General features: G+C 35.2%; 2 pseudogenes; both read right to left on the bottom strand.

Annotated features, from left to right (window-relative positions):
• Nucleotides 1-30,668: 30,668 nt before the first annotated feature.
• On the bottom strand, nucleotides 30,669-123,030 carry LOC101010183 (annotated as a pseudogene).
• Nucleotides 123,031-126,665: 3,635 nt separating this feature from the next.
• LOC101009826 lies at nucleotides 126,666-127,901 on the bottom strand (annotated as a pseudogene).
• Between the last annotated feature and the right edge of the window lie 16,278 nt (nucleotides 127,902-144,179).

The raw sequence follows: 144,179 nt of genomic DNA, 5'->3' as shown, positions 1-144,179 counted from the left end.
CTTTGACACATGGGGACTACAATTTGAGATGAGATTTGGGTGGGGACACAAAGGCAAACAATATCAGGAACAAATGTTCCATGCTATAATGGTTAATTTTATGTACCAATTTGAAGAAACAGGTGCTCAGTTATTTGGTTAAACATTATTCTAGCTGTGTGTAGGAGGATGATTCTAGATGAGATTAACATTTGAATTACCAGGCTGAGTCAAGCAGATTGCTGTCCCTGATATGGGTGGGCTTCATCCAATCCATTGGGAGCTTGAGTAAAACAAAACAGGAGATAAATGAGAATGTGCTCTCTTTGCTGATTGTTTTCAAGCTGGAATTTCATCTTGTCCTGCACTGGAACTGATACTTACACCACAGAATTCTCTGATTCTCAGACCTTTAGACATAAGCTGGAATTTATACCATTGGTTTTCCTGATTCTCAGGTCTTTGCAGTCAGTCTGAAACTAAACCACTGGCTCTCGTGGGTCTTCAACTTGCAGATCACAGATCACGGGACTTCTCAAGCTTCATAGTCACAAGATCCAAGTCTCTCTATATATCTATATCTATAGATAGATATCCATATATCAATCTCTATATATCTGTAAAAATATAGAGATATATCTATGTGTGTATGGGTATATATATGTATACACACACACATAGGCACATATCTATATCCGTTTCTGTTCCTATTAGTCTACAGAATCGTGACTAATACACCAATCACTTACAGACTCAATGCTATTCCTATTAAACTGTGAATGACATTCTTCACAGAATTAGAAAAAAAAAATGATTTTAAAATTTATGTGGAACCGAAAAAGAGCCTGAATAGTCAAGGCAATCCTAAGCAAAAGAGATAAGTTGGAGGCATCACATTACCTGACTTCAAACTATATTTTAGTATTCAAAAACGCTGCAATAACAAAAACAGCATTGTATCAGTACAGCATGGTACAAAAACAGACATATAGAGCATTGGAATAAAATAAAGAGCCCAGAAATAAAGCCACACCCAGAACCATATGACCTTCGACAAAGTTGAGAAAAAACAAACAGAGGAAAGGACTCGCTATTCAGTAACTGACGTTGGGATTACTGGTTAGCTACATATGGAAGATTGAAACTGGACCCTTTCTTTATGCGACATACAAAAATTAATTCAAAATGGATTAAGAATTAAATCTAAAACTGAAAACAATAAAAACCCTGGAAGGTAAAGTAGGAAATGTTATTCTGGACATAGGACCTGGCAAAGAATTTCATGATGAAGACATGAAACGCAATTGCATCAAAACGAAAATTGACAAATGGGACATAATTAAACTAAAAGCTTCCACACAGCAAAAGAAACTATCAACCGAGTAAACAGACGGCCTACAAAATGGGAGAAAATGTTTCCCAAGTATTCATCCGACAAAGGTCTCATATCCATCAACAAGGGATTTAAACAGATTTACAAGCAAAAATCAAACAACCCCATAAAAAAGTAGGCAAAGGACATGAACAGACAAGTGTCAAAAGAATACATATACATGGCCAACAAGCACATAAAAAATGCTCAAGATCACTAATCATTAGAGAAATGCCAATTCAAACCACAATGAGATACTAACTCACACCAATCAGAATAGCAGTTATTAAATAGTCACAAAATAACAGACACTGGAAAGGTTGTAGAGAAAAGGGAATGCTTATACACCACTGATGGGAATGTAAATTAGTTCAGCCATTGTGGAAAGCAGTTTGATGATTTTCCAAAGGACTTAGAATTATCACGTGACTCAGCAATCTCATTATTGGGTATTTACATAAAGCAACGCAAATCGTTCTACCAAAAAGACACACACACATGTTCATTGCAGTGCTATTCACAAAAGCAAAGACATAGAATCAACCTGGGTGCCCATCAATGATAGACTAGATAAAAGAAAATGTAATACATATACACTATGGAATACTATGCAACCATAAAAATTAATTATTTCATGTCCTTTGCAGCAATATGGATGGAGCTGAGGGCCATTATCCTAAGCAAACTAACACAGGAACAGAAAACCAAATACCACATGTTCTCACTTATAAGTGGACGCTAAATGTTGATTGCATATGGTCACAAAGAAGGATCGACAGACACTGGGGCCTACTTGAGGATTAAGGGTTGGGGAAGGGCAAGTATTGAAGACTATAGAGAGGATACTATGCCTATTACTTGGGTGATTAATCTGTATGCAAAATCACCTCAACACACAATTTACCTATTTAACAAACCTGCACATGTACCCTTGAACCTAAAATAAAAGTTAAAAAACATTAATTAAAAAATTTATTCTAAAGAAATGATGGTGTGGAGTATACGGGAATTCTCTGTCTCCTATTCTTGCACTTTTTTGGTAAGTCTAAAACTATCTAAAGTAAAAAGTTGAATTTTCAAAAATTAAATTCATTAACATTGGTTTAATTCTTCATAGTATTGTAATGTAGATTAATGAGGCTAACCTATGTAAAGTTTTTAGGACAATGCCAAGCACAAACTAAATGTCAACAAATACTACCTATTATTATTAATGTATCGTGCATGTTTATTTTATCAATTTCTTACAAGACCACAATTTTCTTGTCTCTGCCTGAGACTTATTATTTATTTTTGTAATCTCTGGGGATTAATTTTATTATTTCTGCATATGGCAGACTGTGGAAATTGAAAAAGAAAACCTGAAATGAATTATTCAATAAGTAAGTATGGAGAATATATTTTGTGTTTTGTACTAGTCTGTTTATTACAGAAGTAAACAAACAAACATACAAACAAAACAGAAAATGTTTTAAAGAAACCTAAATCTTATCTGGTGGGACTTACTTTTTATTTATTTATTTATTTTTTGTTATTTTCTATTTTTGAACTTTTTCACTCCATCTTACTCTGAATACAGTTAATATAAATATATGAGTTAACTAGATAATAAATAAAAAGACATAGAAATAATAATGTGGTGTCCAATATATAAATAACTCTCCTAATTACACATACAAACTCTTTCTGGGAAGAAATGTTTAAGGATTGAGTGACCTGAAGTCACACCCTGCAAGCTGTGTGCTTTTAGCAAGTTTCTTAGCCTCTAAGTTTCAGTTTATCCCATTTATAGATAAAGGAGTGATTATTGTGAGAAATAGGCTACATAGATGAAGGAGCTAAAATAAATAATGTGTGCTCAATAAATTGCCACTAATTTATGTAGTTATTCCAGCAATAAAAATTCATTATTTATCATTTTTGAACCTTGGGTGTTGAAGAAAAAGTGTATCACTGAATAGGTAGGATGTTAAATACATTCTATATTATCTGATACTGACATTATGATAAGTGAGTAGCACCAAATTGCTTCCCAATTAAGGAATTTTCAGAGGTCTTTTTCCTCCATCTCTCTATTACAAATAGAATCACAGCTTAATATTGTGCCTAAAAATTATGTCCCTTATAATATGCTTTTTTGTTGTATTTGATGTCTGAGATTAAAAATAAAAAAATTCTAGAAATACCAGCACATTTATTATAGATTGTTTTTCACCTTCAAACTCATTTCATGTCTCATTGATGCATTACTCCTCTGTCATTAATTTTCCTCATCCCATCTTTGGTATCTCATTTTTCTTGTCACTCTTATTTCTCTTCAATCTGTCTATGACTGTGTATATGTAAAGATTGCCATATTTTATTGCCAATTTTGGTTATGAAGTATATTTTCCATCTATTCAGGTTTTCCCTCTCAAATTACTCCTGTTTTATTTTTGTTTTCATACACCATATATTCACAGGTCTAATGACATTCTTAGGCACACAAATGATTTCCTGTCTCTGCTGTCCTCATTCTTGAGAGCATGTGACTTTCAGATGAATCTATTTTTACTGAATCTCTTGCTCATCATTTTGTTTCTCTCTTATTCTAATCATGGATTTCTTTAAAGTGACTCTTAAAATCTTAGTTTCTATGCTTCTCAAAGAAGCAACTCTGCTTTATTGCCTGAATCAGTGTCAAGAAACCTCCCAGTAGCCTTGTTCCTCAGTTTGAAAATGATTGTCTACAAGATGTGACATGTATAAGGAATTGAAGTTTGCCAAGCCTTTAGGTTCCTTGGATGAAATTGAAATATGACTTGAAATCTTGCTTGCATTGATGCAGGGGATGATGATTTCAGAGTTAAGTTTGTTTCACCATACACCACGAAGCAGCAGTTTTTGGCAGAGTCTTTGCTGGGGATTTCTCCAGCAGCTCAGGTAAAACTGCAAAACTCAACAAAAAATTCCTCGAGTTTACTTCTAAGTGGAAGAGAGAGTAGATGCTCTTTCACAGGCTGGAAAGGCACTTATCATGGTGAAAGGATCAGTTTAGCACTGAAGATTGCTAATGGGGTCTGCAAGATGAGTCACAATTTATAAGCATTTCTGGCAGAGGGTTGAAGGTTTTATAACTTAGTGAACTGAGGGCCAAAGGACTGTGCCTTAATTTATGGGGAAATAGAAAAGATTTAACATCATTCTTCTCTTGTCAAAAAGTAAAGTTTTACTTTTTCCCCATGGAGTGTTGTGTGTATGTGTGTCTAGCTCAATGTGGTTACATTAAAAATACCAGAGGCCTCATGAATGTCCCTGAGACAAGTGGCTGCCTTGAGGGGGCCTGCACTGGACTGATGCGTCTCAGAGTTGAACTGCCCTGATGTGGTGTTTTTGAGGTCAGTCCACCCACTGCTCTCATCTGGCTACTCAGATTCCTGGGGAAATACACCTAGTCTTCAGTGAAAAACTTTGAGTAAAGGTTTGGGATTCTAAAATGAGGTCTTTTCTTCTGTTCTCTTCCTTTTATTTATAAATTGAAAGAAAGGATTAGCATAAGCCATTATGGCATTACATAAACAAAAAAAAAGCAACTACTGATTGAGTGCCTTCTGTGAGTTAAGTACTTTTTTTGAGCTTTACATAAATTATTTCATTGAGTCCAACAAGAGATGTTATGTTCATTTTAGGATTGGTGTAAAGCAAGCCTTTCTGAGGTCAAGCAATGTGCTTGAAATCACTCAGCTAGAAACAGGGGAGGCTGAATTCAAACCCAGATTTCTGACTCTAAAGTTTGTATCTTCAACCAACTTTTCACTTTATTAACACACTCTTTGCCACTCTCTTTCCATGCCAAAATATGCCCTAGTATGACAGAAAGGAGATAACTTTTCCCCTACAACCTAAGCAATCAATATGCTTATTACCTTACAAAGAGTTGTTCAGAGAAATAATAACATCAGGCACATGTATCGCAATGATGCTTCAGAAATTGTATCAGTGCCCCATCAAATAAGCTACTCTGGGGACTCTGGGGCTCCATGAGTAATACTTGAGATGTATAATTTCATCTTTGGCTTTTTTCTTGGCTCTGGTAACATTTTGCCTCCTCTGTGAGGTAAACTCTGAAGACTAGTACAAACAGAATGTAATAGTTATTTTAACAAAACCAAATCTGGCTTAAGCTTTATAAGACAGATCTGCTTAAGACCCAGTGGAATATCCTCAAAATTGTCCCATAAAAGTCCAAACCACACATCTTTATTAGATCCTGCTTCAACCTTTGAATCTTATTTTCATCTCTACCTTTACCAATTCAGTTCCCTTTTGACTGAAATACTATTATTCCCTCCTTTACTCTTCCTGCCTCTCTGAAAAAAATCCTAATCAGCCTCCTTCTTAGCAATTACTTTTTTCACTAACAGAAACTGAAGATTCTCTTGAGCAGTGGAAGGAGGCTTGAATAGTTGAAGCAAATAGAAAATTTTAGAGAGGAGGCAAGCTCATTGTTGATTGTAGAGAGGAGGCAAGCTCATTGTTGAATGTTCACTATCTGCTCAAGAATTTTAAAAAGGGTGAAATTTTGTGGAGAAGCTACACATCAAGAAGTAGAGATAAAGACAGGGAGTATAGAGAAGAGCCAATGAGGGTTAAAAGAGTGTTACAGCACAGTCAATGAGAGGCATGGATTTGAAGTCAGGTAGGCTTGGCTCAAAGCCAATTTTAAACTCTCTAACTTTGTGATTGTGGATATGTTATTCTACTTCCATAAACCTGAATTTTCTCTTTGAGAAAACTGGGATGATATCTATAACAATAGGTTGTTGTGAGCATTAAATGAGTTAATCATCATAAAATAATTAACTCAGTGTGAACTGTTAAATTAGTAGTAGCTATAAGGATTAAATGAAGAAGCCTTGTGAGAGAAGATAAGTTACATCTTACTTATCTTTGTGCCTGGCGTGTGGTAGACATTTAGTAAATGTTGGCTTAATGAATGATTCATGTATTTGGCAGAATGGATTAGAGAAATGGATTATAAAATAAAATAGAAGTGTTATGAACTGAATATTTATGTCCCCCAAAATTCATATGTTGAAGCCCTATCCTAATATGTAGGTGTTTGGAGATGGGGCTTTTGATAGGTAACTAGGTTTCCATGAGATCATGAAGGTAGAGACACCGTGATGGAATTAGCATACTTGTAAGAAGAGGAAGCGGAAGAGGAAACTGAGCTTTCTTTCCCATCACCATGTGACAATGTAGTGAGAAGGCTGTCTGCAAGGTAGCAAGAGGGCCTCTTATCAGCACTGAATATGCTGGTACCTTGAACTTGGACTTCCCACCCCCCAGAAATGTGAAAAATAAATGCCTGATGTTGAAGTCACTCAGTCTATGGTATCTTCTTATTGCAGCCCAAGCTGATTAATATAAGAAGAACAAGTTAAAAATCACCCATACAAAGAACAAGTTTAAACCAAAATCTATTTCTTTGAATATTTTTATCAAGAGACAAATGTCATCATCTCTATTCATTAATTGTTAGTAGTCAATATTGCTGTCCCACACTATCAATACCTTCTTGGGGATCCTTCTCTCAATTCCTAGAAATGTTTTGTCAGGGCATATCTTATGTCAGGCTTAAGGGGTTTCAGTGGAAACAACCAGGATGTCTCTAATTCATGAGACCATTTATAATACTTGATAAATGAGTTCATCCTATGAAAATGGATATTTCAAAACTGGCTAACTTTAAAGCTGTCTCATTGAGCGCTTAAGATATTTTCAGAAGGAAATATTATATTTTGCAGAGTGAAGGGAACAGGCCAATTTCCACAGTTAGCTCCACTGCTGATATCTAGGAGGTAAAATTCTTTGCTTTAAAAAATGTTCTTTAGCACAGAGCATTTCTCATAGTTCTGCCTTTAAGGGAAGATAAGGTGTTTTAGTCCCTTGTCTTACAGAAATAGTGAACATTAGGTTACATTTAAAACATTACATTGATCCAACTAATAACTCTAGGATTTTACTGTAGGGTATTCACATATAATTTCAGGTATGAATTACTGTTCTCTAATTATGACTCTAATTATCTTTTTATACTCTGGTCAGTTCATTAAAACTGTACTGCTCAGTGACTACTCTTTTATCTTCTTCAGTACATCCATTGTTGCAACCTGTTGGCCAAATGCTCGTCTTCACATACTAAACTGAGGTTTGCCTGCAGTCTGCAACTGACTTTTTTATACATTTAGACATGTATTTTGTCTAAGAGCATTGGCTATACTTTGAGACATCTTTAAAGATTTAAAGAAAATAATTGAAGCTATTAGTAGCAATGCTAAAGTGCATTTCAACAAGGTGGGAGAATGTAAATCTTTATTTCAAGGCTTAAAAGCCTTCACTTTTTTCCTAACATGAAAACTACATGGCTTAGGATATTCATGTATCCTAGAGTAATTTTGAAGGTAAGAAATATAGTGAGACCATTTGTTTGGTCTTGATATATGCATAAAAGCAGGTACGAGGAGAAGGAGAAGAGGCAAAATAATAAAGTAATTTTGAAAGAATAATTCATAATTTTATTATGACTGGTTTTACTGTGAGTTTAATCATGGCCCTCAAATTGTTATGTCCATATCCTGACCACTAGAACCTGAAAATGTTACCTTATTAGACAAAAGGGTCTTTGCAGACATAATTAAGAATCTTGAGATGAGATTGTTTTGGATTAGCCTGGTGTGCCCTAAATCCAATGACAAGTATCCTTTTAATACAAAAGAGAACACACAGACATATAGAAGAAAAAAAGTGTGTTAGAAAGACAGAGATTAGAGTGATAGAGCTGAGGAGGCCAAGGAATCTCTATAGCCACCAGGAACTGGAAGAAGCGGGATCTCCTCTAGAGCCTTCAGAGGAATCACAACCTTGCTGACACCCTGATTTTAAATTTCTGACAGCCAGAACTTTGAAAAAAAAATATTTCTCTTGTTTTAAACCACGAAGTTTATGATTATTTGTTATAGCAGCAGCAAGAAACTGATACATTGGTTAAACAGGAACTATTCGAGGCATTCTTATTGGCCATATTTCTCTCTTGACATTTTTATCCTATGTAAACATATTGAAAATACTGTTTTCAGTATTTGAAAGTAAACAGTATTTGGAAAATCTTTGAAAAATGTTATTCATTTTAATCTGCATTTTATCATCCTCATTGATGGTCTACTTTTGGTTTAATGAAGAAACAATAAATTACTTCAGAAGATTATATTAATAGTTATTTAGGAATACACTACTATCACTCCAATTGTACAACACTTTGTATCTACAAAAGAATGTTTGTTTTATCTGGAAAGAAGGCTAAGGCAGAAATCGTCTGTTTTATTGATGATAAATTTGAGATTTCTCATTCATTTGTTGATTAAATAAACATTTATTGAACACCTAAGTACCATTGTTTCATAGAAATTCAACAGGAAATACCTAAGCAAACATCCTTTCTTATGAATCTTACATTCTATTACAGTTAGAGGAGAGATTTTCAAAAAAGATAATAAATAATAAAGTATATATTATTAAAACAGGTTAAGGAGCAAAGAGAGCTGTGTTAGAGGGTTGCAAATGATATAGTCGAATATCTGAGAAATTCTTCAGGAAGGTGAGGAAGTGAGTTGTGAGGATACATGGGGAAATGATTTCCAAACATAATGCATAGTCAGTGTGAATATCTGTGCCCTGTCACTCAAGGAACTGTAAACAGGACAGAGAAAGCACACAGGAGGGTAATAGTAAATGAAGTCAAAGAGATAATAATTTTATTTAAATTTAAATTTCAAACATGTTTTGTGCTACTTGAGGATTTTGACTTTTTTTTCTGAATGAAATGCAAAATATCAGAAGGTTCAAATAAAGGGGATAAGGTCTAATTTGTGATTTAAAAGGCATATTCTCTCTGCTGTGTATAGATGCTAGGTGTGAGAAGGTAGAATAAAGAAAATCAGGAGACTGTTGGAAGCCTGGTCCAAACAACTGTGACCAGAGTGTTTGTATCAAGCAATGTAGATAGCGAGAAATGTAAAATTAAATATGGCTTACTACCAGATTGGATTTAGTGTGTATATTATACATTTTTAAAATTCATATATTACAGGTGCCTCAACATCCCTGTATTAGTCTGTTCTGACACTGCTAATAAAGACATACCTGAGACTGGGTAATTTATAAAGGTAAGAGGTTTAATTGACTCACAGTTCCACATGGCTGCGGAGGCTTCACAATCATGGTGGAAGGTGAATGAGGAGCAAAGTCACTTCTTACATGGTGGCAAGCAAGAGAGTGAGAGCCAGTAGGGGAAATGCCAGACACTTACAAAACCTTTAGATCTTGTGAGCACTCACTCTCTATCAAGAGAACAGTATGGGGGAAAACCACTCCCATGATTCCACTATCTCCACCTGGTCCCACCCTTGACACATCGGGGTTATTACAATTCAAGGTGAGATGTGGGTGGGGACACAGAGTTACACCATATCAATCTCCACAAACAAGCTGTGAGCACCCCACCCAGGTGACCTGATGCACCAGTGTAATAAGGCAGGTTCCTGCCACAAGTTCCCCTTCTTGCCCTTCCCTGACTGTAATCTAGTGACATTTCAATGTACCTGTAAAATTTTCTCATGCCTTTTGCTTGTGTACTTTACTCTGACCCCCCAATAAAAGCATTTGCCCATGGATCATCATTCTCTCTTGGCTCCCCATCTGCTTGGTTGAACCTGCTCCTTAGGAACTCCTCCTATATGACCCTACTGCATGATTTGCCATGCCTCCTGTCTTTAGAACCTGTGCATATAATAAATTCTTTACTTTTATATGCTTTGCTGAGTGTAATATCTGTGGCCATGTTGGAATAATCCTTAAAGACCCCACAAGAGGGCCATACTCTCCTGTTTGCTACACAGGATGGGAGAAAAAGAGGAATCAAAGCTTATCCCAAGATGTTTAACCTGTTTTACTGGAAAGATTAAGCTGTCATTAACTGGAAGAAAGAAGACAATAGATAGATTATATGTGGAGACATAAGATCATGGATATGATAGCTTTCAGATATTTATTTAATCTACAAAATGTTGAGTAGGTAGTCAGAGATATACTGAACTGAAGTTCAAGGAAGAGGTCCAGGATAGGGATGTTTATTTAGAAATCATTAGGATATAGATGTTATTTAAAAGGCTGCAACTGAATAAAATCAAGTTACATAAATAGAAAAAAGAAGAGGTCCAAGGACTGATTCCTGGGGCACTTCAAAGTTTGACCTCAATGACATAAAAGGAAGAAAACAAAAAGTTTGTGATTCCAGAAGCCATTAGAAAAAAGCAACACCAAAAAAGGTTCTTAAGGCGGAAGCTAGATCAACTTGACAGCTGGCAAGTCACTATTATGATAGCTATTAGTTGACTATTGGATTTGGCAATGTGCAAGTCATTGCTAACTTGAGAAGAAGTTTGGTGTAGTGGTAGGGACAATTTCAAGATTAGAGTGGATTTAAAAGATAGTAAGAAGAGAGGAAATGGAGAGAAAAAATATTGACAACTCTTTCAAGGGATTTAACTATAAAGAGCGAGAAACGAAACCGTGATTATGTAGAATGAAGAGGAGCTGTGTCAAAATGACTCTTTAAAACAGGCAAACTAGCAGGAACAATCCAACACAGAGAAAAGGCTTGACAATACAATAATAAAATGAGGAAGTTCTAAAGATATTCTAGAGTAGGTGGGGGAGGAGTAAACTTTAGAATATAAGTCAAATATTTGCTATTAAGTAGGACCATAATCACTTCAACTCTACTAACAGAAGAGAGGAGACTTTGGGTCCAGATACCAGCGGGTACCAAGATGTAGTGTTGAGAGAATGTCCTTCAGATTGCTTTCATTTTCCTAGTGAATTAGAAAAAAAAATATCATCAACTGAGAAAAAGATGGGGTAGGGGATATTAGCAGATTAAAAAGAGAATGAGGTGTAATATTCAACAAGGAGTGTGACAGAGTGAGTGAAGAAATGTTTGTTCCATGTTAGATTAAGGTTGTGTAACTTTGCCAAGAATACCACAGAAGAAAATGTTTTGCTTTTTTAGGTTCATCATATCAGGGGTACATGATATGAACAGGGCTTATTACTGGTGATGTTGACTTTGATCTCTTGTTTTCATGTGGTCTCTGCCAGGTTTCTCCACTATAAGGTTGTAATTTCCATCTTGTAACTAGTAAATACCATGCATGGGAAAACTATACCATGACCCCATTTTCATCACAATTTTTCTCACTAATTTAGTACCATTTAATGACTCTTGTCTGTAATAATTATTACTGTGTTATTGGTACAATGAAGATTTGCTATTTCCATCATTCCTTCCATGTTTATTAATTAGAATCCTGCTTCTCAGGAAGTGCTGCCCCTTTTTCCACATTTATTTATTTAATTAGTTAATTATTTCTATTAGAATGAAATTCTTTATATTATTCTAGAGAATACAATCAAATATCATACTTATTCATATTCTTGCTCAAATTGTTCCATCTCTGACCATTGTGTCATTCCAACATGCCTCTATCTTTTCTGAGTGACCCTGTGTCATTCCAACATGCCTCTATCTTTTCTGAGCACTTCCTTACTTTCTGGAACCGCAAGATATTATTATAGTTTCATCTTGTATTTTCTCCACTTCAACCCTAGAATCAGCTATTTCTTCAAGAATCCCTAGTTTCTTTCATTGGTAAATGGTGTTTAGAATTCAAAAATCTTCGTGCTGGGTGTGCTTTTTGCTTGTAGGTCCTCTCAGTGGATAGAACTAAGGAATATATTTATGTATAAAGACACTTCTACATGTGTCTACACGTGTCTATTTCTCTGTCTCTCTCTATATATAGAGAGAATATATATATACTCATATATATATATACACTCAAGGAAATAAGAGACGACACAAACAAATGGAAAATCATTCCATGCTCACGAATAGGAAGAATCAAGGTCGTGAAAATGACCATAGCGTCCAAAGTAATTTCTAGTGGATACATATGCATATATAGATCTATATATATAGATCTATATATATATCCACTAGTTCATGCTGTGTATGTGTGAGTGTGTGTGTGTGTGTGTATATATATATATATATGCACTAGTTCATGTTGATATATTGGATTCTGATTTAGTGCTACGTGGTTTATTGTAGCCTTTTCCCTTTGAATATTTGTAACTCCTTTTCCCCACTGAGAAATTTACCTCTTGTTACCCAAAATGTATTCATTTGCTTGATCCTATTACACACATAGTTTCTGAATTGTTAATCCATATCCCTATGGAGGAAAACTACTCACTAGAACAGTATTTGTGTGCACTTCCTTTGAATGTAATCTTACAGCATAAAGTTGAAATGTTGTGTTCCAATGTTGTTAGGTTAGGTTAGTATTTATTCCCACTTATTTAATTTTTCTTGTTATTTATTTATAGTACAGTTAAATCTGTATATTGGTGTTTGTATTCCATTTTAAGTTCCCCTCATGTCCTATTTGATTTAAATTATTTATTTATGTTTGGAGTATGTGAAACATTTCCACAGTTCTAAAAGTCAGAGTGATACAAAAAGATACTCACAGAAGCATCACCTTCTCCCTGTCCCTACTATCCCATTCCCATTTTCTCAATACTCTCCAACCTACCCCCCTTAAATCTTTAGGTAACAAATTCCATTAGTGTCTGGTTTAAACTTCCTATATTTATTTTTCAGAAACAAGGAGATGCATTAACATTTTCTTACATTCATCTTTTTTAATACATAAAGGATCTCATACTATAGGTATACTGTTGTACTTTGCTTTCTTGGCTTTTTAACATATATCTGAAATGACATCATATGAGTTCAGAGACATATTCCTCATTCTTTTTATAGATTCATAATCTTGTGGAGTTATCATAGCTTATTCAAACATCTTATTCAGACGGGTCCCCATGAGGCCTTTTCTGTATGAGCATCAAAGAGTATTTTATTTAAACTAGCATTATCAACTTCCTAGGTAAGAAAGTTTGTATGACTCACTCTACTATTGCAGGTTATGTATTCTATGGCAGATTATATATTTCTCCTTTTTCCAGTAGAAGGATTATACTTCACTGTCCCTTTAATGTAAAGAGTGGTTTTGTGGTTTGTTTTGGCCAATAATATGTATACAGAAACAAAATGTGTACTTTTCAATTATAAGTTTTAAGAACTAGCTCATTGTTCCCCAGGGCTTTTTGTCCTTCTGCCACAAGATGGGCAATGTCTTTGTTAGGGTTTTCTCTGGCAGCCTGGATTCTGGAATGAAGGCAGTGTAGAGCAGAGTTGCAGCCACAGCACAGTGGTTGTGAAAGGTGATGAAAAAAATAAACCATCATAGTTATAGGCCACTAAGACTTGGAATTTTATGTTAATACAATAAAATTTAGACTAACCTTCGTGAAATTACTAAGTGGCATATCACATATGAGTTAACGTAATAAATAGAATTCATATCATCTGTGTCAGTTTCCTTGGCTGTTATAACAAGACACCACAGAGTGGGGTTCTTAAATAAGAATCTATTATTATTCTTAAATCTTATTCTTAAATAAGATTTACTTCTTGCAGTTCTAAAGGCTAGTAGTCCAAGACCAAAGTGCTGGCAGAATTGGTTTCTTTAAGATCTCTCTTTGTAGCCTGTAGATGTCTGATTTCTCATTTTGTCCCCATATGGCCTTTACTCTGTACATGTTCAGTGAGCTGAAGGGATCTCTGATGTTTCTTTCTCTTCTTATGAGGATATTAGTACTATCACATTAGGGTCTCTATCTTTATTATCTCCCTCAACTTTATTTCCGTAAAGGCTCTACCTCCAAATACACTCACATTCGGGGTTCAGGTTTTAACGTGTAAATTTTGGGTTGCATAATTTGGTCTATAACATGTTCCTACCAGGAATTAAGTTATTGGAGAATTTTGAAAAAGTACCTTTAAAGTACCCTAAGCATAATTATTGTTGACTCTGAAATATGAAGTTATTTATATCATCTAATATATAACACTATTTTAAAATTTTGTCTAGTTGGTTAGAAATTACATTATTGATATTATGCATTAATGTTTCTCAGAAAATTTTCCTTCGTTTATGTTCTTTATGTTAAAAAATTGCCCTAGGTGCAAGTGTTTTGGTAATTCAGAAATGTACATTCTTAAGGTGGTAATTGATGATTGCTTATATGTAATCTTACTATACTTACAAATTTTGTCTATTCTTAAGATGTAAGAGTTGGTCTTGTGTTTACATTTTTTGAAAGAAAATATGGAATAATATAACAATTCATGTAGCTATTTAGCTATATAATCTTGATCAGTATCATTAGCTGTAAAATGGCAATAGTATTATGTACCTCACAAGCCTGTTCTCAGGATACAATGAGCTGATTACATACATAAAGTCTACAGCCCTATGTGAGTGCTTTATAAAGTGATCTACAGGATAAAAATAAAAGTTACCTTGATTATATGACCATAAAACCCATCATTTAATTTAATCATACAAATTAATTTAAAGACATATGACAGCTAATAGGAATAACAATTTTTCTTTGAGTATTAAAAAAACTATAAGACTTCTTAGGTTTTATGATGCTTAATCTATTATATTCTCTATTTCAGGGAGAAAAATATGACTGCAAGGCAAGATTATGAATATTATGGTTTTGCTTTTCCAGAGATGATTATTTAGTATTCTAGACTAAGATATTGGGAAATTGGTGGCATAAGAAAATATCCTTATAATTATGAGTAAACTTCCCATTACTCATTTTTTGTAAAAATAAATAAAGCTAGAAATATTTTCTGCTAAAATCGTATGAAACTTCTCTACGTGGCTCTTTGGTAGGAGTATCCCTTTAACCTAAAATATAAGAAGATACTTTTTCTTTTCCTCTTTGTTTATAGCTATCATTTAACTTAATGATGGCCTCTTCTAGGCACTCCCCATCTTTTATCCACTCCTTTTCCTTCTATTGTATGTAGATAGATAATAAGAGTATTAATTATATCACTTTTATTGGATTACATCTGGATATCCCTCAGAAGTTTTATTCCATTTATTACAATAAAAGTAAATTGTTTATTTTACTCTTAAATGATGGTAATGATTCATGACTGGACTTAAGAGAAAAGCTTTAGAAATGTAAAAAAGTAAATTTCAAAATTATAAAAATATTAAATTCTATAAAAATTAATATTGTTATTAATGATATTTTTGAAAATAGGGTGCTCCCCTCCAATTATTTCAGGATTATTTTTTATGAGTATCTCCATCAAAGGAATGCACGTACACATCATTTATACCATAACATTCATGACAAAGTCAACATCCTAGAAGCTGGCTAGTTCCTATGAGCTCACATTCCGATTCTCTTATCTTTTCTTTACTCATTAACTTTCTAAAAGTTATTTGTGTTATATGTTTCTTCCATAATTTAATTTTTGAAGAAAAGCCCAAATCTTCTGCGTTTGACTTTCTCTTTAATCCCCATTAGATTACTTTTTCCATAATTTATTTCTAAGAATCATTTTATAGTATAATTTAAAATATATAGTATTTGTAGAAGGAGAAACTGAGCAAGGTGAGTACCTCTATGTGGGGATGGGACCGAGTCCAATCCTGGGTGTAAGAACCCAAGTTAAGTGTGGATGGAGAAGATGGGAGGAGCAGCACGGGATGGGGTACTTGTAGGTTGTGTGGCCCAGCACGTGGTTTTGGAGTTTCAGCAGGGTAAGGATGACATCCAGGCAAGGAAGAGTGGAGACTGTGTTTCAGTGTGAGGTGTAAAAGTCCAAATGAAGTCAGAAGAATAACTGTGCAGGAGACAGCTGTGGTGACAACTTGCCAAAAAGGTTTGGGTCCAAAGTGGATTGAGTATCCAAGAGAGGGTAAAGTATATAACTCTTGGCAATAGGAGATTGGTTGTATTCAGGAAAACTGATCAAATAAGTTCCTGTGTTAAAGAAAATGAAGGCCTTGGATAAAAGGTTAACAAGTATGAAAAGGGAGAAAACTAGAATGAATCTGTGTTGGATTGGAATTGGAGATATTGGTGGGAATTCGTGGATTCCAGTATATCTAAAGACACATTTATTACAAAATAATAACAGATGCAATTTCTACATGTGTATACATGTATGTTTATGTGCATTTGTGTATATATGTACAAGTGTATGTATATAGGTACATGCAAGTCTACATAAAAACATGCATGTGCACAAGATCTCTGTCCACTGAAAGGTCTAAGGAGCAGGTCACTCTAATAGCAAGGAGCACATTTAGAACCTAGTTTTTAATTCTAATTACCATTTCACTAAAATGGACCAGGGATCCTTCAGCAATAGGTGATTCTAGGTTTCAGCCAGGAAAAAAATGAGATGGACCTGAATAGCTTCTTGTGTTACAAAGTAAGGAAATACTCAAAAATTTGGAAGAACCTGTCAGACTCACACAGAAACCGGTTTGAAAGAATGCAACTGGCAAGATGTAGAATGATTGGAGCTTCAAAATACATGATAATAATGGGTAAGAATTCACTGAATAAAGTAAGAATTAATAAATGAGTAACAAAATAAATCCATAACTAGAAATCTTGATGAGAATAAGATATTTAAGGAACTATAAGTGTTTATCCACCAAATATTTCATAAATGTAAAAGAACAAATGTAATATTACAGTGGAGAGGCTTGGCAGATACCATTTTCATTAAGTAATCAGTGTAAACAACACCAGTTAGGGGAAATCAAAACTATGTGCCACCTAATGGAAATTAGAAGAACATAGCATCACATCTGTGATTCTTTTCAAAGATGTAGAACTTTAGTGTAATAATGAGGAAACATTAAACACACCAAATTGAGGAACATCCTTCAAATAACTGGCCTGTAATCTTCAATTTTCATTTTAGACTCAGGGAGTACATGGGGAGATTTTTTTACAAGGATATATTGCCTGATGCTGAGATTTGGCTTCTTTTGATCCTGTCACCCAGATAGGGACAGTGCCCAATGGGAAGTTTTCCAGTCCTTGGCCCCCTCTCTTCCTCCCTCCTTTCCTTTTCTTTCTCTTTCTTTTTCTTTTTTTTGAGACAGAGTTTCACTCTGTCACCCAGGCTGGAGTGCAATGGCGCAATCTTGGCTCACTGCAACCTCCTCCTCCTGGGTTCAAGTGATTCTCCTGCCTCAGCCTTCTGAGTAGCTGGAATTACAGGCTCACATCACACCCTAAGTAATTTTTGTATTTTTTAGTAGAGATGGAATTTCTCTGTGTTGGCCTGGCTGGTCTTGAACTCCTGACCTTAGGTGATCTTTCCACTTTGGCCTCCCAAAGTGCTGGAATTACAGGCATGAGCCACAACACCAGGCCCCTTCCTCCTTTCATAGTCCCCAGTGACAACTGTTTTTGTCTTTATGTCTGTGTGTACCCAAGGTTTAGCTCTCACTTATAAGTGAGAACATGTGATATTTGGTTTTCTGTTTTTCCTTTAATTTGCTTAGGATAATGTCTTCCTACTGCATTTACATTGCTGCAAAGGATATGGTTTCATATTTTTTAATGGCTGCATATAAAAATGGTGGATATGTACCACATTTTCTTTATCTAATCATCCCTTGATGGGCTCCTAGGTTGGTTCCATGTCTTTGCTATTGCAAATAGTGCTGTGATGAAAATATGAGTGCATGTATCTTTTTGGTAGAATTATTTATATTCCTTTGAGTATATATCCAGTAATGGGATTGTTAGGTCAAATGGTAGTCCTGATTTTCGTTGTTTGAAAAATCTCCAAACTCCCTTCCACAGTGGCTGAACTAATTTACATTCCCACCAACAGTGCATAAGTTTTCCCTTTCTTCTACAGCCTTGCCAACAAGCAGCAATAAACATGAAAAAGTGCTCACCACCACTAATCATCAGAAAAATGCAAATCAAAACCACAATGTGATATCATCTCACACCAGTCAGAATGGCTGTTAAGAAAAGGTTTCTTTATTTTGATTTTTCAAAGGAAATAAAGAGTGAATAGAGTAACCAGATGAAAAGGAGGAAAGGAGTTTTTGCTGTCGTTTTGTTTTATTCTTTAAAAGAATAACATTGTCGTATTCTATCAGAGATAGATTGAAATTTAGACATTTTTACATAAATATTTTATGCATCACTTTATAGTTAACTTCTAAGTACTTCTAGATTTTTGTTAACGTTGTGAATGGTTATTCTTTTTATGAACGATTTGGAAGAAAAAATATGTAGTAATAACTGAAAGAGTGAAAATTACCAGTATTTGTAGATACTATAAACGTTAACATAGGAAACCTCAAAACAGTAATAGAGTATTGAACTATTGAAACAAATAAAAGAGGAGTATGATGTCCAAACTATTTGAGTGAAAAATGGGAAGTTGTCTCCCCAAAATGCATGAAGATAAAACTGAGCAAAATTGTGAAACACAATCATTTAAATATCTTAAAACTTGACAAAAGTAATAAAATAATTTAAGATGCATATCTACTAAATCTTGGGAACAAAATTGAAAGTCTGTGGTGATTTCACCTCACACAGCTTTGGTATTCACCCTTCCAGTTTCATAGAATGAAAAATTTGTATGGAAATTCGAACAAGGCAGACAGAGCAAGCTGTGAGGTCTGGCAGGTCTCTTGCCCTGCCTGATGGGAATGACTTTATTTGGAGTAGAATATGAAAAATTCCATGCCCAGAAGCATTATCAAAAATAACGATATCAAAGGACTAACACTAGCAAAGCCCAACATTACAGCTATCCCGAGGTCATAGTAGTAGTTGGGCAAAGTAGAACTTAACAGGGAGATCAAGTAAGCTAGAGAGACAAAGAGGAATTTGCTAAAAACCTACTTATCTCTGGCATTCTGGAAACATGTGCATGTATGAAAGGTGAAGCCCATTTAGGCAAGATTAGAAAGGGCTTTGATAAGCTGTTCATCTCTAGCTGAATATAATGTCCTGAGAATGCAGAAAACATAAAATGGGAAATATTTGAAAAGTGCCTGAATTTTGAAAGCACTTCTGAAGCCATGCACAGATTCATTGACAATGTGTATAAGCCTTTCTGGGACAAGGTGATAAGTAAAATCTCTGACCTATCACTAAGGTATGCTAACCCAGAGATAACACTAGGAAGCCAAGGCTAGAGATAAAAACAAGAATTTAAAAGTAATTGAGATGAGACCCCAGAGGGTACATACCGTGAAAGAAACAGTCCAAATAATTAATCTAGGTAATTCACTATATAAACAACTAAGAAACCAACATCAGATTAGGGGAGAGAACTCAGAGTTAATACAATAAATTATTTTCAAATTAAAGTTTTCAACAACAACAAGTTAAGAGACATGCAGAGAAACAACAAGATGTGACTCCACAGAGGAAAAAGAACAGATAATCAAAATTCTTTCTGAAGGGACCACAGAGGTAAACTTGGCAAAGACTTCAAAACAACTGTTATGCATCTGTTCTAACAACTAAATGAAACCTGTTCAAACAAACTAAAGCAAACAACTAAAATTTTAAGGAAACTATAATGACAATAATTTATAAAATAGATAATATCAATAAATAGAAAATGTAAAAAAAAATCAAGTAGAAATTCTGGGAAAAAGAATGAAGAAAAATAAAAAGATTTTGAAAGACATCAATATATATATGCCATGGAGTTTCCCTAAGAAGAGAAAAAAGAAACAGAGACAAATTATTTGAAGAAGTAATGACAAAAAATTCCACGGATTTGATGCAAAATGTTCATTTACTCACTTCAAACCTCAACTTTGAGTCAGATAAATATACATTCATAGTGAAATGAATGTATCTGATCATAGTAAAACTTGAAAGACAAAGAAAAACAATTTTGAAAGCAGTTAAGAGAAGAAAGCACTTGTCATATCTAAAGAAACTGTAATAAGATTGATGGCTAACTCCTCATCAGGTACAATAGAGGCCAGAAGAAAGTGAGAAGCCATGTTCAAAGTGCTAAAGAAAACTCAGTCAACCAAGATTTCTATATCTAGCAAAAGTATCCTTAAAAATGAAAGGAAAATAACGGCATTTTCAGAAAACAAAGGCCAAGAAAATTTGTTGCTAGCAGACCTGCCTGACAATAAATACTAAAGAAGATTTCTCAGAATTAGAAACTACTTTAAATTTAATATGGAACCAGAAAACAGCCTGTAGAGCCAAGACAATCCTAAGCAAAAAGAACAAAGCTGGGGGCATAATGCTACCGGACTTCAAACTACACTACAAGACTATGGTAACCAAAACAGCACAGTACTTGTACTAAAACACATATAGAGACCAATGGAACAGAACAGAGGCCTCAGAAATAATGCCACACATCTACAACCATCTGATCTTTAACAAACCTGACAAGAACAAGCAATAGGGAAATGATTCCATACTTAATAAATGATGTTAGGAAAAGTGGCTAGCCATATGCAGATAACTGAAACTGGACCCCTTCCTTACACCTTATACAAAAATTAACTCAAGATGGATCAAAGACTTAAGTGTGAGACCTAAATCCATAAAAAACCTAGAAGAAAATCTAGGCAATACCATTCAAGACATAGCTATGGGCAAAGACTTCATGACTAAAACACCAAAAGCAATGGCAACAAAAGCCAAAATTGACAAATGGGATCCAATTAAACTAAAGAGTTTCTGCAAAACAAAAGAAACTATCATCAGAGTGAATAGGCAACCTACTGTCTGTCCATCTGACAAAGGGCTAATATTCAGAGTCTACAAAGAACTTAAACAAATTTACAAGAAAAAAAAAACCATCAAAAAGTAGGCAAAGGATGTGAACGGACACTTCTCAAAAGAAGACATTTATGCAGACAAGAACATATGAAAAAAAGCTCATCCTCACTGGTCATTAGAGATATGCAAATCAAAACCACAATGAGATACCATCTCACGCCAGTTAGAATGGTGATCATTAAAAAGTCAGGAAACAACAGATGCTGGAGAGGATGTGGAGAAATAGGAATGCTATTAGTCTGCTGCTGGGAGTATAAATTAGTTCAACCATTGTTGGAAGACAGTATAGCAATTCCTCAAGGATCCAGAACCAGAAATACCATTTGACCCAGGGTCTATTACTGGGTCTATACCCAAAAGATTATAAATCATTCTACTATAAAGACACATGCACATGTATGTTTATTGCAGCACTATTCCCAATAGCAATGACTTGGAACCAACCCAAACGCCCATAAGTGATGGACTGGGTAGAGAAAATGTGGCACATATATACCATGGCATAATATGCAGCCATAAAAAAGGATGAATGTATATCCTTTGCAGGGACATGGATGAAGCTGGAAACCATCATTCTCAGTAAACTAACATAGGAACAGAAAACCAAACACTGCATGCTCTCACTTATAAGTGAAAGTTGAACGATGAGAACACATGGACACAGAAAGGGGAACATCACACACCAGGGCCTGTCAAGGGATCGGGGGCTAGGAGAGAGATAGCATTAGGAGAAATACCTAATGTAGATAAAGGGTTGATAGGTGCAGCAAACCACCATGTCACGTGTATACCTACATAACCCAAACCTGCAGGTTCTGCACAAGTATCCCAGAAGTTAAAGTATAATAAAAAGAAAAGAAAAGAAAAGAAAAGAAAAGTAAAGAAGTCACTCCAGATGACAATATGAATCCATTTGAAAAAATAAAGATCACTAGGAAGGCTAATTATATGAGTAATCATAAAAAGAAATATAAGTATGGATTTACCTTTTTTCTCATCATTTATTTAAAAGACAAGTGTGTAAAACAATAATTATCAAAGGGTATTGTGTGGGCTAATACAAAGAGGTAATAGATGAGACTAAAATATCGCAAAGGAGGTGGGTGGAAATTGAGGTGTATAGGAACAACAAATTGCTACCAGATTGTCTATCCAATACACAAGAATAAAATGCAATCTATAAAAAATAATCAATTAGGCTCTGTCAAAATTAAAATCTTTTTTATTTCCAAAGATAACATTTAGAGAATAAAAAGATAAGCCATACACTGTGAGAAAATATTTGCAAATTATATGCCTGATAAAGAAAATTTACCTGGAATATTTAAGGAAACATTATAACTCAATACTAAGACAAACGATGGTTTAAAACAATCAAATTACTTGAATAGCCATTTCACAAAAAATTACATATAGTGGTCAATAAGCACATGAAAGTATGCTTAAAATTTTTTGCCATTAGGAAAATGCCATTAAGAAAACCACATCTTGTAAAATAACTATAACAAAAACAACAAGCAATAGCAAGTCTTGTCAAGCATGTGGAAAAACTGGAACTCTCATACAGTCTTCATTGGAATGTAAAATTTTGCAGCTACCTTGGAAAACAGCTTGAAAGTTTTATAAAATGTTAAACATACTTTGCCATAGTAACCAGAAATATCACTCCCAGATTTCCATCAAATAGAAATAAAAACATATGTGCATATAGAGACTTGTATATGAGTGTTCATAATGGCATTTTAAATAATGGTCAAAAAGTGAAAACTGTCCATATGTTTATCAAGGGTGAATTGGGTGGACAGAATGATTTATCAATGTAATTGAATATTATTAATCAATCAAATGGATCAAATACTGACACAACATGGATGAACTTCAAAATATTATGCTAAGTGGAAGAAGACAGGCACAAAATTCCACATGTAATTCCACTTACATGAAATTTCCATACATGAAATAGCCAAATCTATAGTGACTGACAGAAAGTAGGTTAGTGGTTACATGGTGCTGGGCAACAGAGAGTAACTGAAAATTGGGGTAAAGAAAACATTCTAACTTTTCTTGTGCTTATGGTTGTACAATTTTGTACATTTAACAAAAATTTATTAAATTGAATATTCAAAATGAATTAATTATATGATATGCAAGTCATATTCCATGTGGTAGGCTGAATAGTGATACCCAAAGACATAGGGATCCTAATCCCTTGTAACTGTAAATGTTATCCTATATGGCAAGTGGGACTTTATAGATGTGATAAAATTAATAATTTTGAGATTTAGAGATTGTCCTGGATTATTCAGGTGACATCTAACTGTAAACACAAGTGTCTTTAAAAAATGAAGGCGGAGAGTATTTTGATGACAGAATTAGAGAAGGCAATGTTATGATAAAAGCAAAGATTGGAGTGATGTGGCCACAAGCCAGGGAATGCCAGCAACCACCAGAAGTATGAAGAAACAAGAAACAGATTATCGCCGGGAGCCTCTGAAAAAAGCCAGCCCTGCCAACACCTCAACTCTGACATTGGTGAAATAATAGACATATAAATCAAAAGAACAGAGTACAGAATCCAGAAACAAACTCCCAGAGGTATGTCTGTCTTGGTTCATTTCATGCTGCCATAACAGAATACCTGAGGCTGGGTAAGATGAAGTTTATTTCTCTCAATTTTTGTGGCTGGAAAGTCTAAGAGCATGACAGCAACATCTGCTCAGTTTCTTGTGATAAGACATGACAGAGAAACAAATCAGCCCGTAGGCACGTACGAAGAGGGAGAGGACCAAGACAACTGACTCACTTGATAACATTCCACTCTAGCAGTAACTTACTCAGTCCTGAGAGAGAAATAACTCACTCATTTATTCCCCCAAAACTGCGTTTATCCTTTTGTGAGGGTGGATCACATATGATTTAAATGCCTCTTAAAGATATTTCCACCTAACACAACTGCATCAGGTACCAAGCCTCCACGTAAGCTTGGATGACAACAAACCATAATCAAATTGTAGCAATGCCCAACTGATATTTGTCAGAAGTGAGAAAACTGATGGGAAAACATTCACCTTTTCAACAAATGATACTGAAGCAATTGCATATCCACATGCAAAAAAGAAAAATGATCCTCAACATAGTTCTCACACTTTTACAAAAGGCTCTTCGACATAAGTATGTAATGCAAAACTTTGAAACTTTTAGAAAGAAACAAAGAAAAAAAATCTTTGAGACTTAGAACTAGCAAGGAGTTTTTGGGCTAAGCAACAAAAGCATGACTCATAAATGAAAATATTGATAAAGTATACATCATTAAAATTGGAAAATTTTACTCTGCATAGACCATGTTAATAGGATGAAAAAATGTTACTAAAAGGAAAAAAATATTGGCAAACTGTATCTGACTAAGATTGGTATCTGGAATGTACAAAGAACTCTCAGAAGTCAATAGAAAGAAAAAAAATAAAATTTTATTATAAAATGGGCAAAAGAAATAAAGAAATATTGTATATAGTATAAATGGCAAATAATGCTATAAAAATACTTATCATCATTAGCCATTAGGAAAATGCAAATTAAAACCACAGTTAGAGATTACTATTTATTCAACAGAAAGGCTAAAATAGAGAATATAGTTTTGTGATGCATAGTGAAATTTTAGTCAACAATGAATTGCATATACAATGGTGGTATCATATGATTACAATGGAGCTAAAAAATTTCTATTGCCTAGTGAAGTCATAGTCATTGACACATGCCAGTGAAATGCATTATTCATGTGTTTGTAGTGATACTGATGTAAAAAACCTACTGCACTGCCAATTGTATAAAAGTGCACAGTAATGTCCCAGGCCTTCACATTCACTTACTACCAACTTACTGACCCACCCAGAGCAACTTTCAGTCTTGCAAGCTGCTCAGTAAGTATTCACGGTAAGTGCTTTATACAGGTGTACTACTCCTTAAATCTTTTATACATTATTTTTACTATTCCTTTTCTATGCTTAGCTGTGTTTAGATACAAAAACACAACTGTGTTACAATTGCCCACCATGTTGGTTAATAGCCTAGGAACAATGAACAGTAGGCTATATTATCTAATGTAGCATACAGTAGCCATCTAGGATTGTGTAAGTACCACCTCATAATGTTCATGCAATGACTAAATTGCCTAATTATGCATTTCTCAGAATGTATTCCCCTTGTTAGGTGAAGCATGACTGAATTGATAATACTCAGTGCTGGCAAATATGTTAAACTAGATCACTTATTGCAATGTTGTAGGAATGTAAAATGATATAGCTACTCTGGAAAACAATTTGGCATTTAAAAAAAAAAAAAAAAACTAAACATGTAGCTACATATAACCCAGAAATCTCAGAGAGATAAATACATATGTTCACACACAAAAAAACCTATACAAGGATACTTGTATGAGCTTTATTTCGAATTGCCACAAACTGAAAATAACTCAAATATCTTTCAATGGGTGAATGATAAAAATAGTAAAAAAAACTATGTCATAACCATATCATGAAATATCTCTCTGCAATAATCAGAAATAAACTATTAATATACATAGCAACCTCACTGAATATCAGATAATTATATTGAATAAAAAAAGCTAAATTCGAAGAATTACATACTGTAAAATTCCATTTGTAAAACTTTCTTGTAATGATAAAATTATAGAAATGAAGTAAAGATTAGTGGTTGCCAGTTGTTAAAAGGGGAGTGAATAGAGAAGATAAGTAGTTGTGGCTATATAAGAATGACATGGGAGATCCCTGTGGTGATGGAACTGTTCTACATGTTGGTGCATCAATGTCAATATTCTGGCTGAGAGATTATTCCACAGTTTTGTAAGATGTTATCGCTAGGAGAAACTGAGTACAGAGTATATGAAATGTCTATTATTTTTTACAATTGCATGTGAATCTATGATAATCTCAAAATAAAAATTTTAACCAAAATGTATTGAAGAAAATAGAATGAAGGAACAAATCAGAAAATGAGATAATCTATTTGTAGTTTATATGTCTAATAAAATTTCTACCAGGGATATAACAAACTCCTGCATATCAATGAGAAAAAGACTGACAATTAAGAAGAAAATAAAAACTGAGTAAGAAACTTGAATATGTCTTTCACAACAAGGATAGAAACATGATTAATAAACATACAAAAAAGTGTTCAATCTCATTAATAGGCAAATACAAATCATATTCTATTCTTTATACCACTGCATGTGACCAGAATGGCTGAATTACCAAGCTTGACAATGCTGAATATTGGTGAGGATGTGGAGCAACAACTCGTAAACATTGTTAGTGGGAGTGGAAGTAACTATTTTGAAAAGCTGTTAAAGATCATTAACTGTAATCATATATTTGTCACCAAGTAATTTCACTTTTAAGTATTAATCCACAAGGATGAATGCATATGTGATTACTTAGAAGACTATTTTTGTAATCATTCTAAACTGGAAAAAAACCAAATGTCTTTACATGTTAGAAAAGATCACATATAATGAAATTCTGAATATGTCAGCAATGATAATGAACAAGCAGTAATCACATATAACAGCATGAATTAATGTTATACATATAATATTGAGGGACAGAAGCCTCAACAGACATATCGTGTTCTTCTCATAAAAAGGCCAAAACTAGGCAAGACTAAATTGCAGCATAGAATTCAGGTTAATTGTTACCTTTGGTGTTTTAATAGAGATTTGGAGTTGCATTAAAGAAATTTCTGGATTATTAGAAATATTGTGTTTCACACCTCTGTGCTTACTTTTATTCAGTCACTGTGCTATATATTAATCATTTGTGTACCTTTATATATGTATGCTACACTTCAGTGAAAATAAGAAAAATATAAGTCAATAGTTGGACACAAAGCATACCTTTATCAAGTAAAAAAATTAACCATTTATTCAAATACAATTGAATATAACTTTTGAATCACTGGAATTTTAAACGCATTTTATCATGTATCATTTGGATCATAATAGTAATTAAAAATGAGATTACAAAACCTTTTGAAAGCAATAAAAAGTGGCACAGGTCATTATCATAATTTTGAGTCACAGAAAAATCTATACTCATAGGAAAAGATATTATATATGTGCTTATATTAGAAAGCAGTATGACTAAAAATTTAAAAATAATTACTCATTTAAAATTTTTAATAATACATCCAAGACAAAAGGAAGCACAAGCATATAACTGAAATTAATAAAGCAAGAATAAATTATACAAAGTTTGGGTGAATACAATATTTTTCTTTTGAAAAGATGAAGAAAATAGATATAACCCACATGAATTCAGGGTAAAAAGAGAGAAACAATATAGATTAGGCAAGCAAAAGACAGACGTTTTGAAAGGTAAAATGGAAATACTATTCTTAACTCTTTGGAAACAAATTTGAAAGCCTGGAGAAAATGGAGCATTTTCTACCTAAATTTAAATTATTAAAATAAACCCAGGATCATGAAGAAAATGTGAAAAGACCTTTAAGAATGGGAAGATAATTAAAGATCAACTTTAAAACAAGCACTATCACCTGACTTTTTCACAACTGACTTCTTTCTCATGTTTAATGGATTTTTAGAACTTCAAATACTATTTAAGGTATATTTAACAATAGAAAAGATAGAAATCTCCTAATTAATTTTACGAGGCTAAAAAAAAGACAGCATCAAAAAATTATAATCTCATTTACATATATTGAAATGTTAATTTTAAACACAATTTATTGCAAACTTAAACTCATAAAACTTTAACATAATACATTTAAGAGGAAAATACATACAAGTAGTTAATAAAAAGAAAACTACAAACATGTTATTGAAGGACACAAAACAATATTGAAAATGCAAAGTAAATAATTTTCTCGGGCAGAAAAAATACAACAGAAGTGTAAACTTTTCCAACATTAATATATAAATTTGATATAATTTTATTTAGGATATCTAAACTATTTTTTCACATTTTGGAGTTAAATTAAATGGTACTAAATTTTAACTGTGAGAATAGATAGAACAGTAGGAGCAAGTGGTATGTAGTAGTAATATGAGACTTTTTTAAGTGAAAGTAAATTTATTAAGAAAGCAAAGGCATAAAAGAATGCCTACTATATATGCAGAGCAGCCCCGAGGCCTCCTGGTTGCCCATTTTTATGATTTTTGTTTTTTAATTTTTTTTTTCCATAGGTTTTTGACGAACAGGTGGTATTTAATTACATGAGTAAGTTCTTTAATGGTGATTTGTGAGATTTTGGTGCACCAATCTTCTGGGCAGCATATCCTGAACTCGATTTGTAGTCTTTTATCTCTCACCGCCCCCCACAATTTGCCCCATGTCCCCAAAGTTCATTGTATCATTCCTATGCCTTTGCATCCTCATAGCTTAGCTCTCACTTAAGAGTGAGAACATACAGTGTTTGGTTTCACGTGCCTGAGTTATTTCACTTAGAATAATAGTCTCCAGTTCCATCTAGGTTACTGTGAATACCATTAATTCCTTCCTTTGTATATATGCCACAATTTCTTTATCCATGTGCTGATTGATGGGCATTTGGACTGGTTCCATATTTTTGGAATTGCAAATTGTGCTGCTATAAACATACATGTGCAAATATCTTTTTCCTATAATGACTTCTTTTCCTCTGGGTAGATGCCCAGTAGTGGGATTGCTGGATCAAATGGTAGACTATATTTTAAAGCCACTGTAATCAAAGCAATGTGGTATTGACAAAGGGCTTGGAAAGATATAAGAAAGAAAATCCAGAAATATATTACACTATATATGAGATTTTATTGATAATAAAAAAACATTGAATTTAACAGGTTGTCTCAATAGATTATTCCACAGAAAGTAATATTAGATTATGTGTCATGTTTTATATGTAAAAATGTATTCCTAAATGAAATACAGATGTTTTACTTAAATTAGTAAACATCTTTTGATGACTACTTATAAAATCTAAGGATGGGACAAATATTAGGTAAAAATGCATGTACAAACACACAGTTTTGTTATATATTTCAATTCTTTAGAGAATTGTTCTTAACAGAAATAAAATTAAATGTTTATGTCCTAAGAATTTATCTAAGGCTAATAAAATGACTTTTTAATCAGTGGGAGTACATCTTTTTTTTTTTTTTTTTTTTGAGACGGAGTCTCGCTCTTTCGCCCGGGCTGGAGTGCAGTGGCCAGATCTCAGCTCACTGCAAGCTCCGCCTCCCGGGTTTACGCCATTCTCCTGCCTCAGCCTCCCGAATAGCTGGGACTACAGACGCCCGCCACCTCGCTCGGCTAGCTTTTTGTATTTTTTAGTAGAGACGGGGTTTCAACGTGTTTGCCAGGATGGTCTTGATCTCCTGACCTCGTGATCCGCCCGTCTCCGCCTCCCAAAGTGCTGGGATTACAGGCTTGAGCCACCGCGCTCGGCCAAGGAGTACATCTTTAGAAACAGGACCTTGGACTTTTCAGCAACTTCCTTGCAGCAGATCTCAGGCAACTTTAATAATAATGAACTTTTCTTTGAAAGATCATTATTACATTTTGTTTCTTCTTGTCTTTGTCTATATTTTCTTGGCTCTGTTATTGGAATACCCTCTGGGCTCTAGTTCTCTCATTTGCCCTTGCTCAGACTTCATAACACGGCTAGTCTCTGGCTCTGCTTTCATATTAGACCAGTGTTTGAAGATCTGCTCTTTCACTCCTTTGGTGTAATATAACTTTCATTTGCAGCAGTACTTAAAAGACATCAAAATGAATGCTAGTTCTAAGCAACACTATTAAGAACTTTGAGCAACTCAAATACAAGGAGCATCTCACCCATCCTAATGCAAAACTCTTTACTGATAAAAAACAATGATACTTGTTTTAAATAAAGAGGTGCTGACTTGTGGGACCATTCCTTCCTATGCAAGGAGCATTCTCATAACACAACAAATTTCTTCTTTCTATCGCATAAAAACCCAGTCCCCCGAAAGAGTGGCTGAATGAATTTCTTCACTACTGTGTTTTCATGCCTGGCAAATATATAATGCTGTGGTCACTGGCTTGATTACTATAGTCTTTTTTGTTTTTTACTCCCTTTAAACACAATTTATTGCAAACTTGAGATGCATGATACTCATGTCAATTCTGATGGTTTGTGAGGACCCGAATATGCTATGGAGTAGAGTTTCAGGTAGACGTGCAACCTATCATTTTGAGAATATTTCTATCTTTGCAAAAACATCTCAGCAAAACTATATGCTATGTTTCTGAATAATTTTAAAACATAGACTCATTCAATAAGTTCTCACTTAAATTCAATGCCAGAACAAACACTACTGCTTGCTTATACAAATCAGAAATATATTAACCTGCTGAATTTATTGTTCATCTCTACTCAAAATCCCATTTTGCATGCACGGTAGTATTTGTTCCTCTATGTCTTTTTTTTTTTTTTTTTTTTTTAAGGTGTGCGCTTTTATTCAATTGGTCTCAAGTCAGTGTCCAAGTAAACCCTGGCTACCTCCACCCACTCCCAGGGAGACCAAAAGCCTTCATATATCTCACATAGGGGGACAAAAAGGGGAGGGGGGGTCACGAAGGCTGATCATTCAAAATGAAACAAAATTAAAAAGTATTAACGTGAAGATTAAAATGATTTTGCATTACATTATTTACATGAAAGCAATGCTATCACCTTCCCTGTGTGGACTCAGGAGAGGACCAGGGCATTTTCCTTAGAGAAAAGTCGGGTGGCTTTTAGGAGGGCAAGGGACTTCCCATAACAATGCATCTCACACTATTTGGAATGACTATTAAAAAAAGAACAATGTGCAATTAAAATCCTAGACCACATTGTAGAACTTTGGAGGGTGCTCACTCCAACCGACTGTCATCTTCGTTCTTGAGTTAATCCAAAACAAGCAAACAAAACAAAACCAAAAAACAGATAAAGCCATGCCAATCTCATTTTGTTTTCTGTGCAAGTTAGGTTTTGTCAAGAAAGGGTGTAGTGAAACTCAGTTACAGTCTGCCTAGAAGCATTTGCGGTGGAAAATGGAGGGGCCGGACTCATCACACTCCTGCTTGCTGATCCACATCTGCTGGAAGGGCGAGAGGAGGCCAGGATGGGGCTGCCTATCCACAGGGAGTACTTGCGCTAGGAGGAGCAATGATCTTGATCTTCATGGTGCTGGGCTCCAGCTCGGTGATCTCCTACATCTTGCCGATGATGCTAGGGTACATGGGTGGTGCTGCCAGACAGCACTGTGTTGGCATACAGGTCTTCATGAACGTCCACGTCACACTTCATGATGGAGTTGAAGGTAGTTTCGTGGATGCCACAGGATTTCATGCCCAGGAAGGAAGGCTGGAAGAGCGCCTTGGGGCAGCAGAACTGTTGGTTGCGGATGGTGATGACCTGGCTGTAGGGCAGCTCATAGCTATTCTCCAGGGAGGAGCTGGAAGCCACCATGGCCACCTCCTGATCCAAGTCCAGGGCGACCTAGCACAGCTTCTCCTTGATGTCACAGGAGATTGCCTGCTTGGCCATGGTGGCGAAGCTGTAGGCGCTGGGTGAGGATGTTCATGAGGTAGTCAGTCAGGTCATGGCCAGCCAGGCCCAGATGCAGGATGGCCTGGGGGAGGGCATACCCCTCGTAGATGGGCACAGCGTGGGTGACCCTTCACCAGAGTCCATCATCATGCCAGTGGTAGGGCCAGAGGCCTACAGGGACAGCACAGCCTAGATGGCCATGTACATGGCTGGGGTGCTGAAGGTCTGAAACGTGATCTAGGTCATCTTCTCGTGGTTGGCCTTGGGGTTCAGGGAGGGGCTCGGTCAGCAGCACGGGTTGCTCTTTGGGAGCCACAGGCAGCTCGTTGTAGGTGTCGTGCCCGATCTTCCATGTCGTCCCAGTTCAGGGTCAGGATGCCCCGCTTGCTCTGGGCCTCCTCGCCCACTATGAGTCCTTCTGAACCATGCCCACCACCACGCCCTGGTGCCTGAGACGCCCCACGATGGATGGGAACACGGCCCCAGGGGCATCGTCACCCGTGAGGCTGGCCTTGCACATGCCGGAGCCCTTATTGATTACAAGCTCAGCGATATCATCATGGTGAGCTAGAGGCAGGTGTGGATCGGCGATGGAGTAGTGAGGGCGAGGCTCTGTGCTCGCGGGGCGGACGCAGTCTCCGCGGTCCTCTTCTATGTCCTCTGTGTCTTTTAAGTATTTGTGTATTGTCTTTTAAGTATTTGTGTATTGTCTTATCTTAAATGTTTCTGCTGATAATACCTTTAAGTCTTGGGGTTACCTTATAACTTCATGTATAGTAGGTGAATCTTAAAATTTATGTAAGGACTTAAATATGTCCCCTTTTTTGTTTATCACTAGAAGACTGTTTGTGTCATTTTGACTGACATTACAAGCCAAATCAACTGGTGTGACTGCAAATAGACAGGATATTAACATGGACTACAAAAGAAAACATACGAGTCTGACTAATAATGTTGATGCTTCTTCTAGGTAAAAAAGTCCCTTATTCTTATGTCTCCTGTGGTTAACTTTCTCTCTTTTTTCTAGCCTACAAAGGCGCTAGAGTGGCAAGGCTTTACATTCAAATGACCATATAAAGTTGTGTGTGTGTGTGTGTGTGTGCACTTAAATTAAAAACATTTTATTTTAAATCGTCAGTAAATGCAAAGTAGCTTTAAATGTTTGAAACCAACAATATAAACTCACATGTGTATATATACATACACATACACACATACACACACATACATACATATATACATATATATTGTGATATTTATACCAATTGATTTAGAAACAAAAAGTTTCCTTTGGGAGGCCAAGGCGGGTGGATAAACTGAGCTCAGGGGTTTGAGACCAGCCTGACCAACATGGTGAAACCCCATCTCTACTAAAATTACAAAAAATTAGTTAGGCGTGATGGCACACGCCTGTAATCCCAGCTACATGGGAGGCTGAGGCAGGAGAATCGCTTGAACGCGGGAAGCATAGGTTACAGTGAGCCAAGATAGTGCCATTGCACTCCAGCCTGGGTGACAAGAGTGAAACTCCATCTCGGAAGGAAGGAAGGAAGGAAGGAAGGAAGGAAGGAAGGAAGGAAGGAGTGTCTATTGATGTGGAAGAAATGCAATTTAATGTGAGTATGTTTTCTTCTTAATACTAGTTCATAAACTCTTAAATCGTTACCTAATAGTGTTCTGTTCTATCATTACTTTTCTGAGAAATGAGGTGATTTTAGACAGTTTCCAAGGTTCTTTCCTTTTTGTCTTCTTACTGCCAACAGTTTTTTATTTCTAGTTATTATTTTTCAATATTTGATTTCATTTCCTACGTTATTTAAATATTACACGTGGGTTGAAATTTCTGTAACCAATGGTTAACTGGTATGTAATAAAAAACAAAATGACTTGGGCACTCAAGGACTATGCTTTCAAATATTTGAGTAATATCTACGGTTCAGTATATTAATTCTAATGTTTGATCACTAAGTAATGCATGACTAAATGCTTTATTGATGCAATAATTTCAGATCCATTTTCTACCTGACAAAATACAAAATAAAACAAAACACAAAATAAAACAAAACCTTTTCAAAGTTAGATTTTATACAGTAATAGACTTAAAACTTGCCTTTCTTTTTCTCTGGCAGTTATTGACCTTTCTTACAAGAGATTATTAGCTAAAGATCACGGCCTTTTTATTTTGTTACCTTAAAGCTGAAAAATTTATTATCTCATCCTTAAGGCTATGGCAGATCATTTTCTTCATGGGCTGTGTAGTACATAAATAATGCAAGATTTAAAGTCTCAGAATTCCTTTATCAGCAGATGGCAAAGTACTTAAAAAATCATTTTCTGGTTTGAGGTAATAGTCTAGTTTTATTCTGAATCTACTCAAGGCTTTGTGAACTGCTTCTATATGGGAGATAAGCAAGTGACACTGGACAAATCGAACAGCAGACCTGCCTCAGACTGAATCTACCCTCCATAAAATTCACCAGTAAAGAGAATTGATGTAAACACAACTTTAGCGTTTAAGATTATAAGTTGGATGCAGCCACTTCTTTTATTTCCATTACTGGGTTTCTGCCATGGCTGTTAGTACAGGAATGAAATAATTTGGATGATGGAAATGAAACTATGTAGTAAGATTGGGGAGAAAACTGCATAACTCTGATGCTCAGTAGAAATATTTTGGAAATTGGAAACAGAATGGCCATATTTACTTTCCTTAGTCAAGTTTAAATAAGATAGGAGACAGGACGGGCCTGACTGACAGAAATATAACACATTTCTCAAATACTACAAGTTCTATTAACACCCAGGATAGGAGAAATAAAAGTTGATATTACACTTTTCGAAAATGTATATACTGGAATTTTGCCAAGTAATTATGTAGCAAATTTTGACCAGCTTTAAGATGGTTATCAACGGAGGGTTCAAAAGTTCAGCTTTTCTGACTCTAGAAATTCAGAGGCCTAATTAAACTTAGCTATATTCTAAAAATCACTTTTATTTTTAAAGCAGTATTTAGAATTGGCTTATACATTTTATTCCCAAGATGTTAAACTGCTATAACCCAGAAAGAAACAAAAATCTTCAATGAACCTGTATCATTTTCTGTGTTAAATATTTGATGGTCAACATAATTCAATTAGCTGGTTTTGAATAATAATAGTGAAAAGAACAAAATTTCAGTGTAAAGTGTATAAATTAAATCTTTTACATGTATAGTATAATAAGTATTCAAACACAAATAAACATCTTAATAAAAAAATTGAAAATCTTTTTGCCTCACTCACTTTATTTCATGCCTCAATAGGGATCTAACTAATAAAGCAATAAAGATAATTAATGACGCATTTTCCAAAATCTTCAACAAATGCTTAAAAAAAATGAGTCTTAGGTAAACTGTGATTGAAACAAAAAAAATTCAGCCAACCCAAAACTGTATATGTAATATTTTTACCTTTTGATTCTTTTCTAAAGTTTTTTAGAGCAAAGGAAAAATGGAATTATCAAACTTTCAACTGAAGTTATATATAGTTTAGGTCTTTTATCTGGTTTAACTAATCTAACATTCTCATTTTAAAGTAACAGAAAGTAAAATCTGTATAATCTACCTCTCCAGATCTATTAATCTCTGCAATAAAAATTTTAAATAGCTCTACATTTGCTATCACAATTGTGTCAGAAAACGGATGTAGTTTAATATGAGAAAATTAAGTTGATATTGTGGGAAAACATGCTACAAACCCAATTAGTAATTAATTTATTTCAAAATATTTTTATTATAACAAATTATAGCAAATATTTATCTAAAACTTAGTTTAGGAAGATGAAGCCTGAAAGATAAATAAGACATGTATTGAATTAAAGAAACAGTCCAATGAAGACAGACAAATAAATAATTATTAAAGTTATGATTAAATAGGAGATAAATAAAGCTACAATTATGTGGTAAAAGGATTTTCCAAGCAAGGTGTAATTTGATGGAGATAGATGGGATATATATGAATGTTTAAATAGTTATGCAAATATTAATTTGTAGGGTATTTTTAATGTGGGTGTATAAGTAATGTGCTATAATAAAATACATTAAGGGACAAAAATGATGGACCTAAATGTGAGTATTATTTGTCAGATAGAAAAAAATATGAATGTGAGTTTTTTTAAACATGGTAATATTATCCTACTAGTATGATAATATTTCTACTGGGCCCATAAAACTTATTTTGTCAACCTTTGTTTTATACTATACATTACTGACAAAACAGGGCATAATTCCTCTGCTCTAAAGGAAATACATCCCGAAGCAGTTAAAAAAATAAAGAAAAAGAAAAAGAAAAAAAAACATGTTATTTCATGTAAATGTGCTCTTAAGCATTTTGAATAAGTAGGTCATTGACGTGGTGCAAAAGCTTTTCCAGTCTCTCATGTAAATATGCATTTGACAGTTTAGTAAATTTCAGGTCAATGGTCCAATAGACCAAAAAGTCTTGGGGCTATTGGAGTGTATCCTGTAAACGCACGTTAAGGGAATTTAAAAGTTGCAGATTATTGACTTGATTATTGATGCAAAGTAATCAATACAGTTTAACAGGTAATTAAATATCCTAACATAAAAAGTACATTTATAGAGTGCAGTCATAATTTATTAACAGACTGTAATGTAATATTACTTTTAAAGTTATTTGGTTAATGTTGACATTCTTTTTTGGTACCTCTTCTTTTCCATTTTTCTTCCATGTATAAATACGCTTCACTTTAATAATGCTACAGACCTTTGCAAATTTTCATATAAACTTTCAGTAAACTACTTAAATGGACACCATCAAAATTTTTTACTGCATTGTGATTTTATCAATTATACAGATAGTGATTATGTTTTGGTTTTAATTTTCATTTTTATTTTAGAATTGTGTCTACTTGTTGTAAGGGTGGATTGTGTGATGCTAAGGTTTGGGCTTCTATCAATTTCATCATCTAGATAGCAAAAATAATACCCAATAGAACGTTTTTCAGACTTTCCCAACTGCCTTTGAAGTCTCCAGTGTCTCCTATTCCCATCTTTAGGTACATGTGCACCCAAGAATTAGCTCCTACTTCTAATTAATTAGCCCCTACTTCTTTATTTTATAAAATAGTTTCAGTATTAGTAGTACCAATTTTCTTTGTACATCTGGTAGAATTCTGCTGTGAATCTACTTGGTTCAAAACTTTTTAGAATCAGTAGATTTTTCTTTTTTATTGAATCAATTTTAGAACTCATTATTTGTCTGCTCAGGGTTTCAACTTTTTCTGATTCAACCTTAGGAGGTTGTGTGTTTTCAGGAGTTCATCCGTTTCTCCTAGATTTTCTAGTTTGTGAACATAGAAGGGTTCATAGTCGTCTCTGAGGATATTTTGTATTTCTTAGGATGAATTTTAGTGTTACCTTTGTCATTTCTGATTGTATTTATATGGCTCTTCTCTCATTTTTTTTCTTTATTAATCTAGCTAATGGTTTAATGATCTTGCTTACCCTTTCAAATAAATAACCAAGTTTTTGTTTCCTTGACCCTTTGTATAGTTTTTGGGGCCGCAATTTCATTTAATACTGCTGTGCTTTCTTTTCTTCTGCCAGCTTTGGGATTAGTTTGTTCTTGTTTTTCTAGTTTCTTTGATTGTGATGTTAATTTGAGATCTTTTAGCTTTTTCAAATAGCCATTTAGCATTATAATAATTCCTCTTAACATTGCTTTTGCCACATCCCAGAGATTTTGATATTGTGTCTCTGCTTTCATTTGTTTCAAAGAATATTTTGATTTCTGCCTTAATTTCACTGTTTACCCATAAGTCATTCAGAATCTATTTGTTTAGTTTCTATGTGATTGTGTAGTTTTTGAGAGTTCTTCTTTGTATTGATTTCTATTTTTATTTCATTGTGGTTCAAGCATATACTTTGTATGATTTCCATTTTTTTGAATTGAGACTTGCTTTATCACCAAGCATGTGGTTGATCTTACATTATGCTCATGTTCAGATGAGAAAAATGTATATGCTATGGTTATTGAGTGGAGTGTTACATAGATATTTATTGAGTCAAATTGGTCAAGTGTCATATTTAAGTCGAGAATTTATTTGTTAGTTTTCTGGTTCATTGATCTGTCCTAATGCTTTCAGTGGGTGTTGAAACTCCCCACTCTTATTGCGTGGCTGCCTAAGTCTTTTTGAAGGTCTAGAAGTAATTGTTTTATGAATCTGGGTGCTCCAAAGTTGGATGCATATATATTTAGTATAGTTAAATTTTCTTGTTAAACTGAACCTTTTATCATTATGTAATGGCCTTCTTTGTCCATTTTTACTGTTGCTGATAAAATGTCTGTTTTATCTAATACATGCATAGAAATCTCTACTTTTTTTGTTTTCCATTTGTGTGATAGATCTCTTCCTATCCCTTTACTTTGAATCTATGGGCGTCATTACATGACAGATGGAACTCTTGAAGACAGCAAAAAGGTGTCTTGTTTTTCTCTCCAACTTGCCACTTTGTGTCTTTTATGTGGGGCATTTAGACCATTTACAGCTAAGGTTATATTGATATGTGAGATTTTGTTCCTGTCATGGTGTTGTTTGCTTCCTTTGTGGTGATGAATGTGTTGTTGCTTCTTAGGGTCTGTGGGCTGTGTATTAATGTATGTTTTTATGGCAGCAGTTTACCTCTTTCATTTTCAAGTTTAGAGCACTATTAAGTAATTCTTGTAATGCTGGTCTAGTGGTAGCAAATTTGCTTAGCAATTGCTTGTCTGGGAAAGGTTTTATTTCTTCTTTGCTTATGAAGCTTAGTTTTATGGGATATGAAATTCTAGTTGGTATTTATTTTCTTTAAGAATGCTAAAAATAGGCTCCCAGTCTTCTCTGGCTTGTAAGGTTTCTGCTGAGAATTCCACTATTAGCCTGATAGGCTTCCCTTTATAGGTTATCTAACCCTTTTCTCTAGGTGTCTTTAAGAGTTTTTTCTTTCAGGTTGACCTTGAAAAGTCTGACAACTATGTGCCTTGAAGATTGCTATATTTTATTAGCATCTCACACGTGTTCTCTGAATGTATTGTTTTTGCAATTTAACCTCTCCAACAAGATTGGAAAAATTTTCTTGGATTATATTCTTAAATATGTTTTCCAAGTGGCTTACTGTAATGGTTAATATTAGGTGTCAACTTGACTGTATTGAAGAATGCCTAGATGGCTGGTGAAGCATTGTTTTTGGGTGTGTCTGTGAAGGTGTTGCCAGAGGAGATTAACATTGGAGACACTTGGCTGGGAGAGGAAAACACACCCTCAATGTGGGTCAGCCCTATCCAATCAGCTCCCATTGTGGCTAGAATAAAGCAGCTGGAAGAAAGGGGATAAGAAGCTTGTGGAATCTGCCCACTCTCTTTCTTCCTAAGCTGGAAACTTGCTTTCTCTTCTCCAGCCCATGGACATCAGACTCTGGGTTCTTCAGCCTTTGTACTTTGGGACTTGCACCAGTGGCCTCCCAGAGGCTTTTGTGCCTTTAGCCTTAGACTGTAGCTTGCAGGATTGGCTTCCCTGGTTTTGAGACTTTCTGATTTGGACAGAACTATGCTACTGGTTTCTCTCTTTTCTCAGCTTGCAGGTGGCCTATTGTGAGACTTCACCTTGTAATCATGTGAGCCAATTCCCCCTAATAAACTCTTTTATATTTACAAATATCCTATTGGTTCTGTCCCTCTGGAGAACCCTGACTAATACACTTACTCTCTCTTCTTGCTTAGGAACATAAATGAGTGGTAGGTTTAGTTGCTTTACATAATCCTATATTTCTTGGAGGATTTGTCCATTTTTTGAAATTCTTTTTGCCTGATGGGTTTGATTCAAAGTACTGGTCTTCAAGCTCTGAGATTATTTCCTCTGGTTGGTCTGGTCTGTTTTTAAGGCTTCAAATTGTATTTTGAAATTCTCATAGTGAATTTCTCAATTTCAGAAGTTCTGTTTGATCCCTTCTTAATATAGCTATATCATATTCAAATCTTATATCATTTTTCTGGCTTCCTTTGATTGAATTGAATTGAAACTTTCTCGTGGACCTCACTGAGCTTCCTTGCCCTCCAGATTCTTAATTCTGTGTCTGTCATTTCAGACGTTTCAATATGTTTAGATTACATTGCTTGGGAACAAGAGTGTAACAAAACATTCTGACTTTTTAAATTGCTAGAATTTTTGTGCTGATTCCTTCTCAAGAGAGCTGGCATTTCCTTTTATTTTTGAATTTGATGTCACTTGGATGGGGCTTTTTGTTTTGTGTTTGTTTTCCTCTTGTGAGTTAGACAGTGGTGAACGTTGTGTACAGTTAAATGGCTTTGTTTCTGAGTGCTTTCAGAAGGCCAAGGCTTTGTACACAGTCTTAGGTTGTATATAGGTTCCTGTGATGGGTTTCAGTGGCATTGCATGTTGGAGGAATGCATTTTTGTTTGGTAGTGTAATTCAGCCTGCAGTCCAATTAATAACGCTTATGAGTATAGGTGGGCAGATAAGCTCTTGCTCAGCCACGTGCTGCTTTTGTACTTAAATGTGTACATAGCAGTGTGCTGGAGAGATGGCAGCTGGTGAGACATGACTCCCTCTCCGAGTCTGCTCCTGGGCCGTGATGCCATCCCCTTCAACTATTGGTGCCATGACTATTTCCTGTGCCCCAATGGGAGCTTTGGCAGGCCCTGCTCACCCATCCCTTAGGGCAGTCCCACTAGAGGGCTAAATCACCAGAAGAACCACAACTCCCTGGGGGCCTGCCAGTCCCTTGTGCTTGTGAGAGTGACAGCAGTTTGTGGGGTATGTCTGCTAGTGGTCTGATGGTGCACTGGGACAGGAGCAGAATATCCCTGAGTGGGGCACTGGTACCCCAGGTATGCAACTTGGAAGGTACCTGTAGGCTGAAGTTTTCAGCCCAGGAGATGGCTGTGAGGACCACCAAGTTTACACTCCCCCAACCCAATGAGTCTCCCCCTGGTATCTGCCTCAGGAACCGGATTGACCAGCTAGGCTTATCCCAAGCCTTCTGTGCCAGATCCCTGAGCTGTTCCAGATGCTCTTGGCTACAGGACTCCCTAGGAAAGAAGCTGCAACTGGATCTCAGGCCACGCCCTTCCCAGACCAGGCTTGCGAAGGGAGGGATGTCCTGCACTGGCACGTGAACCCATGTCACACTCTTCTTTGTCTTCTGATAGTGGAGGTTCCTTTCCTGATTGAGCTTAGGCCACAGATAGTTCAATATCCGCGAGTGGTGTGCTCAAATCCTGGGGAGTGGGACTCGGCCCATGGATTTGTCCTCTGACCCCTCAGGTTAAAGCACTGGCTGTGTAGGGCAGGGGGATTATTAATGGCGTATGGGGGTTGGGGATGTGGCTGAACTGTTCTCAGGCCACTAGCAAAAACTCAGGTGGGGTGGTGGTGACTGTGCTGTGGTGATCTTCCTGCAGGAGCATCTAGGCAGGCAGTCTTGAGAGGTCCAGCATGTGAGAGAATGTGTGGATTGGATGCGTTCTGGCCCCACAGTGGAAGCCCAGTTCTCCCTGCCCTAAGCAGAGGGGAGGAGCTGCTGCCACTCAGAGCAAGGAGAGTCTTGGGTGATTGACATCTAGGTCACATTTTGGTACAGTTGCCAGTGCTGGCACGTGGAATCTCTGAGCAGGGTTCCCAGCTTCCACTCTCTGCAACTATCGTGTCTGCATTGCCTATTAACTTTCATTCTTTCAAAAGACTTGTTTGGCTAGGTGCAGTAGCTCACACCTGTAATCCAAGAACTTCGGGAGTCTGGGGTGGGAGGATTGCTTGTGACCTGGAGTTTGAGACCATTTGGGGAAACATAGGGAGACCCCATCACTCCATAATTAAAAAAAACAATAAGCCAAGCATTGTGACACTTACCTGTAGTCCTAGCTATTTGGGAGGCTGAAGAAGGAGAACCACTTGAACCAAGGAGTTTGACCTTGCAGTGAGCTATGATTACAACACTCCAGCCTGAGTGAAAAAGTAAGAGTCAATCTCTAAAAACAAAAACAAAAAACTTGTTCAAGTTGCGTGGATATTTACTCTATATTTTCGTTCCTCTCAGTGGTAAAGGTATTCCTGGCTGTGTCTAGTCAGCCATCTTGCCTCCTCCAGGTAATGATCTTGGATGCATGTTAATATGAAATAATTTAAAATATTTTCTTTTGAATTTTCCTTCAGAACAAGCTTATGTTTTATATTTTGAAAAGAACTTGAGTCTTATCTCTTCTGTAATGGTTGACAGTTTAGTGAGCTTTCCTGTTTATGGCACTGATAACTTATTAAACTTTTCCTTGATGGACTTTTAAAATTATTCATTCATGTTTGCAATTGTATCTCTTAACACATATAATTAATTTATTTAGACAAAAATTAGTCATTTAACTAAAAACTATTTTATTTTATTTAACTTTGAGGTAGTGTATATGAGCTCTGAATCAGACCATGTTTGATATATTAGTTTTCCAGATAATAGTAATAAGGAAACATTTTAGTCAAATAAATGCAGCTAATATGTGATACATAGACCATGTTCTACAAATGTTTCATATTTTTTTTTAAATTACATGAAAGGGCCGGATGTGGCGGCTCACACCTGCAATCCCAGCACTTTGGGAGGCCAAGGCAGGCGGATCACCTGAGGTTAGGAGTTCGAGAGCAGCCGGGCCAATATAGTGAAAACCTATCTCTACAAAAATACACACACACACACAGACACACACAAATTAGCCGGGCATGATGGCAGGTGCCTGTAACCCCAGCTATTTGGGAGGCTGAGTGGGGAGAATTGCATGAACTCAGGAGGCGGAGGTTGCAGTGAGCCAAGATCACGCCACTGCACTCCAACCTGGGTGACAGAGCGAGACTCCATCTCAAAAAAATAAAATAAAATAAAATAAAAATAAAATATTAATATTTGTAAATAAAAAAATTAAGCATACCTATGTAACACTGTTCTTGGTTTTAAAAATTAATATTTAACATTTTCAAAAGTTTTACTTGGCTCAATACTTGATAGATAAATGGTCCATCTTTTCATTTACTTTTTTCCTCCCGTACTTGAGCTATTTATTTCAAAGAGAGATGCCTGAATATTTTGTTGCCTAGTGTTACTTCCAGGTAGAATTCCAAACCTTACAGGTCATGCATGATTATGTAAATTCCTTTAATATCTAGTTTCCAGCTTACCTTTCCTGCCTAAACTCTTTACAGACCCACCACAAAACCTATTCACAATTAGTAGGTTCCAGAAGCTAACATGCTGTCATGGTAATATGTCTGTAAATATTACAGTGAGAATATGGAGTATGTAGACTACAGGCATATTTTTAATTCAATTTTTAGATGAAAAACTACTCCCAGGTATGCCAGACACCGATATTTCAAAATGAATGAGACATAATTACTGCTCTCAAAAATATTTACTGCTCTTTTGGGACCCTCTTTAGTCATTGTTTTGGAAATCTTTCTTTTCATTTCAAAATAAAGTTAAATATATCTTCTGAATCTGGCAACTTCTTTTACATACCTCCACTGTAAATGTAAACTTGCTTATTCTGTAAAGATCTGTAAATCTATTTATATTATATGTATTAAATTATTTTCTGTGTCTCTTTGTCCTCAGAGATAAGGATGCCTCAGGACACCTCTTACATGAGGATCTTATGACCTGCTTTGGGGAAAGCCAGAAAACCTAGGTTTTATGATCTGCTTCAGGGAAAAAGGGCTAGGGACGGTTAGAGTAAACTTCTTACTTCTGTTGTTTCTCAAATTGTTTCAGTTTAAAATAGTATTTTAAGGTGTCATATTTTGGAGTAGGATGTACTAAACCCCCCTCCCCCCCACACACAAACACATTTATCATTTTAAAACCAAAAACATTATTACCATTTTATAGAGTAATTATTTATTTAAATCTACCTGTATATTTCATCTTTCTTTGCATCTTCATGCTTTTAATATATGATGATTTTTCTTCTGTCTAACAGATTTTCTGGACAGGTGTGGTTGCTCACACCTGTAATCCCACAGCACTTTGGGAGGCTGAGGCAGGCAGATTGCTTGAGCCCAGAAGTTCAAGACCAGACTGGTCAACATGGCAAAACCCTATCTCTACAAAAATACAAAAAATTAGCCAGGCATTGTGATATTCGCCTGTGGTTCCAGCTGCTTGGGAGGCTGAGGTAGGAGGATCACTTGAGCCCTGGAGGTCAAGGCTGCAGTGATCTGTAATTATGCCACTGCACTCCAGCTTTGGCAACAGAGTGAGACCTTGTCTCAAAACAATTTTTAAACTTTTCTGTATTTCCTTTAATTAAAATCTGTTGAATAACCCTTTCTTCCTTTTTTGTATTCATATCTAAAATGTCATTATTTAACTACATATAGAAAAATGTATGCAGCTCTACAAACACACATTATATGTAAATACAGTAGTTTCCCCCATCCATGGGGGATACATTCCATCACCCCTGGTGGATGCCTGAAATGACTGATGGTACAAAACTCTATATAATGCACAAATTGCTTTTTCCTTCTTCACAATATCATGGATGGAAGATTCATTCTTATTGTAGATCCCAGCAAACTCAGAGTACATTTTTCTTTCTTTCCTTAAATAAAGACCGTTTACCTTTTTACTTAAAGAAAATACTTTGGCTGACTCTCTTTTTGGACTCAGTCTGCCTGCACCCAGGTGATTAAAAAGCTTTATTGCTCATACAAAGCCTGTTTGGTGGTCTCTTCACACGGATGTGCATGACATTTTGGTGCCGTGACTCGGATCAGGGGACCTCCCTTGGGAGATTAATCCCCTGTCCTCCTGCTCTTTGCTCCGTGAGAAAGATCCACCTATGACCTCGGGTCCTCAGATCCAACAGCCCAAGGAAAATCTCACCAATTTTAAATCGGGTAAGCGGCCCCCTTTTTACTCTCTTCTCCAACCTCTCTCACTATCTCTCAACCTCTTTCTCCTTTCAATCTTGGGGCCACCTTTCAATCTCTCCCTTTGCTGACTCTCTTTTCGGACTCAGCCCACCTGTGCCCAGGTGATTAAAAAGCTTTATTGCTCATGCAAAGCCTGTTTGGTGGTCTCTTCACATGGATGCGCATGACATTTTGGTGCCGTGACTCAGATCTCTCTGTATCTCTACTCTCTCTTTTCTCTGGGCTTGCCCCCTTCACTATGGGCAACCTTCCACCCTCCATTCCTCTTTCTTCTCCCTTAGCCTGTGTTCTCAAGAGCTTAAAACCTCTTCAACTCACACCTGACCTAAAACCTAAATGCCTTATCTTCTTCTGCAACACCGCTTGGCCCCAATACAAACTTGACAATGGCTCTAAGTGGCCAGAAAATGGCACTTTCGATTTCTCCATCTTACAGGACCTAAATAGTTTTTGTCGAAAAATGGGCAAATGGTCTGAGGTGCCTTACATCCAGTCATTTTTCACACTTCGTTTCCTCCCTAGTCTCTCTTCCCAATGTGATTCCTCTCAAATCCTCCTTCCTTCCCTCCCGCCTGTCCCCTCAGTCCCTACCCCGAGTGTCGCTGAGTCTTTCCAGTCTTCCTTTTCTACAGACCCATCTGACCTTCCCCCCCGCACCCCCCCGCCCCACTGCCAGGCTGCTCGTCGCCAGGCAGAGCTAAGTCCCAATTCTTCCTCAGCCTCCGCTCCTCCACTCTATAATCCTTCTACCACGTCCCCCCCTCACACCTGGTCTAGCTTACAGTTTAGTTCTACAACTAGCTCTTCCCCACCTCCCCAACAATTTCCTCTTAGAGAGGTGGCTGGAGCTGAAGGTATAGTCAAGGTTAATGTTCCTTTCTCTTTATCTGACCCCTCCCAAATCAGTTAGCGTTTAGGCTCTTTTTCATCAAATATGAAAAACCCAGCCCAGTTCATGGGCTGTATAGCAGCAACCCGAGACGCTTTTCAGCCCAAGACCCCGAAAGGTCAGAAGGCTGCCTTATTCTCAATATGCATTTAGTTTTATTACCCAATCTGCTCCTGATGTTAAATAAAACCCCAAAAACTAAATTCCGGCCCTCAAACCCCACAACAGGACTTAATGAACCTCGCCTTCAAGTTGTACAATAATAGAGTAGAGGCAGCCAAGGAGTAACTTATTTCTGAGTTGCAATTCCTTGCCTCCACTGTGAGACAAACCCCAGCCACACCTCCAGCACACAACTCCAAACACCTGAACCACAGCTGCCAGGGGCTCCTCCGGAACCTCCTCAACCAGGAGCTTGCTACAAGTGCCGGAAATCTGGCCATTGGGCCAAGGAATGCCCGCAGTCCGGGATTCCTCCTAAGCTATGTCCCATCTGTGTGGGACCCCACTGGAAATCAGAATGTACAACTCACCCAGCAGCCACTCCCAGAGTCCCTGGAGCTCTGGCCCAGGGCTCTCTGACTGACTCCTTCCTAGATCTTCTCGGCTTAGCGGCTGAAGACTGACACTGCCCCATCGCCTTGGAAGCCTCCCGGACCATCACAGACGCTTTGGGTAACTCTTACAGTGGAGGGTAAGTCCGTCCCCTTCTTAATCAATATGGAAGCTACCCGCTCCACATTACCTTCTTTTCAAGGGCCTGTTTCCCTTGCCTCCATAACTGTTCTGGGTATTGATGGCCAGGCTTCCAAACCTCCTAAAATTCCCCAACTCTTGTGCCAACTTGGGCAACATTATTTTATGCACTCCTTTTTAGTTATCCCCACCTGTCCAGTTCCCTTATTAGGCCAAGACATTTTAACCAAATTATCTGCTTCCCTGACTATTCCTGGACTACAGCCACAACTCATTGCCACCCCTCTCCCCAACCCAAAGCCTCCTTTGCATCTTCCCGTTGTATCTCCCCACCTTAACCCACAAGTATGGGACATCTACTCCTTCCCTGGCAACCGATCACATGCCCATTACTATCCCATTAAAACCCAATCACCCTTACCCCACTCAATGCCATCCGGCAGCACGCTTTAAAAGGATTAAAGCTTGTTATCACTCACCTGCTATAGCATGGCCTTTTAAAGCCTGTAAACTCCCCTTACAATTCCCCCATTTTACCTGTCCTAAAACCAGACAAGGCTTACAGGTTAGTTCAAGATCTGCACCTTATCAACCAAATTGTCTTGCGTATCCATCACGTAGTGCCAAACCCATATACTCTCCTATCCTCAATACCTCCCTTCACAACCCATTATTCTGTTCTGGATCTGAAACATATTTTCTTTACTATTCCTTTACACCCTTCATCCCAGCCTCTCTTTGCTTTCATTTGGACTGACCCTGACACCCATCAGGCTCAGCAAATTACCTAGGCTGTACTGCTGCAAGGCCTCACAGACAGCTCCCATTACTTCAGTTAAGCCCAAATTTCTTCCTCATCTGTTATCTATCTCAGCATAATTCTCATAAATACACACTTACTCTCCCTACTGATCTTGTCCAACTAATCTCCCAAACCCCAATCCCTTCTACAAAACAACTCCTTTTCTGCCTAGGCATGGTTAGTGCAGTCAGAATTCTTATACAAGAGCTGGGACCGTGTCCTGTAGCCTTTCTGTCCAAATGACCTTACTGTTTTAGCCTAGCCCTCATGTCTGTGCGCAGCAGCTGCCACTGCTTTAATACTGTTAGAGGCCCTAAAAATCACAAACTATGCTCAACTCTCTACAGTTCTCACAACTTCCAAAATCTATTTTCTTCCTCCAACCATCCCTCAGAACAATGCTTATGCTGATAAGTTAGCTAAAAAAGCAGCCATCAAAAGGCATCAGATCCTGTCTCTCAGGACAATGCTTATGCTGATAAGTTAACCAAAAAAGCGGCTAGCATTCCAACTTCTATCCCTCACGGCAGTTTTCCTCCTTCACATCGGCCACTCCCACCTACTCCCCCGCTGAAACTTCCACCTATCAATCTCTTCCCACACAAGGCAAATAGTTCTTAGTCCAAGGAAAATATCTCCTTCCAGCCTCACAGGCCCATTCTATTCTGTCGTCATTTCATAACCTCTTCCATGTCAGTTACAAGTCCCTAGCCCACCTCTTAGAAACTCTCATTTCCTTTCCATCATGGAAATCTATCCTCAAAGAGATCATTTCTCAGTGTCCCATCTGCTATTTTGCTGCCCCTCAGGGATTGTTCAGGCCCCCTCCCTTTCCTACCCATTAAGCTCGGGGATTTGCCCCTGCTCAGGACTGGCAAATTGACTTTACTCACATGCCCCGAGTCAGAAAACTAAAATATCTCTTAGTCTGGGTAGACACTTTCACTGGATGGGTAGAGGCCTTTCCCACTGGGTCTGAGAAGGCCACCGCGGTCATTTCTTTCCTGTCAGACATAATTCCTTGTTTTGGCCTTCCTACCTCTATACAGTCTGATAACGGACCAGCCTTTACTAGTCAAATCACCCAAGCAGTTTCTCAGCTCTTGGTATTCAGTGAAACCTTTATATCCTTTACCGTCCTCAATCTTCAGGAAAGGTAGAACGGACTAATGGCCTTTTAAAAACACACCTCACCAAGCTCAGTCACCAACTTAAAAAGGACTAGACAATACTTTTACCACTTTCCTTTCTCAGAATTCAGGCCTGTCCTCGGAATGCTACAGGTTACAGCCCATTTGAGCTCCTGCGTGGACACTCCCACCATTAGGTCCCAGTCTCATTCCAGACACCAGACCAACTTAGACTGCACCCCAAAAAACTTTCATCCCTACTGTCTTCTGTCTAGTCATACTCCTATTCACCGTTCTCAACTACTCATAAATGCCCTGCTCGTGTTTACACTGCCAGTTTACACTGTTTCTCCAAGTCATCATAGCTGATATCTCCTAGTGCTATCCCAAACTGCCACTCTAAGTTTCCTCTTAGTAAATAAATAATCTTTGCTAGCAAGGCTATGCTGAACCTCCTTGGGCACTCTCTAATTAGATGTCATAGGTCCTCTCAATTCTTAGTCCTTCAATATCTGTTTTTCCTCCTTCTCTTACCTTGTGTCTTTCGTTTAGTTTTTCAATTCATACAAAACCACATCCAGGCCATCACCAATCATTCAATAGGACAAATGTTTCTTCTAATGACCCCACAATATCACCACTTACCACAAAATCTTCCTTCAGCTTAATCTCTCCCACTCTAGGTTCCCACGCCAACCCTAATCCCGCTTGAAGCAGCCCTGAGAAACATCGACCATTCTCTCTCCACACCACCCCCCAAAAAATTTTCGCTGCCCCAACACTTCACACTATTTTTATTTTTCTTAATATAAGAAGGCAGGAATGTCAGGCCTCTGAGCCCAAGCCAAGCCATCACATCCCCTGTGACTTGCACATATAAGCCCAGATGGCCTGAAGTAACTGAAGAATCACAAAAGAAGTGCAAATGCCCTGCCTCACCTTAACCAATGACATTCACCACAAAAGAAGTGAAAATGGCCGGTCCTTGCCTTAAGTGATGATATTATCTTGTGAAATTCCTTTTCCTGGCTCATCCTGCCTCAAAAAGCTCCTCCACTGAGCACCTTGTGACCCCAACTCCTGCCCATCAGAGAACAACCCCCCTTTGACTATAATTTTCCTTTACCTACCCAAATCCTATAAAATGGCCCCACCCTTATCTCCTTTCACTGACTCTCTTTTCGGACTCAGCCCACCTGCACCCAGGTGATTAAAAAGCTTTATTGCTCTCTCTCACACACATACACACACACACACACACACACACACACACACACAGAAAAAACAACAACAACAACAACACTTTACGGTTTCTCTTTAGCATATCCAAATTGCCAGCATTATTATTCTTGTGTGTTGGGGACATTATTAAGTAAAATAAGACTTACGTTAACACAAACACCATAAAACCATGACAGTGGATTTGTATCATGCTCTCCAGAATGGCATGTACTTTAAAACTTATTAATTGATTATTTCTCAAATTTTCCATTTAATATTTTTGGACCATAGATGACCACAAGTAACTGAAGTCACAGTAACTGAAATCATGGAAAACAAAACTATGGGTAGGGGAAACTACTATATTCTTGAGTTTAAGGTTTTGAACTTGCCCACTACCTCTTTCTTTTTTCCTTTTTATTCTCTTTGGAACAGAAATGTCAGTCCTGTGTCTATCCCACCACTATACTTTGGAAGCACATAACTTGTTTGATTTTACAGGCCTACAGCTGATGAGAAATTCACTTCAGGACGAAGTACACCTTAAATCTCACCCATATCTAATTTAAATGATATTTACATAAGTCTTTCAACTTTTGACTTAATGTTGTTATGAATTAAGACTTTTGGGGCTATTGGAATAAAATAAATGTATTTTGCATGCAAGAAGAACATACATTTTGAGAGGTAAGGGGCCAAATGCTATGGTCTAAATTTATGTGTACCCCCCAAATTCATATGGTGAAATTCTAACCCCCAAGATGATGATATTAGTATGTGAAGCCTTTGCGAATTGATTAAATAGTGAAAGAAGAGCTCTCATAATTGGTATTATTACCTTGTAAAAGATAACCCAGAGAGCTAGCTCACTTTTCCACCATGTGAGGGCATAGTGAGAAGGCACCACAGAAGAACCAGGAAACAAGTTGTCACCAGACATTAAATCAACCCATACTTTTTTTTTCCCCAGGGATAAGCAAATTTATTTTCTTATTTTTTTCTTCAATTTTAACTTTTATTTTAAGTTCCGGGATATATGTGCAGGATGTGCAGGGTTTCTTACATAAGTAAACGTGTGCCATGGTGGTCTGCTACACAGATCAACCCATCACTTAGGTATTGAGCCCAGCAACCATTAGTTATTCTTCCTGATGCCCTCCTTCCCTCTCTGCCCCATGACACGCTCCAGTGTGTGTTGTTCTCCCCCATGTATCCATGTGTTCTCATCGTTCAGCTCCGACTTATAAGTGAGAACATGCAGTGTTTGGTTTTCTGTTCCTGTGTTAGTTTCCTGAGAATAATGGCTTTGAGCTCCATCCACAGCCCTGCAAAGAACATGATCTCATTTCTTTTTATGGCTGCATAGTATTGCATGGTGTATATGTCTTTATCCAGTCTATCATTGATGGGCATTTGGGTTGATTCCATGTCTTTGCTATAGTGAATAGTGCTGCAATGAACATATGCATGCATATATCTTTATAAGAGAAGGATTTATATTTTTTGGACAATATCCAATCCAATATCCAATATCCCATATCCAATAATGGGATTGCTGGAATAAATGGTATTTCTGATTCTAGATTTTTGAGGAATCACCACATTGTCTTCCATAATGGTTTAACTAGTTTACATTTCCACCAACAGTGTAAACGTGTTCCTTTATGTCTGCAACCTTGCAAGCATCTGTTGTTTATGGACTTTCTAATAATCACCATTCTGACTGGTGTGAGATGGTATCTCATTGTGGTTTTGGTTTGCATTTTTCTAATAATCAGTGAGGTTGAGCTACTTTTCATACATTTGTTGGCCACATGAACATCTTCTTTTGAGAAGTGTCTATTCATGTTCTTTGCTCACATTTTTTTTTTTCATTCTGTTTCCCAAGCTGGGGTGCAGTGGTGCAATCTCTGCTCACTGCAGTCTCTGCCTCCTGGGTTCAGGTGATTTTCATACTTCAGCCTTTCGAGTAGCTGTGATTACAGATGTGAGTCACCATGCCTTGCTAATTTTTAGTAGAGATGGGGCTTTGCCATGCTGGCCAGGCTGGTCTCAAACTCCAGGGCTCAAGTGATCTGCCTGCCTTGGCTTTCCAAAGTGCTGGGATTATAGGCATGAGCCACTGCACACAGCACTTTCTCCTCTTTTTAATGGGGTTGTATTTTTTTTCTTGTATGTTGATTTAAGTTCCCTGTAGACTCTGGATATTAGACCTTTGTCAGATGCATAGATTGCACAAATTTTCTCTGATTCTGTAGGCTGTCTGTTCACTCTGATGATAGTTTTTTTTGTTTTGTTTTGTTTTGTTTTTTTGCTGTGCAGAGCTCTTTAGTTTGTTTAGGTCCCATTTGTTAATTTTTGCTTTTGTTGTAATTGCTTTTGTCATTTTCATCATAAAATCTTTGCCCATGTCTATATCCTGAATGGTATTGCCTAGATTTTCTTCTAGAGTTTTTATAGTTTTGGGTTTTACATTTAAGTCTTTAATCCATCTTGAGTTAATTTTTGTCTAAGGTGTAAAGAAGGAGTCCAGTTTCAATTTTCTGCGTATGGCTAGCCAGTTCTCCCACCAACATTTATTAAATAAGGAATCCTTTCCCCATTGCTTATTTTTGTCAGGTTTGTTGAAGATCAGATGGTGATCTTATAATAATAATAATTAGACCATAATAAGACCACAGTGGATGTGTGGTCTTATTTCTGAGTTCTCTATTCTGTTCCATTGGCCTATGTGTCTGTTTTTGTAGCAGTACCATGCTGTTTTGGTTACTGTAGCCTTGTAGGGTAGTTTGAAATCAGGTAGCATGATGCCTCCAGCTTTGTTCTTTTTGCTAAAGATTGTCTTGGTTATTCAGGTTCTTTTTTTGATTCCATATGAATTTTTAAATAGTTCTTTTTTTCTAATTGTGTGAAGAACAACAACGGTAGTTTGATGGGAATAGCATTGAATCTGGAAATAACCTTGTGCATTATGGCCCTTGTTACAATACTGATTCTTCCTCTCCATCAGCATGGAATGGTTTACCATTTGTTTGTGTCCTCTCTGACTTCCTTGAGCAGTGGTTTGTAGTTTTCTTTGACGACATTCCTAACTTCCCTTGTTAGCTGTATTCTTAAGTATTTTATTCTCCATGTAGCAATTGTGAATGGGAGTTAATTCAGGATTTGGCTCTCTGCTTGACGTATAGGAATGCTAGCGATTTTTGGTGTATAAGAATTTTGTTGGTTTATGGGAATGCTATCAATTTTTTGCATGTTGATTTTGTAGTCTGAGATTTTGCTGAAGTTGCTTATTAGCTTAAGAAGTTTCTGGGCTGAGACAATGGGGTTTTCTTAATATACGATCACGTCACCTGCAAACAAAGACAATTTGACTTCCTCTCTTCCTATTTGAATACGCTTTATTTCTTTCACTTGCCTGATTGCCCTGGACAGACCTTCCAATACTATGTTGAATAGGAGTGGTGTGAAAGGGTATCCTTGTCTTGTGCTCATTTTCAAGGGGAATACTTCCAGATTTTGCCCAGTCAGTATGATATTGGTCGTGGGTTTGTCATATATGACTCTTATTATTTTGACATATGTTCCTTCAATATCTACTTAATTGAGAGTTTTTAACATGAAGGGATGTCAAATTTTATAGAAGGCCTTTTCTGCATCTATTGACATAATCATGTGGTTTTAATAACCAGAATAGCCAGTTTAGACAGGAATATAACTAACCTGATGGAGCTAAAAAACACAACATGAGAACTTCACAATGTAATCACAAATATCAAGAGCAGAATAGTCCAAGTGGAAGAAAGAACCTCAGAGCTTGGATACTATCTTTCTGAAATAAGACAGGTACACAAGAACAGAGAAAAAAGAATGAAAAGCAATGAAGAAAACCTCTGAGAAATATGGGATTATGTAAAAAGCCAGAACCTACAACTTTTTGGGGTACCTGAAAGTGACAGGGAGAATGAGACCAACTTGGAAAACACACATCAAGGTATCACTCAGGAGAACTTCCCTAACCTAGCAAAACAGACCAACATTCAAATTCAAGAAATCCAGAGAACCTCTGTAAGATACTCCACAAGAAGATCAACCACAGGGCACATAATCATCAGATTCTCTAAAGTCAAAATGAAAGAAAAATTGTTAAGGGCAGTCAGAGAGAGAGGCCAGGTGACCTACAAAGAGAATCTCATCAGATTAACAGTGGACCTCTCAGAAGAAATTGTACAAGACAGGAAAGATCGGAGGCCTATTTTCAACACTATTAAGGAAACGAATGTCCAACCTAGAATTTCATTTCTGGCCAAACTAAGCTTTGTAAGTGAAGGAGAAATAAGATCCTTTCCAGACAAGCAAATGCTGAGGGAATTTGTCGCCACCAGGTCTGCTTTACAAGAGCTCCTGAAGGGAGCACTAAATATGGAAAGGAAAAACTGTTATCAGCCACTACAAAAACACACTGAAATACATAGACCAGTGACATTCTGAAACAACCACATAAACAAGTCTGCAAAATAACCAGCTAGCATCATGATGACAGGATCAAATTCATACATAGCAATATTAACCTTAAATGTAAGTGGGCCAAAATCCCCAATTAAAAGACACAGAATTGCAAGCTGGATAGAGTCAAGACCCATATACATGCAGTCTTGAAGAGATCTGTCTCATGTGCAAAGACACACATAGGCTCAAAATAAAGGGATTAAGGAAAATTTACCAAGCAAACAAAAAACAGCAAAAAAGTAGGTGTCAGAATTCTAGTTTTGGACAAAATGAATTTAAACCAACAAAGATAAAAAAGTCAAAGAAATACATGACAAAATGGTAAAGGGTTCAATTCAATAAAAAATGCTAACTATCCTAAATACATATGTACCCATTGTAGGATCACCCAAAGCAATTTCCTGGAGATCTATAAAGAGACTTAGACTCCCACACAATAATAGTGGGAGACTTTAACACCCTACTGACAATATTAGACAGCTCATTGAGACAGAAAATTAACAAAGATGTTCAGGACCTGAATTCAGCTCTGGATCAAGAAGACCTGATAGATATCTGCAGAACTCTCCACACAAAAACAACAAAACATAAATTCTTCTCATCGCCTCATGGGAGTTACTCTAAAACTTATCATATAATAGGAAATAAAACACTCCTCCACAAATGCAAAAAAATTTATATGATAGTCTTTCAGACCACAGTGCAATCAAATTAGAGCTCAAGATTAAGAAATTTACTCAAAATCACACAACTACCTGGAAATTGAACAGCCTGCTCCGGAATGACTACTGGGTCATTAAGTACAATTAAGGCAGAAATCAAGAGGTTCTTCAAAACTAATGAGAACAAAGAGACAATGTACCAGAATCCCTGGGATGTAGCTAAAGCAGTGAAGAGGGAAATTTATAGCACTAAATGCCTGCATCAAAAATCTAGAAAGATCTCAAGTAAACAGCTTAACATCCCAACTAAAAAAAAAAAAAAAAAAATCTAGAGAACCAAGAGCAAACAAACCCCAAAGCTAGCAGAAGACAAGAAATAACTAAGGTCAGAGCTGAATGGAAGGAGATAGAGACACAAAAAACCCTTCAGAAAATCAATGAATCCAATATCTATTAAAAAATAAAATAAAATAGATATACCACTAGCTAGATTAATAAAGAACAAAAGACAGAAGACTCAAATAGACACAATCAAAAATGATGAGGGGGATATCACTACTGACCCCGCAAAAATACAAATAACTATCCAATTAAGAAAGATATTCAGGACCTGAATTCAGCTCAGGATCAAGCGGACCTGATAGATATCTACAGAACTCTCCACACAAAAACAACAGAATATAAATTCTTCTCATCGCCTCATGGAAGTTACTCTAAAATTTATCATATAATAGGAAAAAAAAAATGTAGAGAACCAAGAGCAAACAAACCCCTATAAACACCTCTATGCACATAAACTAGAAAATCTAGTAGAATTAGAAAAATTCGTGGACACATACACCCTCCCAAGACTGAACAGGAAGAAATTGAATCCCTGAATAGATCAATAATGAGTTTTGAAATTGAGACAGTGATAAATAGCCTACCAACCAAGGAAAAGAAACAAAACAAAACCCAAGACCAGATGGATTTATAGCTGCATTCTACCAGAGGTACAAAGAGGAGCTTGTACCATTTCTGCTGAAAGTATTTCAAACATTTCAAAAGGAGGGACTCCTCCCTAACTCATTTTCTGACGCCAGCATTATCCTGATACCAAAACCTGGGGGAGTTACAACAAGAACAAAACGTCGGGCCAATATCCCTGATGAACACAGATGCAAAAATCCTCAATGAAATACTGGCAGACAAAATCCAGCAGTACATCGTAAATCTAATTCACCATGATCAAGTTGACTGCCCATGCTTTGATCTTAGACTTCCTAGCCTCCAGAACTGTGAGAAAAATATTTTTTGCTGTTTATAAGCTACTCAATTTATGGTATTTTGTTACAGCATTCTAAATGGATTAAGGCACAGGCCAGAGCCTAACAAGCTCACGATACCAGAAACTAAGTCTAGTTAAAGAAGTATGTCTCAAGAAAATGTGGATGTAGCTTTGGCATATGTAGTACACTGTAATCATCTCTATATAGCTTTGGGAAAATAAGCTTCAGGAAAATTCAGTTGAATTCAACATTCAATTTTAATTTTTGGAATGTGAATCGCCATTTAGTTTATCTAATTTTCACATTATTTCTTGCTTTTTTATTGCATCTTCTAGTATCAACAAGAAAAATAAGCTTGTGAATATTCAACAGAGTTCTTCTCTACTACTCTCTTTAGAATGATGCATCTTGATTTTATGGTTAAAGATTCTAAAGAGATATTTGAATATACTGCAAATTTAAAGACTTCTTGTGTTTGATATAAAAAACAAGAAATGTTTCTATGAATCCCAGGTGACTATCTTCATATACGATATTTGGATTTTATATTTTAAAAATCCAGGGAAAAGGAAAAGGCATTGGCACTAATATTAACAACATGATTATATCGTGACTAAAAGCTGAACATTGGCTGAAGTCTCACTACAGAGAATGCCAATAATCAAATTCAGTAGTTAAGGTTTTTTTATGCCATCCAAATAGGATACTCAATAACAGTGATTCTAATACACAGAGTCCCAGCTCCAGAGTTTCTGATTCTGTAAGTCTTGGGTGAGGCTAGAGAATGTGCATTTCTAACAAGTTTCCAGAAGACATTGCTGCTGCTGGTCTGGTGCCAAAATTTAAGAAATGCTACTCAAATATATATTCAATATCCTCTTTGTGAAATTTTTTCAGCTTCTCTAAAGACTTCACAAAGATCTAAACTACTTCTCCTGCCTGATATACTGGCATCATTTGGCCCTTATATGTTATTAATACTAAGCTAGGAAACTCACAATAATAATTTGGCTTCTGTTACTGCTGTGAAAAATGTCATCTTTTGTCTCTGACCCAGGAGTCTCATGTCTTTTGCCAGTATTCATTAAACTGTGAATTTGCAAGTAGGGAAAAAATCTCTGATCAGTCACAATTATTAATAGTAGATATTAAAATATAAAGTCAATTTCAGGAATTGACATATTTAAAGCATGGTAAGACACAATTTTCCTGGTATATTGTAACACGGACATTTAAAAAGGGCTACAACATTTTCTTTTAATCGGAAGATCTGAATAGTTTCTTCTCTTCAGAACTTCTCAGCTTTCAGTTTAACTTGGATTGTTAGAGGTCATAACTTTTATTAAATATCAAAAAAAAGGAAATGTGTAAGTCTGGTTTCAACTGAGCAAGAAAAATACATGTGCTAGTTCTGACTTTTCTTAGAGGCAAACTTTCATTCATTTTAGGCTTGTCTCTATACACAAACAGCAATAAAAATAGATCAGAATGATTTAAGTAATCTCGACATACAGAATGGCATATCCAAGAGAGTTTATTGCTGGTCTTTGAGATAAACTCAGCACACAACATGTGGATTAGTATCTATCAAGCTTTAGAGGAGGACTGGTATAATTTATTTATTTTTCTTTTTTGAAGTAAACAAACCATTTGAAGCTAAAAAAAATGATCAGTCTCATTTCTTCTCCATTCTTATACTTCCATGGTACATTTTAATTAGAAAGAAGACAAAACTCTTAAATTTTTTTTTCTTACCTTCAATCTTTATTTTCTTCTCACTGCCCATTCATAACAGCCAGCTTGATCAGCAGGGAATGTTGTAGCTGACAAATACAAATGGTTAGACATATTTTCTTCATTATTCCCTCACTGATCCCGCCCCCTTTTCACTTCTTCATTATGAATGATCACTAGAGAATCAAGTTATTAACTCATGTTTAAATATCCTTCTTGTGCTGTCTTGCTGATATTAGGAAATTTAACTTTGCTGATGTTGGTTTTTCATTTTACAATGACACTAATGTTTTTCATCTAAAATATAAACTTTTTATCCTTAGAAATTTTGATATGTCACTCACAAAGACAATGCTTTGTCATTTATATACAAAGTACACAGTTTAGGCATTTCTATAAAATGAGGAGTATAGAAATTTAAATTTATAGTATAAATTCATTTTCATTTGAAATGAACCTTTCAGAATAAGACCTATTATTCTTTAACTAACAGCTGTTGATTTTCTCATAGGCAGTAGAAAATAAAAAACGTATAATTATATAATGTATTAAAAATAAGTTTTTGTGCTACCTGGTATAACCTACAATTTAAAGTTCCCTTGTAACTTCAATTTGATTTGATAATTTACAAATATGGTCTTTCTTTTTTAATTTAAAATGTAATTGAGTTTCCCCCTCAGTTTATCAAAAAGTTCTCCGTTTATCCAAATGTTAAAGGGCAATCCTTTAAAATATATAACTAAAATATAATTTCCCTTTTTTTGTTGTTTAAATATTAATTAAATTGATGGTGCATTTGAAGGTGCTACAAAATTTGGCACACATTTCCTTGTTGTGTGGTCGGTCTTTGGAAGACAAATAATCAAAATCTTAGCCTACATTTCTATTTTCAGGGTCAGAACTTCAATAGACGTTACATGGCCCATGCATCTCTTACCTCAATCCAATCTGCTTCCCCTTTCAATACCAATTTCTCTTTACCTTAAACTCTATCTGCTTCACTTTTTCTTGGCATCTTATTTCTAAGACTCCTTCTGTAGGATTTTAATGTATTCTTTGCAGTTATCTAGGCTCACATCTTAGAACCCTTTTTAATCGTTTTCCTGTAGTTTTAGTGATGAGAACAAGGAAAAGAGATTGGCAAATAAGCTTCCATCTATAATGAATGAAGTTGGAGAAAATTCTAGACTTTATTTGTTCCTATTAATGCTATGATGCAAACCATTACATATCTACCAATATGGTCATTTAATTTGCATGCTTAATGATTCTGTTGCTTCAAGCTGATAAATATTTCATAGTAAATAGTTTGTTTGCTTTATAATAGAATTATTACCAGGCAGGGTAAGAGCCTCTAGGGCAATAATTACTTCACAGTAAGGGGCATCTACATCTGAAATGTAGGGGCATCACAGTAAGGGGCATCTACATCTGAAATTGCTCTGCATCTGGCCTCTAAATGATCTGTACACAAGGTAGTACTCCCAGCCAAAAACAGCAAGAAAGGCAAGGTCTATTTATCTGTATGCAGGTCACAACACATTTAGAATATCTATAATTTACCCATATTTTTCAAACAGAAAGCCTAGGAACACTATGCCAGTTTTGTTAGTTCAAAAATGAAATAAAATTTATGAATCTGAGGCTTCACTGGAAAATCAAGTAAATGTTACTATTTCTGGAATTTTCTAGTAAAAGGTAGACTATTAACGAAAATGTATAAAGATAAGAGATAATCCATACTTTTGTGTATCATATCCTAGGTACCCAGTTATGTGCAATATATTACATATTACAATTCTAAAATAATTCATTACTTTTTACTACAGTAAAATATACATCACATGAAATTTACTCCTGTATCATTTTAAGTATACAGTTTAGTAGTATTAAATATGAACATACAGTTGTGTAATCATCACCATCATCCAGCTCCATAACTCTTTCATCTTCTAAAACAAAAATTCTGTACCCATTAATCATTCTCTACTTCCTCTTGTCCCTCTACTCTTCATGAGTACTATTCTACTTTCTGTATCTATGATTTTGATTTCTCTTAACTGCCTCATATAAGTGAAATCATAATATATTTATCTTTCTGTGACTGGATTATTTCACTGAGCATAATGTCCAAGATTCATCCATGTTGTAGCATATGTCAGAATTTCCTTCCTTTTTAAGGCTGAAAAAATATTCCATTTTGCTTATGTATTGATCCCTTGATGGACACATGAATTGCTTCCACATTTTAGCTATTGTGGGTACCGCTGCTATGAACATGGGTGTACAAATATCTCTTTGTGACCCTGCTTTCAATTATTTGGGGTATATATGCAGAAGTAAAGTTTTTGCATCACATCGTAGATTGTATCATATGGTCAAAAACCTTTAATTTTTTGAGAAACCCCCATACTGTTCACCACAGTAGCTTCATCCTTTTACATTTCCACCAACAGTGAGCAAGGTTTCCAATTGCTCCATATCCTTTCCAACACTTGTTGTTTCCTGTGTTTTTGATAGTAGCCCTCCTCACATATAAGTAAGTATTTTATACTTACTTCACATCTATAAGATAGAGGGGATTGTTCTAAATTTATAGATGAAAAAACTTAGGTTACAAGAAGTGAGGAAACTTGCTGAAACTCACAACTAGTAGGTTGTCTCTATGTAAATAAACTTTATTTTCTGATACTGAAGTCTCCTTTCTTAATGACTGGGATATTTAACTGTATCTTAAAATATATATGAAATGTATGTCTATTCCAACGTCTGAAATATTGCTCAGGAAAGGTAAACAAACATGTAACAGATTTGACTCCATTTTAAGATTCTGGAGTTATTTGCTGCTACTCAAGGAGATGTGGCTGTCACAGAACCAGGCCACAGTGTTTTATTCACGAATGTGCTAGTGCCTTTGCAGAAGCCACCAGAAAGACAGACTTGGCGTGCTATATTTCAGGTAGCATTCTCAAGTGGCCAGGAACCCTATCATTTTTCTACCTCATATCATCCTCTTTTGTTTTCTGCTTAGCTTTCACCAATATATGAAATTATTTTATGTACTGAATTAGATTTTATTCTCTGTGTGCCTCCCCTTAAACATAAGCACCATGCAAATAAATTTCTTGCAGGTGTTGTTCTCAACCAAAACCTCAGAGTTTAGAATAGTGCTGAAACTACAGAAGGCACTGCAAAAATATCTGTGGAATGGATGGGTAAAATAAAGAATAAGTGAAAGTAAGAAACATTTCTTAGAGGAGCTATAAAGAATAGCAAGGAATTATTTCCAGGGACCTATGGGCTATATGTGAACTTTCTCTTACTGTTTGAGAAACTCCAGTACTAACTGTTGTTGATGTCATTTGAGAACACTACTTGAAACAACCCACAAAGGCCAGGGGTGCTGTTAAATAATCACTAAGGTCAGCTTATTTAGAGAGGATGGGAAATAATCCAAGGAAATGCCATTGAGGAAAAAAAAAGTTATTTAATAGGTGGAAAGAGACTAAATAGTCAAAATACTGGCAAATTTTTAAATCTGCAAGAGAGTTTCTCTCTCTAACCACTGAAACTTTATAACACAGACGGCATGTTTACCAAAAGTAAATCTGGATTTATTGAATCAATTTTTACATAATAAATAATTTGAAAATTGTGTCAGATTTGAAGGACAATTGTAAGAAGAGACAAAATATGCAGATTGGTGATTACCCTTCAAGGAACAACAGTCTCATGGCTAATCAGGCAATGAACTAACTTCTTGGAAAGTAAGACTAAGATGTGAAAGAGATTCCCCCAGGATAGGAAACAAAAATTCATTAACCTTTTACTCCGTTGGGCTGAAACACCTGAGAATAATATTGGAGCTAGAAAAACCTAGACTCTGTCACTTGATTTTCAAGTATTAGGTATAAAACTGAAGGGCATGGAGTCCAGGTGGTGTTTTCATCTTTTTTTTTTCCCATTTGAAGGTCATACCTTTGGAAGAGAAAAGAGGATAATAAGAAATGAACAGCTGGTTGCTTAAATGGCATCAAAGAACAGGATTTGGGTTTTTTAAGACCATGATTTCGTTAATAAAGCTGCTAATGCCTGCAGAGAAAAAATACATCTCATGGGTCTACAGAGATCATATTTTTCAGTACAATCACTAACATAATCAAGAAGATTCTAAAATCTGAAGAAGGAAATGGATGCCACAAGGAAAGGGCAATAATAAATTTTATGGTGGGTATCAAGTGAAAATACAGAAAAGAAAAAAATGGTACAGATACACACTATTTATTAGTAAAAACCAGAAAGTGAATTTAGCATAAAATTAATTTTCTTTTATTTCTATATAACAATGCTGAGATTAAGGATGATAAGATTAATATGAAATCTTAACATGAAGAAAGCAAATATGAAATGAGGCATAGATCTAAATTGTTACTGGCATCTAGTTGGTAGAGGCCAGAGATACTGCTAAACATCTTATAATGCACAAGACTGCCCACCACAACAATTATCCAGCATAAAATGTTGATGGAGTCCATGTTAGGAAACCCTGCTCTAGTTAATGACATAGCTCCATGAATATATGAGATTATAAAACACACACACACACAAATTACTGAGAAAAAAAGAGAACACATTGGAAATGAGCTGTCATGACTACATGTGAACCTCCCTGTTGCATTTGGAATGTTTGTAGTTTAACGAGCAAGCCTGATAGGTAGTTCTGTTTCAGCCACTTTTATACCATTGAAGTGAAAGTAGCTTTGGTAATTATGAGCTAGAGTTTTTTTATGTCTCATTTCATATACATGTATATATTTACCTGTAAAATGTAGATGAAATAATATCTGCCTCATAGTATTTTTTTTATGAGTAATAAGTGCAATAATATAATTAGTGCACTTTAAAAAATTCTTGTAATACTAAGTGTATGGCAAATATCTTATTTACCATTATTCATTTGCTTGTTCTCATTTTCCTCACCTATAAATTAAGGGTACTTGAGAGGATGGTCTCCAAAATAAGATTTAGGAATTGAACTTCTTTTTGTTTTTTAAATCTTAACAAAATTTAATAAGAAATTTGAAAAGTAAAGAAAAACCTATAAAAGCGATCTATTAAAAAGATCCTATTCACAATAGAGACAAGAACTACATAAACTGGTAATACACTAAATTATAAAATACATAAATTCTGGAAATAATTTTTAAAAAGATCAAAAGAGCTTTTATATTTGGCACTCAGTGTGAACACAAGAAAACACAAACTTGCCATTTGGGAAAGATACAAGAGGGGAAAGTGGAATTATACAATTTCTACTCCGATTTAACTTTAAAAAAAAAAAAATTGAACATGCTTAAGAGGCTTATTGAACTGAGACAAAACTAGAATCAGTGTTTGATTAGCTGAGCTGAAATCTGATGGCTAAGGGCATTGAAAACCAAAATAGAAGACAAAATGCTAAGTAAGAAATAGGTTGCATTCAAATGCCTTATCTCTAGCCCTAAACAATGAGTGAGTTTGAAGTTACTAAGTAGCATTCCAGAAGTATTTAGAGTGCAATTATGAAAAAAGACTAAAGAAAAAAAAGACCTGAAAAGTGTTCTGATATTTTTAAAAGAGGAAATTAACAGGTAGATTCCAGAAACTAGACTAATTTTTCCAAACTTTCAGAATTTCAGTCATTTCTGCATACTGTTAGTATTTGTTTTAAAAAGACATTTTGATGACTTCTGTAAATGGAAACCAAGTGTCACTTACTACTAATAGAACTATTATGATGCATGTAATGAATACAAAATCGTTTTGTAAGATTCTAAATGCTCCTGCTTGCCAAACCTTTGAGTCTCAGACCTTTTTCCACACACACACACACACACACAAAATTGGGAGTATTAGCAAGTGTTACTAAAAATATTAAATGAATAGCAATACCAAACTGGATGTCTTTCTAGATGAAATTAAATTTTAAAATTAAAAATTATGATTTTTATATAATTTAATTAACATAATTTAGTTATTCAATTAATAATCTATTAAGTCAGTATACCACATAAAATAATTTGAATTTTAGCTAAATTCTACTTGAGCCACCAGTAGTATAATTTTACTTGGACAAATGTGCCCTTAGAAACTACCATTATCACCTGTGGAGCTTTACAAACACACTGATGCTCAGGCTCCACTAGTAGAGATTGATTCAGTTGATCTGGGGAAAGAATTCACATTGTTATATTTTCAAAACTCCCAGTGATTCTAATGTACAACCAAGACTGAGAACCCTAATCCAGAACAGCAGACTAAATAGAAAAGATTATTTAGCAAGTAGTTTATGGGCATTTAGAAAACTAATTATTTAATATAGAAAATCCGTTCAACTTCATTTCATTTTCTGATACAATTTGTAGATTGATAATAATCAAGGCAAGATCACAGACCACATACTGCTTTCAGCAAGGCGTCGAACAAATCTTGAGTGTATTGCAGAAAGATTTAAAGTAAATGAGTGCTACATCATGATAAAATTAGTTTGATTTATATCTAATTAAACTAATCTCCAAAGTGTATCTGAAGGTACGTGTGTGTCCTATATTGTCCAAACTTCCATTTTGACAGTTGAAGAGTATCAAGAATGTGACTAGGAAGTCACATGATGTTAGAACAAACATATATCTGGAATGACAAAAGTCTACTTTAAAATTGCCCTTCATACTGGCTTGGTAATGGTAATGTTTACATGAGAGAAAAAAAGCTGACTTCTGAATTTTGTGTTAAACATTTGTTTATGAAAGTACAAGATAATAGTTTAGTGGATAGCAATTTGTATGCTAAAATATACAGGAATTTAGTAGTTTGCATGTTCAGTGTGAACCATTAGAATGACGTGGCTATTAAACAAATAAAAACAAAATAAAAACAAAACAGTCCTCTCTAACGTAAGTTTAGCTTCTGCAAAAGAAGAGTTGTCATCATTATAGAATGTGTAATACTCTTACTCAGAGTCATGCTGGTCTTGGAATTCTATATTCTCTTATGGATGCCAATTTTTTAAAAAGGAATGTTAAATAAGAGTTTACCCAAAGAATTAATAGGATAAAGAAGGATTTTTGAAGTGTGAAGATTTTATTAAAAATGATTTAATGAGCTAGATATTTTAAAGTTAAAAAATAATCTATGTGAGGATCCCATGACAGTTTTCAAGGACAATGACCTACACATACTTGAAGGGCTCTTGTGCTAGGGTGAATTTTTGGTAGATATTTGTGTGGATGTGGTAAATTGAACCAGGCAAAATTATGGTTGCCTAAAATCTGATCTTGAGTCAAGCCTCAAATTGTTCACTTTAATGGCCTGTTCTTATGGAAAGAGCCTCTATTACTACTGGAAGGCTTCAACCAAAGGAAGAGTGACTTCTTCCGGGAAATAGGATAGATTTGTTGCTGGCAGTATAGCAAGCATTTGGACAAGTTTCCTATTAGATTCCTTACAGGTCTAACATTTATTTAACACAAGGTCCAGAGAGACAAGCAATTTGTTTAAGATGCTGAAACTACTTAACATCAGAAATGAATGACAAGTAGAGGTTTCTAGTTCTCTTCCAAGATGGCCAGTTGGTCTTTCTTGAACAAAAATTTATATAAGCCAATTTATATATTTATCACCAATCTCCTTCTATCTTGTATTTCAAATGGTCATGGAGATGATGAAGATGGTAGAACTGTGTTTTCTGGCTTATGATGAAATTTGATATATCATCAATTTTCAAATCATTAGTAATTCAATATTAACTACTGAACTTCAACTAGAAGTCATGTACTCATTTATATAGAGTAAAATGTACATCTATTTCTTTTCTTTATTATTATACTTTAAGTTCTAGGGTACATGTGCACAACATGCAAGTTTGTTACATATGTATATATGTGCCATGTTGGTGGGGGGCACCCATTAACTTGTCATTTACATTAGGTATATCTCCTAATGCTATCCCCCCAACACCCCCTCCCCACAATAAGCCCCGGTGTGTGATGTTCCCCTTCCTGTGTCCCAGTGATCTCATTGTTCAGTTCCCACCTATGAGTGAGAACATGCGATGTTTGGTTTTCTGTTCTTGCGATAGTTTGCTGAGAATGATGGTTTCCAGCTGCATCCATGTCCCTACAAAGGACAGGAACTCATCCTTTTTTATGGCTGCATAGTATTCCATGGTGTATATGTGCCACATTTTCTTAATTCAGTCTATCACTGATGGACATTTGGGTTGATTACAAGTATTTCCTATAGTGAATAGTATTGCAATAAACATACGTGTGCATGTGTCTTTATAGCAGCATGATTTATAATCCTTTGGGTATATCCCCAGTAATGGAATGGCTGGGTCAAATGGTATTTCTAGTTCTAGATCCTTGAGAAATCGCCACACTGTTTTCCACAATGGTTGAACTAGCTTACAGGCCCACCAACAGTGTAAAAGTGTTCCTATTTCTCCACATCCACTCCAGCACCTGTTGTTTCCTGATTTTTTAATGATTACCATTCTAACTGGTGTGAGATGGTATCTTATTGTGATTTTGATTTGCATTTCTCTGATGGCCAGTGATGATGAGCATTTTTTCATGTGTCTGTTGGCTGTATGAATGTCTTCTTTTGAGAAGTCTCTGTTCATATCCTTTGCCCACTTTTTGATGGGGTTGTTTGTTTTTTTCTTGTAAATTTGATTGAGTTCTTTATAGGTTCTGGATATTAGCCCTTTGTCAGATGAGTAGATTGCAAAAATTTTCTCCCATTTTGTAGGTTGCTTGTTCAGTCTGATGGTAGTTTCTTTTGATGTGCAGAAGCTTTTTAGTTTAATTAGATCCCATTTGTCAATTTTGGCTTTTGTTGCCATTGCTTTTGGTGTTTTAGACATGAAGTCTTTGCCCATGCCTATATCGTGACTGGTATTACCAAGGTTTTCTTCTAGGGTTTTTAAGGTTTTAGGTCTAACATTTAAGTCTCAATCCATCTTGAATTAATTTTCGTATAAGGAGTAAGGTAAGGTCCAGTTTCAACTTTCTACTTATGGCTAGCCAATTTTTCCAGTATCATTTATTAAATAGGGAATCATGTCCCCATTTCTTGTTTGTGTCAGGTTTGTTAAAGATCAGATGGCTATAGATGTGTGGAATTATTTCTAAGGGCTCTGTTCTGTTCCATTGGTCTATATCTCTGTTTTGGTACCAGTACCATGCTGTTTTGGTTACAGTAGCCTTGTAGTATAGTTTGAAGTTAGGTAGCATGATGCCTCCAGCTTTGTTCTTTTGGCTTAGGATTGTCTTGGCAATGTAGGCTCTTTTTTGGTTCCATATGAACTTTAAAGCAATTTTTTCCAATTCTGTGAAGAAACTCATTGGTAGCTTAATGGGGATGGCATTGAATCTATAAATTACCATGGGCAATATGACCGTTTTCACAATATTGATTCTTCCTATCCATGAGCATGGTATGTTCTTCCATTTGTTTGTGTCCTCTTTTATTTCACTGAGCAGTGGTTTGTAGTTCTCCTTGAAGAGGTCCTTTACATCCCTTGTAAGTTGGATTCCTAGGTATTTTATTCTCTTTGAAACTATTGTGAATGGGAGTTCATTCATGATTTGGCTCTCTGTTTGTCTGTTACTGGTGTATAAGAATGCTTGTGATTTCTGCACATTGATTTTGTATCCTGCGACTTTAGTGAAGTTGCTTATCAGCTTAAGGAGGTTTTGGGCTTAGACGATGGGGTTTTCTAAATACGCAGTCATGTTATCTGCAAACAGGGACAATTTGACTTCTTCTTTTCCTAACTGAATATCCTTTATTTCTTTCACTTGCCTGATTGGCCTAGCCAGAACTTCCAACACTATGTTGAATAGGAGTGGTGAGAGAGGGCATCCCTGTCTTGTGCCAGTTTTCAAAGGGAATACTTCCAGTTTTTTGCCCATTCAGTATGGTATTGGCTGTGGATTTGTCATAAAATAGCTCTTATTATTTTGAAATACATTCCATCAATACCGTATTTATTGAGTTTTTAGCACGAAGGACTGTTGAATTTTGTCAAAGGCCTTTGCTGCATCTATGGATATAATCATGTGGTTTTTGTCTTAGGTTCTGTTTATATGCTAGATTACAGTTATTGATTTGCATATGTTGAACCAGCCTTGTATCCCAGGAATGAAGCCCACTTGATCTTGGATAAGCTTTTTGATGTGCTGCTGGATTCGGTTTGTCAATATTTTATTGAGGATTTTTGCATCGATGTTCATCGGGGATATTGGTCTAAAGTTCTCTTTTTTTGTTGTGTTCCTGCCAGGCGTTGGTATCAGGATGATGTTGGCCTCATAAAATGAGTTAGGGAGGATTCCCTCATTTTCTATTGATTGGAATAGTTTCAGAAGGAATGGTACCAGCTCTTCCTTGTGCCTCTGGTAGAATTTGGCTGTGAATCTGTCTGGTCCTGGACTTTTTTTGGTTGGTAGGCTATTAATTATTGCCTCAATTTCAGAGCCTGCTATTGGTCTATTCAGGGATTCAACTTCTTCCTGGTTTAGTCTTGGGAGAGTGTAAGTGTCCAGGAAATTGTCCATTTCTTCTAGGTTTTCTAGTTTATTTGCACAGAGGTGTTTATAGTATTCTCTGATGGTAGTTTGTATTTCTGTGGGGTCGGTGGTGATATCCCCTTTATCATTTTTTATTATGTCTATTTGATTCTTCTCTCTTTTCTTCTTTATTAGTCTTGCTAGCAGTCTATCAATTTTGTTGATCTTTTCAAAAAACCAGCTCCTGGATTCATTGATTTTTTGGAGGGTTTTTTGTGTCTCTATCTCCTTCAGTTCTGCTCTGATCTTAGTTATTTCTTGCCTTCTGCTAGCTTTTGAATGTGTTTGCTCTTGCTTCTCTAGTTCTTTTAATTGTGATGTTAGGGTGTTAATTTTAGATCTTTGCTGCTTTCTCTTTTGGGCAGTAAGTGCTATAAATTTCCCTCTACACACTGCTTTAAATGTGTCCCAGAGATTCTGGTATGTTATATCTTTGTTCTCATTGGTTTCAAAGAACATCTTTATTTCTGCCTTAATTTCATTATGTACCCAGCAGTCATTCAGGATCAGGTTGTTCAGTTTCCATGTAGTTGAGCAGTTTTGATTGAGTTTCTTAGTCCTGAGTTCTAGTTTGATTGCACTGTGGTCTGAGAGACAGTTTGTTATAATTTCTGTTCTTGTACATTTGCTGAGGAGTGTTTTACTTCCAACTATGTGGTCAATTTTGGAATAAGTGTGATGTGGTGCTGAGAAGAATGTATATTCTGTTGGTTTGGGTTGGAGAGGTCTGTAGATGTCTATTAGGTCCACTTGGTGCAGAGTTGAGTTCAAATCCTGGATATCCTTGTTAACTCTCTGTCTTGTTGATCTGTCTAATATTGACAGTGGGGTGTTAAAGTCTCCTATTATTATTGTATGGGAGTCTAAGTCTCTTTGTAAGTCTCTAAGGACTTGCTTTATGAATCTGGGTGTTCCTGTATTGGGTGCATATATATTTAGGATAGTTAGCTTTTCCTATTGAATTGATCCCTTTATCATATGTAATGGCCTTCTTTGTCTCTTTTGATCTTTGATGGTTTAAAGTCTGGTTTATCAGAGACTAGGATTGCGACCCCTGCTTTTTTTGTTCTCCATTTGCTTGGTAGATCTTCCTCCATCCCTTTATTTTGAGCCTATGTGTGTCTCTGCATGTGAGATGGGTCTCCTGAATACAGCAAACTGATGGGTCTTGACTCTTTATCCAATTTGCCAGTCTGTGTCTTTTAATTGGACCATTTAGTGCATTAACATTTAAGGTTAATATTGTTATGTGTGAACTTGATCCTGTCATTATGATATTAGCTGGTTATTTTGCTCGCTAGTTGATGCAGTGTCTTCCTAGCATTGATGGATACATATTGGCATGGTTTTGCAATGGATGGTACCAGTTGTTCCTTTCCATGTTTAGTCCTTCCTTCAGGACCTCTTATAGAGGCAGGCCTGGTGGTGACAAAATCTCTAAGCATTTGTTCATTTGTAAAGGATTTTATTTCTCCTTCACTTATGAAACTTAGTTTGGCTGGATATGAAATTCTGGGTTGGGAATTGTTTTCTTTAAGAATGTTGAATATCGGCCCCCACTCTCTTCTGGCTTGGAGAGTTTCTGCCAAGAGATCTGCTGTTAGTCTGATGGGCTTCCCTTTGTGAGTAACCTGACCTTTCTCTCTGGCTGCTCTTAACATTTTTTCCTTCATTTCAACTTCCGTGAGTCTGACAATTATGTGTCTTGGAGCTGCTCTTCTCACAGAGTATCTTTGTGGTGTTGTCTGTTTTTCCTGAATTTGAATGTTGGCCTGCCTTACTAGGTTGGGGAAGTTCTCCTGGATGATATCCTGCAGAGTGTTTTCCAACTTGGTTCCATTTTCCCCGTCACTTTCAGGCACCAAATCAGATGTAGATTTGGTCTTTTCACATAATCCTGTATTTCTTGGAGGTTTTGTTCATTTCTTTTTATTATTTTTTCTCTACACTTCTCTTCTTGCTTCATTTCATTCGTTTGATCTTCAATCACTAATACTCTTTCTTCCAGTCCATCAAGTCGGTTACTGAAGCTTGTGCAGTTGTCACATAGTTCTCGTGTCATGGTTTTCATCTCTGTCAGTTCTTTTATGGCCTTCTCTGCATTAATTATTCTAGTTATCCATTCATCCATTCTTTTTCCAAGATTTTTAGTTTCTTTGTGCTGGGTACGCAGTTCCTCCTTTAGCTCTGAGTAGTTTGATCAACTGAAGCCTTCTTCTCTCAACTCATCAAAGTCATTCTCTGTCCAGCTTTGTTCCATTGCTGGTGATGAGCTGCATTCCTTTGGAGGGGGAGATGCGCCCTGATTTTTTGAATTTCCATCTTTTCTGCTCTGCTTTTTCCCCATCTTTGTGGTTTTATCTGCCTTTGGTCTTTGAAGATGGTGATGTACTGATGGGGTTTTGGTATGGGTATCCTTTCTGTTTGTTAGTTTTCCTTCTAACAGTCAGGACTCTCAGCTGCAGGTCTGTTGGAGTTTGCTTGAGGTCCACTCCAGACACTCTTTGCCTGGGTATCAGCAGCAGAGGCTGCAGAAGATAGAATATTGCTGAACAGTGAGTATTGCTGTCTGATTCTTGCTCTGGAAGCTTCGTCTCAGAGGTATAACCCGCCATGTGAGGTGTGAGGTGTTGTTCTGCACCTAGTGGGGGATGTCTCCCAGTTAGGCTACTCAGGAGTCAGGGACCCACTTGAGCAGGCAGTCTGTCCATTCTTAGATCTCAACCTCCATGCTGGGAGAAGCAGTGCTCTCCTCAAAGCTGTCAGACAGGGGCATTTACATCTGCAGAGGTTTCTGCTGCTTTTTGTTTAGCTATGCCCTCTCCCCAGAGGTGGAGTCTACAAAGGCAGGCAGGCCTCCTTGAGCTGCCATGGGCTCCACCCAATTCGAGCTTCCCAGCAGCTTTGTTTACCTACTTAAGCCTCAGCAATGGCAGGCGCCCCTCCCCCTGCCTCGCTGCCACCTTGCAGTTAGATATCAGACTGCTGCACTAGCAATGAGGGAGGCTCCATGTATGTGGGACCCTCCAGGCCAGTTGTGGGATATAATCTCCTGGTGTGCCTTTTGCTAAGACCCTTGGTAAAGTGCAGTATTAGTGTGGGAATTACCCAATTTTCCAGTGTTGTTTCAGTTTCCCTTGGCTAGGAAAAGTAATTCCCTTCCACCTTGCACTTCCCAGGTGAGGGGATGCCTCACCCTGCTTCGACTCTCACTGGTCGGGCTGCACCTGCTGACCAGCACTGATTATCTGACACACCCAGTGAGAGGAACCCGGTACCTCAATTGAAAATGCAGAAATCACCTGACTTCTGTGTTGCTCACGCTGCGAGCCGGAGGCTGGAGTTGTTCCTATTCGGCCATCTTGGGTGCCCCCAAATGTACATCTTATAAAACAATCTATGTTTACTAGTTTTGAGATTTTTTTTTTTTTTTTTTTTTTTTGAGACGGAGTCTCACTCTTTCGCCCAGGCTGGTGGACAGTGGCATGATCTTGGCTCACTACAAGCTCCACCTCCCTTGTTCACGCCATTCTCCTGCCTCAGCCTCCCGAGCAGCTGGGAATACAGGCACCCGCCACCTCTCCCGGCTAATTTTTTATATTTTTAGTACAGACAGGATTTCATCGTGTTAGCCAGGATGGTCTCGATCTCCTGACCTCGTGATCCACCTGCCTCAGCCTCCCAAAGTGATGGGATTACAGACGGGAGCCACTGCACCTGGCCGAGGATATTTAAGTTATTTGAATATATTAATATGTCACAAAATTAGCTTTAAAAATTGTGACTTTAAGCAAGTTTTTCTTTCTGTGAATAATGAAATACAAAATTGTTTGAAAATAAGTTCTCAATGATTTCCATTTAGTTTTGAAGTCTGTAAACATGCTGTGAAAGAGAAACAAGCTTTGGTATTTCTCTTCAAAGTATTCTTAGAATTATAGGTAACTATGTATAAATATTGCCCTAGTAAACTAAGCAGGAAGTAAATGTTCTTTCCATGGCTCAGGACCTCCTGACCATAATCAAATTGAATGAGTGAAAGATCTATAACCCACATCAGATTTTAAATCATCTAGCTCTCATAAAATGCCTGAGATGTGATTATAAAACAAATTAACCATAATCTTTACTGAGGTGTCAGTTGCACATATTTAATTTTGCATGTTTTTAAAGGTTAATATATCAGTGAACAGAAATATATGCCAAAAGCCATAACAATTTTTACACTCAGTTAGATGTGTGTTTCCTTTTATTTTAATAAATACTCATTCAGCCAATGTCTCTGCCAGTGAAAGTCTAAAGTTCTGCCAAGACCTTAAACAGAATAATAACATTTAAATATTTAACATTATTTTACTTATCAGTAGATGTTCATTATATATTAGTTAAATGAATGAATAAAAAAGCATGAACATTGAGATAAGATACTTATATATATTCATAAAACAAAGTCCTGTGATTTTCAATCTTATTAGCTGTGTGACTGGGCATGCTACTTTTTGCTCATATTTTCTCATCTATAACATTAGAATATTAAATATAATACATACTGCATCAGAGTGTTGTGATAATTAAATAGAATAACGAATGTAAAGTGTTTAAAATAGTCCTGGCATATAGAAAATCCTCCACAAACAGTAACTGCTGCTGTTGTTACTGCTACTGTCATTGCCGCTAATTGTCATCCTTTCTTCTTTTGATGTCTCAAAGCATGGAAGAACAGGAAAAGAGCCTATAAAAATATATACAAGGTTGGTAAAGTGCCTCTCTTTGCTTTTTTACATTAAAATATAGAACATTTCATTGTGCTATCCATTTATACATACATGTTTTTTATGCACAAAAACATAGGAATCCAAACGACTTAACAGACCTAGATGAGACCTTTGTAAAAATAGCATCAATTCACACTAAGCAAGTGTTTTCTCTATGGACAACATAGCCTGATCACTCAAGCTGTGCTCCTAAGGCAGAACTTCCCAAAGGCAATATTTAAAACATTACTTTTTAAGAATGTCTCATGAATGCTCCAAAATAAATACAAACAAATAAAACCCCAAAAAGTTTCAATGTCAAATAAATTTAGAAAACTGCACATATAAAAATATTCTTGAGAATCCTGTAATGAGTATCATTGTATTTCAAGTTATCCAGAATTCCCTTCCTTTGGCAAATAGCACCTTGATCTCTTTCTGGTAGTTACTTATCCACTCTATGTGTAGTACTGGTGGAACTGCACATAAGAGGATCCCTGTATACACAAAAGCAGATGTAGGTAACTAAAGCAGTACAATTGAAGTCTATCTCCTCTGGGTTTGAATTAACCAGAGTGACCCAAGGGCTGAAATACTCAACCAAAGGCATATGGAGCTCATGCATTTCATGGTGGTTCCCTGAAAGAATTTTTTTTTTTTTTAATTCTTACTATTCAAACCCTGACTTCTGTGTTTTCCCAAGCTATTCTCTATTTTTCTCATAAATTCTGTGAGCTACTAGATATACTTTAATTATATTCCTCCTTTGCTTAATTTAGGCCATGTCTTTCCCTTGGTTGCAATCAAAGTAATCTAACTGATAAAGAGAAAAATAAACCAAAACAAAACAAATATAACTACAACCCAAAAACCAGTCAAGAAAGAACTATATATATTCTATATATTTCATATTTCTATTTATATCTACCTACAAAATTTTGGTTTTGTTTGTGTTTTATCCACTATTTCTCAACCTGATTTGACCCAAAATTATTCTTTCCTGCTTCACCCTTTTGTCCCCTGAACATTTATCATCTGCAGTTAGTATACTTTGAGCAAAGTGTTATGATGCGTTAATTGCAACCATGAAGAATAAGTTAAATTCGGACATTTGAGTCATTTCATAGCCCAACATTGCTTCTCTTACATTTATTTTCTCCACTTGCACATATCATCCCCCTTGCATCTAAATGATTGAATCGTATCTCTCAAGTATTGCAAACTCCACAACTACACAAGGAAACTCATTTTAGAATGTATCATTTGGGATTTTGAATAGGGATATAAAGAAGTGCCATTTTTCATTAAGTTTAAAAGGGAGATGGAAGCTTCCCTGGGTTACTAGATTTCCCTCTGCTTTCATCTGTATTGGCTAAAGGCAATTAATCAATAAGCAGGGACAAGGGGTGAAAACATATGGTCTTTGATATTTAATAAATGAATTAGTGGAGTCCCTTGCTTAAGCATATAAATTAATAAGCATTAGGTCATTTACTTAATGAGGAATTTCCCTTTTAAATCCTGAATGAATTATGGAAAAGACCATGGCATAAATTCAAAGGCATTTTCTGACCCTCTTGTATTCTGATTGGCATGAATTTTTAACAAGATGCTGTATATCTGGAAGGTCTATTAGAGATTGTTCATATGAAAACTGCACTTTTTAAAAAAAGCCAAACTAGTGAAGCAAATAAAGTACCTCAGAGAGCAAGAGAATATTTAACTTGTGGTAGATTAATGTTTTGACTTACATTTTGCTCTAAAATGTTAACATAGGATGATACAGACTTTTATCTTTATTGATTTTTTTCATATATGATTTAAAATTCTTCTACACTGTAAGATATAATGGAAATATAACTGCTAGTGTATCTTTTAAGGGTAAAAATTATTGCTAAAAATAAGTTTTCAATGATCTTGCATTGTATAATAGTACTTTATAAAATTTGTTATCTAAAATATGTTTTTCAAGATTTTTAAAGTCAAAAGAAAATTATTACGCTAAAATGTGTTGCAAAATGTCATATTTTTATATTAAAATATATTCCAATGAAAAAAATGTCAAAACTCTTGACATGGTCTCATAACACTTAATTTGAGTTCAATACTTCATATCTCAACAAAGATATTTTAGGTCTTTTATTAACCCTGAGAGAAAAGTGGCTAACAGACAGCTAGGTTTGCTCTGTAATCTTAGAACTTTGAGTAAGAAAGCAGAATTAGAATCTGTAAAGCAGCTGTGAATGAAGACTATTTACTCCCACAGTTCCTCAGAAGTCTTTCGGTAGCCAGGTGTGTACATTTTTACCAGTTTCCTCCCAAAGAGAAAACTACAAGCAATGCTGTGAATTGCCCAAGAATCTAAGTTTATTCAATATAAAGATCATCCTTTTTTCCAATATATTTTCTTACCATGTTTTTGGGTTAAATAATATTTTGGCATTAATAATTGATATTGATAGTTTATTTTCTAATGTCCTTAACTAGCAAATATAAAAGTTGGCATCTCCAAATTTTTTTAACTCTTTGGCAAAACCAGGGATTTAAAATTTTTATCCTATGAGATTCAGCAGATTTAGCATTTTATAATTTTAACTAAAGTTTAACTAAGTATAGCTGATATCAAATAAGATAAAATTTAGAAATATTTAAAATTAAATATTGTTATTTCTGTTGCAGCACTATTCACAATAGCAAAGACATGGAATTCACCTAAATGCCCATCAATGATAGACTGGATAAAGAAAATGTGGTACATATACACCACGGAATACTATGCTGCCATAAAAAAGAATGAGATTATGTCCTTGGCAGGGACATGGATGGAACTGGAGGCCATTACCCTTAGTAAACTAACACAGAAACCTAAAACCAAATACCACATGTTCTGACTTACAAGTGGGAGCTAAATGATAACACATGGACACATAGCAGGGAACAACACACACTGGGGCCTTTCAGAAGATAGAAGGTGGGAGGAGGCAGAGGATCAGGAAAAGTAACTATTGGGTACTAGGCTTAATATCTGGGTGATGAAATAATCTGTACCTCCATGAGACAAGTTTACCTATATAATAAACCTGCATCTGTACCCCTGAACTTAAAATAAAAGTTAAAAAATAAAATTAAATATTAAAACATTTCTTTCAAACTCTAGACAGAAATAAACTGCAATGATTTTAGAAAAAGTCTATTAATATGAAAAATTTCTAATAAATCGATTTTACAATGGCCCATGTTACTGATTTTCAACAAGAAAACATATCAGATTAATATTTTATTCTTACCTCATTCATCTCTGAAGATCATGTGTAATAATAAATTTGCCTATATTTTCTCCCCAATAAATAAAAATTATTTGGAAGGAACTTTAAAAATTTCTACTGAAGAATTGCACTGCTATACTTACAGTGCACACTTAAAGTGATTAAAAAAATAAGGTCAATGTTATAGAATGAATCAATACCATTCAATCGTCATAGAAACAATTAGGATAATCTTTCCTGATATCAGGTATTACAAAATTCTGCTTGGGTCTCCAGTGCACTAATGGGAGTAGGTGATAAAATGGCAAGTAGATAAACGTGATGGTTCACTGAAGAAATGCTACGAGGTTAAAGAATTACCTAAGTAATGTTTCTTACACTTAGGAATAAGAGCAGATCTTTGGGAAATAACTTCTTAAGGACTCCCACTTTTAACATCAATTGTTTTATATTAACTTTATTCAAATATATGTAAAGCTAAAATTAATTATAAACTCTTAGAGTTTTAAATAATTGCACAATCAAAATAAAATTACAAAATAAATATAAAATATCTAACATTCATAATTGAAATACAATTACTATTAATCTACTATAGCAGATGATATTGTTTTGATGAAACCAAACAGCTGATTACACTGCAATGTGGTGCTGACCACTGTGAGCTAGGTTCTTTTACAATTGGAGGATTTAACTATAGATCATTACACAGAGCTCAATTTCCAATTCCACAACATTGATTGAACTAGTGAAAATTTGTGTGAATACAATGAATTAGTTGTAATCTCCTTTTCTCTTTTTTGGGGAATGAAGGTATCTTCTATTTGTTGTCAATCTCAGTTATTTTGCTATTTGCCCTCCATGGTTACAGAAGAGCTACATTTGGCATGAGTAGGATCTTAAACCTAAATCCAAAGTATGACAGAAATCCTGTGCAGAACATTACTTTTTGTTTTCAAGATTGTGGAGACACTTCCCTTTTAAACCTGAATATATTATGTTAACATAAAAATAAAAGAAAGTAATTAAAGAACATATAGTTCCAGAAAAATTTTAGTGTATTCACTTTGAAAATACATTTATATCTTTTCTTATATTATGAAGTCTGCTTTAGATATAAGTGTCTTTGCACTGAAATTTTCTGATAGACCTGAAGAAAAGTGGGGAACTATGACAAAAAATTTCAGAAGTCACGAAATGACAGCATTGGCTGGGGTTTTGTGGTACCACTTAAGAAAGGTCAATAAAAACAAGAGAGAATAACAGAGAACACTAAAATTGTTTAAAACATCGGTATCCTAATCTATATTTCTCTATATTCAAAATCCCACATACATGTATGCAAATAAACACATATATACTCATATGTATACATACATATACAGATATAAATAATATGCATGCATATATTTAATTCTTTCAACTCTTATACTTGCTTGTAATGGATGGCCTAAGTGCTTAACACAAAAAAGAGACCTAGGATCTTATTTTGAAGAGGAGCCAAATAACTGGCAACTGAAGAGACGGTACGTATCTGTGGCCAGTTTTGGAGGAAAAAATATATTATGTGGTGGCAGTTGTGAATATGAAAAGTAAAACAACAAAACTGAAAATAAAACAAGCATGGAAACAAAAACCAACAGTTGAAACCACTATTGGTAAAAGGCACAAAGGGTAAAAAAGACCCCTTTTTTTCTGTTCCTCTCAATTCCAATTAGCTCATGAAATACAACCAGTGTGAATAATTTGGCGATTCTTTCTAGTAACGTTGGCATTCATTTACATGGGAGATAATTTCTCACGTTATTTTTATTTTTCAAAACTTTTCAACTTTTCATACATTCTCTTTCATACATTATCTTACTTCATAATACTGTCTTCTTCAGTAGTATTCTTATATTATGAATACTACTGAAGTATTATCAGTAGTATTATTAGGTAAGAGAATGTGTGAAAAGTTTTTCATACAGTTTATATACTACTTTTTAAATTAAGTAGTCCAGAAGTACTACCTCTGGATCTAACTTAATTTACTTCATCTATTTGCTTTATTATGGACCGTTATTGTAATATTTTAATACTTTAACGAAGAGTGAAAAATGAAGACCCCCTTTTTTCTGTTTCTCCCAATTCTATTTAGCCCACTAAATGCAACCAGTGTGAGTAATTTGGTGATTCTTTCTAGTAATGTTAGTATTCATTTACACACGAGAGAATTTCTCACATTATTTTTGTTTTTCAAAAATTTTCAACCTTTTATACATTATCTTACTGACAATTCTTAGAAATGGCTAAATGTTTGGACTATTTCTGGCCATAATAGACAATTTTAACATATTTGGTCTTAACCTCCAGGTAACTCTACTTTTTCAGAGTTTCTTTTTAATTAAGCTTTTTGGCTTTTTATTTTTTCATTATTAATTTTTGATATTTCTTATAGGTTTCCATTATACTTGATAAAATACTATGAAACATTTTCCAACCTTGCCACTTGTCACTGAATATCATGCTATCCACTATCAGAAAACATATTATTACATAGTTAAGTTGTCCAATTCTCCTTTTGTATTTTAGGTTTGATATCATTCTTGGAAATCTATCCTATCCTCAGTAATTGTAAAAATTGTCTAATTTGAAAATTGAATCACTTTATATGATTTAATACGTTAATATATTTTATTGATTTAGAATTCACTTTGTGCAATCTGAGAGGCAGGGATATAGTTTTATTTTCTTTTCAACATTGCTCTTTTTCTTCAATTGTTCTCAAAGCAATTTAGTAAACAATGTATTCTTTCACTTTTGATATTAAAAGCTACATTAATAATTTATCAATTTCTATATTTACTTGGTGCTACTTCTGGACCTAATTAATTCAATTAATCTATTTGCTTTATTGTGGACCATTATTGTAATATTTAATATATAGGTTTTAAATGTAATTTTATATCTAACAAAGCAATGTCTTCTTCAGTATTCTTTTTTATTAATGTCTCAACACTTTTTGCATATGTAGATGTACTAAGAAACCAAGAATCAGATGACTTTGAGTAGACTTGACTGCCTTCTGGAATTTTATAAACAATAAAATCATAAAGCATGTATGGTTTTGTCACTGTATTTTTTATTCAGTATATTTTTTGATAGTCATGCTTATATAATTGTATGTATCCATAGCTTATTCTTTTTATTGCTGAGAAATATTCTGTTGAGTGAATATATTACATTTTTGTACCACTTACCCTTGATGGACAATTGGGTTATATCCAGCTTTTTTGGCTCTTATGGATAAAGCTTCTATAAATATTTATGTATAAGTCTTTATGGGGAAGTATTTTTAGTTTGTTTCTCTTGGGGAAGAATCTAGAGGTGAAATGGGTGGGCTGTATGTTAGCTGTGTGTTTAACTTTATATTTCAAGGGGTTTACTAAAGTGAGTGTATGATTTTACATTCATACATACATTCATACAGTGTGCATGACAGTCCCAGTGGATGTACGTCTTCACCAACACTTGGCATTGTCAGTTTTTAAAAATGTAGTTACTTTAACGGGTGCGTAGGCATATTTATTATGTTTCAAATTTGCATTTTCTGCTGACTAATGGTAATGAGAATCTTAAAAGTACATATTTGCCATCCATATATCTTCCCTTGTAAAGTATTTGTTTATATATTTACTTTTAAATTTGGTTATTTGTGTTATTATTGAGTTGTAGGAATTCCTTATATATTCTGGATACAAGTATTTGACAGGTATTCATATTCCAATTATTTTTCCCATTCCTTGGTTGCTATTTTATTTTGTTCACAAATTCTTTCCAAGAGAAATGTTCTTAATTTTGATAAAGTTCAATTAATACATTATAGATGTATGTGCGTTCTGTCTGTATTTTATATAAAAAAATATTTGCCTACACCAAGGTTACAAAGATTTTCTTCTCTGATTCCTTACAGAAATATTGCTTTAGCTTTTCAAATTAGGTAACTGTTCCATCTCAAGTTCATTATCACTTATGATGTGAGGGAAGGGTAAAACTATATTTTCATATAAATATGAAGATAGTTTTTACAGCACCAAATATATGAGCCTATTCTGGACTGACAGTTCTTTTCTATTGATCTATACATTTAACCTTTTGCAATACCACACTGTTGATTACAACTGCTATAGATGAGTCACCAAGTCAGTTCAAATCCTCCAACTTTGTTCTTTTAAAATATAATTCCGGCTATTCTAGATTATTTACATGTTCAGTTTTGAGAGATCAATGTTTTAGTTTTGAAACAAACAATGAGCATGATATATCTCTCCATTGATCTGGTCTTCTTTAATTTTCATGTGCAATTTTTTATTTCGTTTTGGTTTGGTTTCCAGCGTCCAAGTATTACAGATATTTTGTTACATTTCCATTCTCCATTTGATTCCCATTTTATACTTTCTATTTCTTTGCTGAAAATTTCAATCTTCCCTTTAATTTTAATGGTGTTTATTTTACTTTCTGGAACATAGGTAATAATAGTTTTTTTTTAAATTTTTGTTTGATAATTCCAAATTCTGGGACATTTTAGAATTGAAACCTGTTGCTAATCTTTTCTCTTAAGAATTTCCCTGGCTCATTATTTGTTGGTTGACTTTGAATTGTGTCTCAGATATTTTTAATACAATTGTCTCTCCATATCCACTGGTTCTGCATCTGTAAATTCAACCAGTTGAACATATCAGAAACAAAGAAAACAACACAGCAGTAAAAATAATACAAATAAAAATTACAGTATAAACTATTTACATAGCATTAACCTTATATTAGGTATTATAAGTAATCTACAGATGATTTAAAATATATGGAAAGATGTAAGTGCATTATATGCAAATACTACTATGCCATTTTATATAGGGAACTTGAGCATCTGCAGACTTTAGCAAAGTGGGTGTCCTTGAACTAATCCCCTGTGGATACCAAGGGATGACAGTGTGTTCTGTAGACTTTTAGTTCTGTTCAGATGTTCTAAATAATGGTTATGTATAGACTGAGAATTCTGTCTCACCTTTTTGGTCAGTGGTTCTAATGTCAAAGCAGCTATACTCCTTTGGGTCTGTCTCATAAATGCAGAAGCCAGGAGTAAGCCAAGACACGTTTACTCATTTACTGAATTAAAGGATTCTCTTTGTCCACTCTTTCTGACTCCCAGAGGATGCTTTTCCTGGAGTTCTGTCTAGAAATATAGATATCTTTTCATTTTAGCAAACTGCACTCCAACACAATATCACATGACTGAGGAGATCCTCTGAATAGCACCAAGATAATTGTGAAAGAGAAAAAACATACTGGGAGTTTCACATATAGAGATCACAGGGCTTTATTTTTTCTATTGTTCTGGCCAGAAAGATATGTTTCTCTCTGGGTTTTAACTGTCTGCACTGCCACCACTGCAGCACAGTCCAATGATCAAGGCCACCCTTGGCAGGGTCAGGAGAGAAAAGAGAGAAAAACAAAAAGTACACAAATAGGAATTCCACCTTGTATTAGCCTGGTAGGGCTGCCATAACAAAACCCCAAAGCCTGGGCAACTTAAACAACAGAAGTGTATTTTCTCACTGTTCTAGAGGCTGGAAGTCCAGGTTCAAGATGCCAATATGGTTGGTTCGTGGTAAGAGCTCAGTTTTTGCTTTGCAGAAAGCTGCCTTCACACTGTCTCCTCACAGACAGAGCCTTCACGCTGTCTATTCTCCATGTACGAAGGGAGACAGACAGGGAAAGAGAGAGAAAGAGAGAGAGAGTACCTGGTGTTTCTTCCTCTTCTTATTAGGACACGAGCCCTATCACATGACAGCCCACCCTTATGACCCAATTTAATCTTAACGCTTAAAGGCTCTGTCTCTAAACACAGTCACATTGGAGGTTAGGGTTTCAATAAAAATTACGGTGGGAGGGCTGGGGTGAAGGAAGAGATACAATTTATTCTATAACACACTTGTTCTCTTTAGTTGGCAGAGCCTTTCCCCCAATTGTTGACCATAAATGCCAAAGCTTTCCTTCCTCTGCTGCCTGCATATTTCTACAAGGGAACTACTCTGAGATTATAGCCAGGAAATTAACAAAACAAAATTAAAAACTGGGATATTAATCCTATATGAGTAGCTCTATAACTTTTGTCTTTACATCCTAATTTGCTTAATATGGTTAAATTTTAAGACTTTTTTTGGGTACCTGCTATAAATATTTTATCTCACGCTCTTAATTGTAAATGTTAAAATGTTCTTTTACGTTTAACAATGTAAAAGAGAGAATTATCTGCTGTGCTCATTCTATGTAGGCTAGTACTGGACTATTTTTAATTAATCTAAAACATATTAAATATATTTGCAAAGACTTGTACATTCTATTTTCTCATAATTTTAAAATCACAAATTCTCTATATTGCAGTTATGATGTCAAACAACATAATACACACACGACTGTCAATTTTTGAACATATTGAAATATTCCTTGTGACTCACTATAATTATATATTAAAGTATATAATTTTAAAAATTATGTATTTTTTTCTTCCTAAGAATAATATTAAACATATAAAAATAGGTTTTTACAGTTTTTGAGGTTTTGGTTTCAAATTCGCTGTATCATTGCTATCATTGTTATATATTCTGTTCTGAAAGAAGAGTCATAATTTTGACATTTTTATTTATGATCATTTTTATGATTATTTATTTGATACAGATTTTTTAAGGCTCATAGAAAATACAATTTTTTGCTAAGCTTATTTTTATTTCTATGAAATATTCCATCTCATTATACATTATGTATATATATCATAATTTTAAAAAATATAGTTCATCTGAAATAAATACTACTTTAGCATTTGTTTCAGCATTGTGTTTCAGTTTTATCCCGATCTATATTTTTCTTTTGTTTCATGATTTATTTTAAATATGTCCTTTGTAAGTAACACATAGCTGGCTTTTCTTTTTTTACCTCAGCAATAATCATTTTTTCTCCTGAACAATGAAGTTAATTCCTTCACATTTTTTGTGAATATTTATACCTTTATATTAACTTATTCATTTTACTTTCCTCTTTATTTTTCTAATTTTAATTGTTATTATTTTCTCTCTTTTGCCTTTTGTTGGAATGTCTAGTTTAATTTCTTTCTTTGTGGGTCTTTTCGTCCTAAATGATTTGAACTTCGGCATCCAATTTCATCTAAAAGTAAGAGTACTTTTAGAAGTATGTTTATAGTTTTCAATCCAATTTAAGAATTTCTCATTGCTTATAACTTTGCCTGAATAATAATTTAGCATCTTATCACACAATAAATTTCAGCATCACGTCCCAATGATTGTATAATCATACATATTTTTGTATACATTTGTATACATCAATTTCATAGGTTTTTTGTTTGTTTTATAGTAACCCTGTTTTTTTGTTGGTTTTTTTTTTTTTTTTTTTGGTTGTTTGTTTTGTTTTGTTTTGTTTTTGATGAAGTCTTCCTCTGTTGCACAAGCTGGAGTGCAGTGGTACAATCTGCGCTCATTGAAACCTCCGCCTCCTGGGTTCAGGCGATTCTCCTGCCTCAGCCCCATGAACACACATGCCCAGCACCACGCCCAGTTAATTTTTGTATTTTTAGTAGAGACAGGGGTTTCACCATCTTGGCCAGGCTGTTCTTGAACTCCTAACCTCGTGATCCACCCGCCTCAGCCTCCTAAAGTGCTGAGATTACTGGCATGAGCCACTGTGCCCGGCCCACCCTCTATTTTTTAAAATAATACTTACAGTGAGCTTAAGAGTTGGTTATGCAGAATATTGTAAATTTTATCAGTTTCTTTGTATATTATTGCACTCTTTATCCAATTTGCACTCTCTTGTTTTAGTTTTTATTAAATTTGAGAATGTCTTTGGGTATTATTCCAAAAGATAAGCAAGAATGATGAACATTCTGAAAATCTTCATATTGGGAGACCCATTTTTTCAATTATTAATTAAATGATTGTTTTTCTGAGTGTATGATTTTAAATTCAACAACTATGATCTCATGAAAATGTATGGGCATAAACCAGGCATGGGGGGGAAGTTTCAGATTGCTAAAATAAAGACTTCTGTGAGCACAATGATTTTTAAAATTTTTAGTTATGGGGTGCATGTGCAGGATGTGCAGGTTTGTTATATAGGTAAACATATGTCATGGTGGTTTGTTGCACCTATCAACCCATCACCTAGGTATTAAGCCCAGCACGCATTAACTATTTTCCTAAAGCTCTCCCTTCCTGCAGCCTACCCCGTGACTGACCCCAGGGTATGTTGTTCCCCTCCGTGTGTGCATGTGTTCTCATTGCTTAGCTCCCACTTAGAAGCGAGAACATGCAGTGTTTTGTTTTCTGTTCCTGCATTAGTTTGCTGAGGATAATTGCTTCCAGCTTCATCCATGTTCCTGCAAAAGACATAATCTTATTCCCTTTTATGGCTGATGTACATGTGCCATTTTCTTTAAAGTATAATGATTTTTATGCAATTCATTCATAGATGAAATTGACTTATCTCTTATCATTCTTTTTCTTTCTTTCTCCCTAACAAAAAAGTCCATATTCCTTCTTTACTGCTAAATGTTTCATGCCTTCAGAAGAATGCGTGTAATCTCTATTTATGAAAATAAACATTTGTGCATCTACCACTTAGAGAGTGGTATGTTTGAATAATCCATATTATACCTCATAGACACTTACACTTTTTTGATAGTTTGTCATTGGTTGTTTCTATTTTATTTATTTACTTTTTGGGTTTTGTGGATTTTTTTTCTTGTTTTTTTGCTATTTTAAACAGTACTTCTATTAACATTCTTCTACTCGTCCTCTGTTGGACACATGCAAAACTTTGCCTCATGTTTCTTTAACCAGTGTCTTTATAATATCCCTGAACAACACAAGGTCATTAACTCCTTCAAATTTAACTACCCCATATTGATGTACATGTTATTGTTCCCTGGCATTCTACTTTACTCCTTTGTCCATTCTAGTTTCATCCCCAAATTAGACATTTTATTATTGCTTTTTATGTTAATATTGTTAATGTCACAGAGATGGATGCTGTATTATTTACTCAGTAGTCTTTGCATCTTAGGCCTTGGTTCTGAGACTTCATCTACCTGAGTTTATTATGTAGAAATTCCTTTAGTCAGAATCTCCTGGTGGTGATCTCAAGTTTTCTTTGTCTGAAAGTATTTTTATTTTGCCCTTATGCTTAAAAGATAGATTCATTGGGAGTATAGTTTAGAAATTCCCTCTAATACTTTAGTATATATTTCTTCATTGTTTCTCTTGAAAAATCAGCCAGCAATCTAAATGCAATTTTCTTACAAACACGCTGTATTTACCTTTTGATTATTTAAGTCTAAAATTGGTGTATTTGTTTTCTTATTCCTGCTATAAAAATTACCACAAACTTTCTGGCTTAAAAGGTTTAAATTATTATCTTACATTTCTGGAGGTCAGAAATGCAAAATGGGTCTCATTGGACTAAAATCACCATGCTAGTAGAGCTGCGTTTCTTCCTGGAGGCACTAGAAGAGGATATGCTTTCTCACATTTTCCAGATTCGAGTGGCTGCCCACATTTCTTGCCTCCTTAAACTGGTCCAGTCTTTCTCACCTCACGTTATTCTGACACTGACATTCTCCTACCTCCCTCTTCTACTGTAAGGATCAATATGATTATATTAAGCCAACCTGGAGAATACAGGCTATTCTCCAATATTAAGGTCAGCTAATTAGAAGCCTTTATTTTACCTGCTACCTTAATTCCTCTTCACTTGTCATGAAACATATTCACATATTCCAGGAATTAGGGCAGTAGCTCATAATTTTCTGTATTATCTTCTTCTAGAACTCCAAAAAAAATGTATGCTAAGATTTCTCACACTATTTTTTTCTCTTAATCTCTTTTTCTATTTCCTTTTTCTGAATTATGTTTTTAAACTAACATTGTAATTTTTGATACAAACCCTCAGTCTAATTTCCTTTTTAGGTTTTTATAATATTCTGTGTCATGTAGTTAATTACTTTTTAGAATTTTGGTGATAATATGTTTCATTTTTAGTTGACAATTTGCCTGGTCATATTTTAAAGCCTGTTTCTTAATCTCTTTTGATGTCTACTTTCATTTTCATTAATACTTAAACATTTATATTATTTTCTGTCTCTGATAATTATATTTTCTGTTTGCATATCCCATTCTATCGTTTTTGGTTTTTTTCTTGATCAATAATTCTTGTGTTTATTAAGTGTTACTTTTTTTTTTTTTTTTTAAATCATGGTCTGAAGAATTCTTTGAGATCTTTTGGATGATTTATATTTCTTGGTTCTGGTTGCCTAAGGATACTAACAATCTGGGAACACTTTATTGTCAGCTAAAGAGTTTCTAGAAGACTTGAATTATATAGATTTGGATCACAAACTTATGTGAGGGTAGATTTGTCAAAAATTATTTACTATTTATTCTTTCACTAAGGGCTTGCCTTCCAGAAGCCAAGTTTCTTTGTTTGTTTTAGTATCTCTATTCATATTCTCGAACTTGATTGGGGCTCATAAAACAATAGAACCAAATCTTAATGTCACTAGTGATTTCCAGATGACCTAGGGGATACTGGTAGCTTTAATCTTCACATGCCTTTCTGAATTTTGAAATTCTTTGCCTGTATAAAGATCAAATTATGAGTGTAATATTTTAATAATTCCATTCCATTGTATTAGCTGAGTTTGGGAAATTATTAGGTAGATGTAACCCACAGACACTATGAATACTCTACTTAATCTTTAATGACTGTTTTCTTAATTTTTAAGAAAAGCATCTTGGCTATTAATAAAATGTATCAAATCACATCCTTTGAGCAGGAAAATGTATCTTTCCAGGAACAACACAGGAGGCTAAGTATGCAATTAATATCTTCCTTCAATCTTATTTATAAAATGGCCATAGTTATACCTATGTTTTTCTTTGGAGTCCAGTCTGAAAGAGGAAAACACGAAGAAATGAAAAAAAAAAAATAGAATAAAAAACAGAATATACGTGTCTTTGCATTTGTATAACTTTCTGTGAAGTGAGGTTATAATTTTATATGGTCATATTTAAGATAGTTTCATGTACACAATACATGTTAGAGAAATATACAAATAGTTTAATGAGTATTCCAAGATCAAAGGACATGAGATGAGTGCTTCAGGGAACAGAGAATAAAATGAGGGGAGAGCTAAATTTTGATTTACAAAGAGGTTAAAAAAGTAAAAAATAATGATTTTCAGTTGTATTTCAAAGAGTTTCTTGAAAGTCAAGGTAGGCATATTAACTGTCTGCTTTCCTTCTTTTTGATATTCTGCTAATGTGCAAGGGCCTACACTTTGTTCAAATAAAACAATGTTGAATTCAGCATATACATATATATGCACACAGATACATATACATAAAGTATAAATATGTGAATACATATTTATATAGAAAATATAGGTTGAAGCTTGTTTGGAAAGTACAGGAAACACATTCAAGACATCAGCATACTGGAATATGACTTGGGAGAAATTATTTTTTTTAAATCATGTTTTTTTCATTTTTCTCATAAAAGTTTGGAAACTTATAATATTTACATTTACATAATATTCTGCCATAGTCTAGTACGATAGACAAGTAGTTAAGCTCTACACAGCTTAAGTTATCAATTACTTAAAGCAGTGAAATTTCACTGCTTCTAGAAAGACTTCAAGGTCTCCCAAAAATCACTATATAAAGTTGCAAGTCAGCAAGATAGCTTAAAATGTCTTTTATGACCTGATCTTTACTGAATTCTCCTGCTTCACCTGTGGTCAATTCTCAGTATACTCCAGCAAACCTGAGTTCTTTTCCGTAACATTGAACATGACACATTTTCTTCTCTGAGTGCACAAGCTGTTTTCTCTCATTTGCTCATAAATCTTATCTATCTCTCATTACCTTTGAAGTCATATGCTTTAGGAAGCAATCACTGTTTTCCTAAGAATGGATTACATGCTTTTCCAGTGTGATTGCATAACCCCCTGTACATCTCATGGCTTTGTATTTCCTGAACCTTCTCTTTTATTGTACAGTACTCTAATAATTTGTTTCTATCTCACTCTATATTTTATCCCTGCTATGAGTAATAAGTGTTATTTGAGTTCCCACCATGTCCCAGGCTCTGTGTTAATTGCTCAACGTGGATTACTTTATTTCACAGAACGTAAGACACATCTTTGTTCCATATGGAAAACATTACCAAATGTAGTCAGAAAACACCACTGATTATCCATCGTATTCTGTTTTAAAGATGGTGAAAAGTGAGAAAAAAGGAGGCACCTTGGGATCAGTGTAAAATGTTATTGTGTATAATCTTCCATACAAAGAAGCAACCATACAAGGAAGTTGCCAGTAAACATAATTTATGACAGAAGAAAGAAAAGCTTAATGAAATTTTAAAACTTCCGAAGATAAATGCCAAAGTTTGAATTTCAACACAACTAAGTTTGGTGTAAAGGATCATTCTCTTAACAATCTTACTTTTATTGTAAAATATGCAAGAATAGGAGACAAGTTTATCTTGCTTAATACTGAAACTCTAGTGCTCAGCACAAAATAAGAACTCCATAAATATTGCTGAATTAAATCATGAACATATTAAAAAGGTAATTTATTAATTAAGGTACAGCTAAGACAAGAGGCCAGATTTTCTCAGTCAGAAATCTAGTACTGTGCCAAACACTGTGATGGTCAAAGACATGAATTTGTTGTTTGCTAGACTGAGAATTAACAAGTTTCTACACTCATTCATGTTATAAAATTAATGAAATAAGACTAACACCCATGGAATAACAATAACTGATCAGATAAAAGGAGGTCATCTATGATGAAGCATTAAATTAATCTGGTGTAGTCAGGCAAGGGAATAACAGCAATATAGGGTTTGAAGGGAACCAAGTAGGAAGGAGAATCTGAGCAGTCGGAGCTCATATAAAAGGTATCTTCAGGTTTAGGTAAACTGATAGAGGTCCTGAGGAACAGAGAAAAAAATTCATTCTTAATTTGTGTATTTGAAATAAATATTAAAATAGTGAAATATTAGAGTAAAAATAGCTAAGTAAAAAAGTCTATAATTCAAAGGTTTTTAAAAAATTATGTCAATTTATACTGGAGTATAACATACATACAGAAAAATGCAGAAATCATAATCAGAGAGCTTGATGAATTTTTATAAAGTGAACACACCCACATGTAGCCAGAACGCAGATGAGGAGACAGAAATTGCTAGCATACCAGAAGCTCCCCTCACACTGTTTTCTAGAATATTATCCTCCATCAAATTGAGTGTGATCCTGGCTTGTAATACCACAAACCAGTTTTGCCAGTTTTGAACCTTAGACAAAAGAGAATGACACAATATATACTCTTTTATTATTGCCTTTTCTTACTCAACATTTTATTTGTTACATTCATTCATATGATGTGTGGTAATAGTATCTTTGTTTTCGTTGCTATGTGGTATTTCATTGTATGAATACAATACAGTTTTTACATTCTACTGAAGATAGACATTTGGTTTGTTTCCAGTTTGAAGTTATGAAAAATACTGCTGTTATAAACATTGATGAGCATTTGAATGCATTTCAGTTGGATAGATTATAGTGGAATTTCTCTGGTGCATAGGTTCACCTCGAGTAGATATTGTCAAACAATTTTCGAAAGTGGTTTTCCTAATTGCAGATGTTCCACATCCTTAACAAAACTTATCATATTTCAAATTTTTTGGCCACTTGGATACTCTCTTCCATGAAATGCCTATTTTAGCCTTTTGCTTGGTTTTCTATGAGCTTCTGTGTTTTCTTGTTCTTCGTAGTCATATTCTGGATATGAGTCCTTTGTTGGTTATATGTATTGAGAATATCTTTTGCCATTCTGTAGCTTGTTTTTTCACTCTTTTAATAGTATATTTTGATTAAGATGTTCATAATTTTGAGGTAGTTCATTTTTTTGGCTGTTTTGTTTTGGTTTTTTGTTTTTTTGAGACGGAGTATCACTCTGTCACCCATGCTGTAGGTGCAGTGGTAGAATATCGGCTCACTGCAAAAAGGTAGTTCAGTTTATCAGATGTTTTCATTTGTGTTTTATTTACTTTGTGTGTGTCCATTGAGTAAATCTTTGTGTGTTCCAAAGTCATAAGGATATTCTTCTGTTTTCTTGTGAAACCATTATTGTTTTACTGTTTACATCTAGACTTACAATTCATGTGGCATTGGCTTTTATGTATGGTGAAAGGTAGAATCTATAGTTTTGAGTCTTCCAATTACTCCAATGTTGTGGAGTAGAGATGGGATATCTATAGAAAGTAGTGAAATTGTATGCAAGAAGCTATAACTAATGCATTTAACTTAGGTGAGTTTTTACACTGTGAAACAAGAAGTTTCAAACTGTGAATTTTTCTTCATTCCTTTTCAAATGTGATCTCCTGTGCCGGCAAGTTTTCATGTTTCACATTTCCTTAAAGGCAACAGAGCTCCTGCAGCAGCTGCTTTGCCTCCTTCTTGCCCTGCTTCTTGAAATTGCATTGCTGCCTAGTGAAAGGGTTTTGTACGACAGATAAATCAACTTATATTCAACAAGACAGTACAACATAAGAAGTACTTGAAAGTTTAAAGAGGAAATTCAAAAGATTAATTTGTCAGACATTTGTAGCATAGGGTGGAAACGTGCAAATCCTGAAGTCAGAGGTCAATTTTACGGCTCTTGTAAAAATCAAGATGGAAGTGGCTGAAAAATGGTATGGATCTAAAATATGGTAGTGAATAATGCTGCCATGAACATGAGCATGCAGATATCCCTCCAACATATTGCTTTTGTTTCCTTTTGACAGAGGCCAAGAAACGGGATTGCTGGAGTATATGCAGTTCCATTTTTAATTTTATGAGGAATCTTCATATTGTTTTCCATATTGGCTTACTAATTTACATAACCATCAACAACGTACCAGAGTTCTCTTTTTCCCACATCCTTGACAACACTTGTTATCTTCAGTCTTTTGTTTTATTATAGCCATTCTAGCAGTTCTGAGGTAATATTTTATTGCTTTATGAATTTGTATTTCTCTGATGTTTATTAATGTTGAACTTTTCCCTCCCATGTATCTATTGGCCATTTGTATGTCTTTTTTTTTTTTTTTTTTTTTTTTAGAAATGTCTATTTAGGTCATTTGATCATGTTTTGAATAGGTAATTTCTCAACTTTTCCAAACAGTTGGACAGAACACACATAAAACTCATGTTATGAGATCAGAATTATCTTGATACCAAAACTGGACAAGGATACCACAAGACAATAAAATCACAAGCCAATGTCACTGATGAACATGGAGGCAGAAATCCTCAACAAAATACTAGCAAGCCAAAATCAGTAGCATATTAAAAGGATTATACACCATGATCAAGTAACATTTACCCCTGGGATGCAAGGATGTGGGGGCCTTTGAAAACAGTATGCTGAGAATAGATAGGGCTCAAGGACAGTATCTCCAACTGAACTTTTAATGAACTCCCGTAGGCGCCAAGAAGGCGGGTAGATAAGAAAGAATATAGAAACAAGGTACTGAGTAGAAGGTTACATGTGGGAAAAGAAAGTTTGTTTTGCATTGCATTCTTTCTGCTGACGTGAGGTTTATGGAGTATAAATAAAGTGAGGCGGAGGCTCTGAGTGCGGCCGCCATGTTCTCTGTGTGTCTGTCTTTGTGTGTGTTCTTTCATTCTCCACCACCCCTGGTGCGGCCGCCAACAAGTGGCGCAGGGAGCAGGGTCAGCACGGGTGAGTAGGGGAGAACAAGAAGGGGAACCCCCTAGGAGCGGGTAAGGCTCAGATATTGTTAAGGGGAACCTTCTTAAGCTTTCATTATGGGAATTCCATCTCTCTGGCCTCAGAATATTTATGGCTGTTTCAAGGACTGTTGCTGTCTATGGGAGTAGAAGTGAAAGAAAAAGACTTTGAAGCGATTGTTTGCCCATGTTGAATAACATTGTTACTGGTTTCAGTATCAGACTAAAGTGCAGCTAAATTGGAAAAAATGGTTACAGGTAGTAAAAGCTTTGCTTAGAGCTCTCCAGTTAGGGGATATTATGCCTCTAAAATTGTGGACCTTGTGTAACTCTATCACTCAGACATTAGAGTTACTTGAGACTGATTCGGAGTGTGGTAATGTAGCCACAGGAGGAAAGGTATCTGAGGATTTGGAAAAATAAAATAAAATAAAATAAATCTGAAATGGAGCCCATTTGTGCCAGGGTAGCAAAAGGGGGAGAAGAGAAAAAGCCAGCTCTTCCTTCTTCTAAGGGAAATTCTGACATGCAGTGTATTATGAAAATACTTCAACAAATATTACAGATACATTCTTCTAATTCACCTTTGTGAGCTTTCCCTGTTTCTTTTCCTTCTGCCCTGTTAAAAGAGAATTTTCCAGTGCCTCCAACCCCCAGGCTTCCTTATCTTTACCTTTGTTTGGCAAAGTTTTCTCAGTGCCTTGCCCGCCATTGGGGGTGGGAGAAAAGGAAAAAAAAAAAAAAAATTAAGGAACTGGATCTGTTTCCAATTATTTGTGCTTCTTTTGCTCCTAATACTCAGTTTTCAAATGGTGGCAATAATGTCCAATTTAATGCCTTACAAATTAAATTTTTTTAAAAAATAAAAGCTGCCATTTCTAACTATGAACCCCTATCCTTGGTCTTCTTAATATTTTTTCATCAAAAAATTTAATAATTTCTATAGACTGGAAGACTTTGGGGAAGACTTTTCTTAATCGTTCTCAGTGGTTACAATTACACAACTGGTAAATAAACAAGGCACATGTACAGACTTAAAAAAATGTTATTTGTGATCCCCCAGAAGCCACTGAGAAACAACTCACAGACACGGGCCAATATACTACTCCTAGTGCTCAGACTGGTCTAGAAGATGTTGCCCTTACTCAAATCAAGACTTTGTTTTTAAGGGCCTAAAATAAGGTAGAGATAACAGGAAAATCTTCCCTTTCCTCTGTGAAGATTTTACAAGATACAAATAAACAATATTCAGATTTCGTAGCCCATCTTCAGGATACTGTCTTAAAAATTGTGGGTGCTAACCTTGCTTCAAAAATTTTGTTACAAATGTTGTCTTTTAAAAATACTTATACTAACTGTCAAAAATTGTTAAAATCATTAAAGGCCAATGGGGCCAACTTAGATAAATATATTAAAACTTGTGTTAGTGTTGGAGGGGCTATTTATAATACTCAGTTATTTACTGGAGCTTTGTCTAAAGCCTTAAAAGGAAATAACAAACAAGGTGTTTGCTTTCAGTGTGGTAAACCTAGACATTTCAAAAAAAAAATCATAAAAATTAAACACTTTTATCCCTCAAGGCAGAAAGCTGCCTTTAGAGGTGTACAAATGTTGTGGTAAAGATCGACATTGGACAAATAAATGTCGTTTCAAAACTAATAAAAGTGAAAATTTACTGTCTCCTCTCCTGGGAAATGAAAGCCGGGGCCCACAGGCTTGGGGCCCCAACAATTTATGTCACCAAGTCTAAAAGTGTAGTTGGTTTATCAGTCTTTACAAATAAAAAATATATATATAAAAAAATACACAAACTAACTAGGTTTCTTGTAATAAATCACTAAACTAGTCAAAGGACCAAAAAATACAAAATCAACGTAACTCTAAAAAATGTGAGATTATGGTTCTACACTTGTTACATTAAAGAGCTAAAATAAATAGACGTAATATTAACAATAATAACAGTAATAATAGCCATAGTATACTAAGTACTTACTATGTGTCTATTACTGTAAAAAAATCTTCACTTACATTTAGTTCTTCCAACATCCCTTTAAGACTGACAAATTTTATAATTATTACCATTTTGTAGACAAAAAAACAAAGTTAAGACAGTTTTATAAATATATCCAAGGTCATATAACTATTATATTTTAAAAATATGACTTTCTGTCCCCAAAACTTACATGCTTAACCCTTTCCTCTAGACTACTCTATAAAGTACAAAAATGGTAGTCATCCTCCTTAAAATAATCAAAAAAAAAAAAAATCAATAACTAAGTAAAAGTTGTATCTCAGCACCAGATCCAATCCCAATTTCAAGTATCCATTTAGCCTTAAATAACATCACTGTGTTTTAAAAACCAAAATCTGTTAAGTATTTTGTGGTCCACCATCTTTTACAAAACAAATACTCTATTAAATAGTAAGCTACAAACTAAATTTCTGTACCTGTAATCACCTTATTTGTTTACAAATATTTGTTATTGACTAAATCTACATACAATACCCAGTAAACAATGGCCTACAACATCAAGGAATAAATTCAAGTCCTCCTTAAGGATCCCACACCTTACCCCAGTTTCTCAGCTTTATGTGACAACTAAGCAGAGCGCCACTACTAACTTAGTTATTACTCAGCCTTATACTTTGTCTCCTAATAGAGAAGTATATAAATTAACTATTAGAGTGTGTGGCCCTTTGCCAAAAAAACATAATGTTACTAATAAAATTCTTATTATGGTTCAAGTCTCACAATTTATGTGCCTAAAGACAGAAAAACATATTCTCAATAGGGAGGGTTTGGTAACACACAAAAAACTGTTTTTTGGAAAACTTTAGTTTCTAATCAAAAGCCCTTATGTTCATTACACATTAATAAAATAGTTTTTAAAGGGTTAATTAATACGGTGGTAAATATGTCTATTATTTGTTTAAATTAAAGGCCTATACAATAGAAAAAAAGACAAGTTTCAGTTATACTCACTGGCTTGGGTACTACTTCTGTAATTTATCAAGACGTAAAACCTTTAATCTATGTCGGTCCTAAAGGTCAACAAGGTCAAGTGTTTTTTTTTTTTTTTTATATTATTCCTATCAATATTAATTTTTGGGAACAAAATCTTTCACAATAATTTACTACTTTTTAAAACATTCCTCATATTTCCTCAACTGCCAAAAATATAATGTTCAAAATGGGCTACAATCCTTTAAACTCATAGCCACCACTCCTATTTAGGTAAAACAGTAACCATTATTTAAAAAAATACTTAGGACTCTAAAAAAGTAAGTCAAAAAACAAATGGCCAAAAAAAATATAAAGCCACGTATTTCTACATAAAATTCCCGTCTTTGTCTTGTCTTAAAACTATAAATGTTTACATTAAACCTAGGGAAAGTTTACAGCCTGGTCTTCCTAATCCTGCCCTTATCCCACAAAGTTAAAAATTAATGGTCATAGATCTCAAAAATTGTTTTTTCTCTATTCAGTTACAACATCTTTTTCCTATTCTAAAAAAAGACAGTCACTTGGACAACTCACGTCATTTAACTCCTTTGACTTTACAGAAACTCCAACTTGTGAAAAAACAACTTCAAAAAACTCATTTACATTATATCCTTCCCGATGTTCCCCTTTCCCTTTGTTTATTTCATACTTTACATTCTCCTACAAAAATAATTCATCAAACCAATCGGCCACTAAAATAAATCTTTTTATCCAATAAAACATCTAAACACTTGGCTACTTATATCGATCGTTTACCTAAACTAATCATCAAAGGGCGACATCACTGTCGACAACTTTGAGAAAAAAATCCTTCCTTAATTATCTCTCAATTCACTCATAGTCAAATCATTTATCTTCTTACAACTTCTAATTCTTAACAAAAAGCTTCATCAATCTTAAGTTACAGTTTATCCTTATCCCTCAGTACAACAAAAAAAATTGTTTACTATTCTCATGGTCTTACTTAATTTCCCTACTACTGGTTGTAATATTGTTAGTAATTCTCAATATGCCGTTTATGTTACTTCTTATATTTCTCAGGCCACTTTACCTCTTTGTACTACTTCTTCTCTTCAAAAACTCTTTTCCTTGTTATTTTCTACTTTGAGCCAACGTCGAGCTCCTTTATTCATCACTCATCTTCGTTCTCATTCTCAACTGCCTAGACCATTAGTTCATAAAAATACTCAAATTAATTCACTTCTAATTGGCCACTTACAGGCTACAAAACAAAAACATACTCTACATCACACTAATAGTTCTGGCCTTCAACAACGGTTTCATTTAACTCGTAAATAAGCTTGTTCTCTTATTCGAGCTTGTCCTTTCTATACTCCTTTGAACATTCCATCCTTCCATCCTAGAGTTAACCCAAGAGGTACTCAAGTTAATCAAATTTGGCAAATGAATGTTATACATATTCCTTTTTTTTTTTTTTTTTTTTGAGACGGAGTCTCGCTCTATAGCCCAGGCTGGAGTGCGGTGGCGCGATCTCGGCTCACTGCAAGCTCCACCTCCCAGGTTCACGCCATTCTCCCGCCTCAGCCTCCGAGTAGCTGGGACTACAGGCGCCCGCCACCACGCCCGGCTAGTTTTTTGTATTTTTAGTAGAGACGGGGTTTCACCATGTTAGCCAGGATGGTCTCGATCTCCTGACCTCGTGATCCACCCGCCTCGGCCTCCCAAAGTGCTGGGATTACAGGCGTGAGCCACCGCGCCCGGCACATATTCCTTCTTTTGAACGATTAAAGTATGTTCATCATACCATTAATACTTTTTCTCATTTTCAATGGGCCACTCCGTTGCCATCTAAAAAAGCTAATTCTGTTATTACACATCTCTTAACTTGTTTTGCCATTATGGACATTCCTTTTATACTTAAAACTAATAATGCCCCTACCTATGTCTCTCATAAATTACAAGTTTTCTTACAACAATACAATATTCAACATATCACCAAAATCCTAGACAACAGTCAAGGTCAAGCCATCATTAAACACACAAATTTAACTTTAAAAACTCAACTATTAAAACAAAAAGGGGGAAATGAGCCCCCCCCAAAAAACCAGATTTTTTTGAAGGTTAACCTTTCTACCTTAATTTTTTTGATTTTGAAGGTTCTTTTTACCTTAATTATTTTTTAAATCAATAGAGACAATTGCAAGACTCCGCTGTCTTAACCCATCTTTCCTCACCTCCCTCAGTGATAGTCCCTGCTGACAATTTAAAGATTTGGTATCCTAATGAAGAAGGTAAGTATGTTCAAGGGCAAGTTCTAAAACAGGGACGGGACTATGCTCTTGTCCTTACAGGGAGCGGACCTAAGTGGTTTCCTACAAGATGATTAAAACCCTATTAAAAAGAAAACTGGATTCAGCATACATTTCTTCCTTTGTTGGATGTGCCTCGGCAGGGGACTTATTTCCCTTAGTGAGGTTTTGTATGAATATTACACTTACATTCCCTTTCCACCCTTGTATCAGGGAGTCACCTGGGGAGAGGCGGAAATTAAGGTTTTCACCAATGACACTACTTAAATACCATCCCCCTATATAGACAAAAACAATATAAAACAGGAAACAGAAATTATAAACAACACATACCAATTTGGAGTGGAAAAACTTCCAATATGCATGGGAAATAGTTCTCATTGTCTCCAAAAATCGTATAAAGCCTGGGTTGTTCGCTATAATCATAGTTATGTGGCTACTAATACTGTTATTATAATCATACTGTATATAGTAATAAAACTATTCCTAGTTCTTTACCTTTTTGTCTTATTCCAGAGGTTTCTCCTAATATTGAGGTGCTAGAGTGACAACTATGTCGGGAAAATAAAACCCAGATTTTATTAAAATACAATGGGATACAAATAACTGATTGAAGTGTGCACGGTGATTTTCAAACAAAATTTAGTCACATACCTTTAAAATGGCACCGGGTAAATAAAAATATTGCTACTAACAATAATAAAACCTTGGTATGGTGTAAAGAAGGCCTAAGTACAAAGTCATCTTTGAAAGTTGTTAGCTACAGGCAATGCCATTAACACTTTTGTGAAAAATATGTCTCTTAATCTTTCTAACCCAACTAATTCCTTTCACATTCAGTTATATTGAAATACCTCTCGATATATTATTACTTGTGTCCGTAAGCCCTACCTATTATTAACAAAAAATTTGACATGGGATAATAATACGAAAATTGTTAATTGTACAAATACGTGTACATTTTTGTCTTGCCTCAATCATTCTTGGTGGCACAACTTTACTGGGGATATTTATATCCTCAGGACTCGTAAGGAAATTTGGCTACCTGTTAATCTTACACGACCGTGGGGGGGCATCACCTCTTAAAACTTATATTTGGACTTCTCTTCAGCAAACCCGCCGTGCCCTTGGACTTATAATTGCCTCGGTGATGAGTCTTGTTGCCATTGCCTCCACTACGGCTGTAGCAGGGCTCGCTCTTCATCAAAACATACAAAATACTAAATTTGTACAACAATGGCATAAACAATCTCACCGGTTATGGCTTCAACAACAAAACATTGATTCTCAACTTACTAAAAGATTAGACAACATGAAACAAACATTGACATGGCTTGGAGATCAGCTCACTGTACTCAGTACTCGGGTAACATTACAATGTGATTGGAATTCCACTCAATTTTATGTAACGTCTGTGCCTTTTAACATCTCTCAAAATTGGACTGTAATCCAAAAATTATTAATTGGCCATAAAAATATTAGTTTGGACATTCAAGAGCTCACTCAGAACATTTCCAAAGCATTTCGACAACAATTACATGTACTGTCTGGAACTGTAACCTTGCAGGAACTGGGGCAGCGCCTTGCTGCCTTTAACCCATAGACTCAAATAAAAACATGGATTTCTACAATCTCTGGAAGTATATTGCTTTGGGCACTTGGTTTGGGTCTACTTCTTTTGGTGATTCGATACTCCCTCCGTCGCCACCAAAAACAAAAAAAAATACAGAAACAAATATGGGCTACCTTTTTAGGATTGAGGCAAAACAAAATTAAAAGGGGGGAAATGCAGGGGCCTTTGAAAACAGTATGCTGAGAATAGATAGGGCTCAAGGACAGTATCTCCAACTGAACTTTTAATGAACTCCCGTAGGCGCCAAGAAGGCGGGTAGATAAGAAAGAATATAGAAACAAGGTACTGAGTAGAAGGTTACATGTGGGAAAAGAAAGTTTGTTTTGCATTGCATTCTTTCTGCTGACGTGAGGTTTATGGAGTATAAATAAAGTGAGGCGGAGGCTCTGAGTGTGGCCGCCATGTTCTCTGTGTGTCTTTGTCTTTGTGTGTGTTCTTTCATTCTCCACCACCCCCGGTGCGGCCCCCAACACAAGGATGGTTCAACATAAGCAAATAAATAAATGTGATGCACACATTAACAGAAACAAAAATAAAAATATAGTCATCTCAATAGATTCAGAAAAATCATTTGACTAAATTCAACATCCTTTTATGATGAGGATGCTCAACAAATTAAGCACATAATGTACGTCCACATACTAAAAACAATGTATGACAAGCAAAAAGCAAGCATGATATTCAATGGTGAAAAGCTGAAATCTTTTCCTCCAAGATCAAGAACAAGACAAGGATGCTGACTCTTGCCATTTCAATTCAGTATTGTATTAGTCCGTTTTCATGCTGCTGATAAAGACATACCCAAGACTAAAAAGAAAAGAGATGTCTTGGACTTACATGGCTGGGGAGGCCTCAAAATCATGGTAGTAGGTGAAAGGCACTTCTTACATGGCAGTGGCAAGAGAAAATGAGGAAGAAACAAAAGTGGAAACCCCTGATAAGCCCAGTAGATCTCATGAGACTTATTCACTATCACGAGAATAACATGGGAAAGACCAGCCCCCATGATTCAATTACCTCCCCGCTGGGTCCATCCTACAACAGGTAGGAATTCTAGGAGATACAATTTAAGTTGATATTTAGGTGGAGACATAGCCAAACCATATCAATATAGTACTAAAAGTTCTAGCCAGAGCAATCAGGAAAGGAAAAGAAATAAACTGCTTCAAATTGGAAAGAAAGAAATAATATTTTCTCTGTCTGCAGATGGCATGCTCTTGTTTATAGAAAACCCTAAAGACCCTACCATAAAAACTGTTCAAGCTAATAAATCAATTTAGAAAAGTTGCAAGATACAAAATCAACATACAAAATAGCAGTGTTCCTGTACACTAGCAACAGACTATTTTAAATTATTTTGAATGGTTATTTGAGTTTTCTGACCAATAATGATAATATAATAATAATGGTAATAATAATGGCTATAAATTGGTCCTTTCTATTTTTATTTATACTTTATTTAAATATCGGACATACTATTCTTATATTGACTTATCCTGGTCAAAGTTTACTTCAAGACAATTCTTAACATGGGAAAGAACATAAGGCTAGGATTTCAATAGCACACTCTGCTTTTCCAATTTTTGTTTTTAACATGTGAGTTTACTAATGTTCATCCTTAAGGTGTCTCATAAAGGTCATATCCATAAAAAGAGTCATCCCTATTTTATGGATGTGGTGCAGATCTAGCCTAAAATCTCTGCTGACAATTGAGCTTGTTCATATGGGGGCAACACTAAATGATTGTCAAGGAGAAGGAGTAAAGATGAAAGAATTGTTGGCCGTCTCCAAAAAGAAACATTTTTGAAGTCTTAACATTCATTTATATTTCTATTGCTTTGTAATAGTTGAAAAAACTCAAACAAAAACTTTAGCCTTGCAGAATTAAATGCTACAAAACCTGCTTTTATTTTCTTGCAATAGTTTAAGTTCCTTATATGTTTTAGATAATAACCCCGTGTTGGGTATATTGTTTGCAAATATTTTCTCCCATTTCATAGGTTGTCTCTTCACTCTGTGATAGTTTCCTTTGCTGTGCAGAACTTTTTGTTTGTTTCATGCAATCCCATTTGCCTGTTTTTGCTTTTGTTGCTTGTGCTTTGGGGATGCATTTTTAAAAATCATTGCCCAAGCCATTCCAGTGAGGCATCTCTCTTCTGTTTCCTGCTAGTAGTTTCACAGTTTTCAGGTCTTAGGTTTCAGTCTTCAGCTTCTTTTGAGTTTATTTGTGTGTTGTGAAAAAAGGGTCTTATTTAATTCTTCTGCATGTGGTTATCCGGTTTTCCCAACACCATTTATTAAAGAGACTGTCTTTTCTTCTTTATGTGCTGTCAGCAACTCTGTCAAAGATCAATAGACAATAAATATATGGATTTATTTCTGGGCTCTCTATTCTGTTCCGTTGGTCTTTGTGTCAGTCTTTATACCAGTACCATGCTGTTTTGGTTACTATAGTATGACAGTATATTTTGAAATCAGATAGTGTGATGCCTCTTAAAAGTTTTCTTGAGGCATAATAAACATACAATAAATTTTGCATATTTAAAGTGGAAAATTTGATAAGTTTTGACATATGTGGACAGCTTTGAAAATATCACTATCATCAATATAATAAACACATTCGTTACTCCAAATGTTTCTTCATTTTTCTTTGTAATTTATTCCTCATATTTCTTCCTATGCTCTGCCTTTCCAGCAGTCAATGATCTACTTTCTGTCACCATAGATTAGTTTTCATTTTCTAGAATTCTATATAAATGGAATTACACAGTTTGTATTATTTTATCCCTGGCTTATTTTATTTCGCATAATTATTTTGAGATTATTCTATGTTGTAGTGCAGGGGTCAGCAAATATTTTTATGCAAAGGGCCACATAGTAAATCTCCTAGGGTTGGGGGGTCATAGAAGGTCTCTGTCTCATCTTCTTTATTTATTTACCACCCTTAAATATTTGAGAACATTCATAGCTTGTGCATTATACTAAAAGAGAGCATAGATCATATTAGCCCAGGGTCATAGTTTGTCTATCTTGTTGAAGTTCTTCCCTCTTCTTAACAGTTATTATTCCACTTCATGGAGAAACAACCTTTTGTTTATTCATCTATTGGTGAATATTTGGTTTGGTTACAGTTTTTGGTCATTAAAAAATAAAGCCGACATGAAGATCCCTGTATAAGTCTTTGTGTGAACATTTATTTCTCTTTCTCTATGCTAAATACATAGTACTAAAATGCCTAGCAGGTATATTTTGGAAACTGCCAAAATATGTTTCAAAGGTGTTTGCACCATTTTTCTTTTGCATCAACAGTGTATGGAAGTTCCAATAACTTTACATTCCAATCAACAAATGATAAAATAGTCATTTAAAATTACAGAAATTTTAATCAGTACATAGGAGTCACCCATTGCAAATTTAATTTGTATTTCCCTACTGTCTAATGATGTTGAGCACTTTTAATGTGCTTAATGGCAATCCATGTATCTTCTTTGGTGAAGTGTGTGATCTATACTTTTGTTTACTATAAAGAAAAAAACTAGGTTGATTGTTTTATCATTGGCTTTTGAATACTTTTTATATATTCGAGATGTAAGTTCTTTGTCAGATTTGTGGTTTGTAAACATTTTCCCCAGTCTGCAGCTAGTCTTTCTCTTAACAGTGTCTTCTGAAGAAAAGAAATATTTAAATTTGATTACCTTCAAATTATTATTTTTTTCTTTTATGCATTGTAGGTTTAGTGTCTTACCTAAGAAATACTTTTCCAACCAAGTCACAAAGGTTTTCTCCTATATTCTCCTCCAGAAGTTGTCCTTTTAGGTTTTACACAGTTTATGACCCAATTTTACTTAACATTTTAAGAATGATATATGGTATAGATTTGTTGTAGTGCAGACATACAGGTGATGATTTATTTTAGCTTTCAGATGACTGAACACATCTACACTTTGCCATTAGTTTTGGAAGATATTTTCACTGACTATAAAATTCTAGATTGCCAATTTTTTTTCTATGCTCTTTTATTTGACTGCTGCTGGCTTACATGATTTCCAACAGATTTCTGTAATCTTTTTTATCTTTTGTCCTTTGTATGTAACTTGTCCTTTTTTCCACTGGATACTTTTATAATTTTCTCTTTATAAATGATTTTAAGGAATTTGGTTATGATGTGTCTTGGTATAATTTTCTACACAATTCTTACACTTTGGGTTTCTTTAACTTTTACACACATGGCATTATAATTTTTATCAAATTTGAGAAATATTCAGTCCTATTCTCTACATTATTTTTTCTTTCTTTCTCTCGCTTGTGTCTCCTATGATTACCTTAATTATTTTTATATCTGGCCACAAACTAAAGGTTTACCCTAAAGATTTACCCCAAAATAATTTCTGAGGTTTGTAAAGACCAAGGAAAATGGAGAAGTATGAGCTATTACAAGATACAAAATGTCCATATAAAACAGTGCATAATTTCTCACAAAAACTAAGATATTCAAGCAATGGGTACTGTGAGTCCCAGAAGGGCAGTACTCATCACCTATGGAGTTTGTCACATTTTCTATATTTACCATGGAATAAATAATGATTTTAGAGTTTTGGTAATTTTGAAAAATAAAGCTATAGTAGTTCCCCCCAAAATGTACAACTTTCTTTAAGAAGAAAATGTTCGTTACATCCCATAAAGTTTTATGAACATCACCAATATTCAGGAATAGTCCTGAGGGAGAAAAAGGGTATATTACAGCACAGAAATTTGTTAAGAGATGAAATCCAATATGGTAAAAAAAAGTCATCAAAACAATTAATAAAGATGATAAAAATTAAACAAATATTTGTTTATCCTAAATCCCCAGTTATTTATTATTGAGATAATTATCTTACTTCCGACTCTCAAATAGAATAGGAAAAAAAGACTAATGAGGTCCCCTCATATGGAGCAAATTTATAACATGTCAAAGACATTGAATATTAAATGTACCTTTGTAGTTTCACAACATTCAATTTATCTTTATACGGAGAACACAGCGCTGGCATAATTAGTGAGGTTTTATAAGGAGAAATGTCTTCCATTGCTATTCATATTTCCAGCAAGTTTAATATTAATAGCTAAATGGAAGGACATAGTGCCTGGCACCTAGTACGTATTTTAAAAATGTTTTTTGAAATGAATGTCGCTTCTTCCAGATCTTCAACTATCATTTTTTCAAGATCAATTCTAGGCTGAGCAAGAGTGAAATTGGAAGTGAGAGAAATAGATATTGCCAGGATGGTGAGGGAGAGAGAGGGATTAAGACAGACAGAGAGAACATGTTCTCCATTGCCCAGGACTGTTTAAGATGTGTATATACTGATGCAAATATCTGCATCCTGGCATTGGAGATAACAAATTTTGCATTCAGTTTGAAAAGTTGTAGATTACTGACATATTCATGTATGCAAATTATTTGCATAAACATTGTATTAAGAGAATACATGAGACAAGATTGCCCCTTGTGGTCACAGAGGGGTGAATGTGCTAATGGGACTATCACTATCACTGGCATTACATGACTCTACTTGGAATGGTGGCTCTTTATCTGGCCTCAAAATGTGCTCCTTGCATTTGTTACCATGACACATACTTTTCCTAACTTACTCATACATTGAGAAATATTTCATTTATCCAAGTGTAGTAAACCGTGAAAAACGAGCTCATGGTTTGGTCAAAGTCTCTCAAATTGTAAAAACACAATTGAATCACTGAGCATTACTAACATACCCCATAAAATCACACATATCAAATAAACAAACAAACAAAAAGCCAGAGTCAATTGACAAGTGGAGGTTAAATCCTTGCAACACATAGCAATACAGGTCCTGTGTTTGGTATCTGAACTTCTTAAAAACTTTCTGGAATTTCACCAAGTCTGTCTCATCAGAATTCATTTCCCCTGCCAAAGCATTCCATAAGTGTGGATGAGATAAAACGGCAACACAGAAACATACGGGCAAAAGGAGATCAGTGAGCAGGAAAATATGTTTCTTAAAATCTGTGCCGCAGTCATTTTTCTTCTCAGTTTTGTTGTTTGTTATGCCTTTGAATGCCCATAGACAACATTAAGAGTGTTTCTATACAGCAGCAAAAGAATAAATCAGTTCAGACCAAAAAGAGTCAATTGCATTAAGAAAATAACAACAAAACCAACAACAACATCAACAAATGATGTCAAGTTGTTTAGTGTTTCATAAGAAATTGGTTGATTTGTTTGTTTTGTATGCACAGCCAGAATGACTAGTGACAAAGGTAAGTTCTTCATTTACAATTTGCTTTACCTGTGATTACAAGTGCTTTAAATATCCATGTTCTATTGTGCTTTATGCAATGTTTACTGTCACATGTCCTCTGTTTTCCTCAAAGGACTATGTATGAAAACCGAGTGAGTTTTCATAAAGAGAAAAATGAAATTTGATACATGGTCTCGTGTTATAACTAGGCAGGCTTCCTTGAGTTAGTGAAATGGCAAACAGATATTTTTCTGAATATCACTTTTCCTAGAAACATTTATTTACTGTAGTGTATGTAATGTTAAAACCATTGATTTAAACTATTTTCGTACTTGATTTTTCTCAGTAATAAATTCTCAATTCTGTTTATTTTGCTCTTTGATTTTGCTACAGATGGTTGAATAAATTCTCCAAGCCACTGATTGGCAGTTGGGGTAGTACTTACTTGTCTCAAGTCCAAGATTTGCTAGGAAAAATCTATTATGCTATTTTGTTAAATAGTGCCCATACATTCTGAAGTATTCTAACCATCTAAGTTATGAAATAGAAAATTGCATCAAAAAATTGAATTAAATAAGCAAGAGCTTTAACAAAAATGTGCAGATGAAAATGGTTGTCTGTAGTGAAATGAAGAATCTTGTTGAAAAGTTTCATAATTGCTTTAAAGAAAGCAAACATGCACACCTTTTTAATTTCATAGCTAAACACATAATTTACATATTAGTTGCGCCTGTCAAATCTCCAAGAAAAAAAAATATACCTCCTAATGAATAAAGTTTCTTGGACATAACCTTAAGATAAACTATCCTTCAGGGCAACTTCAGCTCCCATAAATTGAGTCAAAACATGGGTAATCACAGAAATTAGAAGAAAAAAGGTGCAATGTTTCAAGAGAGGAAGCAAACTAGCAAAACATTCATTTATTCACATTTGGTTTTTAATTTCAAATCCTCAGATTCAACTAGAAACCTGAGAATTTAGAATGACCTGTCTTGCATTACAAAAGGCAGATTTCCCATAAAGATCTATTGAATTAATGAATAAATGAGTGACTGGATATGCTTAAAGCTGAGTGTGCAATATAAACTAACTGGAAAGAAAACACACTGTCTCCATTTGTTTGGGCTGCTGTAACAAAATGTCGTAAACTGAGTGGCTTATAAACAAAAGAAATTTATTTTTTATAATTCTGGAGGCTGGGAAGCCCAAGATCAAGGTGCTGTCAGATTTGGTATTTGGTGAAGTTCTGCCTTCTGGTTCATAGGAAACTCCTTGCAATGTCATCATGTGCAGAAAGGGCAAGGCAGCTCTCTGGGGCCTCTTTCTACAAGGGCACTAATTCCATTCAAGAGGGTAGCCCCTTCATGACCTAATCACCTCTGAAAGGTCCCAGTTCCTAATACTATTACATTGGTTATTAGGTTTCAAAATGAATTTTTGGGGGGCGCAAACATTCAGACTGTAATTCTACCAAATGGGTTTTTCGATATTAGAACTTTGAAATATAGTTATTAATAATAGTTGCTAATTTAGTCAACTAATATTTATTGAGCATCTGATCCTATTGGTCCTAGAGATACTTCAATAAAGACAAGGTAAAATAAAGTATGTGTCTTCTCCCCACTCCTAAAATGGAAATACAGGAGATGACATCAGAAATGATTAGTATCTAAGCAGAGAACTAAATCAGGTCCATGTGTTGCAGAATAGGATGGACTCTTCAAGATGATGGCAATTAAGCTAACATTTAAATGATAAGAAGAAAATAGCCATACAAAAATCAGGAGAATATTATGACAGACAAAATACAAATTTAAGTAAGGAGCCATTAGATTAGAATGTGTTTGATATCTGTGACTGCCATGGTAAAATGAAAGTAGGCCAGTATATCCAGAGGTTAAGGCAGTAATCCATAACAGATGGTGGGGTTCAGATCGTTTAAGGGCTTTTAAGAAAGGGGATAGGTGGGGTGATTTTCATCAAACAAATGAAGGGGTTCAAAAGGAAGATGTCACATATAGATATGTGCATACATATGTTTATTTATTTGTTTGTTTGTTTTGTCTCTGAATCTGGAGTAATTTTATCCCTGAATCTGGAAAGAATTCCAAGTTGGAAATAAAGACAGTTGAGTCACTACAACAGATATTTGAGTCATGAGGTTCCAGGTTTTAATCTAGAGACAAAGTATGATAAAAAGGAAACTGAAAAAGAAAGGGACAAAGAAAGGAAGTATTCAGAGGAAGCTGAGAAATTGATCACAAGCACAAAGCGAAGAAAATATTTGAAGATTTTGATATGTATTTTTTTTTCAATCAGTAATTTTTAAATAAATGATAAAAATTTTTAAAAAGTCATAATGTCATCTAACTTACATAGTGATTACTTCTACGGAAAGGTGGGTCAGTGGATTTGACATATATGTAAATTTATAGGAATTAACAGTATTAGTGACTTTTATTGGGCCATGGGGTTTTGCACATTTTTGAGGAGGATATTCAAAATAACTAAATATGTATTATTATTCAGTTCCTCTATAAATTCAGTTATTAAATCAATAAATATTATTCTTTATTTTGATTTTTAAGTTTCTGCCTAGAAAGAGTCCTTAAAATTAGAAGATCTTCCTGAAAATGTTAACGTCCATTTATTGCTGAATTGGTTTACTTATTTTGATGCAAAATCATATAAGTTAAATAAATGTCAGTAATATTTTCTGATTTAATTTTGAAGTTTTTTATATTAATCAAGAAAATTGATTATTTAAGATAATAGAGAGGGGGACAAGACAGTTTTCCCAATTATTTAGGTTAATTGTTTAGATGGTTATTTAATTCAGACATGCTAAATAGATTTCATCTAGTGAAAGTATTTTAAAATTTAAGCTGATGCTTTAAAAAATCACTTAACATGTTAAAATTGGGTAGAAAAAGTTAAGTAACATTATGGCCAATATTTTCTAATGGGATAATTTTAAATTAAATATAATAATTTTAGTTTTATAATATTAAGACTTGTTGAGTATTCTTCACTGGTAAAACTTACAAGTTATTTGTGAGTGGAACCATGAAATATGTGTTCATTTGTTTTCTGTGATGCAAATTGCCACATCACTCACATATTCAAAGTGTATTTTCCCTATGTCTAGTGTTTTAGTGTAGTTAAGAAACTCCTCATTTTAAAGCAAATGTTCACCCTTTATAAAGAAATAGACTAATTGGGAAGTCAAATTCATCATTTGAACAATAACTGAGCATGTACTACATGTCAGTTTTGGTGATATTTGATCCTAGTAGTGAGTTCACTGGATATTGTGCAATTAGTAACAACATTGATAGAGTATGATAGAGTTAATTAAGCATGCAGTATTTGAGCATATACTCTATGTACACAAACTGCGATATTTTGGCATTGTAAAGTCTTCCATGGTATGTGGAGTTGTAAGAGAACTTTCAAGTCATCCAAATTTATATTTCAAAGCATACAGAGGTCTCCTCTGTATCATCCTTGTTGCAGTTCTGCGCAAGTTGTGCAGACATTGAATATTAGCAACTGGCAGAAAACTCACTTTTTGGTAGAGTAACCCATTCCATTGTTCAGATTCTGGACATAACTTCTGTTAATTGTATCCTCATTTTTTTTTTGATATGATTGTAAGAGATTTTAGTTTGGTTTTAACTTTTCTTGGTTTATTTTCACATGTATTAGAGTTCTCGCCTTCTGAGGAACTTAAAATGTCAATTTTAGCATGTAACTCTCCAGAAACAGTAACTGTATGTTTCTAGTTTAATCTTAGTTTAAAAATATATGGTGAAGCACATAAATATTTTTATGCCTTTACAGTGTTCATTTTGTGTATAATTTTAATTTTTCCTTACTTTTTATATTTGTAAAAGGTAAGCACTGTATTATGTATATATTAAAAACATATTTGTATCTTTACATTTATGTCTATGTCTGTAAAGTGACTGAATCTCTAATTCCAAGGTCTTGGAAACCAATTATTTAAACAAAGTTCAATTTAAAAGAAAGACAAAAAAAAAAAAAAAAAAAAAACAAGAATTAGTTCAAATTAAAGACCAGTTTTTGCATTGGATTCCAGGCCTTACATTTTGCAAATTTGGAATTTTGCTTATTTTTTAAGTGAGGAAGCTGTACTTCCTGATTTATTGGCTCCATCATTGAAGAATAGATGAACTTGCATGTGGAACAAATTATTTTTTATTCTTACTTTTATATTTTTGGGAATTAGACCAGATTTTTAAACTCCCAAGGGTTTATGCAATCATATGTCAATAGCCATAAAAGAAACCGCTCTTGCAACTATACATAAATGGATTTATTTACTTATTTAGCATTCAGAGAATGTGGGACTATTGTGTGCCAAAAAGCTATAACATTTTCACAGAAAATTTAGTGTTTCTTCCTGCTGCCTACTGTAATTGATGTGATAAAAATAGCAGGCCTGAACTTCAGCCTATGTACTCAGAGGGAATTCTTCCATAGAGTTACACTGAATGAGGTTGGAGCCCAGCATATTTATTGCCATGGTAATATAAAGACATGATCATATTCCTGCCTATATTAGATTGCCAAAATGCAAGAGGCAGGGCATTTGCTGTATATCCATCTGTCAACCCATCAAGTGGCTCAGAGGTGAAACAAACATGGATGACCCAGATATTCCAGCAGCTTTTCTAATACCTACTTGGTATATCTTTGGAGAGGACAGGAAGAAGAAAATTCAATATTTTAAATTGAGATATTCATAATTTATTATCTATACCAACAACTCAGTATTAAAATTAGTAAGATGCATGATTTAGAAATGCTGATGTGGACCATTTCTTTTCAGGGAATACACTGGAAATTTTAATTAGGCATCAACTATGACTTTTCCAAGGATCAATGCAAGAATTTTTTAAAGTTAACTATATCTTAATATATTTTTACAGTATCATTTTTGCAGATAAAATTCAGGAGCCTATTTGATGTAGAGATTGTAAAAAAATGTTTCAAATGAATTTTTCCACAGTATTTCCACTCTCTTATCCTATTGTCCACAGTATTTATATTTATCAGTGATATATTCTAAGTATACTTATTTTATTAGGGTGTATTCCTGGGGGACTTTGAAAGCATAATGTTTTGTATGTTGTTCCAACAGCCAAAGAAAATGTGAGAGATGGAAACAGTTTTGTTTTGTTTTGTTTTGTTTTGTTGCAGTGATGAAAGATGGTTTAGAACAATGAGTACAAAGAAGCAATTGATATATTCTCAGGATGAAAAAATGTCTCTGAATTTTTAAAAAATCAGTTGCAAATGAAACCAATTCTATTATCACGATAGTAAGATGGCAGTCATCCTTAGGGGAGAGTACTGCATACATGCCATATACTGCTGTTTTCTAAGTGGCCTCTCTCTTTTGTCAAAAAGCCTTTGCACTTTTATAGACCATGGCCAAGAATTCAAAATTCTTCCAGAATTACTGGTCTTTTATACATCTACGGATATTCTCTGATAGTTGTCTTTTGCAACAATGATATCATCTTCTTACATTAAGTATATTCTAGCTACATGTCTGTTTGACTTCTGTTATATAAAGATCATTATTCTCTAACAGAATGTCTATTAAATATTTCATGTTTGGTGACCAGTACATTTTGAAATTCATCTACACAGAAATTATACTGATGATTTTGCGTGCTTGTCTATGCCTTTTTGTGAACAGGGCTTTGCAATCAAGCTCATTCTCAGGGTACAATTTATCAAAGGTCTCATGCCATTATGAATTTTAAAAAATTGGTATTCATCTGCCAATCTCAGTAATAACATCCCAACAACAGACTTAAGAGGGAATTCTCATTATTCTTCTTGCCTACATATGAGAAAATTGAGTGTAGGTGAGATTAAGTTGAATTCCCATGGGCTCACAGCAAGAAAACGATGCATCTGTGATTCAGTCTAGGCTATCTAGAAGAAGCATTTCTTTCACTAGGCAAGCTGCACTGGGTATCACTCAAAGTGTGAAAGCTGGACTGTTACTGGGGTCCTGAAATCTGACTGGCTTCTTTAGCTTAATTCCCATCAACACACACTTTCTGTTTAAATGACTATTATGTCATAATAAGATTTTATTCCCTTGAGGAGAAAAAAGGACATCAAATTTTGCTATAAAATTATGTGAATAGTTTTAAACAAAGAAATCTAAGAAAAGTTAAAAGAAAATTTAGAGATTTTCTCAATACCCTGCAGTCAAAACATAGAATTATATCTGCAGTTGAAGAAGTTGAATTTATTGCTTGTTGCGGAAGACAAATTCTGAGGCAGAGATAGATTATATATGTTACATAGAAAACTACAAAAGTAAAACAATGTGCTACCAAAGTTCTGTTCTTTGGACTCAATTAATTAATTAATTGAAGAGATATATATTACAGCCCATATTCTACATAGTGAGTTAAGTCCTGGTTATCTATCTGTTATATAAATATAAATGTATCATTTTGGTTAAAAATATGAAAGAATTTTCTGATAGCTTTTATGTATCAATTTTGGCTTGGTGACTAAGACAATTAGAAAAGTCTGTGTATATTTCCATACCATTCTGTAACATAAACACTCTACAACTTTTGCTCCTTAGTGTTTAATCCCTGAAACAGAGAAATCACTGCATGACAGTCCTGCTTTCACATTAGAAAATTGTTCTCTGAGCATATGAAATAGAAATGTAGTGGAAGACACTGATTTTAAAATGCTAATTGACTTACAGTATCTATTAAAAAGCCCAATTAGTCAAAGACTAAACAACCTGTCAAAGAAAGTAATAAAAACTACAGTAGCTGTGGGGTACTAAAGTATTTGACAATACGATTAATTTGAACATTCACACTTCACCTCTGAAGGTATGAGTAATTAAGGATAAGCTGGGGGCAGATTTCTTTATCCTCTCACTGTAAATCATTCATGGGGTAGTTCTCTTATTTCGGTTATCCCTATTTCCTGGTCCAGTACCCTTATCTTCATTACTGTAATCTTTACAAAGTTAAACAAATCATCCTTCTAGGTTGAAAGACCAATTTTTGGATATGAGGGATATGGGGGATTAAAATATCAACTACAATTAGTCTTACAAAAAAGTCATTTTTCAATAATTCTAAAGAGCAAACTAAGAGATTCTTAGAAAACTGCATCTAGAGAGGTTACACCTACTATTTCTGAAATCCTGACTTAAACGATCAAACAGCTACTAAAGTAGAGGAAAACATAAGGGAAAATATCATCCATAAAAGGCAGAACTTAAGAATTTCTTCTACATATAGTGCATATAGGATCAGATTGAAAGGAACAGACGCATCTACTCAAAACTGTCCTACCCGAGAAGATGGTTTCTTAACCACAAGATGTAAACAGAGCAGAATTTGCCCAAGATGTTAAAATCTATAATTTTCTTTTTGGCGGGATATATTTGAATAATGACACTAAAGACATGCTAAAGGAAAGACAGGCTTAAGGAAAAATAGGCCACCTTCCTTGGAACAGCACGCTAGCATTTAGGTTGCATTAGGCTTTCCAAAAGCAAATGGGACGATCTGTAATAGGAAGCAGCCCAGGCGCAAATCATTTAGCAAAAAGGTTTTGTACTAAGCAATGATGAAAATGGCCCCATATGGTACCAGGCATGGAAGCTGGACCAAATAGAAAAAATTATTTTAATTGTACAGTAAAAGCTCTCTGCTGGCACAGAGTCTTTCTTATACCTAAAGAAGAGATTAAGTAGAGAAATTTCAGTTCTGAGACTTAGAGAGCCCACCCCCTCAGCTTCCCTGGCGGCTGGATCACAGACCTAGTAACGGACTCATAGTAAGTAATCATCTAGCCATATAGGTCAATAAGAAAAGGCCACAAACATGGGGAGGAGTTATTGATATAGTGATACAGGCCAGTTTAATACATCAGTGCATTTTGAGGACACAGAATAGTTCCTATTACCCTTGGAGCATTACCAAATTTTGATTATATTACTCTTGCGTGTCTAAAAATGCAATACATATGAATAATCAATCCTACAAGTCACATATTTTGACCAAAATATAATAAAACTGGAAATTAATAACATAAAATATGAAACATTACAACTTATACACATCAAGAATGCACATTAAAAAATTTCTCATAAATGACAACTTATTTAGAGTAATTAAATTCAATAAAAGCATTACATATAATAATGTATGGGTTAAATCTATAATCAGAATAAATAGTCAGCTCTAAACAGTTGACATGTGAAAGAAATAAGTATCCAACTGAAAAATGTTTGCAATTATAATAAACATAAATAATGTTAAATAAGAAAATAAATATGGCGCATTAAAAAGGAGAAAACAATAGATAAATCCCAGTGCATGATGTATTAGAAAAGATAAAATTAATAAATATATCTAGGAGCTTTAAAATGACCAATGTAAAACACAAACAAAATGTTATTTGAAGATCGAGAATGAGAAACAGTTTAAAATCTTCAATAAATAAATGATGAAAAAAATATTTAAGAAACATAATTTCTACTTCTGTTACTATGGCAGGCCAGATATCCCTAAAGTTCTTTGCTCAAAATACATCTAGATTCTGTATACATTTTAACACTCTTCTAGACTTTCTAGAAAGTAATGGAAATGCCCTCCCACCCTCAAAGTGTCTGAAGCTATAAACGAAGCAGCAACTACTAAGGGATGAGCCAACTTTAATGGTGGATTTGTCTTTTGGGCAAATGCCTACACCTTGAACTGAAATAGAATTCTGTGTTTTGTGCCTGCAGGAAGAAAGGAGTTTAAGTTGACTCTTAGAAAACTTTATACTTGGAACTTCAAAGGTGGAAGGGAACGAGTAGCGGCTTATGACTCAAGGGAAACAGTAAAATTCTTGTGAGAAGAAGATATGATTAAAACTTCAGATTCCACACAATAAAGTTCATAATTTTAAAATATACCCAATACACAACAAAAAGACACTTGAGTGACTATCACTAATGGAATGCAAATATTACAACCCTTATAGAGTTGAATTTGCACTACATATTAAAATTGTATAGGCAGTATCTCATTCTACCTCTAGCAATCTATCTTTAAGATTAATTAGCAAAAATACATAAAGACACATATGCAAAATATTAATTATGGCTTTATTTGTAATATCTGAAACCTGGAAAACAACCCACATTTTATCTCTATGAATTGATGAAATAAAATCTGATATATCTCTAGGTGGATTATTATGAATGTATAAGAAAGATTGAGGAAGGTTTTTATATATTGCCATGGAATAATCTCTAGGATACTTTTTCAATGGGGGGGGAAAAAAAATAAGGAAAATACACAACAATGTTTACAGTATGCTTTACATAAAAACATTTTTTGTTTGGAAGAGGAATATATGTGTATGTATTTGTACACATATGTATTTGATATACATCTGTATGTGTCAATTTGCTTGTATTTACTAAGACAAAAATGGTAGAATAAGCAAGAAAATAATAAATGTATAACTATATAAGGATGGAGGAAACAGTGATGGAAATTAACTTCTATGAATTTAATTGCTTTATGGTTTTGACTTTAGAACATTAATATTTTACTTAAAAATAAATTAACAAGAAAAATAAGGCAATGTTCACAAACTGAAAGGGAATAGAAAAAAGGTTCCAAATGTATATCAAAATGATTGAAAATTAGTTTTCTTTACAACATTGACAGAGATTGATTTACTTCTATCCCAATTTGATTTTCAATCATTTATCAACAATGTATAATGGTCTTTCTTCCTTCTTGTTTCTTTTGCATTTATTGGTGGTAAATATCTTCATTTTATAAAACTTTCATATGTATATGAATTTTTTCTTCATCGGCTTTCTCAGACTTTTTGTTTTTCCAGGAATTTTTAATATCCAGATGTTATATTCCCCTAATACAAAATCATTGACCAAGAAATTATTTCCAAATTCAAAGTCATAAAGTTTTTCCTTGATGTTTTCTTTTAAAACTTGTATAGTTTTATTTGTTATATTTGGGTCTTTGATAGATTTTTGAGTTAATTTTTGTATATAGTATAAGAAAATGGTCCAACTTCATTTTATTTGTTTATAGTTATCAATTTTCCTGGAAAGGGAACTAATTTTTTAAGGAAATGTTTTCATAAACTATTTTGCCTCTCTATTCAACATTCCATTTGCTAGAATTCACATGACACATTCTCATACAATAAAGATTTTATATAATTTTTATTTTATAAGTTAAGAGAAAAGACAAAATGTCTTTTCTAAATTTTCATCATTTGTTTAGTCCACCATTCAACAAGAAACTCCAGTCTCCTCCTTGTGATCTAGTTATGCAGAGGAGGAGGAAGTAATACAAGAACTCTAATTCTGTTTAGTGAGACTCTCAGTTTAATGCTCATTCCTACACCTCACATTATATTTCTTGTTATTATTTCACTGTTTCTGGTTCACGTTATTGAAGAATAAAATATTGTCTGAGCTTTGCCCCTGGGAAGTGGTCCAAGAGCAGTATTAATTTTACAAAAATGCCAATTTCTAGATACAAAGCATGCAACAATGTATATAGGGTTTAAAAGTTTAATATGGTTAGCTAGAAAGATATTATGAAACTGCACATGCTGGAATTAACTTTCAACTATTATTGGAAGAAAAGAATTCCCTTCCTTTTCAACATTAAGGCTTTAATTAATTTTATTGATGCATACAAATATTTTCTTAATTATATATAATGCTTAAAAATATTATATTTAGAGATTTTTGCTTTTTTGATGCCTTTGCAATCATTAAACTGTGTTTTCTACTTTCTAAGTAATGACTTTCTATATTATGGCTGTCTTCCTCCCACAAAATTCTAATTAAAAAATAGATTTAGGAAATTACAATACTTGAAATTCTATCTTCACCTCATTCACTGGAATTCTGTAACACAGTTGCCTGACAGAATTTGGCTGATTGCTTAAATATCAGATTAAGTAAATGGCTCAGTTTCTTTCCCTCAGTTTAAAAACCACATTGAGGTCTTCCCCCAAATAAAAAGAAAAAAGCAAATATCCATTAATTCAAAATGATCTCTTAGCAAACTATCTCAGAGCTTTTTCCTCTCTCTTTTATAGTAAGATTTTCTTTTCTCTCTTACCCTTTAACCCCTTGAAATTAGGCTTCTACCTCTGACTATTGACTACATTATCTCTGACAAGGTTCACCAATGACCTCTTACCCTCTTAATTATTCCAGTAGACTATTTTCATATTCACATTATTTAGATTTGATGGCCCTTGACAATGGTGTCCCTTCCTTCCTCTGAAAGCCCTCCCTCAGCTTTTGAGTTAGCAATCTCCTCCAATCTTCTTCCTACTCCTCTAATGATTCCTTGTAAGTCATCTTTGTGGACTCACTGCTTCCAGCTCTTTACATGATGGTGAATCAAAGGATCTTGTTCTCGGCCCATTTAGCTCACACTTTGCGCAGTCTCAGAATATGGAAAAGACACTTTTGACTTTCACCATTATTGCTCATGAAGCCTGAGTCAATGAGTCCAGACATGAAGGGCAGGACCTCTGTGAGGAAGCACTCACTGCATATTGTCATGTGGATGTCTCCTACATAGGTCAGAAAGAACATGTCTCAGGCTACCCTGCTTCTCTCCTGTAATTGCTAGCTCAGTTACTACAACAAGCTCACTGGGTTTCTTAGCAAGGAATCTGAGTGTCTGTCTTAAATTTAGCATTTTACTCATTTTACCTCCCACGTCTTATTTATTAACAAGTCCCACAGATTCTAATCATAACATGTTTTGTGTAACATGTTATGTTACACATATGCATTTGTTACTCGTATGCATTTGTTACACATATGCATTTCCACTGTTGGTGTTTTGATTCAAACTTGCATCACCTCTCATTGAGACTACCGCTCTGACATCTGACTCACCTTGTCTACCCGTTTCCATCATCCATCTGTACACTGCTGCTGATTTTCCTTATAATGAGCTCTGCTCTCATGACTGCCATAATTGAATACTACAGTGGTTCCCATTGTGTACAGAATATCCCACCAACCATTTTTGCCTTATATTTTGCCATGTCTTTCTTCTTCACATACCTATAACTGGCAGCAAGCCCAGCTAATTACAGCTACTTTAATATACCATGTACCTCTGTGCATTTGTCCACTGGACAAAGAAAACTCACCTTTTCTATTTACTTAGTTCCCTGGCATCTTTTGAACAGGTTTTCAAAGGCTCTACTGGGAAAAATTATATAATTGCTTTGTGTATCCCTGATATCCTAAGACTAACTCCAGAATTCTAAATTCCCAAACAAGCAAATATCATCATCCAAGCACACCAGTTTGCATTTTACACAATTTGCTTCTAAGGCAACTAAAATCTTACGATGGCAAATCTCATCTCTGCTATGTTTTTGGACATCTTTGTTCATTTATATGCTAATTCAAATGGAAAGCAATATGTTGTAACAATGATGGTTATTCCAGAAGCCTGTGCACCTAATACCTTTTTAACACATAATTTAATATTGTAATTCAGGGACCAGCAGTAAAACTTGATTCCTTCTGTTGTTTTGCAAATCTGTTTATTATTTCCTTAAGGAAACAGTGTCAAACAGTGACTTCTCAGTTGAAGGGGCAACAAGGTCTTACAATCTGTTCTGGCTCATCGGACTTCTTAGTTATATACACAAATGTTGAAGAAAGTGAAATGACTGTGTAAAACATCAAGAAAAAAATGAAGAATGGAATATAAAGTGGAACTCGGCTCACACATCATAGAGCATAGTTTTCATAAGTGAAAGAATCACTCTTTAATTATAAGACTCACTAAAAGAGTAATTATTTTGGCTTTAAATAATGTTTTAATAAAAATCCATAATCAAAATATTTAGTTAGTAATTCTTTACAGAAACAATGGACTGATATTCTTATTACATTACTTTATAAACATTAAATTGATTTTAAAACCCTGCCTGTGTAGATTGTGAATTTCATTACTGTTATTGACTAAATAGACACTAGATACTAAAAATTTGAAGTTCCTATGAATACCAGTTACTTACGGTGGATGAAAGACAAAGATTAACTTATATTTTTTAGTCTGTCTGTGTTTAATAAAGTAGAACTAAATAAATGTAACTTTGTATGTCAGCATTTTTTTACTTTCATGTTTGCCAAGATTTCAGACTGTTTAAGTGGCAGCATTCTAATTTTAAATGATTTCCCATCCACTAGTCCACATTCAGCATCAGCATTATTAGAGATGATCTTTAAAAGTGGCTAGAAGTAATCTATAGTGACCAGCCATCACACAGTGATAGCACCACTTAGCCATCTCACTCACAAGGCACCTATCTTATATTCCCTTGTTCTATAGTTATTAACTGTGATTTGTTTCTCCAACATAAGTGTAAATTCCTAAAGGGTATAGATTATGTATCACATATCTTGATACTCCCAAAGTAGTATAAAACCCTGCACATAGCAGGTACAGAGTAAATGTTTGTTAATTTATTGCCTGGGATACAGAAATAATTAGAGTAATAGGGCTTTTTTTTTTTTTTTAAGAGTTGAACTTTACTAAAGAAGAAGAAGAAGATGTTTAAAATGTTTGGGGAATGAAAACAAAAAAATTAAAAGCAACATCTACTATCTAGATTGCCGGACATATAATCATATTGCCTTGAGTGAACAAAATTTGTGCTGTGCATATGGTTTAAAAAGACAACACTACAGAACACAAGAGACTCCATCGTGGAAACTCTTAAACAGTCTTTGAAGTTCTATATAGTGATTTTAGAAAGTGCTGCAAAAGAAGAATCAGTAGAAATATACGACTCTTTAGATAGGAGTGAAGGTGAAAGCATTCCAAAATTGCATCCAGATTTTAACTATAAAAGCTGAAGACTCTAAATCCATCAGATATAGGACACCTGAGATTATCCCAGCCCATTTCCTATTCAGAGGCAGACTAGCTATCTGGAATATTGCTGAGCACAGGGTACCTCCGACAATTAAAGGGATCAAGACCTCTTCCATATCTGAGAATCCTGACATATCAATCAGTTATGTTAGCATCAGTAAGAAAAAAATCTCAGAAGCATACAACAAGACACACTGTTTTCTTGAACACATGGTTGTGGATCAGCTAGGGTGGCTCTACTGAGGCTAATCAGTCAACTCTGCTTTAGGCTGTAGATGTATGTGTGTGTTGGATGACTCTGCTCGACATGTCTCATTTTAAGCCTCTAGCTAAAGGGTCAGTGCTTACTCAGTATACTTTCCTGTTTTGGCAAAGGTAGAACAATCAGGCTGGCTCAATTGCACAAGCACATTTCAAGCTTCTATTCACAACCAATAACATTCCATTGATCAAAGCAAATCATACGACCAAGTCAAATGGCTGAGTGTGGAGAAATACACACTACTCAATATGAGGCTATGTCAAGGATACAGAAGTATAAGACTACAACAGGGGAGTGAAGAATCAGTACCAATAAATCAGTTTCTTATATCTAGCATTTTAAAATTCCAGAAATTCTGGAAGCCTGTTATGAAATATTAATACATTCTAAATATTTATGTTTAATAAATTACTACTTTGAATATACAAACAAATACAATTATGACTTTTATAAGCTCATCTGGAGATTTCAAAATTCAAAATGTGAATTATTAGCATGGTAACATTAAGGGAAAAATTTCATTAAAAATGTTACAGAAAGGTTGTGTGTGTTTGCCAACAATGCAAGCCTAGGTCTTCAATATACTGATCATAGCCATGCCTGGTAGATGTACACACAGTGTACAGCTTCTATAGATTTGAATGTCTTATAGCAAGCTCATTTTACCTATCATGTTTTCTGATGATGCAATAGATATATAAGTCATGCAGAGCCATAACAAAAGTAATTAATGTAAGACCAAAGGTTCCTTGAGGGCAAGAATAAATCTTTCATTTTTGTATAACCAGTGTCTATAAACTCCCCAAAATATAAAAGCAAATGATGGTTGCATAAAGAATGGAGAAATAAACGTAATTTTGCTTTTGCAAATGTAATTTGAAGAAGGACAGTGTTAAATAGTGCACTAATTTTCCTATTAGACTAGATAGTTGTTTCCAAGGATGGAGCTGACTTACCTCGGTTCTTGTCAGTATTTAGAGTCTTCTTTTAATGTTTTAGGATACTTGAGGATAAGGTAATATAAATATTTTCTTGTAATATAACCCAAATGTTTTAAGGCCTCATAAACTTGCTTATTTATTCAACAAATATTTTAAAACACCTAGTCTGTTCCAGATAAAATTAGGGCACTCGGATACTGTAGTGGAGAAAAGGTCAGAAAAGATCTTTCCTCTTAGAAAGCTCACATTTTTTAGGATGAAAAAGACAATAAATTTTAGAAAGAATTACAATAAATAAATAATAATTTAAAGGGATGAATAGTATAATGATAATTAAAATAATTTGATGTGTTGGAGTGTGACTGGATATTTAATTTTGACTTCATGATTATGGAAGGCATCTTGGGAAACAGATATTTAAATTGAGACTTGAGAGAAGAGAGACCTGTAAATATTACAGGAACCCATTTCAGGCAGAGAGGGCACTTTGTGTGAAGTCCTTAAGATAAAAGTGAACTTAGCACATTTAAAGAAGAGACAGAAGGCCAAAGTGACTACAGCAAGTTGAGAGAGAGAAAGAGTAGAATGAGATGTTATAGACCAAGAGAATGCTTTGTTTGTCATGCAGAGCTTTATAAACCAGGATAAGGAGTCTTCATTTCAATGTAAATGATGAGAAGACATTTGAAGTGAGTAATGACTTGATTAGACTTCTATGTTTAAAAGATAATTAAGACTGCTATTTGAAAAATCAATTTTAGAAGGACGGGGCAGTCTGGAAAAGCAACAATCACAACTTTGACTTGAGTCCATTAGGAATGGGGTGGAGATAAAATTATAGCTTCAAAGTATGCTCTGTAGGTTGAGTCTGCAAGATTTGCTGTTAAAACTGAGATGGGATATTAGTAAAATAAAAAATCAAGATTAATTATTAGATATGTGGCTTTAGTAGTAGGGTAGATGGTGGTGGTATTTACTGAGATAGAGACAATTGGGGAATAAAAAGTTAAAGCAAAGTTCCATTGTTAATTTTAAGATTCTTATCAGAAATACGTGTGGAGAAATACATTTTAGATATGTGATATTAGAAAATCTGTATTTCAGGAAATGACCAGGGCTAGGAATAAAGTGTTATTAACATATAGACATTATTGAAGTGTCATGAGATTGAATGAGATCATATAGGGAAATATTTCACTTAGGGACTAGAACTGGTCCAAGAATGAGCCACATTGTACTTTAATATTTCAAAGTTGAATAGAAGAAAAGGACCTAGTAAAAGACACAAAATATACAGTCACAGTAGCTGAGAGAAGAAAGTGTTCAAGAATAAAAAATACCAAAAGAAAGCAAGAGAGTAAATAATAAAAATGTGACTGTATTAGGGTCTCAGCAAGAAAAAAATGGCATATACAAATTAATGTAGTTCAAGAAGATTTAGTTAAAAGACCTTTTACAAAGATATTTCCCAAGTGTCCTAGTTCATTTTATGCTGCTATAAGAGGAAAGCTTAGATTGGACGATTTATTATAAACAGGAATTTATTGTCACACGGTTCTGGAGCGTAGGAAGTCCAAAGCACTGCCATCTTGTAGTGGCTTTCTTGCTGGATTATCACATGGTAGAAAGGTGAAAAGACAATGTGTGTGAGAGAAAGAAAGAGAAAGGGAAAAGGGGGGCAAACTCATTCCTTATAAGGAACCTACTCCTGCAATAAAGGCATTAATCCATTGATGAGGACGGACTCCTCATGGCATAATCACCACTTAAATAATGTCGCTTCATAATACTGCTTCTTAAAACTGTCACAATGGTTATTAAATTTCTACATGAGTTTTGGAGGAGAAAAATATTTCAGTCATAGTACCAAGTGTAAGGGAATCTCAAGGATTAGTAATAACAAAGTTTCACTGTTAGATCCAAAGCAAACAGAGGATATAATGGTTATAGAATGTGAAGTGAGTTTCCCACAATGAAGTCTACTATTTTTAAAAAGTAGCATCGGTCAAAGAACACAATCAACTTACAAATTCTTATGAAGAGAATGCTGAAAAATTAAATATCCCCATCTAACTTGCATCTTGGCCTCTGGTCTTCTGTGGATGCTTCCTATTGGCTAAAGACAGCTGGAAACCAGAAGGCAAGAAATACAACTATAATCCATATAGATCAGCCTTCCAGGGCATGAAGCAAGTGGAAAGGGGTGAGGAAAGATTCTAAAGGGCCAAATAGGACTATAAGGCCCAGGGACTACTAGGTTTGGTAATAAGCACATTGTGGCTGACATTCACTAGAAAAATATTAGTAGATTAGTTGGAAAAAAAAAAAAAAAACTGAGTTGAAGTGAATTGAGGAGAGAAATTGAGGTGAGGTGTGAAGAAAGGACCCTGTAATTCTTAATGAAGAAATATGACTATAAATGGAGTATAAGATATAAGAGATGTAAGAAATTACCAAAGTAAGTTTAGGGTCTGCCGAAGATTCTTTCTTATTGTTGATGTTGTTTCTTGTCATTGTTCTTGCCATTTTAGGTTGAATATAAGAGGAATGATCTACAGAAAAAGTGAAATAATTGAAAAATAGGTAATAATTACGGAAGAAAAGATCTTGGGAAGATCAGATGAAGTAATCAAGACAGGGGCAAAATTTGGCCAGAGATAAGAACAAAGTAAACTTATATATAGTTAGAAAAAAAAAAAAAAGACAGAAAGGATGTGGATGTTTATGGGTAGGCTGGTTCTTTGCAGAATGAGAAAATAATGAAACTCTTATTTTCTTTGCCATTGAATGTGAGCAAGGAATGCAGAGGATGACTGGAGTAGAAGAAGAAGAAAACTTCAACCTATTTTGGATAACAGGAAAATTAACATAGTAGGAAATGCAGCCAAGATATTTAGGGATTAAGAGTGCATATTTGAGATATATGGCCCTTAATTCAAAGTAAGACAGCTGGCAAATTATTCCAGAAGACATTCGATGTCTTAGATTCTGGCACTAAAGAGATAGAATGTTATGCTTAAACAAATCTAGGCTTTTGTTATTCACATTTGATAAAGAAAGCAGCATGGGAAGTAAACAGTTTTGTAGAAAGAATTAAATCAATTGTAGTCTCTCATCTTATGCAGAGGCCATGAGAACATAAACTTGGTTACTGAGCATAAGAAAATAATAGGTCAACACATGTGTGGTCTCTAAGAGATCACCAAGATGCTACTGATGCAGATGATACTTAAAGATGAAACTAAGATGATACTTAAAGCAGAGCTGGAAGGTGAGGAGATGGCAAGGAGGGAAGATGGTTGAAGGTTGCATATTTAATATAATTAATAAAGATATTCATTGTAGTGCAGCTGAAATGATGTAGAGACAAGATGAAGGAAGAGAAAAACCAAGATTCTGGAAGGATCATCCATATTGCCAAGAATGTTGATTATAGGTAAGAGTCAAAATGCAGAAGTGAACAAGGGAAGGCAGTAAATAATAAAGTTAAAAGGAATGGCTGCCAGAAACCCTAGAGTTTGGAGACATAAAGGGAAATAAATTGCTTAAAATAAGCAAAAATGATCAGGGAGGATTTGTATCTCAATGCTGGGACCTAAGGTGTGTAGACGGTGAGAGGAGAAAAAGAAAGCAAGTAAGCAAGCTTTATGTGAGAGGGCTTGGTCAGGCCTGAGTGGACTAACGTGGGGCAGGAGGGGAAGCTTCAGAGATATGGTTAAGAACATAAAGGACATTGCTGTTGATAGTGATCATTGGCCACCAGAAGAAAAACTCAGAAAAGGAGGAAGCAATTGAAATTGGGTCAGGCAAATGTATGCACAGAGTGATAAGGGACTGTGTGGAAGGGCCTTTACGCTTGGTTTGTTGTAGTAAGTAAACAGGAATATGATCCTTGAAGGAGTTAATCCTCTCAACATCTTAGGGAAAGCTGGCTCACCAATTTCAACTGAAAGCGCAGGGCCACAGACAACTTATGCAAGTCTTGTGGGTATAAATGTGCTAAGTTTAACATTAAGGAGCTCATTCTGATGGCTTTGTAGGGTTGTTCCTAGTAGAATATAGAATAGATTCAGCAAAAAAATCACCATAGTTATTACGTGCAGGACTCCTCAAGAATGGCCTCATGTGAGTTCAGAAACAAACACAGTATCTGGCAGAGAGTGATACTCAATAAATACTTGTTGAATGAAGAAAAGTCATATATATTCTTCAACTTTAACCTCCTAGTTGAAATCTGCTGGCTCTAAACCATTTACTCCAGCTCTTCTTCCGAAGCCATTGGCCAGCACTGTCCAAGTGCGCCACTGTTGGCCTGGCTGCCACGATCACTCTGCGGTGACTCTACAGTCCTTGAGTTCTAAGGCAGGAATGGAGAGAATGACTCTGTCTTTGCCCCTCCTGTCTGAAACAGCCCTGGTTTCCTTAGCCTTCTCAAGATCCTTCTTCAATCCATGCACTGTAACATCATTCTATGCTCTAATCGGAGGGACATTATATTCTCAGCCATTTCCTTCTTCCCTTCCCCTTACAACTTTCTCTTCTGCATGCTCTCACTCACAGCTCCTGTTCTTTCTAGTACCATCTTTTCTTTCAACATCAAATGATGCAAATAAATAGTTTGGAAATCACTTGCTAAATACATCTGTTTCTTGGTTAGATGCATGAAAGTTTATCAAGAACTTGTTATTTGATCAAAATATCTAAAAAGAAAAGTGCCTCCTCTCTCATTCTTCTGTTTTCTCCTATCTAGTGTATATGATAGGGGACAGAAATAAGTTATTGCTATCCATTATTTCTTCTTGAGGGGAAGGGGAAAACAGCTCACATTTAATTGGGACATTTTAAAATTGTACAAGTTTTTTTCTTTTCTTTTCTTTTTTTTTTTTTTTTTTGAGACAGAGTCTCACTCTGTCACCCAGGCTGGAGTACAGTGGCGCCATCTCTATCCCCTGAGTTCAAACGATTCTCATGTCTCAGCCAGCCTCCTGAGTAGCTGAAATTACAGGCATGCACCACCACAACCAGCTAATTTATTTTATTTTTAATAGAGATGGGGTTTCATCATGTTGCCCAGGCTGGTGTCAAACTCCTGGCCACAAGCGATCCACCCATCTCAGCTTCCTAAAGTCCTGGGATTGCAGGCGTGAGCCACTGCATCTAGCCGAATACTTTGCAAGTATTTTGATACCTGCCCCCCACATTTAGTCTCTTAAAATGACAGGAAAACACCAACCAATCACAGGTTTAACAAGTTTACCCTTTCCATTTCCATTTGTAACACCCAGTATTCCTTTGAAATATGAAATAGACCTGGCAGTGGCCAAGAGTAACTTTCTGCCTCCTACCCTAAACAGAGTTGAAAAACTCAGGTTCTCTAGTGCTGTGTTGCAGTGGCACTTGTCCAGAATTGGTACTTCCCCATAGTTGGCGGACTTTAAATGTAACAGTGAAAACAAATTTTTTTCCCCTTCACGGGAAAGGAAAACAAACAAACAAGCAAACAAACAAAAAGCACTCTTTAAAATCCAGCAGATTTGGCTGTGAGGTCCTTCCTCCTGTCCCATCTCTTCAGGATTTTTTTTTTTCCATTGAAGCAAGAGAGATGAAAACCTAACCTGAGTTACAAGATAAACGAAACAAGACTGCAGTGACCAGGAGCAACTGGGATTGTCCTTTACCTTCCACATCCAATGTATGTGCTTCACAGCAAAATGACAAAAATAACAAATCCACAAAATATAACAGCTAGAATTACAAGATCGATTCATCCAAGGGTGGTAGAAGGCAGGAAGGAAAGGTAGAAGGGTAAACATCACAGGGAGAAAACCAAAATATTCAAGTCAGTCCAGGCATAGGCATTTGCAAATGATAGAAAATAGCTGCAGAAAAACCTGTGGTCCTTTCACACTCAACGGTGGTGTTAAAAATCCACACACTGGGCTGGGCACAGTGGCTCACGCCTATGATCCCAGCACTTTAAGAGGCCAAGGTGGGCAGATCACCTGAGGTCAGGAGTTCGAGACTAGCCTGGCTAACATGGTGAAACCCTCTCTGTACCAAAAATACAAAAATTAGCTGGGCGTGGTGGCAGGCACCTGTAATCCCAACTACTCGGGAGGCTGAGGCAGGGGAATTGCTTGAATCTGGGAGGCAGAGGTTGCAATGAGCCGAGGTAGTGCCGCTGCACTCCAGACTGGATGACCGGGCAAGACTCCATTTCAAGAAATAAATAAGTAAATAAATAAATAAATCCACACACTGGTGCCAGGAAGATCCTGCCTTACAGGCACCAGAGACAAACATTCCAATTCCTCAGAGAGAAGGGAATAAGCAGAGGGCCCTTGGCAGAGTGGGTCCTGCCTTCCCTTGCAGGGGTAGGTGAACAGGGAAGAGAGCTGCCACAACCTTCTCCAATCTTGCCCATCTCCTTTGGATGGCAGGAGACTCAGCGGCCTGCAGCAGCCTTCAGTTTGGCAGGAGATAGAGGTGGTGATGGGAACTTCTCTGCAGAATTTGAGTTGCTCAAGAAAGACTGCAGGTAGACCGCCTTGTGGAAGAGTCTGTTGCTTAACAAGGCCACCAAGGAGAAGAGGCACAACTGGAAGAGGCTGATAATATATGAGGGCTGCATTGCTGTGAGAAAAGCCAAGGGCAAACCAATCCAAAGCAGTAAGGACAATTCCTTTCTATGTTAGACAACCGCTGATGCATTTCAATTCGTTTATTGAACCAAGGATATTTGAAGCAGTACAAAGAGAGAGAAGTGACATGTGCAAGAGACTAACCAGCTGACCAACAAAATGTATGGGAAGGAGATTCACAAATATTTCTTGAATCAGGAAAAGAGCCTACAGCAAAAGGGTGAAGACCATGTCATCAAAAGGGTGAAGACCATGTCAGCAATTCCCACTAGGGAATGGGTGAGGCTTTCTCCCTAATACCTCAAAAGCCAGATCAGCTGTATCCTGGCATCAAATGGCATTCACAGCTTTGCAAAGCACAAACCAGTGGATAACCCAAAGAGCACTGGAAATTGTCGTGAGGAAGAATTCCAGCCATAAGCAAACATCTCCATGTAATGATCAATAAATCAGTCAATAAATCGGGCTGTTACTGACTGAAGCACAGGAATAAATATCCCATGAAACAAGAGGAGATTGAAGCCCATTCCAAGGGCAACACTGTAAAATTCTCCTAACAATATGTGGCTCACTCTCTTGCTTCTGCTCTATACTCTGGGTTCTTTTCTGTGCTAGGAGGCTACTTGACCTTCTGGGCACAGTGGTCCTGGCCCTGGGAGCACCCTGGCAGGGCTGGCAGTCAGGGTTGGAGGAGCTTATTAGGGCAATGGTGGCAAGGGGACCAGCCAGAGACCCGGTGGTGAAGCAGCAAGTCCTTCATGATGAAAGATTTGGGGGCACTTCTCTCTCCTCTGTGTATTTGATAATATGGGTGGTGAAGAGATGGCTGACTGACTGTCAAACCATTCTCCAGGACCTTGACAGGGGAATCAAAGACTCCATTTGGGGTGTTTTTACCATCTCAAAACTAGATGCTCGAATCCAGCAATAGGGAGAGGCGCAATGTCGAAGAAAGGCAAGTAGTGTCCTAGCCCAGAGAAGGGCCCAGGTATGCATTATTTCTTAAGGCAATTGCATAGCAGAGATTTTATTCAGATTTGGAATGTATTCACCTATTTTTGCAACATTACCATATTTTACTATTCTGATAGCGATGCCTACCTAGAGGAGTTGTTGGGGTGAAATACATGAGCCAAATTAAAACATATTTCTTAACTAATGATCAGATCTAGATAAACTTAATTTGGTGGGAATTTTTAACTTTGTAGTAATTTACTTCAACTCTTAAGTAATTCATAGAGGTGAGGTGTTTATACAGTAAATTATACAAATGAACATTTTTAAAATGAAATAAAATAGAATCTGATGAAAACTAATCCTTAGATATCAACAAAATATATTTTTATTATTTGCAAAACCAATTTTTTAAATTAAATGCCTGATACAGTTTATGCTATGATATGAAAAGAAAATTTGGTTCCTTATTTTTTCCTAGAACTATAATCATTATTAAATTCATATAAATTATTTAACAATAAACAAAGAACATAGAAGATTAAAAATATCATTTTAATCTAATAATTCAATGAGGTTGTAAAAACATAAAATCTTATGTATTGGGAGAAGTCATTTAACTTTCTATGTCTTTTCTTTCCTATTTAAGTTAATACTATTGACATATTCACAAGGTTGTTGAAAGGTATGAGCAACATAAAAATTGTAAAGTAGTTTAGAAATACGAAGTGCTATGTAAGTGCTTGAAGATGGCTATGCTTCTGTGAAGAAAGTCCAAATTTCTATTTATTTTATCAGTACAAAATGAAACAGTCTCCTATTACTTGAGTGTTATGACAGAGAAATCAAATGCAAATTCTTTACATAATGAAGAAATAGTTGACTTAAAATGAATGATGACATGAAATTTACATATTTCAGCTCTTACCTGACCTTTTCATATTATCTAAAATCTTTCCCTACAATAAATGGCTACTTAGTCATCTAGAAAATCAAATTTAGTTGGGCCAAATACTTTGTAATAAAACTGCCCCATAAACTAAACTGTCCTCCGAAGAAACTATTCATGAAAAGAAATATGAGTTGAAATATTGTCCTTGGGGGAATAATTTAAACTTATCCAGATAATTATTATATTGATCTTTGCAAAAAACCCTTTAGTCAGTTGGCCCAGTGTGTGGCCCTAGCTGACTCCTTTAACGCTGAGCCTCAGCTTCCACAATTTCAAAAGCAAGGAGAGGGGTTAAACCTGCCCTAAATCTCACAAGGTAATTGGAATGTGATTAGATATGTGGGTGTTTAACATATTTCATATATGTTTACATGTAAAGAATAAAGATGCTGAAAAACTATGGCTCTCGCTGCTTTATTATTTTGACTTTGAATCTCTCAGGAAAAGCAAAATATCAAGTTGTTACATTTACCTTACTTGCTCCCTCTCTCCGGAGACAAAAATTCAAAATAGAGAAATTCAATTAACAAACATATTTTAATTATTCTTCGTTTACTTTTTTAAAGAAAAAAAACAAAGAATTAACTAGTAGACATAGATTCATATAATAAAACATTAAAGCCTAGTGAGAGCCTATCAACTTTGATGATATGTTGCAAACTGTGCAAACATTATATTTAGTTTTTAACTAGTTTGTCTCTCCTGAAGTTTAGTCACATACATTGGCACCCCCAAGTCCTGTTTGACTTTGCCACCCTTAATCATACCCGTAAGTGCTAGATGTGGGTATTTATGAACTGACAAAGGAAATTTGAATTTTTGGTATATATCTCAGTAGCCAACTTAATGAATGTATATTTCCTGAGTGAGCATTCTTTAGAAAATTGAATTCAATTTATTCAAACAATATAAAGGGATAGAAAACAAAGAAAAAATAATCCTAGGACTGTGGATTTAAAAGCAACCACTGTTAAGTTGGTGTGTGTGTGTATATATATATACACACATATATATGTATATGTGTGTGTGTGTTCATATATGTGGGTAGTATATAATAAACACAATAGTGTATTATTTTATTTGTACAAAAATTAGATTATCTTATAGGTGTTGCTCTGTAACTTACTTTTTTCATTTAACTGCTCATAAATCTGTCTTTCTATCATCTACCTATTTGTCTTCATGAGCATCTTTTACAATTACTCTTCCAATCCAAACTTCTACAGTGGGGTGTAGTAAGAAACAGTAGACAGCAAATCTATGAATGTCAATTCTCAAAGCCCAGGACAAGAAATGGACATCAGGAAAGTTTGTCATCAGATAGCAAGACCCAAACCAGCAAGCTCAAGTTTGGGGGAACACTGTGGTCCAGTGAAGAGAGTATGGTAATAATAAGAGCAGCTCAGTGGTAGATGATCAAGACAGTTTGTGTGTGTGTGTGTGTGTGTGTGTGGTGTGTGTTTTATTAAACATAGAAAATTGGGTAGAAACCTAATTATCAAAATTCAAATCTGAGGCTGTATGCAAAGCAGGTTGGGGAAGAAAGACATCCAGATTCAGGAACAAGGAAGAACTCTAACAGAGAAAATTGACATTCTCCTCTTTCCTCAGATATATTAAGCTCTTCCTCACACAAAGCTTTCAAATATGCTTTTTCTTCTGTCTAAATATATTCCTCCTACCATTTCTTACTTGACTTCTCATTCTCCATCATATACTTTCCTCTGAGGAGTCTTCCAGGTTTCTGTAAGCTAAATTAGGTCCCCCTAACATCCTTTATTACCAGTTAGCTTTGATGCATAACAAAATAACCCAAATTTAGTAGCTTAAATAAAAACTATTTATTTCACTCACAATTCCATGTATCAGTATTTTGGCCTGGGTTCTGGTGTATGGTTCTTCTGCTAGTCTCAGCTGGGCTCACTCCTATCTCTAAGGTCAGACACAGGTTCTGAGATCAATTGGCCATTTGACTTAGACCTGGCTGGTCCTGAATGCCCTGATTCACATATTTGGGGTTTGGCTATCTGGAAAATGGAACTTCTTAATTCTTCTCTATAGTCTCGTGGTGGTTTCAAATTCAACATATGGCAAAAGAGAAATCCTCAATATGCAAATACTTTGCTTGCATCATATTTGCTAAAGACTTATTGGCCAAAGTAAGGTATATGATTCACCTAAGTGAAAATTAGACTTTATCTCTATATGATATAATCTGCAATGTACTATTATAAGAGCATGAATACAGAAAGAGTAAGTATTTGTGGCTATTTCTACAATCTACTAAACACTATCTCATAATATCCTAAAATTTTTCCTCAAAGTACTAATATTTATACTTTATTTGCCTAATTATTTTTAACTTATGTTTCTACTACTGGACTATAAGACAATGAATATTACATGAACAGAAACCATTTCTATTTTTCCCAAAACTATTTTAAGTGCCAAGCCAAGAGTCTACTTGACAGCAAGTCGTTTGTAATTAGTTATTGAATAGATGCATAAATGAATCAGAATTAGGGCATAAAATTAGGGTTTGAAATCTAGCATTGGTATCCCAGTCATGAGTCTCAGACTGCTGCATCACAGATGCCTATTTCTTAAGATTATTTGGTTTACATAAGAAAAAAATGCATTCATTCTTATTTAATCCATTTGTATTTCATTTACGGTGGAATATGAATCGTAACTGATCGGTAAAGGACTATGTAACGAATAGATTTGTAAGAACTATAATGTCAAACATCTTTTTTTAGTCAAACATCGCTGTTTAGGCTATAACACTAAGGGAGGAGACCACCCCTCATATTGTCTTATGGCCAATTTCTGCCTCCAAAGAAAGAAGTAAAAACTAAAAGGCAGAAATGAAATCCAGAGGCAGACAGCCCGGCACCACACCCTGGGCCTGGTAGTTAAAGATCAACCCCTGACCCAATTGGTTCTGTTATCTTATAGATTACAGACATTGTATAGAAATGCACTGTGAAAATCCCTATCTTGTTTTGTTCCGATCTAATTACCAGTGCAAACAACCCCCAGTTACGTACCCTCTGCTTGCTCAATCAATCACGACCCTCTCACATGCACCCCCTTAGAGTTGTGAGCCCTTAAAAGGGACAGAAATTGGTTACTTGGGAAGCTCGGCTCTTGAGACTGAAGTCTTGCCGATGCCCCCGGCCGAATAAACCCCTTCCTTCTGTAACTCGGTGTCTGAGGAGTTTTGTCTGCCACTCGTCCTGCTACAACACAATCATGGGCTACTGGAGAAACAAGTTTGAAATAATCGTACAGATACGACACCAATAAAATTAGGTTTTCCCTACTAAAATCGTCATTTATACTTGCCTTTAAAATACTTTATTAATCCCTTTTTATTTTATCATCATCAGATCTAGGAATGAAGTTTCTGTTGTATTAACACTGTAGGCTCCATTTATTAGCCCACTGAGATTTTTTGAGATGAAACTTCTAATTTTGAATATCTTGTCTGGTTTTAATAGCTGGATTATTTTAACAATGACTTGTTTCCTACCTCATAATATTTTTAATAAGAATTGGGTATGTGGATGTTTCTAAGATATTAGTTCCATTTCTTTTTAAAAAATTCTATTTCAAAATAACAGTAGATTCTCCTATAACCTACCCATATAGGGCATCTACTCAAATGGGTGACTTCTTTATATGCACTAATAGTCCTGTGCTCTCAGTTATTTCTCAGGACAACTGCAATCCATATAACCAACATCACCTTAACCAACAAGAAAATAGAATTCAGTTAAAATTTCATTTGTCAGTAATCTTTTCTATTACCCTATCTCAAATATATTTTTATGATTTGAAGATGAACCACTATAGTACCAGTATTTTTGCCAGAGGCCTACCTAATAGCTCTAAAATACAGTTTGCTTTTGATAGTCTTAGTGCAAGTATATATTTATAAAAACCTCTTGAGTATTTGAGACACTGAGTTCTCCTTTTCAGTTTTGTTTTGAGAAACAATCATTGTCCGTAGCCAAACTGCTTTACCTGCAGTTTTATTTTCTTTTATTCACACCTCTATTTGGATGTAAATATGACTAATATTAAAATGTTTTTATAAATTCTGGTGAACATAGATGCAAAAATAAAATACTAGCAAACTAAATCCAACAGCATGTTAAAAAGATAATACACCATGTTCAAGTGGACTTTATGTAAGAGATGCAAGGATGGTTCAATATATGCAAAACAATAAATGTGATACATCACTAATACCCTATGATCATCCCAATAGATGTAGAGAAAGCATTTGATGAAATTCAGCATCCATTTTAATAAAAACCCTCAACAAATCAGGCATAGAAGGAACATACATACATCAAAATAATGAAGGTCATATATGGAAAATCCACAGCCAATGTTAAACTAAACAAGGAAAAGCTGAAGGCATTCATTCTAAAAACTGGAACAAGAAAAGGATGCCTGCTTTCACCACTGTATGCTACCTAGTACTGGAAATTCTAGCCAAAACAATCAAGGAAAAAAAAAATGAAAGTCTTCCAATTTGGAAAAGAGAAAGTAAAATTACTTTTGTTGGCTGATAATATGAGATAACATTTGGAAAACCCTAAAGACTCCACAAGAAAACTCTCAGATTTGATAAATGAATACAGTAAAGTTTCAGAATACAAAATCAATGTAGAAAAATCAGTAGCATTTCTAAAAACAAATAATAATCTTGCTGAGAAAGAAATCAAGAAGGCAATCACATTTACATTTGCTACAAAATAAAAATAACATATCTATGAATATTATGATTATACTTAACTCAGGAGGTAAAAGATCTCTACAAAGGAAACTATAAAACAATGATGAAAGAAATTGTGGATTACACAAGCAAATGAAAAAGCATCCCATGCTCATGGATGACTCAAAGTCATTAAAATAACCATACTGCCCTCAAAAATCCTCAGATTCAATGCCATCTCCATCAAAATAGGAATGTAGTTTTCACAGAATTAGAAAAAACAATCCTAACATTCATAAGGAACCAAAAAAGAGTCTGAATAGACAAAGCTAAAAGAACAAAGCCAGAAGCATCACATTATCTGACTTCAATTATACTACATGGCTGTAGTAACCCAAACAGCATGGTACTGATATAAAAATAGACACACAGATCAGTGGAACAGAATAAAGAAGCCATAACTAAAGGCACATATCTACAGCCAACTCATATTTGACAAAGTCGACAAGAACACACGACAGAAAGCACACTGTTTTCAATAAATAGTGAAAATTAGATTGCCATATACAGATGCATAAAACTGGACCCCTATCTCTCAGTATATACAAAAATCAACTCAAGATAAAGATTTACATGTAAGTTTTTGACTAATAAATTTAACTTTCAAAACACTAGAAGGAAACCTGGAGAAAACTGTTCCGGACATCAGTCTAGGCAAAGAATTCATGACTAATACTTCAAAAGCACAAGTAACAAAAATAAAAGTAAGCAAATGGTTCTTAATCAAATTAAAAAGCTTTACAGACAAAGAAATAATCAATAGAGTGAAAAAAATCTGCAGAATGGAAGAAAATATTTGTAAACCACACATCTGAATAAGGAGATACCCAGAATTTACAAGGAACTTGATCAACTCAATAATAACAAAAATAACTCCATTAAAAAACAGGCAAAGACATTAATGGACATTCAATAAAAGACATACAGGTGACCAACAAGCATATGAAAAAAATGATTAACCTTACTAATCATCAGAGAAATGTAAGTCAAAGCCACAATAAGATATCGTCTTACACCAGTCAGAATGGCTATTATTTAAAAGACAAAAAGTAAATTTTGACAAGGATGTTGAGAAAAGGTAACACTTATTCACAGGTGGTAAGAATGTAAATAGGACAACTGCTGTGGAAAACAAGTGTTATGGAGATTTCTTAAAGGACTAAAAATAGAACTACCATTTTATCCAGCAATTCCACCTTGGGTATCTACCCAAAGGAAAATAAATCATTATATCAAAAAGACACCCACACTCATATGCTTATTGCAGCACTATTCACAATAACAAAGATATTGGCTAAAGAAAATGTGATATATATTTATGAACACAATAGAATGCTATTGAGCCATAAACAAGAATGAAATTATATCTTTTGCAGCTACATGGATAGAAATGGAGGCCGTTATCTTAAGTGAAACAACTCAAAGAAAGTCAAATACCACATGTTCTTATTTATAAATGAGAACTAAATAATGTGGATACGTGGACATAGAGTGAGGAAAGATGGACACTGGAGACTCAGAAAGATGGTCGATAAGGGGGACAGATGAGAAATTATTCAATGTACATTATTGGGGGTTGGATACACTAAAAACCCCAACTTCACCACTACACAATATATTCATGTAACAAAATAATACTTGTACCTCATAAATGTACACACATAAAGTAAAATAGAATAGGAAACATCAAAGTACAAACTGCTCAATTTATCCATTCAATTAATGTGCTCCTTTCTAGATGACACTATCTTTTAAGTTGTTTAATTATCAAAACAAATTGAAGTGCATTTTGTTCATGCAGTGTATCTGATTTTCAATACAATTTACATCGGATAAGAATTATATACACCAAATACAATGAAGACAAAAGTTTGAAATATATATTATCCTGGCTTTTTGGTTAACCAGAAAACATGCTGATACAGCTTGGTATGAAAGGGCTGTAAATACCAGGACCTTACAATAGAATGGAGTCTCAACCCAGTGCCCAGTTACTTTGCTCTGGATTTCAAGTCTTTTTACTTGTTTTTATTTGTTTGTGATTCTTCTTTGAATAAGAGGGATAGACAAAAAATGATATGCTTAATGATGGAGGCAGGGCTTAATTTCAGTTTGGAGTAAGGAGAACATACAAGGAGGAGACTCCACAAGAAAAAAAAAAGAAAGAGAGAGAAAGAGAATAGGTTCAGAATTTCTGGAAAAGACATAAACTAGTCTAGTCAACATAAATGAATTAAGATACTTTAATACTTTTTCCAAGGACAAGAAAATTAGGAATGAATTGACTCTGCTGCATACAGGAGGTGAAGAGTAGGAGATGGGGAAAGGATAACTTTATTCATCAAAGAGAGGGGAGAAAGAAGTCTAGTAAAGGGGTCCCTATCAATGGGGCCAAGTGATTATGGCCAAGAACAAGAGGAAGTGAGATTAGATTGACTTTAGAGAGAGAATGGGAATGAGATCTTTCAGGGACTCTATTCTAACAAGACTCAGACTTCTCTGTGAGCTAGGAAGTCATTGGAAAGTTCTTCCCAGTGATGTGATTTATCTATCACTGGAAAGTTCTTCCCAGTGATGTGATTTATCTATCACTGGAAAGTTCTTCCCAGTGATGTGATTTATCTACATTTCTAAAAGAAAAATTCTAACTGATGGTGTGAGAATAAGTTGTTCAAAAATAAAATTATAAGACCATGACTCAAGAAACAGAACAGGGTTACAATTATATCAACTAAACTTCTGCCTCCTTTTTCAAATGTTTACGATCATTTTTTTTTTTCAAGACACAGTTTTTGCTTTTGTCGCCCATGCTGGAGTGCAATGGCATGATCTCAGCTCCCTGCAACCTCAGTCTCCTGGGTTCAATAGATTCTCCTGCCTCAATCTCCTTAGTTGCTGGAATTACAGGTGCTCACCACCACGCCCAGCGAATTTTTGCATTTTTAGTAGAGACAGGGTTTCACCATATTAGGCAGGCCGGTCTCAAATGCCTGACCTTAGGTAATCTGCCTGCCTCGGCCTCCTAAAGTACTGCCCTTGACATACTGCTACAAAACCTTTATCAGAAGGCCACCACTGGTGCTGTTACTGTATTGCCTTGATTCCCACTCTAAAGCTATCCTCATATGGACTGATAACACCAGCTGTCCTTGGGACGCACTTACAGACATGCTGTAAAGCTATTACTGCTTGCCTAAGGCCTGCTCAATGACTTTTAGATTGATTGGGAAGGAAGGGAAAAAGGAAGGAAAGAACGAAGGAAGGAAGGAAGGAAGGAAGGAAGGAAGGAAGGAAGGAAGGAAGGAACTAATGAAGAAAGAAAAAATGACAAAGGGAGGGAAAAGGGGCAACATGTGATAGTTGCAGATTAGTTCATCAATTATACAGAAAAATATACAAAATACGAGAAAATATAAGAAATATTTATTTTATACCATTTATAATAGTTAAACCCATTTAACCATTTAAATGTTCTTTAAATTTATAGCTCAATATTATTAGAATATTAAAAATAAATTGTTTTATTTATATTTAACTCTAATTTACAAATGGTCAAAAATATTTATTTGATTTTTAGTCAATGAAAGTTATACCTTTTATAGTAGTAGTGAATTAAGACTTGATAATTGAAGTGACTCATTTCTTTAAGAAATGAGGAACAGATGGCGATCTATCAGCTTGTTTCCCCTCCACCCAAGAGACGGAAATGGCTTCTGTTCAAGAAGAGCTGGCAACGATGTCTCCAAATGCAGGGTGACTGGTCATGAGGCCGGTCAGAGACCCAAGGGAGAACCCTGTCTGTGTTCTTAGGGAGAGGTGCTGCAACAGACTCTGGGCCAGAGCTGGCAGGAGCATGTTTTCTCAGGTGTGTCTGTTTCAAGGACTCACCACCCATCAAATCAGAATCTGATCTGCCTCAGGAACAAACCCTGTCATTCACCACAGGCTTCCATTGGTTCACTAAGTGGTGTGTGTCCTTCTTCAAAATTGTAGGGTGGTACCCCAGACCCATCTTACCTCACTACGTTCATAGGATCATGGCTTTCATTCTTGATTCAGGCTCTTCCTTAGTCACAGCAGGCCACCTGAAGTCTCTCCAGCTGCAGCTTCACTAGAAAGGCCCCAAGTCTGCACCAAACTAGCAAGCCAGCAGTCCCAGAAACAGCAACAGGAGGAGGCCAAAGAGCTTTACTCAGTGTTTTTATCACCATTTTTAAAACAACAGCTGCAGCAAAAACTATTGCTTCTAACAGTGATATGAATAATAATTATACTCACAATCATGATAAATTACAAGAATTATAACTGTTGACATTTAGTTTATATATAGATTTATTATTTATAATGTTCTACAATTTACTTTCAGTAATTTGTATTTGTTAATTTGCCATAAACATCATGACCCCAAAACACTTCGCCCGATGAATGAATCTCACCTATGGACTCGTGACTACCTAACTGCCACTACAACCCTTTCACAACTCCACCCCCAGGTCTAGGATATGGGCAACCTTCTGAGACGATGTCATAGCTTGACACGCATATGATCTGTTGAGATCTTAGATCTTAGAGCTCTGCTCTGGTAAAATTAAAGGACAAATTCAAGACACACTCAGCTGTTCAGCTACACTGCAGAAGGAGGAAATGTTTTTTCAACAGATCTATATTTATGTCACTTGCTTTCAGAGTACGAGGTTGTTTCAGGCACAGTATTTTGATTTAGTCTGTGTTGAAAATCATAAATAGCCTACAAATACCAAAAAGGAATGAAAAGAATTTGCCGACATGTGGAGTGCATGATACATGTTTTCAAATTTCTCCTGTGGTGAGAAATGAAAAATATAATGTTAGGTCTTGATTTTCTAAACTCAATGCTCTGCCATTTCCCCAAATTACTCCAAGTCCTTCCAAGACACTTCAGAAGCATTCTCTGGGGGGGATAATTCCCAGTGCTGAAGAGTACTAAATGGATGAGAACCTCACAGGAATCCGGCTTCTATTGTGGAAGTGTCACTCTCCAGGACCTCGCAGGACTAGGGAAGCTCTATGAGTCATGTGGTCTATGGAGGTACCAGGGCTTTGGAGTCAAGGAGAGTTCGTTCTGAGTCCCAGCACAGCCACTTAGTGGCTGTGGGGCTTTGGACAAATTCCTTGACCTAGAATAGTTATGTAAAGTGTCTGAATAAAAATACATAGTGATACTGATTGCAAAAACAGCAGCAATTCTTCATTCCTCCTTGTGTACATACATGTCCTTAGCCATGTACTTTTATAGCTCCTCCCAATACAGAATTTGTTTCCCAAAACTTCAATCTCATTGGTCTTATTTGCTCTGGTCAATAGAAAGCTATGAAAATGACAGTGTACCTGTTTGGGACCTAGAGACAAAAGTTCTTCAATGTGCCTGCTTTTTCTTTCAGAATTCTGCCATCTCCACAGGAACAAACCAATGTCAACCTCCCGGAGCATGAGACACCATGGGGAGAAAAACCATAGTGCCTCAGTTGACAGCCAGCTCACTGCTAGAAGCAGAGCTACATATTCAACTGGCAGCTGTCCACATATGCGTGAAGGAGCCCAGCTGGGACCAGAAGAATGACCCAGCTGAGTCCAGCCGAAATAGCTGGTCAGCTCAATCATGAGCTAACAAATTTTGGGGTTTTTGTTTATGCAGTAACAGCTAACTAATAAATATACCCAGTGCAGATAGGCTGTCAGGATTGAATGACAGACTAATTACTGTTTACATGGCAAACAGAAGGCACCCTGTAGGTACTGATATTCTTCCCCCTTATTTAAAGTTGTATCTCTTGTCAGATGGTGTTGTTATACAGAAATGCATGTAGACATGTAGGCATGGGATGGGTGCTTAACCTCACCTGGTCCTCATGCCACAGAAATAACCACAGTCTGACCATTAGGACCAGGGCCAAATTACGAAATAAGAAGTTTGTTTTTAATCTATTTCCTCCACATCTAAATTCCGGAGGTCAAGGCTGTGGATAAATCTGAAGGCCTGGGCTCCCTTCTGTGGGGCCTTATGTTGCTAGTTCACTGTCTGAACTTTGAAAGGGAGGTTAGGTCACCCTGAAGCATTAGGTGGGAGAAAGTGTTCTACCTGTGGACATCTCCCTTCTCTCTCTCTCTGCCCACTGTCTCTCCCACCCTTGGGCCTGAGGATAGATATTGGCTGGAAGAGGATGTTCCCTTCTTTCCTCTGGCAGAAAAGGGAAATTAGGTCCTTCATGTCCCTGAAGTCAGAAGAGTCAAAGCCCCCAGAGCTGCCCTTCAGTGTGGCAACCGCTGGCCACATGGGGCTACTGAGCACCGGCAGTGTGGCTGGTCTGCATTTGTGAAGTGACAGGAAGCTTCAAATACAGAGTGACTTTTAAAGATTTAGTACCAAAAAATCCTTTATCAATAATATAAAATCAATTCCATATTTACACATTTTGGATATATTGGGTTAAAGTATGAGAATTTTTTAAAAAAGAAATGAGAAAAGAGTGAGTACTGCTTTTATACAGAAGTATGATCCTTCATATATTGAGCTGGGTTTTGTAGCATAACTGAAGGCAAATTGATAAAACCACACTGTGTCATTCCTGTAGATGCCCTGAGTAATGAAGGATTGAAATCATCAACACTTTGGTGGCACTTACAACAAGATGGCTTGTCCATATATAATTTAATTGGTTGGCAATTTCTTAACTTTTTAAAAAATGCTGCTCAACTGTGACCTGGCTTCATATGCTCAATTATATTTAGAAGCAAAATCAAGCTGAACTCATGGTAATCAAACCCCACTTGCTCTGAAAATTTCGTCAAAAGTCAGTCAAATCTAATGTAGTGATGATCTCCTGCCTGACCTGACCTTCGTAGTTTACTCTTTCAGGGTTCTTAATATCACTTGGTTGTATAAACTTATAAGCTTATTTAAAGACACACTGATGCCTTAGGTAAATATACTTTTCTGAAAGTACTTCATCTATTTTAATGATAAGAATATAATCTACGGCCAAAGAGAATTAAAGATTAACAAGGCTCTTCCTTCATGTCTTTGATTCAAGTTCTTTCATCATGTGAGATGTTTCCATGGGGATTTTTCTATTTGTCCCTCTTAAACATGCCATGTAGTAATTTCTGCATCCAAATTTTAGTGAAAATTGTGCAGTATAAATTTAGGAAAAAAGAAAGGAAGAAATAGAGGAAAGAAGCTGGGGTGAGGAGAGTGAGCTAGAGAATTTAAAGAGAAATTTAAATACTGATAATGTTTTGGTGATCATGGTATACATTATCATACTTATTCTCTGAAATATTTATCTGGAAAGTATACTATTTCTTATTCCACTATTAGAGATAAAATGTACAACTTCGTGTGTTTTCTAAAAATACCTGTTTAATATATACAAGACCAACCAAATTCTTTCTAACTATGAATAATTGGCTTAAATGCATTTCTAAAATGTGTATGTATTTGAACCTGTTGGCATTTATTTCAGTAAAAAACTTAAGAAATTTCAGGTGCATCAGCCATTCACCTAAATTTGTAGTTCTGGAATAACTGTTGGATTTTCAAACATGTTTCCTTCTGTTATTCCTGAATAGCTTATAATTTTTCCATTGACTCACCATTTATCTATCTTGCAGCAGAGAAATTTTTGTAGACAAAAGCTTTTAGTAAACAGCCAAAAAAGTTTCACCACCGCTCTGTTGCTATTGAGGCAGGATGTGAATAGGCTTTTTCTTAAAGGTTCAGTTGGAAACCCACAATCACAAATTCCATTCATTACAGGCAATCAGTGTGTCCTTTGCTGCCACTCTGCATCGTCTGCTCAATCAGAGCATTGGTTGATAGCAGTAGGCAGCAAAGCTGCCCGGGCTTAAGCTGATAGCAAGAAAATGAAATGAAGTGTTCGTGGCAATTATTAGAACAAGCCAGGATTAGGGCAAAAAATATAGCCAGAATGAAAAGATAAACATTTCTGTGATTTGAAATACCTAGCCAATTAAAGCTAAAATTGCAGGTAGGTTTTTGTTTATTTTAGTTTTACTCTGAAATATTCAGAATATTGACTCGATATTCATGTTCATTTTATTAATGAAGATTTACATTTGTATAATAATATGATGGGAAATGAAGTTTTGTGCTACATTTGAATTTTAAGGAAACTTAAAGTGACCAAACAGTGGACAACAACATTCTGTATATAAGAGCATTTGAGAAGTTAAAAAAAAAATCATTAAAAGATAGTCTGTATTCACTGCACACCCTAGGACAGCAACATGACATTGTGCTAAGTATTCAAAGTTAAAGCAAGCAGACCTGTATTCTGATTCTGAATCTGGCACTTGCAAAACTCATATGATCACTGATAAATCACGATATATATTTTAATCTTAGCATTTACATCTTGAAAATGAGACTTAAAAATGAATACTACACTATTTATTTTACACAGAAGTGAGAAGATTGAATGGCAAAATGTGAGTGAAAGAGACTAATATATTTTAAGGTTCCACACACACTATGGTAAACTCTAAGGTATAAACCCTTTTTTTATGCCATCTTTACTATCCATAGTAAAACTCATACAGCAAATCACTACCTACAAACATGATTTTGGAAAGAAACATTGTAATTACCTAACTATAATATAAATATTAAGTAAAAGTAAAATAATTAAATAATACATGTTTCAGTACATAAATGTTAGAAAACAACATTTCTAGCAAATGTTATAAATGACCATATGTGTATACAACTCTGTGTAAGATTACTGAGAAAGGCCAGGCACAGTGGCTCATGCCTGTAATCCCAGCACTTTGGGAGGCCGAGGCAGGTGGATCACCTGAGGTCAGGAGTTCAAGACCAGACTGGTCAACATGGCGAAACCCCATCTGTACTAAAAGATACAAAAATTAGCCAGGCCTGATGGCGTGTGCCTGTAATCCCAGCTACCCAGAAGGCTGAAGCAGGAGAATCGTTGGAACCCAGGAGGCAGAGGCTGCAGTGACCTGAGTTCGTGCCACTGCACTCCAGCCTGGGTGACAGAGCAAGACTCCATCTCAAAAAAAAAAAAAAAAAAAGGTTACTTAGAAAATTATAGTTACAAATGCAGACTGACACAGAGAAGTTGTATAGGTTATTCCAAAATCACAGGCAGTGCTGTTTGCATTGATGTAATTTTATAAAATGACGAAAGATCCTTGCAAACTTTTAAACCAAGAAAATATATCCCTCTCTTTATTTGCAGGTGTTCAGCATTCCTAAAAAATTCCACATGCATCAAATGGAATAAAAATAAGTTGAATTTATTTGTAATGTAACATAAGTCTCTGGACTAAAATGTAACATAACAAATGTGGTATAAAAATAAGTTAACTTTGTCATATAACATAAGTCCCTAGGCTAAAATGGTTTTAAACAGGCTTTTCATTACATAAAAATTAGCTGGGACATTCCAAATTTGTTCAGGGTATGACATAATTCGGTATTGGGCAGGTGTATTGAAATTGTTGTGGGTTTTCTAATATATCGGACCACCATCGAATGAAGGCCAATATTCAATCATTTGATAATAAAAATGTACTTATTTTGCAAATACCTTCTCCGGATATAACCACTTCCATTGAAAATTATGGGTCTTTACACCAATAAAAATATCCAAATTACTGTTTTCCCCAAGAATAAGTCTAATTGTATAGAAACCTATCAATCATGTTTTTCTAATGATAGATGGTTCATTTTACTCCACATTTGATTGAAATGCCAGTTAAATGCATGTAGAAAACTCATTAAATCTTCTTTTTATTTTTGGCCGTCAACCATCATAAACTCCCAATTTTATAGAATCATCCAACTCTGTAGTACTTCAGATTCTCCAGATTCAATTTGTTCTACATGTAACTCATTATTCTCACAAATTCTTCCTGTATAATTATTATATGATGTATGTCAGTGAATGCACCTCCCCTGACCCTGCATTCTCTGATATTCCTGTTTCTAATCAACACTTGTTAATAACTTTACTACTGTTTATATTAGAACTATCCTCTCCATGTCCATTTAGACTGTACATATGCAGATTCTCACCATACTTCAAATACACTTTTGCAATAGTTTCTTCCTAAATGGTGATTGTTTCAAATATTTGTCTAAGAATGCCATCGTCTTCTTTAATCTTTTCCATTTCAGGATAGAGTCATTTTGTATTGCTAGGCATTCAAATGACTCCAAGATCAGGTATTTTGTCCACACACTATATAGATATTTGCCAGGATTCCTCTTGCATTCTAATTCTTTTTGATAAAAGAAGGAAGAGGAGGAGGAGAAGAA

This window comes from Papio anubis, chromosome 2 (assembly GCF_008728515.1).
Source record: "Papio anubis isolate 15944 chromosome 2, Panubis1.0, whole genome shotgun sequence".
Taxonomy (NCBI): Eukaryota; Metazoa; Chordata; class Mammalia; order Primates; family Cercopithecidae; genus Papio; species Papio anubis.
This window is presented reverse-complemented; position numbering and strand designations above follow the sequence as displayed.